Source organism: Peromyscus californicus, unplaced genomic scaffold (assembly GCF_007827085.1).
Source record: "Peromyscus californicus insignis strain IS unplaced genomic scaffold, ASM782708v3 Scaffold_4__1_contigs__length_199733344, whole genome shotgun sequence".
NCBI lineage: Eukaryota > Metazoa > Chordata > Mammalia > Rodentia > Cricetidae > Peromyscus > Peromyscus californicus.
Genome location: NW_026294562.1, coordinates 4,988,879 through 5,111,208, shown reverse-complemented (window position 1 = coordinate 5,111,208; position 122,330 = coordinate 4,988,879). Strand labels below are relative to the sequence as shown.

The 122,330-nt window shown below is 43.2% G+C and overlaps 2 protein-coding genes across 9 annotated transcripts; one reads left to right on the top strand and one right to left on the bottom strand.

The window, feature by feature from the left end:
- Positions 1–21,410: 21,410 nt before the first annotated feature.
- Dclre1a (DNA cross-link repair 1A) lies at positions 21,411–47,043 on the bottom strand. 8 transcript variants are annotated; one of them, XM_052762441.1, is made up of 10 exons: positions 46,786–47,043; positions 44,776–45,762; positions 42,171–43,784; positions 37,286–37,419; positions 36,335–36,453; positions 35,130–35,270; positions 33,382–33,527; positions 32,211–32,365; positions 23,289–23,430; positions 21,411–21,920 (listed from the first exon to the last, which is right to left on the bottom strand). In XM_052762441.1, the coding sequence occupies exons 2-10, from the start codon at positions 45,239–45,241 to the stop codon at positions 21,760–21,762; spliced, it is 3,078 nt and encodes a 1,025-aa protein (XP_052618401.1). In that variant the 5' UTR covers positions 45,242–45,762; positions 46,786–47,043; the 3' UTR covers positions 21,411–21,759. The 8 variants fall into 8 exon arrangements, 6 of the variants coding, with proteins under 6 accessions (XP_052618401.1, XP_052618399.1, XP_052618400.1 ...); XM_052762439.1 differs by lacking the exon at positions 46,786–47,043 and adding an exon at positions 46,212–46,427; XM_052762440.1 differs by lacking the exon at positions 46,786–47,043 and adding an exon at positions 46,171–46,248.
- Nhlrc2 (NHL repeat containing 2) lies at positions 46,538–95,281 on the top strand. Its single transcript, XM_052762446.1, has 11 exons — positions 46,538–46,840; positions 51,644–51,796; positions 66,036–66,491; positions 70,140–70,261; positions 72,426–72,555; positions 84,991–85,090; positions 89,072–89,303; positions 89,825–89,947; positions 91,035–91,226; positions 92,141–92,360; positions 94,888–95,281. Exons 1-11 carry the CDS (start codon positions 46,663–46,665, stop codon positions 95,142–95,144), a joined length of 2,163 nt encoding a protein of 720 aa, XP_052618406.1. The 5' UTR covers positions 46,538–46,662; the 3' UTR covers positions 95,145–95,281.
- Positions 95,282–122,330: the final 27,049 nt, after the last annotated feature.

The following is a 122,330-nucleotide window of genomic DNA, read 5'->3' as shown; positions in this document are numbered from 1 at the left end:
CAGTGTGCAGGAAGCTTCTCACTTCCATTCACTGTCACCCCAAGAAATGAAGACTATTAATCCACTTTACAGAAGGAACCAAGGCTTGGGAGGTTCCATGCCGTGCCACTGGAAGGCAAGTACCCCACAAAGGCTGGTGGATGCCCAGGTTTTGACTCCACCAGGCTGTCATTTCTCCTGGGGAGTCACTGCAATCAGTGGCTCATTTTCACTTTGTGCCTGGCTAGTGCCTCCCCTCCCCCACCTCCTCCTCCCTCCGCTCCCCCACCTCCTCTCCCTCCCCTCCCCATCTCCTCCCTCCCCTCCCCCACCTCCTCCTCCCTCCCCTCCCCATCTCCTCCTCCCTCCCCTCCCCATCTCCTCCCTCCCCTCCCCCATCTTCTCCTCCCTCCGCTCCCCCACCTCCTCTCCCTCCCCTCCCCATCTCCTCCCTCCCCTCCCCCACCTCCTCCTCCCTCCCCTCCCCATCTCCTCCTCCCTCCCCTCCCCATCTCCTCCTCCCTCCCCTCCCCATCTCCTCCCTCCCCTCCCCATCTCCTCCTCCCTCCCCTCCCCATCTCCTCCTCCCTCCCCTCCCCATCTCCTCCTCCCTCCCCTCCCCATCTCCTCCTCCCTCCCCTCCCCATCTCCTCCCTCCCCTCCCCCATCTCCTCCCTCCCCTCCCCCATCTTCTCCTCCCTCCCCTCCCCATCTCCTCCTCCCTCCCCTCCCCATCTCCTCCCTCCCCTCCCCATCTTCTCCTCCCTCCCCTCCCCATATCCTCCCTCCCCTCCCCATCTCCTCCTCCCTCCCCTCCCCATATCCTCCCTCCCCTCCCCATCTCCTCCCTCCCCCTCCCCATCTCCTTCCTCCCTCCCCTCCCCATCTCCTCCTCCCTCCCCTCCCCATCTCCTCCTCCCTCCCCTCCCCATCTCCTCCTCCCTCCCCTCCCCATCTCCTCCTCCCTCCCCTCCCCATCTCCTCCCTCCCCTCCCCATCTTCTCCTCCCTCCCCTCCCCATCTCCTTCCTCCCCTCCCCATCTCCTCCTCCCTCCCCTCCCCATCTCCTCCTCCCTCCCCTCCCCATCTCCTCCTCCCTCCCCTCCCCATCTCCTCCTCCCTCCCCCTCCCCATCTCCTCCTCCCTCCCCTCCCCATCTCCTCCTCCCTCCCCTCCCCATCTCCTCCTCCCTCCCCTCCCCATCTCCTCCTCCCTCCCCTCCCCCATCTCCTCCCTCCCCTCCCCATCTCCTCCCTCCCCTCCCCATCTCCTCCTCCCTCCCCTCCCCATCTCCTCCTCCCTCCCCTCCCCATCTCCTCCTCCCTCCCCTCCCCCATCTCCTCCCTCCCCCCCCCAATCTGTCAGAAGTACAGAAGTTCTGAGGTCATTTCTCTCTTTAGTTACAATGTCTCCCAGAGAGAAAGAATAAGCCACAGGTTTGGATAGAGATTTTGAGTAGGAAGTGGCAATATTTTGACAGCAGAATTGGAAAGAATAGAATTCAAGATAAACCCATTCCTGAACATCTTATAAACTCAAGAGTCTTCATCCCACCAGGAGATATATGGGCTAAAACCACAGATGAGTTCAGGAAAGCCGCCTTCAATGACACATCTGAACAGACAAGGGAAGCAAGGCCACCGGCCACATCTGAGGGACATCGCTGACCTCTTGGAAGTGATACAGCCTTGAAATTACATCCTTGATGCTAACCCCCAGGGTCACTCTCATACTGGGTGATTGCAGGCTAGCCTAACTGGAAAAGCTTTTGTCTTTCTTTAGGTCCCTGGATGTAAAATGCTCAGCTATTTTAGGACTTCATTTACTGCATTTCCATCCACTGCTGTCCTAGTCTTTTCCTGCGTGGCCCCCTGCTAATGTACAACAGGCACCATGGATCCTGTGTGCTCTGCCCCTTCCCAGGCACTGTGTGCACCCCTTAAGCATCCGTGATGATGGGGTCCTGTGCTAGCTAGCTGCTGGCCGCATGTTCAGTCATCCTCAAAGTGAGGTCACTGATACAAGTATTTATATCTCTCAGAATAATGTATCATTTACTCAACTAATTGGCATCATGAAAAGTCAAACTGAATATCAAGATAACAGAGTCATCCATATTTTATTGTTACCTTTTTCTATCTTTATTCATTGCAAAATTGGACGAATACCTTTAGGCCACTGCCAGAGCCCTATGATGTCGGTCCATTCCCTCAGCATACAACCCAGGTTCCTTGCCAAACTCAGCCAAGTCCTTTGACAGCCCCTGTGTCCTAAGTACCCTACACTCTAACTCAAAGGCTCAAGCCTCACCCTCAGCAGGATCTCTGCACACACTGTTTATTCCTTCCGACCACTGTTCCCTTCCTCTCCCTTTGCTGGCTGGACCTTGCTCATCTGCCAGCTCTTAGAAAAAACGAAATGTGAAACAGAGTGTGGGGTCAATACACAAGCAGTATTTATTAAAACCTAGTCTTGAGTAAACCGAGAAACTCCCTAATTTATCAACATAAACTTTATTAGGAACACAGTTTGCTTGTAATTTATTTTCAGTAAATGTTCAAGATGTATTACTGATCACTTAAATATTTTCATTCCAGCCAGGCAGTGGTGGCACATGCCTTTAATCTCTTGGGAGGCAGAGACAGGTGGATCTCTGTGAGTTCCCAGACAGGCTCCAAAGCTACACAGAAAAACCCTGTCTCAAAATAAATAAAGTAAAAAAAATTAGTTCTGGATATGAAATAAGCTGTCATTGACAGTTGCACACACAGTAGCAATGTGCTGTGTTAGCCACCCGGTTGGGCTCTAGAGCTGAAAGTCTGTCCAATATAGATTATGGAAATATTAAAAGTCCATTTTGTTCCTGGCCCCATAGAATTTGCACTGCAGGTGCCCTGGGGAAGGGAAGAAAATGTGCTTTGAGTGCGGAGAGACATTCACTGTCCCGCACAGTCCTGAGGCACCCTAACAAGCCCTTCACTGATTTGATTGGAGGTGTGTCTTCCGTTCTAAAAGTCACTGTACTCCTCTTGACCTGATGCTAAGCTCCTGGAGGCTGCAGTTCCTCTCGTTCTCCAGGGCCCTGCCTGCTGCACGGTCCGCTCCTGCTGCACACTCTCCTTTTTGTCTTGGTATTTGTGCACCCACATTGCTTCACTTCCAGTTGCTTAGAGCTAGGCAACACGCCCACATTTCTTTCCGGATGATTCAAGCGCTACAAAATGGCTACATTTTACCTTTTTCAGGGGAAAAGAAGCTGCGAATCCTATAATTTTTTTTTGCACTAGAATCATCTAAAGCCCTTCCATTTTAAAAACAAAAAGAAAAATGCCTGGAGCCTGCAAATTTCTAATCTTGCTTCTGCAAACACTGACTTGAGTTGCTGCCCCAACACTCCCTCCCTCCCTCCTCCCCTCCTCCTCCTCCTCCTCCTCCTCCTCCTCCTCCTTTCTCATCTACATACAGTCCTTGGTAGCTCTGAGATCAGAACTCTCTCTATTTATCAAACTGGTTTGGGGGAAACTCATGAGGAATTTGAAAGCCCTTTTTGAATGGCCTGATGCTGCAAGGGATTGTGGGATATGTTCCGGAAGTCTTGGAGCCAGGTAAAGGTAGTGCTTGGTTTTAAGGCTGTATTTCATCATGTGACTGCCATTTGCTCTCTTTCCTACCACCTCCCCTCCTTTCCCTCTTCTTTTTCTCCTTCTTTCTAGTTCTTCGCTCCTTCCCTCCCCTCCTCTCACTTTGGTTCATTCATGTATATTCTCTTTCCTCCTGGTGTGCAATCCATCAGGTAGCTATTTTTAAGACGAAGCAGCCACATTGCAAATGCTGACAGAGCTTCAGAAAAGCCAAGGGACCACTGTCTCCAGCCCTAGCACAGGTTGGGAATATATCATCCACCTTCTGCTTAAAGATGAGTGTGGTTGGCACGATGTAAAACAGTGGAAAAATTCAGTGCCACACCATGGCTCAGATCCTGGCAAGGCAACATTCTTCCTCATCCCACGCCACCCCCATGGCAGGAACAGGCACACAGACTGCAGCCCTCCCAGCTTCAAAGTCCCCAGCACAAGGGGGAAGCTGCCACAAGACTGGAGGCGGCCGGAGCGGAAAGCTCCCGGAGTTGATTACCAATATCAGTAAGCCGGACAGCTCATGCCCTAGGAAGGAAACCAGGCCTTTGAAGCTACATTTGGGGAATTCGAGGGCAGGAAGACTGTTCTGGATTTGTGAGCACAGTGAAGCTATTTACGAGCAAAACCTTTCATTCTTTTATCAGAGAAGCAAACCAGCTGCCCTATTAGTCTTGACACCAAGATGTCAAGTGTGTGATGGCAATGGGTTAACAACATCCTCTCTCCCCAAGCCAGGGTATGATGAAGTCCCCACGGACCCTTTAAAAACAAACAGGAAGACGCTTGGGCATCCGTAGGCATTTAGCTGTTGGAATGGAAAAAGAGCAGCTGCAGAAATGAGTGAGCCTTCCACAGTGGGTTTGGACTGTGGCAGCATGTACCCTCAATTCCTTGCTGTGGACAATGCAGTCCTGGAAGAATCCTGGGGGAGGAGAGGAACTTAAAAAAAAACAAAAACTACTCTCTTTTCTAAAAGCAAGCAGCTCTGGGTGCTCCCACTGGGTACTAGACCTGTATTTTGCCTGCTAAGGCGGGAATGCATCATTGCCATCTGGAAAAGCGGCCATCCTAAGACTGTGAGGGACCTGAACACCCGGGAGAGAAAGGACACCAAAGATGGCTCCTGTGAACAGGAGTGAGCAGTTCTTCCTTAGGGCAACACAACATCTACAGCTTTTCACTCCCATTTCTTCCCTCACACCTTTAAATATCCTTCTTAAGGCTGGCCGCTGATTTAGTCTGTTTCCAGGGATGGGACAGGTCCTTCAGAAATCACCAAAGCAGTTCAATAGATCTGCCAAAGTCAGATCATGTATGACAGTGTTAAGCTGAAGTTCTGAACCATAAGCTAGTGTATGCCTAGTGTCATGATATATAGGATTTACCATTTATTTGTGTCAATGAACTGTTTATAAAAATGAATAATCTGAATGTATGCATTTTCTTGGCTTGGCCTTTAATGCGTAGAGATCTGCCTGCCTCTGCTTCCTGAGAGCTGGGATTAAAGGCGTGCGCCACCAAGTCTGGCTCGCACATATGGGTTTGTTCTACTCCTGGGTGCTCATGATATGATGGAAATGCTGAAGAACTCTCACTCAGGCCTTCATACATTTCCCAATGGGCTGTTGCATCATAATGAACTATTGGCCTCATTTTGTGGTTGGTGTGACCATAGTGAGTTAACACCAGCATGAGTAAGAGGGTTCTTCAGTTACTTTACCTCCAAGACTCCAAACCTACACAGGAGAAAGGTCTGTTCTTCATGGCCCTAGAACAGTTAGATAGTAAATACTGAACTATAAATTAAAATGTTCTGGGACTGGAGAGATGCTCAGTGGTAAAAGGACTCGCTGCTCTCCCCAACCATCCAAGTCTGCTACCAGCAATGGGAACCAGCAACTGACTGTGCCTGTAACTTCAGCTCCAGAGGAGCCTGGGTTCAGGTCCCAGCACCCACGTACAAGCCAGGCACAGCGGCACACGTCTGTCACCCCAGCACTGGGGACAGGGACACACAGTGCTGGTACTCACTGGTCAGCCAGGCTAGCTGAGTGCTGAGCTGCAAGTTCAGTGAGACTCGCCTCAAACAGTAAGATGGGGGGTGATAGAAGAGAGCAGTGGACGGTGTCCTCTGGCCTCTGCACAGGAACATGCACATACATGTTCACACATACAGGAACACATCTTATACATGCACATGCACATACATGCTCACACACATGCAAGTGATTTTAATAACTTGATGAATTGAAAGAAAGAGAAGGAAAATAAAATCTGTACTCAGGAAATAACTGTGTGTTGAGAATATCCTTGGCAAAGAAAAATTGGGAAAATACACCATCCAAATATCAATCACTAATAAAGAACATGATGGAAACATAATTTGTAATTTTAATGTTATGAAACCCTTTACAATTTTCTACATTGAAAGAAGGGACTACAAAAAGGGACTCACAGGACCTGTGGGTGTGACCTTAAGGTAGGAAAGCCAAGTTCTGTGGAAGCCATGTTCTGAAGCAGCAAAAACGTCTGTCAGCTTGCCAATAGTGAACAGAATACAAGTGTGACCGATGGGAAAACTTCCCACTGCCAAAATAGCCTTTGAAACTTTGATAAGACCAATTTAGTGGGGGGTACAAGTCAGAGACTTATTAAAGTTAAAAGGGATTTAAAAAAATGGAAAGAAAGGAAATGTGGTATATGGGCCAATGAGTGTCCCTAACTTACTAAAATAGTTACCTCCCATCTCCAGCGCCCTGTGTATCTTTCCCTGTTCCAGCATCAACAACAGCTTCTTGTAAACTGAGTTGCTTTTGGAACTAATCTTAGGGTGGTAATGACAGTGTTCCTTACTGTCCGCTCCCCCCCACACCACACCCCCTCCCATCCTATAGATTGGGGGTGCCTGGAGGTTCTGTGCTGTCTTCTTTCCTCAGCTTTCTAGTCACACATTGTTCCCTCCACCATGACCCTCCCACTGCTCAGGCTCACTGGCCCCCTCCCCCACCACGGCCCTCCCACTGCTCAGGCTCACTGCCCACCTCCTCCACCAGGGCCCTCCCACTGCTCAGGGAAGAAGGTAGAATTTGCACAGGCAGATTATTGGGTCTTGCAAGCCTCAGCCTTCACCCTTGTCCTTCCTTGGGATCAAACAGTTGTGGAATGTTGCTCAGCTGTGCCAGACAGACCCTGGGATGAAGCAGTGAACAGGGGCAAACTGTCCTTGTCCTCATGGAGGTGGGGTCCTGGATGCTTCCTGATTCTGGCTGATCTTGCTAACTCTCTGAGCTGGTTTTTGAGACCCCTCCTTCCTCCCAACCCTATTGGGCTTTCTGCTTCAGGTCTCCATGGTCTGGTGCTTTGTGACCTCAATAGCTTCCTAATTAATTTGTCAGCTTCTCACCATTTCACAAGTCTACTTGAAACCAATTTTATCACACTGTCTCTGCTCAACATACTTCAATGACACCTCACTATTCCCCATTAAATGGTTCAAAGAAAGGGCTGGCCCAAGGGCTGTTGAAACCCTGGGGAGGAAGCTCCAACTGTGTCCTTCAAACTTGGTCTTCAAATATCCATTTATCAGAATTATTCAAGAAACACTCATTCTGTTTTCAAAACTGGAATATCCATTTAGATCACACATGGGAAGCCATCCTGTGTATTCACTATAACATGTCTTTTTATACATGTGCTCCATACTTCATAAAATGGTATTTTTTTCACTATATAACAACATGTCATGTAACCTCTTTTAATTTTCATATTGTGGATATCCTTTCTGTCTCATTAAGTAGTCTTCTAACATATCATTTTACACACAACAGTTACTTTTGAGTGTGATATTTTCCAAATTTATATATGCACAAGTTAAAAATCAAGTGTTACCAAAAGACATAGAACAAAATAAAGTATCATCGTGTGACGCCTGTCCCCACATCACCCCTGGTTCCCAGAAGCAGCCATCTGAGAACATTTTAAATACTGTTTCTTCTAACTTATGTTTCCAAACAATTTGTGTGTGCTGGTCTTAAGATTAATTTATACTTTGTTAACTGCACAGTGTGATAAACTTAATCATCCAACAAATAAAATGCCATTCCCCCGTCATGTGCTGGACATTGTTCCAGGAATCAGGGATCGATAGACAAGGTCATTGCATTCATCAAACTTCAACTCCAAGAGAAGGCATTTGGAAAGTAAGACACTACATAAAGGAAGTTAACGTGCTGTGTAGTACGCAAAAAAAATTCATCAGTGAGAGAAAGTAGGAAAACTGACTTTCAGTAGAGTAGTGAAGAAATCTTCCTCTAAGGCGACATCTGAGTTGAGTCCTGCATGCTGAGAAATGCCTGCACTGTGAACCCCGGGGGTGGAAGGGAATCTGTGCATGGGGGAAGGTCTGGCCCTAGGTAACAGGGACCTTACAAGAACAGCTTAGCAAATGAATGCTGTGTTTTGCTTCTTAGAGTAGGCCCAGGACAGACTCACCAGAGCCCAGGCTCCTTCTACCTTCTTACTCCTTCAGCTCCATGTCTGGAAAGCTCTGGATGCCTTAGCATGAAGTTCCAAACAGTAAGAAGAGTGGCAAGGAGCAGGGCATACTTTTTCTGTATGGGTGCCAACTCTGAAATTCCCATCTCTTCTGCTCACGTCTTTTTGGCCAGACCTTAGTCACATTGACGCACCAAGCTGTAGGAGAAAATTGAAATGTGGTTTCTATTCTGGGCAGCCATGCACTAAGCTAAAGTTCTCTTCCTGAGAAATGAGAATGGGTATCAGAGGCCAATTCATTTTCTATCAAAATAACATCATTTTATGTAGAGAAAAAATTAACAAAAAATCCTTGATGAAGTAAAAAATCTTGTTTAAATAAGAGAAACAATTTGGGCTTGTTGACAATTACAGTATTTGGGAGGTAGCAGCAAGAGGTCACAATTCAAAGTTAGTGAGTTCAAGGCTGGCCTGTGTTACTTGAGACCATGCCAGCACACACACACACACACACACACACACACACACGCACGCACGCACGCACGCACACGCACAGTTACACAGAAAGTGGGGGGAGCCAATGACAGAGCAAGTATGCCAGTATCACCATAGGGAGAGTAAAGGAGAGTGGCAGATATGAGCAAGACACTGTTTTTGTACATGTACACATATTCCTGTGCCCGAGTGAAAGCACATCTGTGCCAGAGTGCATGTAAAGGTCAGAGAGAAACCTTAGGTATCAGTTCTCTCCTTCCACTTGGTTCAAGACAGGTAGGGCCTCATCCCCATTGGAAACACCAAGCTAGCCAGCCCATGAACCTCTGGGGATTCTCCTGTCTCCATCACAGTAGACGTGCTGGGATTGCAGATGTGTGCTGTAGCTTTCAGCTTCACGTGAGCACCGGAGATCTGAACTCCCATCCTCACCTTTACATGGCAAGTGCTTTACCCTGGAGCCATCTCCCCAGCACGAGAAACTTTACTTTTATTTCAACTGGAAGCCATGAAAGAACTTTCAGCAGGGAACTAATTGGACCTTCCTTCCATATCTATCTCTTTCTCTGTTCCTCATTAGCATTAGTAACCAATTCTTCTTATTAAATAATTAAACCCATCACTGTTTATATCATCATGAGTATGTAAATATTGTCCATTATAAGACCAAGTATTGTGGGAAGTGCTTCAAGTGGATATCTGCTGGTTTTCACTTATATAACTATACACATGAACACACAGCTACAATTCATTCCAGATTTCCCACGATGCCATCTATCAAATCAAATACTCTAAAGAGTTTGCTTTTTTTTTCTTTTGTCTTTCAAGATTTGGTTGTAGTTCTTACCTACTGATTATGACTATTAATCATCTGGTCCTTGTGAACCTGTTTACTTATTACAACTTTACTATCATGTTAATGAATCTTAGGATAGAATAGAAAAATTAATATAACCTCTCCAACAATGTAATTAAAATCCCATTAGTACATTGCTGAAGAATCTTTGACAGTAACTCTGACCTTGTAATAATATATTGAAAATATGCCTCTGCCTTTGACCTTTGACAGTAACTCTGACCTTGTAATAATATATTGAAAATGTGCCTCCCATTTGACATTTTTGAGAAGCAACAGGAAAGATGAAAATTACTTTCAATATATCTTTGTCAAGTTTCATTTTGAAGACTGTGACTCCACACCCGAAGGGGACCACACGGGCGGTGGCTTCGATCTCACAAGAGCCCATTCTTCCCCAGTATTTATTCTTGGCTTTGACACCCTCTCCCCAAGCACTCTCCTCTGCAGGGTGTTAGGGTCTTCTGTTTACTTTAAAGGCTGGCATCTGTCTCCAAGCTCCCATCTTAAATATTTCCAGGATGTATGTCTACCTTTTCCTAAGAGGAAGGTTTTGCTCACAGCCACCTCCTGTCTTGTTCAGAGATAATTGCCGCTCTTTGCTTTCTTCCCCCTTATGAGTATCCTAACTGTACTTGTGTTTACAATCCATCTCAGATGTTCCCTTGTCCCCGCAGCTGTCCCATAGGAATCTGTCATTTGTCAGCAGTGTGTCTTCAGCACTATGTAAACGTTTCCTAGATAGACACACTAAGCCACTCGATGAGCATGCCAATTAACTATTCTTATGCTATATACTAATTTTTTCAAGCTTCTGCCATTAAATACCAAACAGTTGAAAAGGCTGGTATCACTGCTCACTGCATTCCCAGCCTAGGAGCAGATACGTAGCTGAAAGACATTTAATGTTTCCCAACTGTTTACGAGGCACAGCAAGGATAATGTAGCCAAATTCATCTGTTTCCTCTCATCTACAGATTTCAAATGCTGACCAAGGAACTGTACTGAACTCCTGGTGACTCCTGACTCTTCTTACCTGTTCTTCATCAAAAACTTGTTAGAAATTTTATTACATATGAATAAATTGCAAAGACGCCATCTGGAACGAGTATAGAGTTCCTATGTAAACAGTTTCAGAGTCTCTTTTAGAACAAGAAGATGTTTCTTGGCTGATTTGTTTAAACAGAGATTTAGTATCTCTGTTTGAGAAACTCTGTCTTAGCCAGGAATGACTTACGGCTAACAGGGAACTAAATCTGCTATCTGTTTAATCGTGCAACTGTTGAATTATGTAGCTTCCAGATACTGTCTTTGATAGCATGCTGAAGTTGTAAAGTATAAAAACTGGATATTTATTTTTTATATATTCACATCAACATCATAGGCCATTTTTAAAGCGACTTTTCTTATTTTGGGTCTGCTGGTCTTACCATTGGAATTTTCCAAACCCTCTGACCTCAAGTCTTCCATTCTAAGTAGTAACGGTGAAGTTCACTGTGCATTGTGTCCACAGCCTGAGGCAGCAGCCATTTTACCTGTACTGCACACTCCATGGCCCCTGGAATACGGCTGTGCACCGAACTATCCTATGGGGCTGGAGAGATGGCTCGGCAGCTAAGAGCACTTGCTGCTCCTGCAGAGGACCCAAGTTTAGTTTCCAGCACCCACACGGCAGCTTACAACTGTCTGTAATTATAGTTCCAGGGGGTCTAATGGCCTCTTCTGACCTCTGCAGAAAGTAAGGTGGTGTCATGTGTATGGGTGTGTGTGTGTGTGTGTGTGTGTGTGTGTGTGTGTGTGTAGATCGATATACATATATATGCAGGCAAACACTCATACATGTAAAAATGTCTTTAAAATAAATAAAATTCATCCTATTATTAATCTAACTTATTGTTATTGGACCAAAATTGTAGACTTTTCATTGTTAAACATCATTTTTCTAATACATCAAGATTAACGTCTAAGACTAACTATTTTAAATAACATATAGCATATCCACTTAATAACATATAGCATATCCACTTAATCACTGCTCTCTTCCAAGATAGAGTTAGTGAAAAAAATGTGCAATTTCAGTCATCAGAAGAGTACAGATAATAATGACACCTGGATACTACTTCACACCTGCCTGGATGCCTATAATCATAGATAGCAAGTACTGCTGAGATGTGAACAAAATGGGGACCCTCACACATTGTTGGTAGAAATGCAAAATGCTACTGCAGTTTGGAAAAGCTTTCGATTGTTCCTCAAAGTTTAAACACAACTACCACATTTCCTGTGATTCTACTTGCGCATGCTCATCCAAGAGTAATGAACATATATCTCCATGCAAAAACTTACACTCAAAAATATTCATAACACCATGTTTCATGATAGCCAAAGAATGGAAACAACACAGGAGTGATTGGATGAACAACATGTTATTTTCAAACAATGGAATTTTATTTGCCCATGTAAAGAATGAAGTTTGGGATGGTCTACAACATCTTGAAAATGTTATGCTCAAGAAAGCAGAAAACAAAGACCCCATAGGAGACAGTTCTGATAAAGGTCCACAGTGAGTACCTAGGGCAAAGGGAAGGCTGGAGAGAGAACTAAGACAGCCCACTGAAGAATGAAAACTCACTGTGGTACTGACTGCTAAGTATTAAGAACCATTGAATTGTATACTTTAAATGGGTGACTCATATGGTATATGAAATATATTTGATAAAGCTGTTAAAAAACAAAACATAGGCCAAGCAGTGGTGGTGCATGCCTTTAATCCCAGCACTTGGGAGGCAGAAGCAGGCAGATCTCTGTGAGATCGAGGCCAGGCTGGTCAACAGACCTAGTTCCAGGACAGCCAAGGCAATGTCAAAAAACAAAAACAAACAAACAAAAAGCCATAAAGATAGGACATGGCACTCCTTCCATGGATGAAAGATATCATCATCACCATCGTCATCTGGCTGACAGCACAGCAGGGACCTTTGACCTTTGATCCCTTACAGACGGACACTGGCTTTTAGCTCATTTACACATTTATCTGCTTGTCCCATGTGATGTGCAATCAGAGCTCCCAGCCTCAACAGGAAGTCTGCAACAGTTCTTTCATAAGAACTTTTAAGCAGTTTAATATTATCCAACAGTGAATTAGAATCCTGCTTTGATGCCACTCCGTGACCATAAGCTTTTGCTTCCCACTTTGAAATATCAGAAGGTCTTAGACTGATAAAACAACTTGACTTTACTAAAAGTTCTTCCTTGAAAAATGTCAGTCACATTTGGGAGAAAGCACATAGCATTCTCAGGTGCCTTAAATCGTTATGTAAACTACTATGGGTCCATCAGAACCTAAAACCACAAAATTCACTCCAAAACGTAAGAGTAGTATTTACATAATAATAATTGGTTTAAATTGAGCAAACCGTCTAAAGGTTGACTTGGTCACCCACGGACTACCTGCATATTATTGTTTCCAAATTATTTTCATACATATTTCCTTCTACCAAGTGGCTCATCATCAACCTCAGTGAGCCCCGTGTCAGTTCCTGCAGGACAGGAAATCCTACCGACTTCTCTTTTCCTCCCACAATGTGCTAGTCACTGAGCAGTAAATACCCTCAAACTTGCGTCCTGGCTTTTAAGAAAGGCTGAATTTGCAATCCTCCTGCCTCAGCCTCTAGAGTAGCTGAGATTTTAAGCCTCTGCCGCCTGACTAAGCTGATTTATCTCTTTTAAAATGTTCATTCTCTAAACTGTTCCTATGCCACATTCAATTTGAAGAACACATACTTGAATGTACTGAAATGATTCACTGTATATTTAGTTTCAGTATATTTTTATTTCCAGTGGTTATTCTGGAACAAATCTATTTCACAAAAGGATACATATAAAAGAATTTTGAAAACCCATTCTTAAAATGTAGATGGATTTTTGTCACTGTTTATTCAAGGTCCATTCAAGCATTTATAATTTATGAGAACTATCTCTGGGCCAGACACTGAAAGGTACTGTATCATAAGATGAATAAAACATAAACCCTGGCCATAAGGTATTTGCAATGCATTATGGGACTGATCTTAAAGGAACCTGGGTTTTGGTGCTTCAGGAAAATGTGCTACCAGTTAACACTCATCATTTTGGAAGTTCAGTGAAATTCTCTCTCTTAACTTCAGATGATAGCACTGATGTTCTCATATATACTAAGAACAGAGCTATTGAAAAGAATCCCTCGCAAATCCATTTTTAGTCCTCAAGGAACAAAACAGCATAATTAGATGCTGTGGATCAGGGACTGGCTGAGGCGAGAGAGGCGTCTTAGTGCACAGCTCCAAGAGGGGACACTCGTGCTCAGAGACCTGGGGTGCACAGTCAGCTCTAAGAAGGGTTGGCTCTTTGAACTCTGGGCCCAGAGCATTTCTCTACCCTACTGGCCCAGCTGTGGAGGTTTAAGAGAGAGAGAGGGAAAAAAATCAATTCTCTGCCATCCTGGCTTGCATATATTTTGAACACTCCATGACAAATGTTTTATGAATTATTTCTGGTTTATAAAAAATTTAGCTGTGAAATCCTGAGGGAAGCTTGTTACTATACAAAGAGACAACTACTTTTAGGAGGAAAGGGTTGATACTAAAGGAAGTGAAGAGATGAAACACAATGACATCACTTAAATGACTGCCAGGTAAACATGTCCAATTCTTCAGACCAGGTAAACACGTTCAATTATTCAGACCAAGTAAACATGTCCAATTCTTCAGACCAAGTAAACATGTCCAACTCTTCATACCAGGTAAATACGTCCAATTCTTCAGACCAGGTAAACATGTCCAGTTATTCATACCATGTAAACATATCCAATTATTCAGATCAGAAATAACTTTTACTGCTAAACCTTCCCATTGTTCAGTAATAACTGGTGATTTTGCTGCCATTCAAATTATTTTTATTAGCATCTTCCTAAAATCAATATCAAATGAACTAAATGAATACCAATCAGCTAAATTGCAAACTGACCAATTCTTTTGAGATAGATCACTTGGGGATCAATACCAGAAGTTATTCTCTTCTTAGTTTTTGTGAGTTATTGGTGGCTACTCCGAGTGAAGTATGGAAGTTCAGGATGTGCTTGGTACCCAGGGATGTAGCTCAACAGCAGAAGGGAGCTCAATTTGAAACAGATGTCCGAAAGGGCAGTTTCCTATATAGGCACATGACTGAGCAAGGGTAACTTAGACTTACAAGGCATTGACCATAAGGGAAAAGGATTCTGTATTGTATCAAAGTCTTCAGAACTAGAAATCATCCTTTCATCAGCCATGGGATGTCCAAGGCCAGCAAACATTGTAAAGGAACTGTCTGAGGAGTCCCAAGTACATAAAGAAAAATATTTCCCTCCAGGTCAGCTCAACGGGCTTCTTTCTCTTAGCCCTTTTCAGAATGGGAAGAGCTGCCAGTCATCTCCCGAGTGGTGATGACTCTTTCCTTTTCACTTCACCAAACTCTTGGAGAGTAGAGAAGACGTTGAGAGATGAAGGCTTATCCTGTAACCTCAGCTACGTACGGAAGAAGCAGCGGTAGACGGCTCTCAGGCTTGAGTCTGCGCTGTCAAGTGAATTCAGGGTCAGCCTGGGCAACTCACAATCCCCTTTCTCAGAATAAAAATAAAAAAAGGTTGGGACTGTAACTCAATAGCAGATCACTTGCTTAGTACACACAAAACCTTAGGTTGAATCCTCATCAACAGAGCCTAGGAGCATTTGGTGGGGGCTGTGATCTATACATAAAATGATATGATAGGGCTCCTGAGTGAATTTATGCTTTGTAGCAATAGCAGCAAAAGATGTCATTGCAGAGGACAACAGGCTGGGACTGCTCAGGAAAGGGCACACACGATTTTATAAGTAAAATATTCAAAATAGCGAAAAAATACCAATAAAAATGATGAGCTAGAGCCAAAAGGCCTTGGGTTCAATCTGTATCTTTGAAAAAAAAGGAAGAGGAAGGGAGAAAAACAATTCTAGGAAAAGACAATAAAATTACTCTAATGACTTAACCATGTCCCATGTTAAAAATGCCTGTAGAAGATGTGACATTTTTCTAATTATAACCCTTAACTAATAACTTTAAGAAGTTTAAAATATCAAAATAATTGGAAATATTTTAAACTCAGTCAACTGAGAATATAGTTAAATCTTTTCTACTCTGTCTAGCCTGGACCTCCACAGCAAAGTAAAACTCCAACTTCTACAAATGAGGTTCCTGATGAGTATCTTCCTCTTGCTTAAATCCATTATTAAATATTTACATAAAAACATACACTGAAAAATGTCATTAATAAATTCCCCAGTTAAGTTTCACATCTGTACATATATGATACTAACATTTTCTTAGACATCATAAAAACATTTTTAATATGCATAAGCATACAATTTCACTTTGAATCAACTACTCAATTGATATTATAGAGATAAACACCTAAAAATGAGTTACATAACCTCATTTTACAAAACATTTACACTGCAATATAAATTTACAGTTATCTTGTCTCTTGACAGTTCAGCTAACGCCGCTCCTGCAAACTGCCCCACATCCCTCACACGTGGTTATGCAGCTCTTTGAATTATCTTCCGAAAGTCAAACGCAGAATTACTTTAGCTACTACTCTTTACAACCATGTAAGTATCACAATTGAAATCCTAAAAGCCCAAAAAACTGAGTAGTTTAGATACAGCCTACCCTGAGTGATACAATCTGTCAAAACACACAGCAGATAGACAATGTGATGGAGCCGTATCTCTTAGAGACATTTAACCAACAATGAAGAACTTCCTAAAACAGAAAGCATCGGACACACTCAGGCTCAGAGCTGAGCAGGAAGTGGCAGCCAGTCTCTCCAGGGGACAGGAAGAAGAAGTTTCTTAACTCTTTAAATGAGGCTAGCATTAGCCTACTACCAAACCATACAATGATTTTTTATAGGAAAATGATAGACTAATATTTCTAATGAATATAGATGTGAAAAACCTCAGCAAAGTTGACAAATTGAATTCAGCATTGTATAAGGAATTACACTGAGTGCAAACATCATTTAACCCAGTTATATGAAGCTGACCTCAAAACCAATCAATGAAACCTAACCTATTAAGCTGAAGTTTAGAAAACCAGAGGTCTATCAATAGATTCAGAATAGCACTTGATAAAAATCCAATGCCCACTCATGATAAAAACCTTTAGTGAACTAGGAAGGTAACTTTCTCAACCTGACTTAAAAAAACAAAAAAATCCTACAAAACCTTCCCACGAACACCGCATTTAATGGTGAGAAAGTGTAACACTTCCCATAGATTTCAGGAGTAAGGCACAGATGTTTTTACTTACCATTCCATTTCACCACATGTTGGGAGTCCCAGTTCTTCAAGGAAATAAAATGCACACAGACTGCAATGAAGAAATAAAACTCTTTGCTCACAGCAGTCACAGCATGTAAATGTCCATTGTGAGGCTGTGGAAGATGGCTGTCTTAGGGTTACTGCTGCTGTAATGGAGCACCATGACCAAAAGCCACCTGGGAAGCAAAGGCTTTATCTGGTTTACCATCCCAGAAGGAAGTGAGGGCGGGAACTCAGACAGGCAGGAACCTGGAGGCAGGAGCTGAGGTAGAGGCCATGGAGGGGTGCTGCTTACCAGCTTGCTCAGCCTGCTGTCTTATAGAACCCAGGACCACCAGCCCAGGGGTGGCCCCACTCACAGTAGGCTGGGCCCTCCCCCATCAATCACTAATTAAGAAAATGCCTTACTGGTTTGTCTACAGCTGGATCTTATGGAGTCATTTTCTCAACTGAGGCTCCCTCCTGTCTGATGACTCCAGCTTGTGTCAAGTTGACATAAAACTAACCAGCACCATGGCATAATTGGTAAAGTGTTTGCCTGGAAAGCATGAAGACCTGAGGTTGTATCCTTACAACCCATGGAAAAGTCCAGGTGTTGTGTACCCTGGAATCCTGGAGATGGTTAGATGGGAGGCAGATATTGGTGGATCTCTGGAAGCTTGTAGACCAGCCATCCTGGCCTACATTGCAAAATCCAAGACATGAGGCTCTGTCTCAAACAAAAGGTGGAAGGTGCCTGAGGGAACAACATGAAGGTTGACCTCTAACCTCCATATGTGCAAATATACATCCACACACCCACACACACACATAAAAAAGTCCAATACTTTTTTTTTTACATCCAGCAAGAAATGGGGAATTTGAAATTTAAAACACAGAATCATTTATCTTGCCTTAGTGTAAATCTAATAAAATGTATCCAAGTTTTATATGAACAAAACCACAGAAGTACGATGAAAGAAAAACAGAGACATAAACATGAACACTCTGTGTTCAAGGGCAGGGAGATGCAACGTTGTCAAGGTATCATTGCTTTACAGCTTGATCTGCATGCTCAAAATAAACCTCACCCAAACCCTAACAAGCAAATTGAGAGTGCTAAGGAATGTAAAATTTGTGTGAAAACACACATGTCCAAGGAAGGCTAACGGTGGTGAAGGAGGACCAAGCTTGGGCACTGACACTGCCCAACTTCAAGACTGATGATAAAGCTATTGTCCCCAAGACACTAAACTGAAAGACAAATCAGTGGAACAGAGTAGAAAGCCCAGAAATGGCCTGTGACTGTGGAGCAGAAACAGGATGGAGAGATCATCTTTGCAACAAGTGGTCCTGAGACACCTCTACATCCACATGCCAAAACAAACAAACAAATAAATAAATAAATTTGGACATAGACTTTATAAATACTAATTCAAAATGGATCACAGATGTAAATATGAGATGCAAGATTATAAAACTCCTGAAAGATATGACCTTGGGCACAATGATGAGGTTTTTTTTTTTTTTTTTGGTTTTTCGAGACAGGGTTTCTCTGTGTAGCTTTGCGCCTTTCCTGGAACTCACTTGGTAGCCCAGGCTGGCCTCGAACTCACAGAGATCCGCCTGGCTCTGCCTCCCGAGTGCTGGGATTAAAGGCGTGCGCCACCACCGCCCGGCACAATGATGAGTTTTTAAGTGTAACACCAAAAGCATGACCCATGAAAGGAATAAATGACAAGCTAGACTTCCATGAAAATTAAAACCCTGTCAGATACAAATGATATTTATGAAAAAGAACATTTATCCAAAAACACACAACTTATACAATTTAACATTAAGGAAATTAGTGACCTAACTTAAAAATCAAGTCACATTGGAAGATAGTTTGACCATTTGTCTTTAATTTTTATTTTAATTAGTATACAAAGACTCAAGTTTCATTTTAGTAATTTTCAAGAGTTTGGCAATTTCTTATAAAATTAAACATATTAGCAAAAAAAAAAAAAAAAAAGGTTGCAAATGCCTTTATTCTCAGCACTTGGGAACAGAGGCAGGCAGATCTGTGTGTTCAAGGTTAGCCTGATCTACAGTGTGAATTCCAGGCCAGTCAGGGATACATAGTGAGATCTTACCTTAATTTTTTTTTAAATTAAAAGTTAAAACATATTCTTACCATATGACCTAAAAATTTCCACCCTTGATATTTACCCAAAGGAGTTTAAAGCATTTCCATATAAAAGCCTACAAATGGATGCATACAACAGCTTTATTCTTAATTGTGGAAATTTGGATGCTATTGTGATGTCCCTCAGTGGGTGAGCACTGGAGCAGAATTCAGCGGTTCTCAGAATGAGTGTCAAGACACCCAGGGGTGATTGTGTGAAGCTGATGTGCAAATACTGTCAACTATGTGATCCCAACTACATAATGTTTCAGAAAAGACAGAAGTTACAGAGACAATACAAATCAGTGACTGCCAGATGCCAGAGTGCCGGTGGCCATGTCAGAGGAGCAGCAGGTGGCAATTAAAGTCCAAAGTGTCATCCCACCAGGAGGAAACTCTCTGATGAGTCAACCTTGGTTAGGCAAGGCCCAAGACCCAAGACCCCAGACCCCAGAATGTCTCTTGCTTTTGCTGTGCCTTTACATGTTTGCTGCTATCTTTCTCTGGTATCTGGCATGGTGTGAATGGGTTTGGGGAGATCCCCACTGCCTGTGATGTAGTGTTTATCTCATGGAAACATCCCATTCTACTGGGCATTTTTACTTCTGGATTGTCATGATTCCTAAGCTGTACTGTCTAATTGCTAATAAAATGTTAGCTTATACAGAGTTTTGATGAATAAAAGTAAATACAAGGAAATGTTACACAGTTAGAGCATGAATTCTACTTAAGGAGCTGCATTAGATCACAGCTCAAGTTAATGATTAAGAGAAACAATTGAGTCCCAGGAACCAGGCTAGCTTTAATTCCCTTTATCTTGATGCTGAAAGATGCAGTCACAGGTTTCAGTGTGCACCATTAGCTGACACAAAGCTTTAAAATAACTTCAGATTAGATCAGATGCTTTGATAATAGCCTTAAGATGTAAACCCCAGAAAACAATCTAAAGTTCACAAGGACACATAGCTGAGTTATAGATTCATTATGTTAGGGTCAAAAATACAAAGCAATCTGATTGTTGCTAGCTGATGTACTTTCCTTGCTAAGTCTGGTTGATGATCAAAGGTGATGATGATTAATTCCTGTGCCCTTTCCTGTCCTCAATTTCCTGATATAAGAAACTGTTGATGAATGGGTATACACCCTAAAGATTCAAAGTTCAGCGGACTGACTGCTTTTATTAATGCATAATTTTTAGGTTTGTGGTTCCTTTAAGATTCCTTATAAGTTTACCTTTCAAGATAGATAATAAAATGATTGATTCTTTCTTTGTAACTGCAATATGCAGCCTGCCAACAAAGAGTTGGCTGAGAAGAAAATGCTCCTTGCTTGCTCATGTTCTGTTAATGTAAATGTATGTGGGTTATTAGGGTGACTCTGTTTTTAATCATGTAAGGGAGATGAAAAACATATTTTTACCTGTTTTCATGATAATCACTCACTTGAAAAACAGAATGTAACCACATTGTGATTCCTGTATGGACTGAAAGATTTTGTTGGGTATATAAGCTGTAGAGGAAAAGAGAATAGGATAAAAAAGAAGAAAACCATCAAGAGAGTGTGTGTCTTTTTTCCTAATCCCCTCAGGTAGAAAAGTCTTAGCATATGCCAGCATTGTGGATTCCTTTGGAGCCCTGGACTGTCTGGAGGCTGGTCCCCCAGGTAGCGATTCCAGAGGTCATGGGGAAGGAAAGAATGAATCCAGGGCACGTAAGGCATATTTAAGGATATGAAATGCTGTGGATATCACTCTGTATAAATAAAATGCTGATTGGCCAGTAGCCAGGCAGGAAGTATAGGTGGGACAAGCAGAGAGGAGAATGCTGGGAAGTGGAAGGCTGAGGCAGAGAGACACTGCCAGCTGCCACCATGAGTACCAACATGTAAGATACTGGTAAGCTACAAGCCATGTGGCAAGGTATAGATTTATAGAAATGGGTTAATTTAAGATAGAAGAATTAGATAACAAGAAGCCTGCCACGGCCATATAGTTTTTAAGCAATACAAGTCTCTGTGTGTTTACTTGGTTGGGTCTGAGGAGCTGTGGGACTGGTGGGTGAGAGAGATTTGTCCTGACCTTAGGCCAGGCAGGACCAGGAAAACTCTAGCTACAATGAAACTTTTATATGGCACACACCCTGATGATTGATGTGTTATATACTTGTCAAAGCCCACAGATGTGACCAACAAGAGTGAATCCTAGTGCACACTTTTGACTATAATTATGATGTCAACAAACATTCATTAATGTTGATACATTTACCATTCTGGGAGAGGATGCTACGAGAGAGTCTATAATCAGTATGGGACTTGACTCACATGAACTCTGTACTTTTTATTCAGTTTTGCCCTGAATATAAGATTGTTTTAAAAAAAATAAAGTCTACTAAAAAGAAAATAAAACAACAAAACTCATCATAAAATGGGTTAGCAAGTTCTATATTAATTTTTATTTAAGAGTGCATATGATATAAAAGTTTTATTTCATATTACATAGATAATACTTCTTGTCTAGTATCCATTACCATGAATCCCTTTGGTTTCCTCCCCTTAGGCTGCTGCAGATGACTATTGCCTCCACAGAGGAGAATTAAAGGCACTGGGAAGGCCCCTGTCCCTCAGGACTTTGAAAGGCATTCAGTACCATGGATATAGTACTGGTGAGTGAGAAACAGTCCTGAGATTGTTTTCATAGAATACATTTCATGTTCGTTTAGACTTAACTATTAACACCTGCTGAACGTAACTACTGCTGACTCTTCTGTGACAGTATCAGTATCCAGCTTCCAATTTCCACTCTTTAAAGTATTTCTCCATTGTGTTCCGAGACTTAAAGGAGCCGACATTTACAGTAGGTATGATTTTCCGTGGTTTCAGCCACTGGACAAAACGTTTCATTTCTAGGAAGCTGCTGTGTTCACTATAGGGAATTCCTGTAAGATCAAAGGGAAGAGATTATTTACTAAAAACCAAAATAATAAAAATAAAAGAAGATAGAAAAGCAATCTAGAATATTGTTGTTAAAAAACTCTGGTGCTTTAGTTATGATAATAAAACTTGATGTCTTTATGATTAATAAAGATTAAAACATTAACATAAAACTCAGGGCACATACACACAAAAAAGCCACAAAAACCAAAAAACACTACTTTTAAATGTACACACCTAAAATATGCATTTTTAGAATTATATTTAATTTGGATTTTCTGCCTCTAAACTAGTAGTTCTCAACCTGTGGGCTGCGACCCATCTGGGGGTTGAACAACCTTTTCACAGGGATCACCTAAGACCATCAGAAAACACAGACATTTATATTACAATGCATCACAGTAGCAAAATTACAGTTATGAAGCAACAACGAAAATAATTTTATGGTTGGGAGTCACCACACCATGAGGAACTGTATCAAAGAGTTGTGTGTGGCATTAGGAGGGTTGAGAACCACTGCTTGAAACACTTCACTCGGCTGTGGACTTCAGGAAAACTGGAGGAAACACGAGGAAATGGGAAGAACGGCAAGCAGGGGACCTTTGGTTTCTAGTGTAAGCCAACGGCAGTGCCAAGTTTTACCCACATAAAAAGCACGAAGGAAAAATAGAGTTCTAAAAATCCCTTTGTCTTTTTACAGCTAAAGTCCCATGGAGGAGGGTCACGAGAGTCCTCTGAGTAAACTAGTCCTCAGTGGTCTGGTGACACAGCACGTCTACCTACCATCAGGGTACTAAGGCAGCTCAGAGGGCAAGGGACTAAAGCACAAAGGCGTCTGCACCAGCTGTCACCCCTGTAGTCACCACATCTAAGCCACCTCTTCCTGCCACAACCTCACTCTTCCTGTCAGCTGACCTGGGTATCAAACCACAGCATTGTCCTTTCAAGTAACTCTATCGTTTCCCTTAAGTACCACTTACTACAGCATGCAGTGATCTGCGTTAGCAGCATCAGAATATCGCCAACTCTTGTCTGCCGACTTACAAGAGACTGGATAGGAATTCAGCGTCGTAAAGAGCCTTGAAACTCTAGAGTTGCTCAATTCTTTGCCGTCTGTTTTTCTTGGTTCTTAATTTTATAGTACTTTTAAGGAATGAATAGTAATGAAAGCATTAAAAGTGAGAAATTCTGGACCAGAGAGATGGTTCAGTGGCTTAGGATACTTGCTGCATGCCTGATGACCCAAGTTTGATCCCCAGGACCCACGTGGCAGGAGAGAACCAACTCCTGCAAGCAGTCATCTGAGCTCCACATCTACATATGGTATATGCGAACAAATAAAGACATGTAATGAGAAATTGGAACCATCTTACCATATATTGATATATTCCCTTTTGTCTGGGGAGTAATATCCGCTATGCTAGTTATGCTGTTAGAATGTGTCCATCCTGTAGGTCGAAAAGCCAAAATCTGATCGTATTTCCCACCACACTTCTTCAAATGACTCTGTAAGCCCTGTTAAATAAAAACAGTGCATTGATTCGCTGGTTAGTGTTAACAGAGACAGATGGTGTGGGAGTAAAGGGCGAGATTAGAGACCAGCATTGACAATCACAGATAGTTAGGACTGTTGTTAAGACTGCTGTGCAGCAACCCAGGGCCATGCTTCCAAGGGGACAGTCACAGGAAATACACACAGCTTCTCTTTTTGACTTTCCTAAACAAGCTAAGGCAATGTCTGGAAAAACGTACGATGGGTCATCTGAAAGCTAAGAAATGGAGTTAAATAAATTATGATTGAGGTAACTACAAAACCCCACCTCTTTCCAAACCCCACATACAGAGACATTAATATCGATAACACTAAACATAAATGCAACATAAGCCTTTGAGTATAAGCTGACAGGGGACACAGAAATCACCGGCTAAGAGTGGCACTGTCCTCAGTACAGACCCACATTTTAAAAATGTACCATAGCATTCCTCTTGGGCCTTTGCTTTTTACCCCTCAACCGTGAACTGGACTCATCTTCAATCTTCAGGCCACTGTAATCAGAAGTAATGTGCTGTTTTAGTCACTGTCCTATTGCTGTGAGGGGACACCACAATGAAGGCAGCTCTTATAGACAAAGTGTTTAACCGGGGTCTGTTTACAGTTCCAGAGGCTTAGGATGGTATTCTACATCCTGAACCAAAAGCAGAGACTGGGCCTAGCATGGGCTTTTGAAACATCAACACCCACCCCCCCAGTGACACACCTCCTCCAACAAAGCCACAGCTGCTCCAAAAAGGCCACACTGTCTAATCTTTTCAAACAGTGCCACTCCATGGTGACTAAGCGTTCAAATATATGAGCCTATGGGGGCCATACCTATTCAAGCCACCACATTCCCCTCTCAGACCCCATTGGTTTGTGGCCACATCATAATGCAAGTGCATTTAGTCCAACTTCAAAAGTCCCCATACTCTATCACAGTCTCAATAATACTTAAAAATCCAAACTTCAAAGTCTCTTCTGAGACTCATGCCATCTCTTAACTGTAATCCCCTATAAAATAAAAATAACAGATCACATACTGCCCGTTAGCATTCTGGCCCACCCAGCACCCTGATAACATCATCTTATGTAAAGTCCTCTTTAAGAGAAGCCCCTCCCCCTTCTCTCTCTCTTCCTTCCCTCTCGCCAGGAGGTGGTGTGCACCTGGCCCTTCCTTTTCTCTTTCTCCTTGTCTCCCCTCCTCAGACCTGTCCATTTTCTCTTCTTCTCCCCTCCCTTCCCCTTTGACAAAACCTCCCACGTGGGTGCCGCCTGTTTGGTGGGAAGGACTCCCGCCGTGCCCCTTGGCTCCGCCCACCAAGGCCACTGCAGCCTTCCAAGTGTTTAAAATACAACACTTCCAACATACAATGGCACAGACTATACATTGCCCTTCCAAAAGGGAGGAAAGGGAGCACAGTGAGGAAATACTGGACTAAATTAAGACTGACAACTCGGCAGGTCAGACTCCAAACTCTGCATCTCCATGTCTGATGTCCAGAAGCTCTTCAGATCTCCAACTCCTTTCTCTTGGGCTGGTTCCACTTCCTGTCAGCGGCTTTCCTTGGCAGGTATCCTATGACTCTGGCATCTCTAACATCTTGGGTTTTCCAAAGCAATTCAGGCTTCACCTTCAGAGCTTCACACAACAGCCTCTCTGGACTCCATGCAAGGACATCCCTGACACACTCCTGGCCATGGAGGGAGACTCCATAACTCCTTTCTTCTATGCTTGACTCTAAAGCCAGAACCATGTGGCTGAAGCTGCCAAGTTCTGCTGCTTACTAGGGCTGGAACATGGCCCCTCATTCAATTACATCTTCAGCAGCTTTCTGTTGGAGATGGTTTCCTTCACTGCTTAAGCTTTTCTTCAATTTCTTTTCAGAAGTTGGAAGCTAATTGGGTGGGGTCTTGCCCTGAGGTCACCACTCCCTTTATTCCATGTACTGCCAGGCTTTTCTTTAAACTTTTTATCTCCTTGAGCACTGGACTTAACTCCTGGTGCTCCCTTTCTCCTTAAACTGTACATTTTGTATCTTTCCTTGCTCAGTTTGCTCCTTTTCATTGTAGACATGCATAAGACTGATCACTAATAATCACATGACACAATCAGTAATAGGCTGTCTTGAAATTTCCTCTGCCAAAATGCCATTAATCTAAAACTCTTTAGGAAGATTTTTTTTTTTTTTTTAGGACAAAGTAAAAAAAGCCACGTTCATTGCCAAAATATCACCAGAATGGTCTCCAGGCCATTTACTGATATGCTTTCCCTCTGAAACTTCTTGATCTGGGCTCCCACAGATCAGATCACCCTCAGCACTGTCTTCCATGCTCCTCCGAGGATGGCCCACTCATCTTAGGTTAAAGCGTTCAACTACTTTTCTAGTCAAACTACCAAAGTCTTCCACATCCCTCCAACAAACATCAATACCCCAGTCTCTGCTACCAACTTCTGTCTTAGTCACTGTTCCATTCTGTGAAGAGACACCATAACCAAGGCAATTTTTTATAAGAGAAAGCACTTAAATTGGGGGCTTGCTTACAGTTTCAGAGGTTTAGTCCATTAACATCAAGGTAGGAAGCAGACAGGCATGGTGCTGGAGAAGTAGTTGAGAGCTACAACCTAATCCACAGAGACAGAGAAACTAGGTCTGCCGTGGGCTTTTGAAACACTTCCTCCAACAAGGCCACACCTTCTAGCCCTTCTCAAGCAGTGCCACTTCCTGATGATTATGCACTCAAATACACAAGCCTATGGGGGCCACTCTTATCCAAACCACCACACATGCTCTTCTTGTAAGTGTTGAGTAAAATAAAGCGTCTCAGCTAAAGTCGGAACTGACTACAGCATTTCAAAATCTCTTTAAGAATCCATTCCAGCCAGGTGGTGGTGGGTGCACACCTTTAATCCCAGCACTTGGGAGGCAGAGACAGGCAGATCTCTGAGAGTTCGAGGACAGGCTCTAAAGCTACACAGAGAATTCCTGTCTTTAAAAAAAAAAGAAAGAAAGAAAGAAAGAAAAAAGAAAAGAAAAGAATCCATTCCAAGTTAAATCTTTGGAAGGCAGGAGGACTTCAGCTGAAGACGACAGTGACATGAGAATGGGAAGGGTCACAAAAGGGATTTTTTTTAAGGTCAATACTTTTGGTTTTCAGATTGAAACCTAGGAATTCAAAAGCTTAGAATGAGCTAAAATTCACTTTGTTGATAAAATAACCTTATTTTCGTGTGTGTATGCGTGTATATGTGTGTGTCTATGTGTATGTATGTGTTTATGTGTATGTGTGTATGTATGTGTGTGTGTCTGTATGTGTGTATGTGTGTGTGTATGTGTATGTGTGTGTATGTGTGTGTGTATGTGTATGTGTGGGTATGTGTATATGTGTGTATGTATGTGTGTGGTATATGTGTATGTGTGCGTGTGTGTCTGTATGTATGTGTGCGTGTGTGTGCTCGCATCAATGCATGTGGGGGACATGGGTATCTTGCTGTCATGCTCTGCCTTGTTCCCTTGAGCCATGGCCAGTCACTGAATCCAGAGGAGGCTGGTAGCCAGCAGCCCCAGCCATCCCCCTGTCTCTGCCCCCACAGCACCGGGGGTGGCAAGCACTCGCACCTAAACTCGGCCTTTTATGTGGGTTCTGGAGATTTGAACCCAGGGCCACATGTCTGCGCAGCAAGTCCCCTTATCTGTTGAGTCCTCTTCCCAGCACTGACCTCCCCAAACTTCCCTTTGTACCAACCAGAACCTTTCATTAATGTGAAGCAAATATAAAGATATCTATCCTGAAAACCCCACATTTCTAATCCACTCCTAAACCTTGATATTAAGAGCTGGAGTTATAGACATTTAAGTTTCCATGACATCCCTGGCATTGTAAATTCTCAAGTTTTTGTTTTGGTTATTGTCTTAATGACTATTTTCCTTCACTCCGCCCTCCAGGAGAAAGGAGGTCACAGTAAACAGAGACTGTGGATAATATACATAATTATGTGCATAGTCCCATAAACTCGAGTCTAGTTTGCAGCATCCACTACCAGCTTATCCACATCCATTTGTTTCTTCAAAACTACCTGAAGAATTAAATGAGACCAATTTCTGGTTCCTAGGAGACAAATCAGTTATTCTAAAAATAGCATGTGATGTAAACCAGTGCTACAAATAGAAACCTATGGTTACATGAACCAAATCTACAGAGAAGCTGCCAGCACCCACTAGCTGTACATTAACTACAACTGCAGGACTGTTCTCACGAGGAAGTTATTATAAACAATTTAGTCAACACAAAACCCCTGATTTATGACTGTCTCTCTCTGTTTATTAGTAACCAGTCTGTGAGGAAACGCCTTGGTAATGTCACCAGTTCCCTTCAGGATGCCAATAATCAACCGTATAACGCCTGGAAGACCTTGGGATGAGCCAGAGTATGAATTAAGTAAGCATTATGTGCAGCATTTCAGGCCTAATTTTTAGATATGAGGGTGCATGTGTGTTCAGGGACATGTGTGTACATGCTTGAGGAGGCCAGAGGGTGATCTTGTGTGTCGTTCAATGGGACCCATCTATTTTAGCCTCGGCTAGCTGGTCAGGGAGGCCTAGAGACCCACCTGTCTCTGCTTCGCAGTACTGTGACTACAGGGGTACACTACGTCCAGCTGTGGGGTTTTTCTTTTTAAACATGGGAATAGAACTCAAGCCCTTGTACTTGAAAGTCAAGACTGTACTTTTCACATTCCAGAACCTTTAAAAATGCCCTGAGCACCATGAAAACAAAGAGCCATTATGTCTGATGCAGTACAAATATTTAGGGTTAGTAAAGCTGGCTATAATCACTAAGACATAGGATTACTATAATCATCAGATTCTACTCCTCTGAGTTTATAAGACAAGAAGGCTTCAAAAATGTCACATTACCTGCTTACGTTAAGGGAGGATGGGAGAGGAAAGGGGTCATGGTTCACTCTCTGGAACCTCACAGCTCCCTCTTTCAGGGGTGCCAGGAGAGACTCCACCTGCCTGTCTTAACTGTTTTAGATACCCATCATTGAAGAACCCTAAAAATAGCCTTTTCATAAAGGATTAACTTTTTAATATAAACTCCCAGAAGTGGTAAAATATATTCAGTGAGGATTAAAAATCTAGACAATGGTACCAGGTTACTCCCTTTCCAAGGACACTACCCTAAATAGTGCGCAGAATAAAGGCTTCCAAATCTTAAAGCCAGTTTGAATTCCTGCATAAAAACTATACTTGAGTTTTCAGTTGCCTCAAGATTTATTTCTGTTTAGGTCTGGAATGATGGAAACACAATCTCTCAAAGAAGGCCATGAGGAACAGGAAAGAGTCTGTGAAGCTGTTGGCTGTGCAGGAGTCATCAGAGTCTTCTTTCTGAGTAAGGCTGCTGAGAACCTCTCCACCAATTACAGCCTACCTCGTGTGTCACCTGTCTCTTTAGTCCCTCCCCACCCACAACAAAAAACACTCACTTCTCTAAGGAACTCAAGCACTCTGGGTGTCCGGCCTCTGCAGTACCATGGCTGTCTCTTCATCACAGGAAACCCAAGCTTCTGCAGTACCATGGCTGTCTCTTCATCATAGGGAACCCAAGACTCTGCAGTACCATGGCTGTCTCTTCATCACAGGAAACCCAAGACTCTGCAGTACCATGGCTGTGTCTTCATCACAGGAAACCCAAGACTCTGCAGTACCATGGCTGTCTCTTCATCACAGGAAACCCAAGACTCTGCAGTACCATGGCTGTCTCTTCATCACAGGAAACCCAAGCCTCTACAGTACCATGGCTGTCTCTTCATCACAGGAAACCCAAGACTCTGCAGTACCATGGCTGTCTCTTCATCATAGGAAACCCAAGACTCTGCAGTACCATGGCTGTCTCTTCATCATAGGGAACCCAAGCCTCTGCAGTACCATGGCTGTCTCTTCATCACAGGAAACCCAAGACTCTGCAGTACCATGCTGTCTCTTCATCACAGGAAACCCAAGACTCTACAGTACCATGGCTGTCTCTTCATCATAGGGAACCCAAGACTCTACAGTACCATGGCTGTCTCTTAACAGACAGTGCTCTGCTTCTGGTATCCATTTCTTTACCTCTCCTTTGCTTACTCATTGTTTTGTTTGTTTATTTGTTTTGTTTTTTGTTTTTTCTCTCTTTACTTCTAAGCAGCAACTGTCAGTGTTAAAAATCACTAAAATAAAATTTTTAGTCTTTTTACAAAACCAAAGCTGTGCAACATTGCCATTAGCAAATTCTAGAACATTTATATCCTCCCCAAACAAACCCTGTACCACACTAGCAGTCACTCTCCATTGTCTCCTTCCAAACCCTGGCAATCACGAACCTGCATTCTGAGCTGACAGACTTACATACTCTGGGTATTTCACATGAACCAAATCATATAATACATAGGAATTATGTTTGCCTTTTTTATCTTGCACATTTTCTCATAGTTTATACTGTAGCATGTATTATTATTCCATTCCTTTTCTAGCTGAAGAACGTTCTGTTCTATGGATATATCCCATTTTATTTGTTCATTCACTATTTAATGGGTATTGGAGTTGTCTCTACTTTTTTGGCTGTTATAGCTCATGCTACTGTGAATATTTAAACAGTTATGTACAATGATGCTTTCGTTACTCTTTTTTTTTTTTTTTTTTTTTTTTTTTTGGTTTTTCGAGACAGGGTTTCTCTGTGTAGCTTTGTGCCTTTCCTGGAACTCACTTGGTAGCCCAGGCTGGCCTCGAACTCACAGAGATCCGCCTGGCTCTGCCTCCCGAGTGCTGGGATTAAAGGCGTGCGCCACCACCGCCCGGCTGCTTTCGTTACTCTTAGGCAGGGCTGGGATATGCCCAGGTCATCACCAAACTGAATATAAGGACACCATTTCACAATCCCACTAGCAAAGAACAGGGTTCAGACTCCCTCTACCTCCACCAACAGCAGTTACTGTCTTACTACAGCTGTCCAAGTGTGTGTCAAGGGGCTGTTCCACTGTGGTCAGGACCTGTAATGTCCTGACAGGTAAAAGCACTGTGCTGCCTTTAGTATGCCTATTGGACAGTCTTCGCATTCCTCCCTTAGTGCTCTGCCATCTGGCCCCTCCCATCATGACATCACCACACAGTCCCTGTGCTGGTCAGCCCGGCTGCTCCAGACTGATTTCCTTCTCTCACTTGGCCTTCTCTGCAGCAGACAGCATCTGGGAACACTCTTGTGAAAAGACTGACTAACCCACCCTGACAATCTGCTCAGAAGAAACAAACTGAGTGGGGAATAAAAAAGTGCTGCTGTTCTCCAGGATAGCGCCACACATCCTCCTGAGTAACCAGCATCTTCTTTCTGAAACTCTCCACCAATTTGGCAGCTCCCAAACTTAAAATGCTCACAGGGCTGACTCAATTAATTAGCAATGTGCAAAACCCTGCCTTGGTTATACCTGAAAATTTATGGATTACGAACCCAGGAAAATAGATCCTAGAATTGTACTTTAACCTCATTTACAAAGGTGTACAGAGAAAATTCCTGCTCAAGGAGTGAGCATTTATTTTCTTGATATATTATTTATTATTTGTAAAGCACAGGCTTGCTAGTTTAAAAAGCATCAGAAGAGCTACTTCACAAGCACAAAGGCAAAAGCAAAGCCACATTATTGTGTCTTATGTTCTAAATCATGATTACTATAAAATATTATACATTATAATTATAAAATTATACAAGATATTATATGTAATATTGTATTATCGTATAATATTGTATTATATATAATATCTATTATATAATTTTATATATAGCTAATTATATAATTAAAAATTATAAAACAATATCAAATTAATAATTTGACATTGGCAGGTGTCAAAAATGTTAGAATATGGAATAAATCTGAGAAATAGGCCCCGAAACCACAGTGACATGTCAGACGTTTTATATGACATGTTCTTGTTTATACCTGGGGACTCACCCTCACTAACTCATTCAATAGACACCAGCATCTAATGAGTAGGGCTGGATATCAGGACAGGCATGAGGAGACAAATTTACAACTGTCTAACTCCCTCCCTCACCCAGAAAGAATTAGAAGTCTGGATGGCCAGAGGGCTGCAGGTGTTTCTATTTGTGTTCCTTCCTTTGGGCTAACTCTCTAGAGTCCTGGTGGGCATGTGAATACTCTACCTGCTGTAGGATGTTCTGTATGTTAAATGTGTTGCTCTGATTGGTTAATAAATAAAACACTGATTGTCCAGTAGCCAGGCAGGAAGTATAGGCGGGACAAGGAGAGGAGAATTCTGGGAAGTGGAAGGCTGAGGCAGAGAGACACTGCCAGCCGCCGCCATGACAAGTAAGATGTAAGGTACCAGAAGGCCACAAGCTACGTGGCAACTTATAGACTAATAGAAATGGGTTATTTTAAGATAGAAGAATTAGATAGCAAGAAGCCTGCCATGGCCATACAGTTTGTAAGCAATATAAGTCTCTGTGTGTTTACTTGGTTGAGTCTGAGTGGCTGCGGGACTGGCGGGTGAGAGAGATTTGTCCTGACTGTGGGCCAGGCAGGACTGGAGAAAACTCCAGCTACATCTACCTTTGTATTTACTCACACAGAAAAGCTAAAAACATGAAATGTTTCCCTTGGGGGAAAAAAAAACCAACTTCATTCTAATAGAATTCTTAGCATTAAATACAGATAAATACCTTTCCTGGTTCATCCTAAAAGACACACATCTCTAAAGCTTACCTTAAAATTAATTTGCATCATTGGGAGGAGGTGAACCAAAGAACTGCACATATCTGTAGTTATGAGGGAACTGACTTCTGGTATATTGAAGCACTGCAAAGTTTTATACTTTTCTTGGGACATGCCCACCTTTGAACCCAAAACATCAGCAATGGCTGCAGGCAAAGCAAAAGATGAAAAACAATAAAATCATAGCTTGTTAAATAAACAAAGTTATAACCTACTCAAATTTTAAAATGAGTTTACCAAATAAAAAACAAATTCACAGAATCACACGCTCACACTTTAACTACAAATAGCCAAATGACTTTGCTCATTAGCTCTATGGAATTAACAACCTGAAGGCCAAAGCATTCTTCTGAAAGTCTAACTCATTATTTAAAAACTACAAAAGAAGTGTGGCAAGCAGAGGCGCTGAAATGTGTGCTCAGTGGTTAAGAGCACATAATGATCTGGCAGAGGCCCCAAGTTTGTTCCCAGCATTCTAGTTGGTGGCTCACAACCACCTGAAATTTCAGCGCCAGGGTAATCTGATGCCCTCTTCCGGTCTCTGTGGGCACCTGTACTCATATGCACAGAAAGACACACACATGTACACATGGTTAAAAATAAAATCATCATGAAGAAGAGAAAGCAGCAGAGAAAGAGCTAGATGGAAAGGACCACGTTTGGACATGTTAACCCTGGCCTTTCACTTCATCTTTGAAGCGGACACAGTGTCAGCTTATTCAACAAGTGGGGAGCACTCTGCAGAGACAAAAGAGCCTACCACCCAGACAAACTACAGGAAGACAGAGCAGTCACTCAGGAGCAAAAGTTAACTTGTTCTCTGACAGTCTGACAGTGCTTACCACAGGGAACGATGCAACACGGCTGTGCAGTAAGCACCTTTCAAAGCTAATTAAGATCACAATGCTACACAGATTTTGCCGATAGACAGTCTATAGACATAAGTGTGAACATAAATGCACTTATCAAATGCTTCCATAAAGTGTAGCCTCCTGGCTTAAATGTATCAAACACTATGCGTTTTCTTTCTAACTTCAAAGGTAACATTAGATCATGTCAGAAAACAAATATCCAATGCAAGAGTAGACACTGAAAGGGGCTTATGCAAGAGAATCTGATCTTTATAATATATTAATGTGAATTAGATACCGCTACCACCCACCGAGGAAGACTTTCTCCTTTCCAATACAGTAAGTGCCACAGACAATGAGAGCACGTGGGTTTAGAGTTACTGCCTCAAAGGCCGCGTTGATGGCAAACTGGATAACCTCCTGCTGAGATGGGAAGGTGTACTCTGGGCTGCAGTATCTGCAACAAGGAGATGCCGTTCTTAGTAACAGGAGTATGAAAGCTGCGGCTCTGCTTGGAGGCTACTTTAGAAGAAAACAAACTAGCAAATTAAACGCACCAGGAGTACAACAGATTCAAAACACACAGTCTCATGCTGCCTAGAGTGAGAAAAACCCATTTCCAGTTACTGCCAATTTATGGTAGAATAATAGTTTTTCAACATACATTTTTAATTATGTTTTTATCATCCTCAAATTTCCTGTTTGAATACTTTTTCTCAATAAGAATATTTTTACCCAGTTAACCACTTTATTTATGAATGATAAAACTCAGTATCTATTTTTAAAACTCAAGTCACTATCAAAGAAAATATAATTGAAAGAGATTATATTTGTAGGAAAGAATTCTACAAAAATAATACCCTCAGGGGTTACAAGGACATGCTGTTCTTCCAAGGGACCTGAGTTCAGTTCCCAGCACCCACATCAGTCAGATGCCAACCTAACCTATGACTCCAGCTCCAGGGGATCCAGTGTCTTAGGCCTCCACCAGCACTGTACTCAACTGCATACTCATACAGACACATAATTAGAAATAATAAAAACAAAGCTTTTAAAAAAATACAACAGATCTTTCTCGACCCAGATACAAAAACACCCGGTGAAAGGCTAGCCCCAAGCTATTATCTGCATATATTTTGAGATGAAAAGTATGATTTTGCCAAACTATAACTCACTATAAACACCAAACAAATGATTTCTCATGACTTTCAGAATTGTTTTTGTTACTCAACCATCGAACGGGAAAGAATCTCGGTCCTTTCTCCTATGAAAACTCACAAGGAAATTCAGAATCAGTGAAGAATACAAAGAGACTTCTTTGACTTATCTATCACTTAAAGTGCAGAGGATGAAACTGTCACTCTGAGGAAACTGGCTGTGGGAAGACTTGTCCTTGGTGATTCTGCTTTCTCAGAGAGACTGCCTTTCACTAAAACATTTCATCCACAATCCTTGAAATATTTAAGAATTAATTCCCCACAAATCAGTAAGTTATTTTATTATATGATATACAGTGTATATCACAAATATATACAATTTCTGTTGGTTATACCTTAAAAAGCCGAGACTACATAATTTAAATATAATCTCTTATGTAATTATATTTGTATCACTGAAGGATTCAAAGGTGCCACTTATAAGTTACCTTTTGAAAAAAGGAACAAAAGTAATTCCAATAATCATAAACAAAACTGAATTGTGGCCTCTGCTTCCTCTTCACAATTATACCCAATAACTATATGGACACTTCAGGAAAATAATAAAAAATAATTTAAAGGGTGTTTTCTTAAAATTTGACCCTCAAGTTTTCTTTTTTTAGTAACAAGATTGTCCTATAAACATTTAAAAAAATAAAATATGAATAAAAATTATGATATATATTTCTAAATTTGTCTTTTAGCAGGTACATTTTTAAAATGGCATCCTTTTGATAAACACTCCTAAAAACAATTGGCTGTAAACCATCATTTAATTATCTAAGGAAAAGCTTCAATTACCCATCAAATGCAGAGTGAAGCTCTCATTGGAAGAGAGAGAACTCAGAGAAAGCATGTCTTACGTGGTGTCTAAGTAGAGCGTGTGGACTTGATGGCCCGCGAGAAGAGAACGCTCCATGCTGGGGTCTGCTCGGAAGTCTCCAGTGTGCAGTATGACAGCGCCGTTAGGAAGACGGAAAAGGACCATGACGGCACCTGGACAGCTGGACACAAACAGCTTAGAGGAACATGCAGAGCACAGACAAAGTGCTCAGAGCAAGGGCACTTCTTCCAGCGTCAACCAGAGAACGGATGTTACGAGCTGAGCACAGATGTGCAGGGGAGGTACTTAAGTCTAGGTGCACATTCCTAAGAAGGTCCTGTTTTCAGGACAGGCCGGCCTCTAAGCCCTCAGGACAGTTTCTGTCTGATAAAAAATACTAGCTTGATCAAGCAGTTTACATGAACTATGTGATCTGTGGTAAATATTTCAATAACATTAACTCCAAAAATATCAGAACTCAAACTGGCAATGAAAAAAAAGGAATATTAGCAAGGCCAGAAGACAACTTTTCTTTTTTTTTTTTTAAGAATCTAACATGGTAAGATTGGCCTGGACTTCAGCAAATCTGGATTTAGCCTTTCTCTTTTCTCCAAATGCCTGTTATCTCTATGGACTAGGCTCACGTCCAAGAAAGAAGCACAATGGGTAGCTGTGTTTGGGCAACATGAATCATGATAGCACCTTACATTGGGAGACAGATCTGGAGAAGGAAAAAGAGGGAGGAAAAGAAGAAAAAGAAGGAGACAGGGAGGGAGAGAGACAGAGAGAAAAAATACCATCTATTTCCATGGAAAAAGAAAGCTTCCAAACCTTTAGAGTCTAAAATTGCATGTTTTTTTTTTTTTTAAGTTTAAAATCATTTAGTTCTGGGTGGGGAGCAAGGCATCAACTCTCAGGTATCCAAATGGAATATAAGATTTTACTTTATGTAAATTACATTAAGGAAAATGGAAAACTTCATTTCTGAAGAACAGTAACAAAATATTTTTTAAAAATATAAAGTGCCGTAAGTTGACATTGGGTTAACAACATGGGTTAGATAACAGATTCTCTTTACATTTAATCTGATACTAAAATTATTTTTTCAAAAGTAGCAATAGGATTTACTCCAGTTTAAGAACCAAGTTCTTTAGCTCTCAGCTCTAGAACAAGCATGCCACCGTTTTCTTTGTGAACACTGTTTCAAACGGGCACCTTGCATGACTGAGGGGCCGTCTTACTTACTGATTGGCATCCAGCAAAACCACCTTGACACCGGCCACTGTACACTCAGTGTCCATCGGCAACTGATGGATGTACTGTTCTTGCACATGAAGCTTCTTCTTCAACAAATTGCCAGTTATCTGCAGAACGGTGAATTTGTTGCTGGTGTTGTATTCACACCCAATTAGAAGCATGCTACTATCTCAGTCACCTCCCGTCCCCACTGTGATGTGAGTGAACTCTCCACACCAGGAAAGAGTCTGTGAGACAGCAGGTCAGCCTTCTGCTTGTTCACCTGAGGAAGCTCCATCCCAGCAAAGGCACAAACTGCTTCCTCACCTGGGCAGTGCCCACTACTGTGGGTTTATTTACCCCCTGTGTTTCTTCCTGGTATGCTGCAGATATTCTGAACTTTCTGAAAGCCTAAAATACATACTTCTGAGGTGCTTGTGCCTCCCCACAGACTACCCAAACCATTCTTTTTTTTTTCACTAAGAAAAGAGGATACCTCATGAATGCTGTGAGGATTAAACCAAAGCCTCGCTAAAGCCCCTGGGAACCAGGATTAAAATGGTCACCATCTAATAGCCAGTTCAAGGCATTCTGCACGGTGAAACTTCCTCTAAACTTGGCTGGGGACAGAGTCTGAGGTACCACTGTCGAAGTACTAACCCCACCCAAGCTTTACCTGTGAATGTTACCTGTAGAAGCTACAAGCTCCCTAGAGCTACATGTTTTGTCTCATATTTACTTAGGCACTCAAAAAAATGTTTACTGAGTGAAACTTGGGTTATAGAGTATACTGTGAGACCATTATTGTTCTCACATAATAAAATACGCTTTAAAAATAGGTTTAAGGATCCATCTTCTCCACTACAATGCTGGCTCTTCTAGTTTTCAATATTCTATTTCTTACCAAGCTCATCAGTCACGACATTCCACAAAGATCGAGTTCAGAACACTAAAACTTACCTCACTACAATAAATTGGCAGCGTGAAGTCCTTGGACAAGCCAGCGTAATGATCAGAATGGAAATGTGTGAGGAAATAGGCCGTGCAGCCTTCAACCTCGCCGTACTGGAAAGCATCCACAGTGAAGCCAGTTCCTGCAACCAGATGCCCCCCGGTGGGATGAGCAGGAGCCAAGATGGTCGCAGCCTGGGTTCCTTCTAAAGACCAGGCCTCCCTACTCTGCAGCTCTCATTTAACCCTGAATTAACTATGACTGACTTAAAAACGTACATTTACTGAAAGGTAAGAAAACTCCTGTGTACTAAATATCCCAGTGTAGAGGCGTGTGAATAGTTCCACCAAAAATATTAGTTGAAAGATATTAAGTTACAAACCAATCATTTCTTTGCCCTAATTAACACTTTTGCAATACTGATACTTGGGGGGGGGGGGGCAATTGAAACCTCTAATTTCTACAAAGCAATGACAGGAGAATGGTTTAGAACTCCCAAACCAAGCTGGGCGGCGGTGGCACACACCTTTAATCCCAGCACTCAGGAGGCAGAGCCAGGAGGATCTATATGAGTTCGAGGCCAGCCTGGTCTACAGAACGAGATCCAGGACAGGCACCAAAACTACACAGAGAAACCCTGTCTCGAAAAAAACCAAAAAACCAAAACAAAACAAACCTCCCAAACCATGAATTTCCAATGAGGGTGACACTGATACATTTCTCTGGGGTCAAAAATGGTTGGGACCAAAGAACTTAGAAGCATGTGTAGTCCTCCAAAGGGTCAAAGTGAAATAAAAGACAGACAGTAGTGTCTACAGTCCTTGAATTTCCTTTCAGGGTAGTGGAGGAGTAAGGAACCAAGAAGCAATTGCCTCAAGAGTCTCCCCAGAGGGACAATAACAAAAATGAAGTTGAGAAATATGGATCTAAAATGTGCTTATGAAGAAACAGTCAAGTGTGCTGACAGGTAAATGCAGGTAAATAAACTCAACCTCACATTTCTGCTGAGCACTAGATACACAATACACAGTGCACTAGAGTATAAAAGCATATCACAATAGTCATTGAAAACAAAACATCACTGAAGCATTTTATGTGATACTGAGAAGCTGAGTACATGACTATTGTTTTACTGTATACTGTTGAAAGGTTAGTGGTGGTTGTTTTAGTGTATACTGTTGAAGGGTCAGTGGTGGTTGTTTTACTGTATACTGTTGAAGGGTCAGTGGTGGTTGTTTTACTGTATACTGTTGAAGGTTTAGTGGTGGTTGTTTTACTGTATACTGTTGAAGGTTTAGTGGTGGTTGTTTTACTGTATACTGTTGAAGGGTTAGTGGTGGTTGTTTTACTGTATACTGTTGAAGGGTTAGTGGTGGTTGTTTTACTGTATACTGTTGAAAGGTTAGTGGTGGTTGTTTTACTGTATACTGTTGAAGGGTTAGTGGTGATTGTTTTACTGTATACTGTTGAAGGGTTAGTGGTGATTGTTTTACTGTATACTGTTGAAGGGTTAGTGGTGGTTGTTTTACTGTATACTGTTGAAGGGTCAGTGGTGGTTGTTTTACTGTATACTGTTGAAGGGTCAGTGGTTGTTTTACGGTATACTGTTGAAGGGTTAGTGGTGGTTGTTTTACTGTATACTGTTGAAGGGTCAGTGGTGGTTGTTTTACTGTATACTGTTGAAAGGTTAGTGGTGGTTGTTTTACTGTATACTGTTGAAAGGTTAGTGGTGGTTGTTTTACTGTATACTGTTGAAGGGTTAGTGGTGATTGTTTTACTGTATACTGTTGAAGGGTTAGTGGTGATTGTTTTACTGTATACTGTTGAAGGGTTAGTGGTGATTGTTTTACTGTATACTGTTGAAGGGTCAGTGGTGGTTGTTTTACTGTATACTGTTGAAGGGTCAGTGGTTGTTTTACGGTATACTGTTGAAGGGTTAGTGGTGGTTGTTTTACTGTATACTGTTGAAGGGTCAGTGGTGGTTGTTTTACTGTATACTGTTGAAGGGTCAGTGGTGGTTGTTTTACTGTATACTGTTGAAGGGTCAGTGGTGGTTGTTTTACTGTATACTGTTGAAGGGTTAGTGGTGGTTGTTTTACTGTATACTGTTGAAGGGTTAGTGGTGGTTGTTTTACTGTATACTGTTGAAGGTTTAGTGGTGGTTGTTTTACTGTATACTGTTGAAGGGTCAGTGGTGGTTGTTTTACTGTATACTGTTGAAGGGTTAGTGGTGGTTGTTTTACTGTATACTGTTGAAGGGTTAGTGGTGGTTGTTTTACTGTATACTGTTGAAGGGTCAGTGATGGTTGTTTTAGTGTATACTGTTGAAGGGTCAGTGGTTGTTTTACTGTATACTGTTGAAGGGTTAGTGGTGGTTGTTTTACTGTATACTGTTGAAGGGTCAGTGGTGGTTGTTTTACTGTATACTGTTGAAGGGTCAGTGGTGGTTGTTTTACTGTATACTGTTGAAGGGTTAGTGGTGGTTGTTTTACTGTATACTGTTGAAGGGTCAGTGGTTGTTTTACTGTATACTGTTGAAGGGTCAGTGGTTGTTGTTTTACTGTATACTGTTGAAGGGTCAGTGGTGGTTGTTTTACTGTATACTGTTGAAGGGTCAGTGGTGGTTGTTTTACTGTATACTGTTGAAGGGTCAGTGGTTGTTTTACTGTATACTGTTGAAGGGTTAGTGGTGGTTGTTTTACTGTATACTGTTGAAGGGTTAGTGGTGGTTGTTTTACTGTATACTGTTGAAGGGTCAGTGGTGGTTGTTTTACTGTATACTGTTGAAGGGTCAGTGGTTGTTTTACTGTATACTGTTGAAGGGTTAGTGGTGGTTGTTTTACTGTATACTGTTGAAGGGTCAGTGGTGGTTGTTTTACTGTATACTGTTGAAGGGTCAGTGGTGGTTGTTTTAGTGTATACTGTTGAAGGGTCAGTGGTTGTTTTACTGTATACTGTTGAAGGGTTAGTGGTGGTTGTTTTACTGTATACTGTTGAAGGGTTAGTGGTGGTTGTTTTACTGTATACTGTTGAAGGGTTAGTGGTGGTTGTTTTACTGTATACTGTTGAAGGGTCAGTGGTGGTTGTTTTACTGTATACTGTTGAAGGGTTAGTGGTGGTTGTTTTACTGTATACTGTTGAAGGGTCAGTGGTGGTTGTTTTACTGTATACTGTTGAAGGGTCAGTGGTGGTTGTTTTAGTGTATACTGTTGAAGGGTCAGTGGTTGTTTTACTGTATACTGTTGAAGGGTTAGTGGTGGTTGTTTTACTGTATACTGTTGAAGGGTCAGTGGTGGTTGTTTTACTGTATACTGTTGAAGGGTCAGTGGTTGTTTTACTGTATACTGTTGAAGGGTTAGTGGTGGTTGTTTTACTGTATACTGTTGAAGGGTCAGTGGTGGTTGTTTTACTGTATACTGTTGAAGGGTCAGTGGTGGTTGTTTTAGTGTATACTGTTGAAGGGTCAGTGGTTGTTTTACTGTATACTGTTGAAGGGTTAGTGGTGGTTGTTTTACTGTATACTGTTGAAGGGTTAGTGGTGGTTGTTTTACTGTATACTGTTGAAGGTTTAGTGGTGGTTGTTTTACTGTATACTGTTGAAGGGTCAGTGGTGGTTGTTTTACTGTATACTGTTGAAGGGTCAGTGGTGGTTGTTTTACTGTATACTGTTGAAGGGTCAGTGGTGGTTGTTTTACTGTATACTGTTGAAGGGTCAGTGGTGGTTGTTTTAGTGTATACTGTTGAAGGGTCAGTGGTTGTTTTACTGTATACTGTTGAAGGGTTAGTGGTGGTTGTTTTACTGTATACTGTTGAAGGGTTAGTGGTGGTTGTTTTACTGTATACTGTTGAAGGTTTAGTGGTGGTTGTTTTACTGTATACTGTTGAAGGTTTAGTGGTGGTTGTTTTACTGTATACTGTTGAAGGGTTAGTGGTGGTTGTTTTACTGTATACTGTTGAAGGGTCAGTGGTGGTTGTTTTACTGTATACTGTTGAAGGGTCAGTGGTGGTTGTTTTAGTGTATACTGTTGAAGGGTCAGTGGTTGTTTTACTGTATACTGTTGAAGGGTTAGTGGTGGTTGTTTTACTGTATACTGTTGAAGGGTCAGTGGTGGTTGTTTTACTGTATACTGTTGAAGGGTTAGTGGTGGTTGTTTTACTGTATACTGTTGAAGGGTCAGTGGTTGTTTTACTGTATACTGTTGAAGGGTCAGTGGTTGTTGTTTTACTGTATACTGTTGAAGGGTCAGTGGTGGTTGTTTTACTGTATACTGTTGAAGGGTCAGTGGTGGTTGTTTTACTGTATACTGTTGAAGGGTCAGTGGTTGTTGTTTTACTGTATACTGTTGAAGGGTCAGTGGTGTCTTTAGGAATAGAATTCACTTCCCTGCACACTCTTCTATGAACTCATCTGTGAAGGCATAGGCAGATATCCATTTGGAATATACAAAACCAGGAAAACTTAAATCCTGATATTGCTCTAAAACTGGCATTCATGGTGGGTCCAGCTTGCTACGCTCCCTTCTTTTAGACCACTGAGCACTGTGTATCCTCAACATGCTTAGAAACTGGCTTTTAGTACGTTTGCACCAATGTCTTACCTTCTTTCAGGTTAAATGGAATCTCCAATGTCCACTGGCCTTTCTATAATCTATAATAGCTACCTAATCATTATAGCACCATATATAAAATAAATGTTTAATAAAAATTTGGTGATAATGAAGAAAAAATTAAAAAACAAAGCCCCAACCTGTTAAAAGACTCCTAAAGTATCATAAAGAGCAAAGAAAACATACACTGTACACAAATTATTTCGAATCCACCCAACGACAAGCAAGGTGGAGTTAAACACTGCTGTGTGTCTGCTGAGAAGCTGAAGCTAGCATTTCTACTTACCAGGGATTCTCTTATAGAATGGACATGTTCTCACTTCCCTTGCACCAGATGACTCTGAAACATTCACGTTCCCTCTCTGTGGCCTGCCATGAGTCCGTCTTATAAAGGCTTTGCTCTTATTTAAACCGACTGCTCCCAATTCTGGAACTTTGATAAGGTGACCAGACCTCCTCTGATCCGTCCCTTCCCGTGGTGAATTTGACTTTTTATGTCTCTTTCTTCGATGTTGGGCCCTCTCTCCAAACAGTTCCATAGAGTGCTGACTCTCATTTAAATTCCCGGAATCCAATTCTAAGTCACTTAGAGAGTTCTCTGCTTTCCTCTTGCACAGCCGGGGCCTCTTTTCCTTAGGACTCACGACTGGATCGACATTCGGCCCTTCTAATGCACCTTTCCTTGGTGACGTCTCTTCTTGTCTTTTGGGGGGTAGTCCAAAAAACACACCTATATCCATTTGCTTCATGACTTTCTTAGAAGGTTGGCTTGCGTTGCACTTGGGACTGGGAGGCAATATGCTCAAAGATTTGGCAAGAGGCGGACGCTTCTCTGCCTTTCTGCAGGCACACGCCGAGTTAGCAACGGCAGCACCCGAGCCCTTACTCTGTAATCCTCTAACTTGGCTTTGGGTGGGATGCAAAGGTAGGCACTCCCCTCCCTCCTTTTCCAGTGGTTTTGACATGGCACTTGTACGTAACGGCAGAGAAATTTGATTGCCAACAGCTGATGTTTCAGCTTTCTGTTTCTGATGACTCGATCCAAGTGAGTGAGATTCTGGCTCAGCAGGTTTGGCTTTGGTGGTTTGATAGTTAGGAGCTAATGCAGGTGAAAACAAGAGAAAGCCAGCATCTGTGGATGGCGGGTCATCTTGGGAAAGCCTGCTCTCAGTGTAGGAGAGAAGCTGGAACGAATCATGCAGAACACGACCTTTATACAATCCACTGGACTTAGCCTGAGTTACCGGGCTTTTTGCCACGGGGCAGATGCCCTCTCCTGCCTTTGGGAAGGGATCATGGAAATTTTCAAATATGGCAGAGCCGCCTTCTTCTAGGCTGCTGTCTTTAGAGCTTTGGGTGAAAAACAGGTCCTGCTGTGAATCGTCCAGCTCTTGGTCTAAGGCATAAGTCTCTTCATCGCTCTGCAATGGAGAGTAGGAGATCTCACAGCCACCACAGTCATTTTCTGGTGATGGCAAACTCGTATTCTGTGAGCCACTTTGGCTGTTTAATTCGTCCTCAGCAAGAGGCAAACCACCTTCCACAGACTTGTGCTTCTCAACAAACTCTGTACGCTGTGGAACTGGTGATGTTTGAGAACTCCTAGAAGAGGGAATCTTTCCATTGGTTTCAGCTGGAAGCTGAGCTGTTTCTAGACACTGTATCATCAACAAAGAATCATCTAAAACTTTTGTTAAGTTCTCAGTTTTCTGATGCACAGGCCATCTTTCCTCAAGGTTACAAGAAGAGTCTGGCTTTGCAGCAGTGAAATGTCCAGCCAGCATGTGTGATGGGCTGCTGAGAGGCTCATTGCTAGACCTACTTTGAGCAAGCAGGAGGTGAGTGTATTTCTTATAATGAGAAGGAATTGTGGAGGTACATAGAAGACCCTCGGGACACTCTGAAAATAGTTTTAAAAAAAAGCATTTTATACAGTGACTTTGATAGTGCTACCAAAGTAACCTCTAAGCACAAAAACCATGGGTCCCATTTTATTTTCTTTTTAAGACAGTTTTTCTGTGTAGCCCTGGCTGTTCTGGATCTCGCTCTGTAGACTAGGCTGGCCTCCAGCTCAGAGATCCGCCTGCCTCTGCCTCTGCCTCCCAAGTGCAGAGATGAAAGGCGTGCACCACCACCACCCTGCCAACCATGGGCCACCTTTAAGAACTATGGCAACAGCTATGGCTAACTGCAGGACAGCTGCTGCCAAGATCAACATTAAAACACCAAAAATTAATCCAACAAAGTTTTAGGAGGCACTATTTATTACATTTAAACCAAATACTTTTAGATTGCTTTTCAAAGCTCTTCACAAGAAAATTTGAGATAAAAAAAAACGAAATAGTCATAACTCATTCTCCATATAGTCCAAGTAGAATTTTCTACGTGTTAAATATGACATTTATCTTAAAATATAATAAAAACATGGCATCACTTTTGTTGCTGGCACATTTTTATGAGAATTTGAGTCATCTCAGACAACCTTCTAGTTCCTCTTCCGGCTACTAACACGCATGATGAATACAACATACCCATATTTAGAAACCAAATGTGTTTATAATTCCTATCTAATTCTAAAATGGGATAACAATTGGCCTGGTTATTTAACTTGTAGAAATCCTCATGCATAAAATGTTGATACCATCTACCTTCTATGGTCTTTGTAAGAGTCAAGTAAGAGAAAGCCTAGTGAAAGTCCTTAGTGAACATTTACGGGAAGTAACTGGGACGCTGGGATGTGGGAGACGCTGGGATGCAGGCTCAGTCAATGAAGCGCCTGCTGTGCACACAGGACCTGGGTTCAGATCACCAGCCCTTCAATAAACAAGCACGTTTTTACCATCCCAGTACTGCGGAGGCAGCAACAGGAAGGTCCCGGGGGGTTTTCTTACCTGTGTCAGAGATTGGTGGAGAATCCAAACACTCAAAAACATGCCATCGGGGCGTCTGGCCTATCAGTGAGGAAAAGGGCATCTGGCAGCTTGGGCAGTGTCCATCATAAACCGGGCGGACCTTTGGGGACACGTGTTTGTTTCTGTGAGATCTACAGTGCTTTCTTGGAGTAGTCTCTTTGCTTTGAGACTGTGGAATCTCATTGCTATGACTTGAATTCTGACTGGAACCTACAGAAAGCTGACAGTCCGTTTCTCCAAGGCACGCCCTGTGGTCCTTCAGCTTGTCTTTGTCTTCTGTGGTTCCTTTTTTGTTCCTTTTTCGTTTTGCCCGGTATTTTCCATCTGTGGCTTTTCCAGCAGATTCTGGATTACTTTGAGAACAATTATTTGGATGTGCTGGTTTTGGTTTTCTTTTAGATTTATATTCCCAGATGTCTTCTTCCCAAAACGTGTCTTCTAACATGGCAAAATGGTTTTATGAGTACATTAGTCTTTAGTAAATTCAGAGTCCTTTTCTTGCTACAATTTTTTAATAGGAAAAAAAATTAACCAAAAGCCAAGTAACTTGGTTGGAATCTAAACCTTTGGTGATGATTATATTGCCAGGCAGCACACTTAGTACCTGTGAACACCCACTGTTCCATTTACACCACACAGATTAAGAGGACCTACCACAGGCTAACGCCTGCATCGTTTTCTTTACGTTGTGACACTGTTTCATCAAGCATCCTTTTTTTCTTTCTTTCTTTCCCAAGACTTCATAAAACTAAGAATCAATAATGCCTTGAAAATTAAGCACGGTGAGAAGTACAGGCCGGACAGCTTCATCTTAAATAGGCTCCGTGTTCACCACTGAAACTAGTCACGCCATAACCAAAGAGGTGCCGGTCACAAAACTGCCCGGTGGACTCGTGACTCATGGATATCCAACCAGCTCCGGTGTCCTGGGTCACTCCATTTCCTCCTCCACCACAGGTTCAAACCCTGCACCGTGGACAAAGTTCAGACACTGAGACTGTACCCAGGCACACTGGACTCCGGCCCACAGGGGCTGTCCGTCCTGAAAGTGGTCAGCCCCATCTCCAGACAGACGTCGGGGGTCAAGCACACAGATCCCCGCGGGCCCCTCCACCCCTCCTTTGGACCCGGGGTCGGGGAAGGGCGAGAAGGGGTCTGAAGTTGTCCTCGGGTTAAGCAGTGCCGGCTCGGAGGCCCGCCCCGAAGTCCCCGTGGGTGCACCTGGCCTGGCAGCCTGGGGACCAGCTGCAGCTGCCTCTCCGCGCCACCGCCCCCGCTCGCGGGACATTCCATTCGCTCCGGCACTTTCAGCACTCCCAGAGTGACAGGATACACTTTTTTTGTTAACACAAAACCACTGGCCTCACTACTTACAGTTAACAACGCCTCCCCTCCGAGGATTCCTAACCCTTTACCTTTCGGGTCTGTCTTGGCGGGAACCGTCTCTGGCTGTCACTGCCGCGCCGAATCGGCTGATCGCAGTGCAAGAGTGGGGCAACTGTTTTCCTAGGTCGGCTCTCTCTAAGTTGCACATAGTTATTTGAATTTTATTTGTGCTGTTAACCCTGTGGGGCTTCAAAGGGAACGGGTTCCCCAGCCCCTCCAGAGTGCGGCCCCAGCGGCCTTCCCCGTGTCGAATCTGGCGCTCTGAACGTCCAGGCTCCGCGGCGGCCCGGGACCTGGAAGGGGCGGGGTGGGCAGAGCCGGAGTTTGATTGCGCGCCGGCGAGGCGCGGCCCTTCGGCCTTGGGCGTCTGAACCGCGGCCGGGAGCGGCCGGGCGCGTGAGGGGCGCAGCTCGGGGCTGGCCCGGCTCGGCTCGCCCGGCCCGCGCCCTCGAGCCCGGAGCCCTCGGGAGCTCGCACAACATGGCGGCCCCCGGCGCGCGCAGCGCCGGCCTCTCGGGCCTGCTGCCCGCGCAGACCTCGCTCGAGTACGCCCTGCTGGACGCCGTCACGCAGCAGGAGAAGGACGAGCTGGTCTACCAGTACCTGCAGAAGGTGGACGGCCGGGAGCAGGACCTAGCGGTGCCCGAGTTCCCGGAAGGTGAGGGGCTGGCGTCGGGGAGGGGGCCGCTCCCGGGCCCTCCGCTTCCCGGCTGCTGTCCGGGGGCCCCGTGCCCTGCGACCCGCCCCCGTCCCCGAGGTGGTGCAGAGTGGCGGACGCACGGGGGGCGGGGGGACGACTCCGGAGGGCGAGGGCCAGCGTTTGCATCTGGTGTGAGTCCTGCCTGGCCTGCCGTCAGTGGCCTCGGTTTCCAGTGACTGCAGTACCCAGACCACCCTGTCCCGGACAGCCCGTTTCTCCAGCGATGTTTATTGATCACTTCCTACGTGCTACACAGACGGTTCTGAGCCCTTAGGGAGAGATCTGAATGCTGGTACAACCTACAGGGCGCTCTTACTTGTGTTGTTTCATAGTGAAGGAAACCGAGGCACAGGAAGGCCAGGGAACATGCTGCTGCCCATCTAGGAACTTGTTCATCCAGAGTTGAACTATATTCCACAGATTGGACGCTTCTCTAGCCCTGCCGCGCGCGTTCCCACGTTCAAAGTGGTGGGCTTACTGAGTTTTAGAAATTGGAATCAATTTTAGTTTCGTAGTCAGGGTTGAATCCTAGCTGTGGGAACTCTTGGGTCACGAGGAAATAGATACTCCCAACAGTGTAGTTTAGACAAAATGCTGCCTTACCTTTGGTTGGGGTGTCATTGTTTAGCTTGCTGGTGTTGGCTTGTGTCCTGGCCTGACACTGAAACCACATGCATAGTTAATTGGCTACTGTGGCAGGGTTCACGTATCTCCCTAAGGATGTATCAGTCAGTACCTCTTCTGGCCCATAAGAGTCTTGAATGTCTTTCTTACCCTTTTAACTTGAGAGGGAGGGGCTTCCTCCCTCCCCCTTTATTATTATAATGGATTTAAAATACTGTCGAATTGCAACAACAAAAAAATGGCTCCATGGAGGTTTATCCCATTAGAGAAACTTCAAAATAACAAATACATATATACAGATGTATACATAGCTCCTGAAAACTTTGTAATAAAGCACGTAGTAAATACACTATTCTAAACCAGGACCTCAGCTAGAGTTTTGGGAGAACGTTTCATTTTTCTACTTTTGTTTGTATTTATAGTAAGTTTACTTTATTACTGTGATATTTGACCACTGTGACTCAAGTCATAAGAAAGTAATCAGGCTTTGTTTTTTATATGGTCTGATATTCTGCTGGACCTGATTATTAAGGACAGAATGCTAAAAATGAACAAAGCAGTTGTAGTTGACTCATCAACAGAGAAAATACCGGTTCTTCGGAAGCTGCCATCTGCAGTATAATGGGTGGATCCAGGCCAGCCTGAAATTAAGTCCTTGTTCCTTCTGTTATCTTTTTGCTTTTGAACACATTACTTGATTTCTCCAGGTCTTGGTTTTTTTCCCTTGTAAAGTGAAACTAATATACTTTTTAGGATTATTATGTGGAGGTAACTCAGGCAAATTCTTAGGAAACAAGGAGACTAAGTTGGCCATTTATTGTATTCACTGTAATCATTGCAGCTTAAAATACAATATTATCATTTAAATCTGTGAACACCTAGTACAGTAACTTAAATATGATAACTGTCTGTGTTCTCAACAAATCACTCTTAACAGTCTTTATTTATTTATTAAATATGATAACTGTCTCTGTGTCCTCAACAAATCACCCTTAACAGTTTTTAATTTTTATTTTTTGGTTTTTCGAGACAGGGTTTCTTTGTGTAGCTTTGGTGCCTGCCCTGGATCTTGCTCTGTAGACCAGCCTGGCCTTGAACTCACAGAGATCCGCCTGGGTCTGCCTCCCTAGTGCAGAGATTAAAGTCGTGCGCCGCCGCCGCCGCCGCCGCCGCCGCCGCCGCCGCCACCACCACCACCACCGCCACCCCCCCCCCACCCCCCACCCCCCACCCCCCGCTCACCCTTAACGATTTATAGAGACAGATTCTTAAATTTCTTGCAAATGGGATGTGAAATACACATTAATTAGTAGGTGTAATTAATAGTTTTGTGTCATCAATTAGGTATATATCTAATACTTAACAAAAGGAATAATTAACTGTTCACTGAGCCCTGAAACCTTTAGAGTATTTGGTAGAAATACTAAGTTGATTTGAGATAATCTTTCCTAGAATTGTGTTATAATGGGGTAACTGTGGTTTTCGATATTGGCAGGCCTCCCTGCTGCCTTAGTCTCCGTGTACGTCTGCTTTCAGGGACATAGTTAATCACCTCAAAACATTAAATGGAAAATTCCAGAAGTAAACTCATCCTAAGTTTTAAATCGTACGTTGTTCTGAGTAGCACGATGAAACTGTGTGCCTCTCTCCTGTGTCCTCTCCAGGGTGTAAGTCATCCTTCTGTTCATGACGCTAACCAACCCTGTCTACATCTCCACCTTGTATGTGCTACTCACTGTTAGTCTTTTAGTAGTTGTCTTGGTTTTCAGATGAATGTAGTGGAACCACTCAAGTAACCCTTATTTCACTTAATGGCTCCAAAATTTGGGAGTAATGATGTTGTTTCTGGGCTATGCCACAAAGAATCCATGAAGTTCCTCCTTTAAGTGTAAAGGGGAATTTCTTGACTCTGTAAAGAACAACCAGCTGCCGTGGTTCTGAGCTCTATAGTAAGAACGAATTTTACTCATCACATTGTGAACAAGGAAGGGAACTGCACAGTTTTGCTGTGGCCCCTCGAGCTGTGAGAGTGGCTTAAGGAATGCAGTATGTGAAGATGCAGAGGTCTACTGAGCAGGGTCAGGTACCTATTGAAAGGGTCTGAGTTCTACTGAGCAGGGTCAGGTACCCATTGAAAGGATCTGAGGTCTACTGACCAAGGTCAGGTACCCATTGAAAGGGTCTGAGGTCTACTGACCAAGGTCAGGTACCCATTGAAAGGATCTGAGGTCTACTGAGCAGGGTCAGGTACCCATTGAAAGGGTCTAAGGTCTACTGAGCAGGGTCAGGTACCCATTGAAAGGGTCTGAGGTCTACTGAGCAGGGTCAGGTACCCATTGAAAGGATCTGAGGTCTACTGAGCAGGGTCAGGTACCCACTGAAAGGATCTGAGGTCTACTGAGCAGGGTCAGGTACCCATTGAAAGGGTCTGAGGTCTACTGAGCAGGGTCAGGTACCCATTGAAAGGGACTAAGGTCTACTGAGCAGGGTCAGGTACCCATAGAAAGGATCTGAGGTCTACTGAGCAGGGTCAGGTACCCATTGAAAGGATCTGAGGTCTACTGAGCAGGGTCAGGTACCCACTGAAAGGATCTGAGGTCTACTGAGCAGGGTCAGGTACCCATTGAAAGGGTCTGAGGTCTACTGAGCAGGGTCAGGTACCCATTGAAAAGATCTGAGGTCTACTGACCAGGTTCAGGTACCCATTGAAAGGATCTGAGGTCTACTGACCAGGTTCAGGTACCCATTGAAAGGATCTGAGGTCAGTCTACCGTCGACAGATGGGACTGCTGTGTCTGTTTCCTCTCTAGCTATAGCTTTTAGTTCCTTTAAACTATTTCTGTCTACTTTGAGGTATAGTTAATATTTTAATAGCTGTATTTATTTACTTATAAGCAGTAAGTGTCCTTTTTTCTTAAATGAGTTAAATGGGGGTACTATACTTTTTAATTTAACAAAATCTTCATAGTATAGAGTTAAAATTTTGAGTCAGGGTCAACTAATTATAAATTCTGTGTTAAAAACTACAAATTTTAAGTACCTATTTTTCTTTGAAGGGAAGGGGACAGGATCTTCATCAATGTTTCTTCTAACTTTGCATTTAAAATATTTTGTTTTATATTTTGGGTTTTATCCAACTCTAGAACATGGTAACTTCTCCTTTGTAAGATTATTTTAAATTTTTTTTTTTTTTTTTTTTTTTTTTTCGAGACAGGGTTTCTCTGTGTAGCTTTGCGCCTTTCCTGGAACTCACTTGGTAGCCCAGGCTGGCCTCGAACTCACAGAGATCCGCCGGCCTCTGCCTCCCGAGTGCTGGGATTAAAGGCGTGCACCACCACCGCCCGGCTATTTTTTTTTTTTTTTGCTCTTCCACATATCATAATCTTTTTGAAATCTGCTTTTTAAACTTCACCTTGGTTTTCAGTATCCCCTTTATACTTAATTATGCATGCAATTAGATTTTAAAAATAATTCTTATTTCCTCTTGTTTTTGCTTGAGTCTGTTGATTTTATTCACTTCCCCCAGACTATTACACGATTTCTGAAAGAATTTAGTACTTTCTTTGCTTGTTTGTTTTTACTACATTTGCAGATTTCCTCATAATAGCAGATTTTCCATTCTCAACCTGCTACCAGCCCTCCTGTCTGTCCATCTCTGAGCTTTTAATCTCCACGTAGTTGCCTAGTTGACCTTTTTCATTAAATCATACATACCTACGTTGTTACAATCATGAAGACGTTCTCTTGTTTATTAATAGAAAAGAGACCCAGGTAGAAACAGAATAATAAATTCAAATGCCACAGACTTTAACTACTGCTATCATCTCTTACAGTGTTCGCCGGGCGGTGGCGGTGGTGGTGGTGGTGCCTTTAATCCCAGCACCTGGGAGGCAGAGCCAGGCGGATCTCTGTGAGTTCAAGGCCAGCCTGGGCTACAGAGCGAGATCCAGGACAGGCACCGAAACTACACAGAGAAACCCTGTCTCAAAAAACCAAAATAAAATAAAAGTGTTTGACTGTTTATACTCATCTTAGGGGGAAAAAAAGATTCACATTTTAATGGACAGTTTAGGTAAATTACTCCTTTTTCTTTCTTGTTTTCTTTAATCGTTGTAATTTATGTTTTGTGAATTCCAGGATTAGAATGGCTGAACACAGAAGAGCCTCTTTCTATTTACAAGGATCTGTGTGGAAAAGTGGTTGTCCTGGATTTCTTCACATACTGCTGCATTAACTGTATTCACCTGTTGCCTGATCTCCACGCCCTAGAGTGCAGATTCTCCGATCAAGGTAGCTGCTTTTGATTGGTTTCTCGCAGACTTGTACTTAAGCACTGGAGCAGTGGCTCCTTTGCTCCGATGGAGATGGGAATGACCATTTGGCAAGACTAGTGCTTCTGGGTGTGATTCTAATCTGTGAGCAGGACTGACGCCCTGTCTCCCTGTGCTTTTCAGTGTTGAGATAAGGTCTCGCTGTGTAGCCCGGCAGCGTCGGGTTGGCCCTCCATCTCTGGAGCCCATGCTTTGCCTCCCAGTTGCCATTAGCCTGTGCCTGAGTTCCGTATGTTTTTCTGTGAGGGGTAAACTTAGTGATAATGGTTTGCTTATTTGAGAAGTAGAATTTAGAATTCAGGTTTTGTCTGAAGGTTTGAGCCTAATTTACTTTCTTCATGATGAGATATTTAGAAAAGTCTTTTTCTATCCCAGGCTTAACTAAATTTGTTCTATGAAAAAAGTGAAACATCTGGCCCCAATCTTATACTCTTCTCAGTGCGATGATACAAAGGTTTAAATTACTTAGCAGGAAATGTCATTAGGCTTCTGACGTGAATCACAGTGGAATGCAAAATACTTTTTCTTTGACCTTGTGTCATTAAAAAATGATTTGTTACAGTTAATGTTCCCAAAGCACACTAGGAAATCCTCTTACAGCATTAAAGCTTTGGGAGGTAGGAAAGATTATACTTGGAGTTTGCTGTCCAAGTTGGGAAATAATCAGGCTTTTTTTTTTGACTCTTTCAAAACAACAGGAGAGTAAACTTAATAAAATGGTTTCATTGTGTTAAGTTTAAACGCATATGCTTGGCATCTACATGAAAGATATAGGGTGGCCGATCTTCTGACTAGATGTTGGGGTAGACCATGTGTGTGCACAGATGCCCGATAGCTTAGATGTGGTTGGACAAGACTGCTGACAGAATCTAAAATACAAACAAAGAGTTAGATGCTTTAACTATATATATTCTGCTTTTAAAATATTAACCAAAAGATGTGCAAATGACTAACTCATCCAAAGTTGATGTGTATAGATTAAAGAACTGTGTTATTATGTCATAGGTGGTATGTGCCTGTGTTTCTTATTCAAGAAGCACATTTATTGAGCATGCTATGAATGTTTTTAGGAAATGTGTAACAAATCTGAATAAGAAGCATTAAGGTGGCAAAATCCATTATTTTATAAAATTAATGTATGTAAATTTTTTAAGCCTTATGGACCTCTCTCACCAAAGAGTAGTAACTCACTTTGCCTGTGACACTTTGAAAAGAGTTCCCAGTGGAACAGAACTGACCTAAAACTTTAAGCAATAGTGCATGTGAAATTGAAAATGGGCAGTAGGATATACCTGACTGAGAAAGTATCAGGTAAGCAAGCATAGATTCCAGAAAAGGTAGGATTCTTGGTCTAAGAACAAGAACAGGTTGAGTGTGGCAAGGCTTGTGATAAAAATAAAAAGAGACAAGGGCTGGAGAGATGGCTCAGTGGTTAAAAGCACTGGGTACTCTTCCAGAGATCTTGAGTTCAATTCCCAGCAACCACATGGTGGTTCAAAACCATCTCTAATAGATTCTGATGCCTTCTTCTGACATGCAGGTGTACATGCAGACAGAGGACCCAGACATTAAATAAATAAATAAATAAATAAATAAATAAATAAATAAATGCAGACAGAGGACCCAAACATTAAACAAACAAACAAACAAACAAACAAATAAATAAATAAATATTGAAAAGATATAAATAAATAAAATGAGACAAAGACCAATAGGTTAAGGCCATGTTGCAGAGTACTTTTTTGGGCATTCCTACTAATTCAGCTATCTTCTTCTGGTGTGGATGTGGCAGTGTTGAAGATTGTTTTTTATTTGTTTGTTAGTTTGTTTTAAGAGAAGGAGACATAGTAAGATTGTATTTTAGAACAGCACTACATGTTAAGAATCTGAGTGTTGACAATTTTCCTATCTAAAATCACCCCTAAATGATATGTAGTTAGCTTAATTGGTTAACACCATACCCAGAGCAGATTCAATGACCTCCTCTCAAGGGTCTGTGTCCTTTGCCAGTTGATGTGGAATTTTTTTTTCATGATATATATATACCTCTGAAAAGTAAAATGCTTTGTAAGTAGAAAGAGTTCCAGGAAGATGGAGGAGTAAGAAGCAACAGAAACATCCTTTTGTAGAAGATTGTACAGACAGAGTCTGTCTAGGGTGGACCTACATTGAAGGCAGAGCTGCTTTTTTCAGCAAATATTTTCAGCAAATGTCACAAGACAGTTAAAAACTAGTCAAAAAAGACAAGAAAGAGTGGCCTAGTCACAGAAAATAAAAACCACAGAGACTGTCCCTTTAAAAGACCAAATGGCAGGTCTATGAGTCTCTAATACAAATGTTAAAGATGCTCAGAGAACAGCAGAAAATATAGAAAAGATAAAACCATATATGAGAAAAAGGAAATAACAGTAAAGAGATTGGAGAACCATTTAAAAAAGCACAAAGAAAACTCTGGAACTGAAGACCACATCGGCTGAAGTGAGCATTGGGAGGCAGAGCTTAAAGCACAGGCAGCAGAAAGAGACTGTGTTCACATTGGGCATAGCTTGAACATGTGAGACCTTAAAGCCTGCCTCAACAGTGACACACTTCCTCCAACAAGGCCACACCCAATAGTGCCACTCCCGTGGGCCAAGCATTCAAACACATGAGTCTATGGAGACCATACCTATTCAAACCAATGAGGGAGGAAAGTGAGCAGTTTGAGGACAGCCTGAATTATAGAGTGAAATGCCATTTCCAAACAAGGAGGGGGTGTGTGTGCTTAACTTCTGTTTTTAAAATTAACTTTTTAGAGACAAATTTGTGCCCCTGTGGGAGAAATTCAGTCTGTTCACTAGCTCTGAATCCTACTGACTAGTGGGACCCATTTGCTATATATATCTATATATATCTATATATATATAGATATATATAGATATATATATATAGAGAGAGAGAGAGAGAGAGACAGTTTATGAGGCAGCTATAAACTTGAAACTGGCCATAGGGGAAGTATTTATACCGTGAAAGTCAACAAACGCTATAAATCAGAGAATTTTTTAAATTGTTTTTGATCATTCCATCAAATCAAAGAGCTAGTTTCCTAGCATACCCAAATGACTTATTGGTAGACTATAGATCAGCAGTTCTCAACCTGTGGGTCTCAACCCCTTTGGGGGTCACATAACAGATATCCTGCATATCGGATATGTGCATTACAATTCATAACAGCAAAATCACAGTTATGAAGTAGCAATGAAATAATTTTATGGTTGAGGGTCACTACAACATGAGGAACTGTATTAAAGGGTCGTAGCATCAGTAAGGTTGAGAACTGCTGCTATAGATTAATTTGTGTTTCTGCATTTGGCTGTTTTGAATATTGTTTGTGGAATAAATTTTTAAGCTTTAGAAACTACTTTGGTAAGTGATCTCATGTAGACTTATATTGCTTACAAACTGTATGGCCGTGGCAGGCTTCTTACTAAGTGTTCTTACAGCTTAAATTAATCCATTTCTATAAGTCTATACCTTGCCACATAGCTCGTGGCTTACCGGCATCTTCACATGCTGTTTGTCATCATGGCGGCTGGCAGTGTCTCTCTGACTCAGCCTTCCACTTCCCAGCTTTATTCTCCTCCTTGTCCCGCCTACACTTCCTGCCTGGCTACTGGCCAATCAGTGTTTTATTTATTGACCAATCAGAGCATTTGACACACAGACCATCCCACAGCACTCTCAGCCTTTTAATTTCAAAGAAACATTGCTGCAATAATATGCTACTGTATGAAAATCCTGGTAACTCAAGTTTTTTTATATTGTCAGAAGATAATTCAGTTCATATTGAAAAAGGCATATCCAGAAATTATCACATGGAAGTTCAGTAAGCTGTCACCAGATTAAACTTGCTTTCTTGCAGCTAAATGTCTTCCACTATCTGATATTTTTCTGCCCATAGTGGAGCAATGCTGCTCCTGTGCTGATGGTCAGTGGCGTATTTTAAATCCAAGCTCACAGCAGAATGAAGAATTGCTGTTTCAGACCACTCTTGCCCAGCATGGTGGTGCAAGAGTGATCCCATCACTCAGTTATCAGAGGCCAGAAGATTATAAATTCTAAGCCAGCCTGGACTTCATGCCAAGACCCTGTCTCAAAATACCAGAATAAATAAATAAATGACAGCTTTTCAATTCAGGTTTGCAATAGAGACCAATATTTTTATAATAGCATATGAAAAACTACTTTAAACAAACAGTAAATAATGCTTAATTGTAGTGAGTCACTCTAATGCTTAGACATTTTAGAGGATGTAACTGTGCCCTGAGGTCATTTGTCCATAATAATTCAATATATATTTATGTTAAATTGGTAAGTGCCCAAGTGATTCCTACTTGCTGCTATGTGAGAGTTTCTAAGATTTTAGCTTCTTTATGCTATTACCTCAGTATATTGTTATAGAACTCATTTAGGACAATAGCTGTTGTCACAGGAAAAGCAGTCTTGATTTATACAAAAGCATTTTCTTAGAAAAAGCTATGCATATTTTAATGTGATTTCTAGGTATATTTAATGTGTAACTGAATCGGATGTTTTGGAGCCTGAATATTTTGTTCCTGTTAGTGAACATTAGTACCTGCCGTGGAGTATGTAGGCCTTATCTGCTGTACACTTGACACACATCTGCAGGAGTGCACCTCTAACTTTACGTGAAACTAAACTCGGAGTGAATTAATTTCAGTTTGAGTCAGTTTCCAGACCACCCTCAATGGTAACTCATGTAAAGGACCAGGTGAGGCCTAGGATTCAGAGTCGCGTCGCTTTTGGGGCTCCAGGTGAGTACAGTGGAAGAGCACAAGCCAGGTCAGGGAGAGGAAGGAGCTGGGAAGGGGCAGCCGTGGAGACCAGTGCAAGGTCTCGGCCACTCCCGGTGGGGACTTGACACACTGCCCACCAGGGAGCGCATTACCAATCGATAGGTTCACCTCACGGTTTGTACTGGAGGTGCTCACTGGGGCAGCTTCTTTTCTGTGGCATATTCCAGAATGCCAGACTCTAGAGAGACACGTTTACTTGGAGTAAATCACGTGGTTTATACACAGTTTAGACATGGTGAGCCACCCTACCTGTGCTGGAAAGGGTGAGAGCCCTCCCAAATCCAGATGCTAGGCAAGAACTCTTCCACATGGGCCTTTCAGGAAATCGGGTCTGCTGTGTTCACTCTTGTCTGTTTATATTTTATATTCTTCTCCCACAACCCATCTATTTATTATTCTATGTTCTTAAATAGTTAAGCTCTTGTGAAAATATTGGTCATTTTATGGCACATTTTCAGAGGTTTAGTCTGACCAAGTGTTGTAGAATACTGTTTTAAGATGTGTTACTTTTGTTTATGCTCTGGAACATTTGTTTAATGATACGAAGATGTGTTAAATTTGTTTGATTAAATAAAATTCACCTGCAGTCAGGAGGCTGAGTCAGCAATTAGCTGACAGGAAGTGGTAGGGAGGAGTCAGGGGGAGAAGAGCTTTTAAGTGGGGGCTGGGAGAAGGAGGAGGGCTTTTGGGGAGACGCACAAGCAAGGAGAGGAGGTGAGCCTCTCTGAGGAGCAGAATTCCACCTCAAGCTTTGAATTTTGAGTTCTTCAGAGGGACAGAGATTTAGATAAGTTCCCTTGGTAGCTTTGAAAGAGTGGGTGCCTGAGGGAACAGAACCCCTCAGGCTGGGGCCTTACAGCTGAGCTGTAGCAGGGGAGTTGCAGTTACTGATTAGGACAACCGTGGCTAAAAGGAAGCAACCAGAAAGACAGCACAAGAACCTAATGACGTTTTTGTCTTTGTGGTTTGCTTCTGATCTCTGCCTCAATTTAATCTTCAGTGGTTTTGATTTCAGTCTTTCCACTGCTTTAAGTCCAAACACCTACTGTCCGTGTCTTCTGCCATGGCTCCCTCCTCCGTGTTTCAGCCTCCCTGGCTTTGCCCATGTGGCGGCTGGAGGTGACCCATGTTCTTGTGAATAGAGGCCAGAGGTTGACCTCAGGTATCTTCCTCAGCCTCTCTCATTTTTGGAGACAAGGTTCTCTTGGTGAAGCTGGAGCTCACAGCTAGACTGGCTGGCCAGAAGCCCTGGGGTCTGCTGGCCTCTCTCTCCAGTGCTGTGATTACGTGGGCCTCTGTGTTCTACCTTTACATGGTGCTAGGGATCCGAAGTCACATCTCCTACCTGTGAGCAGCGCTCTGCCAACTGAGCTGTCCCTCAGCCCTCCTGCTTTTTAACCCATGTCGTCCCTCTGCCTGGGGTGAGTCTCCTTTTTATGTAATAAAGTTATGCTTGCCATTTAGGCTGCAGGTTTTACTTTTGTTGATGTCTTCAAAAAGCCCTCAGATATTTTCAGTCCTTGTATTTGACTAGATTATTGTGTAGACTATTGCTGAACTACACTTTGTTATAGTATATACAATTGAATCTCTATGTGTCTCTATCTTAGTCCCTGTTCTATTGCTATGAAGAGACACCATGCCCAAGGCAACTCTTATACAAGAAAGCATTTAATGGTCTTGCTTATAGTTTTAGAGGCTTAGTCCATGATCATCATGGCAGGAAGCCCACAGGCACAGTACAGGATCAGTAGCTGAGAGCTTTACATCCTGATCTGCAGGCAACCAGCAGAGAGAGACACTGGGCCTGGTGTGACACACCTCCTCCAAGACCCCACCTCCTAATCTTTCCCAAACAGTTCCATTACCTGGTGTTAGGCATGCAAATAGTGGAGTCTGTGGGGCCATTCTCAGGCAGACCACCACACTTTCCTTTCCTGTTTGTGGAATGATGTGTGTACAAGGTATTTTGTTGCTGATACAAGACATTGGAAATGTTCTCTTTTTGTCCCTCTCTTCCAGCCTTCTCTCTCCCCTTTGCTTTCTTCTCTTGTTCTTTCCTTCCATGTTTCCGTTTCTGATCCTTATGTTGGAAAGAGTCATAGAGGGAAGAATCTTCTCATCCTAATTTTTATTGCCTAGGTAATAGAAAAAGCAAAATAGTTTAACCAAAAAAAATCTGTATATTTTAAGATTCTTGATGCTGAAAAATGAGAATAGATACATGACAGTTGTCTGTATATGAATCAGTGTAGACATCTGTTTGGACTACGTTATATATATATATATATATATATATATATATATATATATATATATATTCATCTTCATTCTGCCTTTTACATACTAGTGCCCGTGATCTGTGAGGCGCATGCCCAAGGCTCCGTGGGTGCTGCTCACTACCTATAATACCTGTGAGGCCCCTTTCATCATTACTGAGCACTTATCAGATTGTGGCCTTCAGGAATGTTGGAAGCTTTAGATATAATAGCAAGACTAACACAAGTTTCTTTTTCTGTCTTCATGGATGATGAATAAATTTGCATTCTTACCATAGATTTTATTTTCGTTCCTTAAGTCACAGTCTCTCTCCTTTTCACTGGGACGGTGTGTGGCTTCTCCGTTGACAAACGTGAATTATTGGCATTACTGTTCCGAGCTTTAGACCATAATTATGTGCAGTGCTGCTTACTCAGACATAGAGCCAATACAGCAATGGAGTGACTGGTGTGGCCAGTGGATTCCACGTGGATCCCTGAAAAAGGGATTATAGACACCAGGTGAGAATAAGTGGGCCTGAATCTCCTCCATCACTCTCTTTACCTCATTTCAACTTCTCGTCATTGAGATGCCACCCCAGTCATCACTTCTTTGGGAAAATAATAGGGTATATTGATTGTGGGAAAGTAGGTAGGAAATATCATGATATACTTTGATTAATATTATTGCAGCTATATAATATGCATAAATAAATGGGCTTAACTTGTGGGTTCTTATTTGAATTTGGTAAATTTGGAGTCATTACTGTTATTTATTTCAGTGTTTGCCTTGTCCCGGATCTAACCAGTGTCTTGCCCCACAAGCGGCCTCCTGTGCTCATGCCATTTTTGGACTACTTCCTTTTCACACCAGAGTATTTCTAGTTCCTCCTGCACTTTCATGACCCATCCCAGTTACCATATCTTTAAGGAGCTCATGATTCCTAAGCTGTCTTTGCTTTTAGTTTAGCCCCTCTCAAAGATGTAAACAATTACTGAGGCTAGTCTTTCCAGCTGCCCCCACCCTGAGTTACAGTGTTCATTTGAAGGGAGGGGGACTCATTTGTTACTCCTTTATATTTCATTTTAGCCCCCATGCCATCTTCATTGCCGGTGTGTGTGTGTGTGTGAGAGAGAGAGAGTGTGAGAAACGTGCTTTTCACAGTGAGAACTGTACGGAAAGGCTTGCCGTTCATGCCCCTGTTTCTTCACCTTCTTCCGCCTTGTCCTTTGTCTCATTTCTTGTTCCCTTTCCTCTTGAACAGGAAGTGCTGCACTTCAGACATTTTGTGCATGACATTTCACAGTGTGTGTACTGTGTGTTGGCTCTCAGGTTGTTACGCAGTAGTTATAATGAATAATTTTCTGGAGGGATAAGTTTTCATGTGATGATGGGCTATCTTAAGGGTCTTTTCCTAGAAATGAGACTGTGAAAGTCGTTCTGTTGCATGTTTCTAAATTCCCCGTCCTAGGGCCGTGCTCACTTGCATTCCTGCTAGCAGGAAGAGAGAGAGAGTTTGTGTGTCCCTCCTGCTGCTTCAGCAGAGCGTTTTAACTTGACCTGTCTAAACATCGTCCCGTGTGTCTAATGTGGCCCGTTATCATACATGTCGTTTTCTCTGTCAGTTGATAACTGGTTATTGTTTGATATATAAAGGCTATTTTCATATTAATTTTATGTTCAAAATTGCTAAATCTTTTTAATTGTCACAGATTTTTTGGTTATACTAATCATATCATGTGTATGCAAATGTTTTCCAATTCTTGTGTCTTTGATTCTCTTGTGTAATTACGTTTGCCATCTCCCTGTCAGTACCTCAACTCTTTGTCAAGTACAGTAGAGCTAGCAGGGATCTTTGCCTTGTGCCTTATGCTTGTAGTATTTCTTCATTCAGAGACTCATTTTAAGACTAGATTATATTTATTTAATCAATTACTTTGTGTGAATTATAAATATGATGTTAAACAAAACATATCTCTATTAGTTCCAGAAGGTTAATATTATCAGCTTGACAGGATGTAGGATTATCTGGGAGACAAGTCTCTGGGCCTGCCTGAGGGGTTGTCCATATCAGAATGATTGAAGTGTGAAAACCCACCTCAACTCTGAGGGGCAGCACCCATGTTGCGGTGCTGTGGGATGTTCTGTATGGCAAATGTGTTGCTGATTAGTCAATAAATAAAACACTGATTGGCCATTGGCTAGGCAGGAAGTGTAGGCGGGACAAGGAGGAGAATAAAGCTGGGAAATGGAAGGCTGAGTGAGAGAGACACTGCCAGCCGCCATGATGACAAACAGCATGTGAAGATGCCGGTAAGCCACAAGCCACGTGGCAAGGTATAGATTTATAGAAATGGATTAATTTAAGCTGTAAGAACAGTTAGCAAGAAGCCTGCCATGGCCATACAGTTTGTAACCAATATAAGTCTCTGTATTTACTTGGTCGGGTCTGAGGGGCTGTGGGACTGGCAGGTAAGAGAGATTTGTCCTGACTGTGGGCCAGGCAGGAAAACTCTAGCTACATTGCGGGGTTCCTGGACTGAATAAAAAGGAGAAAGCTTGCAGAGTACTGCTGGTATTCAATGCTCTTTGCTTCCTGACTGTAGATGCCTCAACTCCTGCCACCCGACTTTGCTGCTGTGACAGACTGTACCCTCAAACTGTGAATCAGAATAGACCCTCCTTTCGAGTTTTTCCTTGTTGAGTATTTTGTTAAAGCAATGAGAAAGGTAGCTAATACACCTAATTGTTAAATCTTTCTACTTTACCTCCCCCAACATAAAAATAACAAGGAGAGCAAATACAGCTGTATTTGACCCTGCATTTCATAATACTACTAGACGAGAATATCATGGCCTTCACATTACATGTGCATTAAGAAATAAGCTAAATTCTAATTCAAGGTGTTGCCAATGCAAGCTAAGGACAGGGACAGAGGAGACTTAACAAGCACCAGAAGAAAAAGTAGAAGTACTTGGTGAACACAAAACAAACTGTGGGTTTGTTTGTTTGTTTGTGGGCGTTTTGCTTTGTTTGCTTGCTTGTTTTGCCTTATTGGTTTTCTGGGGTTTTTTATATTCATTTTGTTTTGTTTGTTGTTTTGGGGTGGGGTTTTTTGTCTGTTTTTTGAGAAAGAACATGAAGTTGGATGGGTAGGGAAGCAGGTAGTTGGGGAAAGGGACAAACAATAAAAATACATTGTATGAAAATGTTTTAAATAAAAAAGTTAAAGAAAAAAATGCAACAGTTTTGAAAGAAGAAAGTGGAACAGTTCTGAAGACTCAGACAAAACACAAACAGAGTAGCCCCTCTGTCCCTAGTAAGAAATACCCCCAATACAAAGTGCGAAATAGTTAACCCAGATGTGGATATCCTAGTTTGTGACAGCTCTTAGTGTTCAGGAAGGATGAGAGCGGAGATCCTGGAGAAGTATTGCTTTAGCATGAGCGTCCCTGCAGGGTGCGGCTCCCTTGGATGGTTCCGAAAGGAAAGAAGGGCACAAAAGGGAGAGTTAGGCCCGGGACTTCCGGGACTTCCTCCGCAAGGGATGTCCATAAATGAAACTGCACAGGAAACAGCTGTCAGAAGAGGGCGCTCTCAAGCAGGGAACCTTGTTCACAAAAAAGATAAAGGTAATCCCATCCATGTCAAAGGACAGTAAAGAGGATGTGTGGAAATTCTCAAGTCACACCCCTGACAGCTGCAATGCTGCCTCCTGGAGTAATATCTTCCTTCACACAGCATTCAAGACGACTGGAAACCAGCCTGGATCAGAAACATTAAAAACAGGAAAGAAAAAGAAGAAATGGGTATTGATTGAATTCAGGAAACAAAAAATTCAAGATTATATTAGAAATGAAATCTGAACTCCAAGCTGTCCGAGGGAGGATACGTTCATACGGTCATGGGGTTGGTGACAGTGAAGGGAAGCAGAGGTGGGGCTCTGGGGGGGAGAGTCAGCTAACCGCGGGTAAAACAGTGTGGGCAGCAAGCGAGGGAGCAAGGAGACGAGCTGAGAAGGTGCAGCAGAAGACTGCTGGAGAACCTCAAGAAAATCAAAACAGCCACCCCAACTAATACCTGGAACTAGAACAGAAGGAAATTGAATATGAAAGGAAAAAAAGAATCTTGACTCTTCATCTTAAAAGGGCCTATCGGGTGCCAGGGTATATTAACCCAGAAAAGTGCTAGGAACAGCTTAATGAAACTTAAACTTTACAGACACACACACCACACACACACACACACACACACACACACAAATCTTAAGAGCTCTAGGAACAGCTTAATGAAACTTAAACTTTACAGACACACAACACACACACACACACACACACACACACACACACACACACAAATACAAATCTTAAGAGCTCCAGACAAAACCATGTGCATTAAACTGGTTGGAATTGTCCCCATTGCAAAGCCAGGCCACCGTAGAGCGACATTCCAACACTCTTAAGGAGTACAAACCAAGGATATTGTATCCATTTGCCTTTCCAGCGTCAGGGCTGTAATAAACTGGGGAAGTTCAGGATTCGGAGGATAGGTACACATGTACCATTGCTTTCGTCCAATTCTGGGTGAGGAGGAAAATGGCCGTGGTTGGATGAAGATGTCATACATGAAGATGCAGAGCTGAACAGACCAACAGTGTAGGTAGAGGTTTGTGTGATGGCATGGTTTGTTCTGACAAACCAGAACCACTGGAGGTACCAGAGGAGGAGGATTTTCTGTTGGAGCTGACCTCCATAATTGCAGAGCTGGCTGACCAGGCTCCAGGGGGCTGTTGCTTCTGTCTGGTATCTCAGTGGCAGATGGAGCTGTGGGTCCTGAAAGACAGAGGGAAGGAGGACACACTAGAACCTCATAGGTTCTGATTTATGTAGTGAGTAACCAGCAGGTGCCCTTTATCACACATTGGGTAGAGAAGCCAGGGTGGGGCTGCAGGCCCTGTGTCTCACATACAGGATATAGTCCAACCTTCTCTTGTAACTAGATGACCCCATGCACGCGTGCACATTTGTTCTTGTGAGTATATGGATGGTGTGTGTGTATTAGGTTTCTAATTTCCTTTGGTTCTCAGCATGATGGATTTTCTTTGCAGTTCAGTTTTGCTGATTTCTTTTGAAATTTAAAGAAGTTAATCTTTTTAATTTAAAAAAAAGAGTGGTTAAATTAGGTGAGATTTCACTGTATACTGAGTACTGTGTTGAATTCCCTACACAGATTATCTCTTAATTCACTTAACCTAGGAAAACAATAAAGGGTAAGTAATTTGGCCAAAGTATCAAGTCCTCCCCACTTTGCCCCTCCCCACTCCCACCCCTGTCCAGTTCCCGGGCAACCGTCCCGTCCCCCCCCCACTCCCGGTTTTTTTTTAAAGCTGATACAAGATGTCTTTTGGGTGTTTGGTCACTGGTTCTCAGCGTTGGGTTATGATCTACCTAGACATGTTTTCTTCCGATTGGGTCTGAGGTGGTGTGCTGACCTTGAATTCTGTGTACTTCTGCTTGGAGTTGAAGATTAGGCATTACTCAGATATTTGTTTTGTCCAGTTTCTTCTCTTTTCCCTTTGGATTCTTGCAACTCCTTAGGTTTTCTGAGCAGATCCCAAGTCGCCTGAAGAAGTGGTCTTTACCCCTCTTTCCTTTCCTTTCCTAACTGCCTGTAGTCTCCTGGTCTTAACTTTGCATCTGTTTGCCCCTGAGTTCATTCAGTTTGTTTGTTTCAAGTCGGTATTTTCAACTCTTACTTGTTTTTGTTTTGTTTTTCAAGATAGGGTTTCTTTGAGTACTCTTGGTGGTCCGGGATCTCGCTGTAGATCAGGCTGGTCTTGAACTCACGGAGATCCTCCTGCTTCTGTCTGTCTAGAGCTGGGATTAAAGGTCTGCACCACGGCCTCCGGCTTTCAGCTCTAACATTTTTATTTAGTTTTTCTTCTACAGCCTTATCTCTCTGTTTATGTTTCCTATCTGTTCATTCATTTCATTTGAGTTTTTCTTTTACCTCGTGGAATACAATTTCATAGCTGACTGTAGTCTCTGCTAACTCAAATCATTCTATTTTGGCATCAGTATCTCGTTTGTTTTTTATTTCTTTTGATGATAAATCACTGTCCTTCTTTATGGTGTTTGCTTGAGGCAGGATCTCACTGTAGCTCTGGATGACAAGGAACTAGCTTACCATTCTTTGTGAAGCAGTAGTTTGGGGCTGTACCCGAGACATTGGAATTTTGTGATATGTAGACCTTGGATCCTGTTGAAGTCCTGACAGATATTTTTAGCTTTGTTTAGTAGACATTCAGCCCAGTTACTTTTGATAATAAGTTCTCATCTTTTTAAAAAGATATTTATTTTTATTTTGTGCATTTGAGTATTTTGCCTTTGTATATGTTTGTGCACCACATGCATGCAGTACTTGCAAGGCCAAAGAAGAGTGCTGAACACTTTGAACCCAGACTTACAGATGGTTGGGAACCACTGTCTGAGTGCCAGGCAACAGACTATGTCTCTGTGAAAGAAGCAAGCTCCTAACCACTGAGTGCCCCCCAGCCTCTCTGCTCTTCCTTTGCTGCCTTTCCTGTCCAGGCAGGAGTTCAGTTCCCAGTGCTCAGCATTTGGTGTGCTTTACCGGTCTTCCTGTGTGTGTCGTTTAGTGAGGAAGTGCGAGGTGAACGTTCAGTTCCCCACACCCTGCAGCTTCGCTGGTGCTCTGCCCAGAGTGCAGTGGGTTTCAGTTGGAGTGTTAACTGCCCATGGGCTTCAGCTGACAGCAGAGCTTCTGGCCAGTAACCCTGGACTCCTGATCTGCTGTGCTGTGCTGCCCTGTGGCTGACTTTAGTAGCTTTACGTGAAAAGCAGAGTTCTAATGCTGAATGTGGGTCTGATCTGATGTGTTTGTATGTAGAAATCAAGGTTTCTGAGATTTAGATTTATTAATTTTGTATACACGTGTTTAAATATAATTAAATGCACTTTGTAGTTCTTTTTTAATCTGGATTATTTATATTAATGACCAGACTAATGTGTGGGTGATGTTTTTAAGATTTCATAATGTCTAACATACACGTTCCCTTTTCAGATGGTCTTCTGATTGTCGGTGTTCACTCAGCTAAGTTTCCAAATGAAAAGGTCCTGGACAATATCAAGAGTGCTATCCTTCGATACGACATCACCCACCCTGTGGTTAACGACGCAGATGCCAGCCTCTGGCAGGAGCTTGAAGTCTCCTGCTGGCCAACACTGGTCATACTGGGACCTCGTGGAAACATGCTGTTTTCTTTGATTGGAGAGGGACACAAAGATAAACTATTTTCATATACTTCTATCACTTTAAAGTATTACAAAGACAGGGGACAGATCAGAGATGGAAAAATTGGAATAAAACTCTTCAAAGAGTCTCTGCCACCTTCACCATTGCTGTTCCCTGGCAAAGTAGCAGCAGACCGAACTACCGGCCGACTGGTGGTGTCAGACACTGGGCACCATAGAGTCCTGGTCATTCAGAAAAGTGGACAGATTCAGTACAGCATTGGAGGTAAGGTTTGCTTCTAACATGGTGTGTAGTATATTTTTCAGTTTAAAAATAGTTCAAGTAAATACACAAAAGCAGCTTGAATTGGCTTGTGACTTTATCACTGAGTTATTTTGTTATTTAGTCTGTGGTATCTGAGTTAACCTCCCTTTCCTTTTCAGAACAAACAAAACCCAGAAGCTGCATGTCAAAAGGAGGAAATCATTAAGTTATATAGTTTTTAGGTATATTTGTGTTTTCCATCCTGTTTTTTTTAATAAAAATGTCACATTTATTTGTTCGTGGAAATATGCCAAAATTTTAGGTCAGTGACATTTTAAATGGAAGTTTCATGTTTTCTTTTCTAACAAAATATGTCCATATAGTTTTCAAGACAAGAACTCAGGACAGTGACCAAGAAACTTGGTATTTAGATTATAAAATAACCAGGCTAGGGTTTGTACATAATTTTACTTTTCTCTTGTTTCGTCCTTAAGAACATCTGGATCCCTGCCCTTTCCAGGAGAGCACAGGCCATCTTGTTCCATACCTCCCTGCCTTAGATGAGAACAGGCCTCTGCTTGCCATCCGTGAGATTAGTGAACTCTCCTAAGTACATTCAGACTAACCCGCTTATCTGGGCTGGACTGCCACAACAAATTAGTCAGAGGGAAAGGAGTCGTGTCCCCACAGCCAATCCCATTCCTAGCATAGGAAGCAGATCAGCTGTGTTCCTCAGCCGTGGCTCGTTGTAGTGTGCCGAGATATTCTCATCTCTGTGTCATTGCTTGTTATTTTATTAGAGTATGTGTTGTTTTGTTGGGCTGTTTTTGTTTGTGCTACTTGGTATTTTCACTTGTAACAGGCAGTTACGAGAATTGTTACTTGAAAAATGTCTTGAATTTTACTGGTCTTTGTGGGTCTTGGTGTGTGTGGTATATGTGCATGCTCATGTGAGTCTGTTTGCTGACACATGTGCACAGAGGCCAGAGGTTGATGCTGTGTGTCTTCCTTGATTGCTCCCCACCTTACCTTTTGAAGCAGGGTCTCCCAGTGAACCTGCAGCGCATGTGCTTGGCAGGCTTGCTGACCTGAACTCCAGAGGTGTGCTTACTTTGGCTTCTAGTCCTACCACTCGGTGCTGCTGCTGCTGCTGCTGCTGTTGTTGTTGTTGTTTCAAGACAGGGCCTAACTGTGAAGTCCTAGGTGGCCTGGAACTCTTTTTGTAGACCAGATTGGCCTCAACTCACATGGATCCACCTTCTGGAATTAAGGGCATGTACTGCCATGGGCAGCTTTTTGTGTACGTTGGCAATCCAAGCTCAGATCCTCATGGTTGTACAACAGGCACATTACCAACTGAGCCATCTTCCCACCCAGACTTTAATATAACATTCAAAATGGTATAGGTAAGTGCTCTTCTTTCTTAACACAGGGTCTCACTCTGCAGCTCTGGTTGGCCTGGAACTCTATGTAGCTCAGTCTGCTCTGGAACTCACAGAGATCCACCTGCCTCTGCCTCTTAAGCCAAGAGTAAAGACATGTGCCACCACACCCAGCCCAACAATGTTTTTTGTTAACAGAAAACATCAGCAAATGGTATTCTCAAGTGTGCCTCAAAGACTGCTGCCGTGTCTTGACATACTCTTTAACTAGGTGGTTTTTAGACATGGTCTCTGTCTCTAGACTGTGTCCCAGACTCACCTTGAATTCACAGCAGTCCTCCTGCCTCCAGAGTGCTAAGATTTACAAGCATAAGCTGTCACACCCACCTAATATTATTTCTTACATTTATATATTTATTTTGTGTTTTGGAGTAGAAGGGTGCTTGTGTCCCGCCATAGAGGTCACGGGACAGCTCATAGGTATCGGTTCTCTCTTTCCACAGTTTGGGTCAAAGGGTCAGACTCAGGTTGTCTGGCTTGAGAGAAAGCTCTTTGAGTTGTGAAGCCAACTGGCCAGCCCCAGCTAAGTTTTTGTTTGTTTTTGTTTTTTGAGACAGGGTTTCTCTGTGTAGTTTTGGTGCCTGTCCTGGATCTTGCTCTGTAGACCAGGCTGGCCTCGAACTCACAGAGATCCACCTGCCTCTGCCTTCTAAGTGCTGGGATTAAAGGCTAGTGCTACCGCCACCCGGCTCCTAGCTAAGTTTTTAAAATGAACTCTTTGGTCACATGTTATCAAGAGCTACTGATTTCATGTGACTAACACATTCTGTCAGTGGCGGTATTGTCAGGTTCTCGGGCACTTTGCTCTGGCAGTGTCTCATGGATCTTCAGATGGTTGCAGTGCTCGGTACTTCAGATCGGAGGTGACCAGAGAGCTCTTCCCCCATGCCTTGTTTTTTTTCTGTAAAACTCTTTAAGTCAGCAATAATAGTTGTATTAATAGTAATGGTGGCAAGCCACGTGCCTGGCTTCATTCTGAGCACACTGCCTACATTTCCTTGTTTTCTCTCCTGAGTGCCATGAATCTGGGTGTTATTAGTTCTCTTTCACAGAAGTAAAACTAAGACAGAAAGCTCGTACGCAGACCACCAGCTCAAGAAAGTGAGCACCGGGAGTTAATGGGACTTGTTGCGTTTCCTAGCCACCAAGTATACTAGCTCTCTGCCAGCTGTGTATGGCAGTGGAAGTCTGCAAAGCAGTGTGTGACCCTGACCTAGAGCCTTGGGGAAGTTGTGTGTTCTCCTGTCACACTGCCCCTCCTTGGAGCTGTGGTGTTCCAGAACTTGAGAGTGTTACATGACTTCAGGACCATGAAGCAGGGGTAGGGAGGAGTGTCCCCCTGGGCTTCTGGACTCCTCAGGAAGACAGGGAGGCTCCCACGGTGGACTGCTGTTTCCAGCAGTTTCCAGCATGGGAGTATTTCTAGGAAAGGAGTGTAGATATAGTTTCATTTATTATCACAGGAGTCTATTGTCCAAATTGTTTTTTAAAAAGTCATCCCTTTGGGGGCTAGAGAGATGGCCCAATGGTTAATAGCACTTGTTCTTGCGGAAGGCCTGGGTTCCACTCCCAGCACCCACATGGCAATTCACAACCATCTGTAACTGCAGTTCCAGGAGATCTGAACTCTTCTGACCTCCATGTGGGTACCAGGCACACACATGGTGCTTATACATACATGCAGGCAAACACACAAACACACACACACACACACACATATATAAAATAAATATTTTTTAATCCTCCTCTAGCTGCTGAAAGGTTAAAGTTATTTTTAACTTTCTAGTCTAGGTAGCAGGTATTTAAAATGCTTTTAAAACTATTTTCTTCTGCTGTATGCTACCCAGCATAGACACAGAGAAATAGAGGAAAATAGCAAACATCTTCATTTTCAAATTTTAATTTAGTGTATGATGTTTTGCCTGCACGTATGTCTGTGCACTATCTGTGCCAGAGGAGGGCATCATATACCCAGGACTAGTGTTACAGCTAGTTGTGAGCTGCTGCCATGTGGGTGCTGGGGTTGAATCCAGTCCTCTAGAAGAGCAGCTAGCACTCTTAACTGCTGAGCCATCTCTCCAGCCCCACATTTTCATTTTTAGATAGAAATACTGAAATGCTGTGTTATTTGTTTTTAAAAATTCCAGCAGTAAAGGCAAGTTTTTAAATTATGTATTTGGAGGATATTACTTAGAAGTAATGTGAAAAAAAATGTCTTGTCTTTTAGGACCTAATCCTGGAAGAAAAGATGGAATGTTTTCAGAGTCATCTTTTAATTCTCCACAGGGTGTAGCTATCGTGAATAATGCTATCTATGTGGCCGACACTGAAAACCACCTTATAAGAAAGGTAATTTTCCATTTTAAGTTACAATTTTAATAGTTCTAGTCAAGAAACCCTGATGTTTATCAGGAGTCCAGGGTCATCCTTGGTTATGTTACAAGTTGGAGGCCAGGCTGGGCTACATGAGACCCTGTATTAAGAAAGAAGGAGGATGGGAGGAGGGAAAGGAAAAAGTATATTATGGTTTCCAAAAATTCTCTATCAGTATACTCTTATTCAAATTTGGACTTCAAAGACTATTTCTAGAGAATTTTTGCAGGTTTTATTTATTCTGTATTAGTCACAGAAATAATATGACTGTCAGTTTCCATTATAGATAAACCCAGTTATTTTAAACATTTCCTACCAATAGTGGTTTTGGCTCTCTATAGTCTGCTGTAAATTTGGAAAATAACTAATCAGAGTACCTGTGATCTGTCTTGTTAGGTAAACACAGTGCTTGTGATGAATCACTTTCATTCAACACTGACATTTATCCTCATTCAGTCGGCAGGGCTGTCACCTAATACACATATAATAGCACATACACATCTAGACTGTGATGATGTCTGCTGTGATGTATAGCTCGATATAAGCAATGTATTTTCTTTGCTGCTGAGTAGGACTTGGCCTGTTAAAATGTTCAGTAGATATTTGTTAAGTTTATTAACAAATTATGTATGTGTGTGTATGTATTATATATATATATATATTTAATGAAGCATTTTTATATATTTTATAAATATATATTCTGATTTAAAGAACTATAGTGGATATGTGTTTTTTTTTTTTAGTCTTGAAAACTTCCTAGACATTTGAATACGCTAATATAGTATTGAGGATAGTTAGGAGGAATATTTATTTGATCAAGAAGTACTTGATCATTGTACTTCTTCATTAATTTCATTAATATCATTGTGTATAGGTTACAGAAAATGATGTGGTTTTAATTACCGAGCTCTTAAAAGTGCATTCTTGTGAATAATCTTCTTGGGGAGTTACTTCTATAGTTCTGTCCTGGATGTCTGATTGTTCTCTGGGGTAATAGACAACTAACTAGTCTGCAACATCAGAAATACTTGCCCTTTATCACGTGTGCCCCATTCTCCTACTTCACTCCTGTGATCTTCCAGTATTGGACAAGGTGCTTCATTCCAAATACCTGTTTATTGAAGTAGTGGAATCACAGAAATACTGGATTTCCTAACGTCAGTGTTCATTCTGTGTGACATGACTCAGTGTCTGTGAAGACAAGAAACGGAATTGTCTCTTCCTTTCTTTTTTCACAGAAATAGTTACTGTATTTTACTTGAAGACCTTGTTTACAGATGTCTGAGCTCATTATCCTCTTACATTCACACACACAAACATCATTATGTTACCCTTCTTTTGTCTAGAATAATTCTTATTAACTTATAGGGTTGTTTTGGTTTGGTTTTTGAGACAAAGTTTCTCTATGTAGCCTTGGCTGTCCTGGAAATCAGCCTGTAGACCAGGCTGGCCTGGAACTCACAGAGATCCACCTGCCTCTGCCTCCCGAGTACTGGGATTAAAGCTGTGTGACACCACTGCTGGCCAATATATAGCTTATGTCCCCTTTCTGCCCTTCCCTTGCCATTCCCAGACATGAGCAAACCATAGATAACAGTTTTGATATGCTTATCTGCATGTGACCCTGAAAAACATCAGTGACCTATGCACATGATTATCTTGATGACTATTGTGACGCTATCAGAAAAGTCACCCGTGTGAGTATAGAACTCACAAGTTTTTAATCAGTTTAACAGGTTTTGCAATCATAACTTTAAATTGCTTTTAGAATATTTCAGCTCCCAATTAAGAATTGTCACACAAAGATAATCACCATTCCCAGCTCGAGGCAATCAACTTTCTGTCTGTTGATAGGCCCTTACTGAACCTTTCACACAAATAGAATCCAGCAATAGATGGTTTCTTCTTCAGTCTTGCTTGATGTTTTAAGGTTCATCCATGAGGTGTATGTTGGTAATTCATTCCCTTCTATTACTAGGAAATGAGAGGGACTAACTGTGTACGTTTAAGTGACAAGTCCGCTATAATTACCCCTCTAAAACATTGTGTTTCAGATAGTCTGTATGTTCTATTAGAATTCTTCACATATTGAAAATAAAAGTAACATGCATTGAATAAAAGCTTACTGAATTTCTTATAGATTGACCTAGAAGCCGAGACGGTGAGCACCATAGCTGGCGTTGGCGTTCAAGGGACAGATACAGAGGGGGGACAAAGAGGGGAGAAGCAGCCCATCAGCTCCCCTTGGGACGTCGTGGTTGGAACCTCAGGTACGAGAGCTCAGCAGCCGATGCCAGCAAATTCTGCTATTAAAAATAAGATCTGGTCTTTACAAAATTCTTTTCTGCTAGGCAGTGGTGGCACACACCTTTAACCCCAGCATTCGGGAGGCAGAGGCAGGCGATCTCATGAGTTCAAGGCCAGCCTGGGCTACAGAGCCAGTTCTAGGATAGCCAGGGCTACACAGAGAAACCCTGTCTTGGAAAAAAAAATCTAATTTTTTTAATTAAAAATATTCTTGAAATGTTTAGATTAATTATGTAGCTTGTTTTAGATATTTGTACTTATAGCTTGGAGCTTGCTGATTATGTAAAGCTGAGGCAGCCATAAGATACACAAATAGAATACCTGTTTTATATAACCTTACATTATACTTTACAAAAAAAGATAAGAGTAGATGGTAAGCTGGCTTACTCTGGGGTCAGGCTCAGTGCGCACTAAGTTCTGATTTAAAGAATTGTATTTAATCTGCCATCTTCCAACTGATGTAGTTCTAAATATTCTTAAATTGATAGGATTCTAGTTTCAGAAACTACAAAGATTCTCCAAATAAGGGATTATCACTTAATAATATCTTTGCTTACTCCAGTTAAAAAAGAAACTGAGATATCAAAGAGGAAGCTGACTTATCCTTTTCATTTTAAAAAAAATTCCTGAATACTGAAATAGGATAGCATCTTTTGAGTGATTAAAAATATTGCCCTAATGAGTTAGACAGATGCTGATCATAAATGAGACATGTCAATATACTAGAAGAAGCACCAGTGTTCTTGTCATTGGCCCTCAGCAGTGACGAGATGGCTGTTACCTACATGTCTAATATCAGACATAGAGAAAGTGGAATACATCGCAACTAGAATTTGAAACCAAATGGTTCATGTGATCTTACTCTCTTATTTGAATGGCTTTGTGCAGAGAATTCTTGCTTTGCTATGCTAGTACCGTCTCTCAAGAAAGGTAAAACTCTATTTATATATAAGATTTAGTGATTTAGTTACTGGTGTTTGTATTTGCCACTTTTTATGTCTTCTGTATCAATTAGTAATTATCACAATGATGCTATGTTAGGTAGACTCATCACATCTAATCCCTTATTTGAGTTAACTTAGCCTGAGCCGACTTGAACTTGTCTCAGGCTGTGTCTTGAGTCTATATCTGGTTTGTGTGGTCTATGTAGCATGTTTGGGTTTTTTTTTTTTTTTTGACAGAGGGGAAAAAACCCAAGAGGATAAGCTACATCATACATATTGTAAGACTGTGCTCATATTCTATCTACTTGCCTACTGTTACTAGAACAAAGCGTGGGAATTGAGGCTTGGCATACATTAAGAGTGCTTGCGCTTTTCTGGCGGACCTGTGTTTGGTTTTCAGCACTCAAGTTGAGTAGTTCACAACCACCTATAACTCTAGCTCCAGGGCATCTAAAAGTAAATCAGAAACACAAGGCACACAAGTGAGTTCTAGCTACATCATACATATTGTAAGACTGTGCTCATATTCTATCTACTTGCCTACTGTTACTAGAACAAAGCGTGGGAATTGAGGCTTGGCATACATTAAGAGTGCTTGCGCTTTTCTGGCGGACCTGTGTTTGGTTTTCAGCACTCAAGTTGAGTAGTTCACAACCACCTATAACTCTAGCTCCAGGGCATCTAAAAGTAAATCAGAAACACAAGGCACACAAGTGAGTTCTAAGTCAGAAAACAGGGATGTATACTTTGCCACCACAAGGCTGTCTTTGGAAAGGATGTAGATACAGAAATGTTCAACTTACATCATGTCTATCAGAATTTGCATTGCTTAAAATTACAGTGTACTTAAAATTACAGTGTACTTTACTAAGTTAGATTTACATAATGGCCAAGCAATATTTTAAGTTTTATCCTAAAAGCTTTTCAGTTGTACTTTGTAGTGTCGTGTTGCTGGTTGTTTATCTTGGTATTAAGAATACGCCCATTTTTGCGCTGTAAGAAAAATTGTAACTTGACAGATATTCTGTTAGGTTCTGAGTCAAGTGATAATGCCATTTGAGACATGCATTTTTATCAACCCTTGTTTTCAAGTCCTGCTTTAGTTCAACTCATAGTTCTACATATAACTTAGTTCTGAAAACATCTTGTGGTGGTTTGAATGAGAATGGCTCCATAGGCTTACACTTGAGTGCCTGATCCCTTGTTGGTAGAACTGTTTGGGAAGGGTGAGGAGGTGTGGCCTTGTTGGAGGAGGTGTCACTGGGGGGTAGGCTTTGAGGTTTTAAAAGCCCAGTTAGCGTTTTCTCTGCCTCCTGCTTATGGATCAGATATAAGCTCTTAGCTACTACTGATCCAGCACCATGCCTGCCTGCCTACTGCTGTGTACCTTGCTATGATGGTCATGAACTTTAACCTTCCAAAACTGTACGCAAGCACCCAATAAACTGTCTTTATATTACCTTGGTCATAGTGTCTCTTCACAGCAATAGAAAAGTAACGAAGACGTATCTTCACTCCAGAAAATGGGCAAGAGAAGTAGTCTTGAATGCACTTAAGCATTTGCTAGCTCAGAAAGTGTGGTTTGAAAGCTGTCTGAAGGACCTCCCTGAGTGGCCATGCTAGTTCATGAGTTATCTATGGACCAACTAATCGAGGTGTCTATATCAAGTCACTGCTGGGTAGACTTTATAAAATGTCTATAAATTACTGAGTGACCCTGATTCTCATAAGACTTTCAGAGTGACATGTTACTCCCAAAACATTTAATAATTAAAGTTTTGAATTACTTTAAAGTCCTAACCTATGTTAATGTATAATTCTTTGATAACTGGATCATAGGATTAGATGAATTGTTCTTACTAAATTACATATTTGCTTGATGTCACTTAAAATATATCCACAATAAACATAAGGTATTCATTTATATTTATATGTACATATTTATTTCATATTATTTATTAACTCAAAATACAGCCCCGTGGGGGACTTTTTAATGTTCTAGTTTTTTACTTACAAATGACATCTGATTGTGTACTGGAGAATTTTTGTCTTGATCTTTGTGATATGGATAGCTATACTGTTTTCCAAAGATCAGGTTGTTTATGTTGTTTCCAGATTGAATTTAAGCTCCAGAATGTTTTGACTGCCATTCCTGTTTGTGTTGTCAGAATGATCGCTAGGGAACTTAGAGACAAATTTACCCTCTGCAGAGGTGACGTCGTCGTCTCACGTTGAGACACACCTTTCTTTTGTATCCTGATTGGTCTTTTCCTTACCTGTCTTAAGTTTCATCTCATTAAGATTGTTTCTTTGTAAACTCCAAGGATCATTTGTGAAACACAAGTAGATGAGAGTTAGTAAACTTCCTCTTGGCTGAATTGAGCGTAATTGTTGGGCTGGATCAGTGGTTCCTTTGTAGTACGAGACCCTTCATACAACCCCTCATGTTGTGGGAATCCCAACCATAAGATTAATTTGTTGCTACTTCATAACTGTAATTTGGCTACTGTTAGGAATCTTAATGTAAATATCTGATATGCAGGATATCTGATATGTGACCCCAAAGGGGTCATGACCCAAATTGCTGATCTAGATAGACCTAAATAGACCCAAAAAAAAAAAATTATAATGATGAGTCATAACACAATTATAAGTATTTTTATTTTAAGAAATATAAATGTGCATTTCAAAGTCAGTCCCTCCTTTTTGTTGTTAGTGGTGGTTTTTAAGACACAATTTCACCAGGAACTTAAATGTAGCCCAGGCTACCTCCGCCTGTAGTGCTGTGTTTGTAGCTGTATACCATCACACCCAGCTAGCCAGTCTCCTGATGTAAGAATAGAACTTTTTATTTAAGCAGCTCCTACTGGCCTTTCTTTCATCACCTCAGATAAATTGTTTTTATTTTCTCAAAGCATGGTGAGAATTTTTGAATACATGTAAATAAATAAATATGAGGGCTGAAAAAATTATATTTTCCATGTATCAACCATTGACTTAGCTACTTGCCTTTGTCATGTCTGCTTTTAAATGACTCTACTCAAACTACGAACAACCTTTGCGTCCCGTTTCAGAAGTGTGTGCACCTCTAAACTATAAGACCCTGGAACTGCCCGAGCAGATGTTACAGAAAAACTTGAAAGCATCGGCAGCTCCAGAAAATGGTTCTTTAGCTCTTTCCTAATGTTTCAACAAATTTATAAAACTTTCTTATATTTTATCATAATTCATGAAAGTGGGAAGACAGAATTATCAGAAAGAAAACATGAAAAATGGGTTGCTTTGTAATGTCTTTAAATAGTAGGTTCTGTCTAGTGCACATCAGTGGACCACAGCTACTCAGCGTCATGGACAAGTATCAGGAGTCTGAGAAAGGAACCTCCATTGGGTTTTGTGTAGAAGTTAAGACACATGAAGCAATGGGAGATACACCCTCACAGATTGAAATTTAAAAAGAAGGGAGTGAAAAGAACAATTCTACACTAAAGACTTCTAGGAAGAAGAGGGGGCACGTGATCATAGAGGGGTGCTTGGAGCCTTCAAATGCTCTTTCTCAGGTTTGCACTCAAATGTGCATATCGGATTTAGTTACTTAAACTTTCTATATTACATGTATTTCACTGTATGGTGTATCTAATTCAAAGTTAAACAGTAAAAAAAATAGGTAAAAAAAAAGATTGAAAAGTAACAAAGACAGATAATAGCTGCTTACTATAGACTTGACGAAGAATCTCAGCTAGTAAACAACATACCTCAAGGAGACATTAAGGAAATAGATTTTAAATGCCTGACTTTTCTAAATATATAAGTAATTTGTAAATATGTGTATTTTAAATAGTGCCTGCACATTTGACCTAATTATACAATTGCTACAATAAAGTAAAAATAATTAACAAAGTGAATTTTACAAAAGTAAATTTCATCTTACCACTTTAAATATGACCATAATTCTCTGTGATATTGACATCGGTGATGGACTCACCTGTTAGCAGCTGTTTTTCTGTGTGTCAGTCCTCTCTTGATCCCACTGATGTCAGACGGTAGCCGTGAGGTGTTTTGTCTGGGGCTCAGAACCTGCCAGTGCTGGGTGCTTCGGACAGTCCCTGGTTTAGAATCACTTACAGAGACGACACGGTGCTTGAGTTCCATCCACCGTCCTTGACTCTGTCAGCGTTTTCCCTAGATACAAACTCGGCTGTGTTGACATCATCATCGTTAATGGCTGGAATTCAGCATGAGTCTGCTTAGCTAATGGTCTGTAGACAAGCTGTATTTTGGCGTTTACATGCTTAAATATTTCACATGACATCCATTAATGTTCTGTAAAATACCAGTAAATATTTTTGTTTTAAATGTAATCCAGTGATGCAGGCGTGTTTAAAGGGATAAATTTTATGCATTGTGGCCAGTACACTTTTATTTTGAAAAACAACTGTATCTTTATATCTAAAATTTGACAGAAGATTCTTTTTTATACAATAATCTTACTGAAAAATTTTTTTGTATGTAATATACTCTGATCATGCTTTCTCCTCTCCCAATTCCTCCTAGGTCCTCCCCATTGTCCCAGCTCCACCCCCTTTCTTTTTCTCTCTCTCTTTTAAAAAACAGGTAAACAAACCACAAGAAACCTACACCGCACGCATGTACGCACGCAGGCATGCATACACAAAGTCCCCACAAAACCATAAACTGTAGTAGTATATAAACAAAACACCAGTAAGACCAAAAGGGAAAAAAAATCCTGAACAAAGCAAAATGAGACACAAAAGGTCTCCAAAAGCACTGTTGAGTTTGTTTTGTGTTGGTCATCTGCTGCTAGGCGTGGGGCCCATCCTGAAGTGTGGTTTGTATACCCAGTGAGACTCCATTGAAAAAACTAATTTTTCTTTAGCAAGCACGCGTCAATTACAGATCACTTCCTGGTCGGAGTGGGAGCTCCACGTCCACTTCCCTGTCTCAGTGCTGGGTCCCATCTGTCTAAACTCTCAGGTCCTGTGCTCTCACTGTCTTCATCTGTACATCAGTTCTGTTGGGTCCGGAGGGCCCTGCTTCCTGGGAGTCATCCATCTTCTCTGGCTCTTCATGTGTTTCCGCCGCCTTCTCTCCTGCAGAGATCGCTGAGGCCTGAGGCAGGGTTTCACGAATACATCCCATTAGGATTTTGTGGACTCCAGCTCCTCAGGTCAGACGCCTCAGCATTCGGTCCCAGCGCCTGTGCACACCCCTTCTTTTCCTCTCCCATCCCTTCTCCTTGTTTTGGTAGCTCCTCTTGATCTGTCTGAGGGTCACTAATTCTTCCTTGCCCGTGTCTGTAGCTGATGGCCCTGTTTGAAGGAGTCTTCATTTTCAGTGTCATGACTTTAAAGAGGAGCCGTTTCTGCTATGTTCTTGGTTCTGGGTTTGGTCTCTGCAGAAGCCTCCCATCCTTTATGGATGCTGGCTCCCTCTTCTCAGTCCTTGGCAGATTAAGTCAAAGTCTCAGGACAACACTTGACAATTGAGTTCATTGGTTTTGTGCCTCACAAATGGATGTTGTGGTCATCCACAGCCCCTCTTCCTCTCTTCTGGTATCCTGTTTGTCTTCTCACTAACTACATGTCAGTAATCTTGAAAAGGACTATAACGGCTGTGATAAGCAGTGCTGATGTCATCGTGGGTTGGCTGGGTTTTATCATTGCCAAGGTTACTGCTTGCACAGGAGCCTTCCAATTCCTCTAGTTGGGCTGGGTGGATGGCTCTAGTGTGGGAAGTGGGGTCTGGATGGTGTCTTTTTTACCCCCAGGGTTCTTTCTGTCACCCCAGTACACAGGAGCCACATGGTGCTGCTCTCTGTATTCTTGGCTGTCCTCGGCGCTCCAGTCTTGGGAAGAGGAGTGCTCTGCTGCCCTTTCCCCCTCTACGGCTCTACTGTGCGGAAGTCCTCCACGTACAGAGCTTTCCCTGATGCCCTCCCCAGCTGTCATTGGTCTTTTCCTGTGCCCTGGGGTAACAATTTGCTCCTTTTCCCTGAGACTCAAGGCAGCTTTATAGGAGTCTTCAGAACTGTGGAAACAGCTCTGTTTACACTACAGATTTCATAGAGGCCAGCAGGAGGGTGCTGTACACAGCAGCTTAAAACAAGGCAGAATTTTTCAAAGCTGCCTGGATTTTTTTTACATTTCTTTTTTTGAGTTTATTCCTATTTTTAAACTATTTTAATAATCTCTGTTGATAATTATGTTTTACCTTTTAAAAAACTTTTTAGACATTAGAAGGGGTAATACTAGTTCTGTATCCTGGAGTAGAAAATGGCAGGTGCATCTGAGCATCTCGTGGATGAAAATGGACCTAGATACAGTGGCTAGAGTATCCACGGGTCAGAGGTGAATGGAGGAAGGAGGGGAGCATCCAAGCCGGGCATCTGCGTCAACCTCACTGTTCGAACTTGTAAAGGAAGTGAGTGTGCAGGCCAAGAGCAGACGAGTTCCCACACCGGCAGGCACACTCTTACCTGTGCGTGTGTAGTAAAGGAAGTGAGTGTGCAGGCCAAGAGCAGACGAGTTCCCACACTCCGGCAGGCACACTCTTACCTGGGTGTGTGTAGTAAAGGAAGTGAGTGTGCAGGCCAAGAGCAGACGAGTTCCCGCACTCCGGCAGGCACACTCTTACCTGTGCGTGTGTAGTAAACTACCTGAGCTACACTGACCATTTAGAGAACCAGACAGCAGAGGGGGGCCACGTGGATCTTTCAGTCAGACGGGCACCAGCAGAGCTCTCCTCTGCGAGGACAGGCTCTAAAGACTGCTGAAGTTGACAGTGACATTTGCCTGACTCACCCGTCTAGCGGTTCACCTCTCCTGTGTCACGGTTCTCTTTCCTTTTTGTTTGTTTGGAGTCAGGGTCTTGCATGTGTAGCACAGACTGGCCTGGAACTGGCTGTGTTTCCTAAACTCTGTGATTTTCCTGCCTCAGCTCCCTGAGTGCTGGGATCACAAGTGTGCTCCACATACCCAGCGAAAAAAACGGGCTATCCTTAGGTGTGAACAGGGTGACGAGTCAGTTGAGATGTCATTCTTGAGTCACCCTGATGGTGCCTTAGACTGATCAATTCGTCATTTTAAATGAGGAGCCACCAGAATTTGCTAGTGAATTGTATGTGGCCTGTGAGACAAGGTGTCAAGGAGGGTGATAGCAGGGCTTACAACCCAAGAAACAAAATGGGAGCCAGAGAGCCAGACTGTTCGTAGTGTCCCACAGTGGTGACTCTGGTGAAGAGGGCACATGATCTCTCGGTAGGTGTATATTTGTGAGGTGTTTTCTGGCACCGTTACAAACGTGCTCTGTCAGTCTGCAGAGAGTTCATTCTCTGATCGCATCCCTAACCTTGCTGAACTTACTTAGAATTCTAATCATTCCTTGGCAGTTTCTATATACAGTCATGTCACCTGCTGATACTTGCAGTTTCATTTTTAATATTTGCATTTTTGCTTTGTTACACACGCTAGGCCTTCATATGATGTTCTATGGAGGTAATGATAGGGTTTTTGTTGTTGTTTTTGTTTTTTTATTTCATTTCTGTTGGCAGGAGTGTGTTCATAGTGTTTCATCATTAAACATGATGTTTGCTATCAATTCTTAGGAAAATATTCTTTATCAAATTAAATAGATTATCTGAGGATCTTAGTTTGCTCAGAGTTTTTTTTTTGTTTTGTTTTGTTTTGTTTTTTTTTTTTGTTTTTTTTTTTTTTTTTTTTTCGAGACAGGGTTTCTCTGTGTAGCTTTGCGCCTTTCCTGGAACTCACTTAGTAGCCCAGGCTGGCCTCGAACTCACAGAGATCCGCCTGGCTCTGCCTCCCGAGTGCTGGGATTAAAGGCGTGCGCCACCACCGCCCGGCTGCTCAGAGTTTTTATGACTAGAAACATTAAAAAGTATTGAAAGACTGTATTTCCATATGTAACTTGAGAATTCTCAGCCCTGTGAGACCTAAGCCTAGCTCCATTGTAAATTATCTGAGAAAAATCAAACTGAAATCATAGATATATAATCCAACTACATTTACATGCCTTTAAAATAGAAAAAGAAGTAGAAGTAATTTATAATAAAATAAGAATTCATTCTGTGAATATTCTGGCATGACCTTGGTTACCATACAAGGTAAAATCTGTCTCATGGGCAAATCTCCCTTCATTGTGGTGATCTTGGAGGATATTGGCACAGGTTTGCATTTATAGCAGCTTCTTTGATTAGAGACAAATCATTAGCAGTGTTAGGAAACCTCAGCCATCATTAGGATGACTTCAGGGTTGCTGATGTACTGGAAAATGAGACTATTTTCTGCTGTTGTCCGGGGAAAGGTTACTTACTCAGTAGGTATTTGCTGAGCGTCTAGTATGGGAAGGCACTGTGTTAGTCGTTGGCCAAGAAGCTGAATAAAACAGCGCTGCTGCTGCTGCTGCTGCTGCTGCTGCCGCCGCCGCCGCCGCCGCCGCCACCACCACCACCACCGCCGCCTTCTTAGAAGTCCTGAGTGGAGGAGAGCAGTAAGCAGTCAAACGTAGCATGTAGGATGGTGACAAGTGCCACACAGAACTGTGAGGCAAGGTGACAAGGCACCGAACTCTGTGTGTGTGTATGTGTGTGTGTGTGTGTGTGTGTGTGTGTGTGCGCGCGTGTGTGTGTGTGTGTGTGTGTGTGTGTGTGTGTGTGTTTTCATGCGTAGGGGAGGGAAGCAAGAAAGAAGTCAGAGTGGGGTTCCACTGAGGGGCTGAGGGTGAGAGTCCTCGAAGGAAAGAGGAGCATAGTTGGTGCAGGCTGAAAGCCAGGATGTTGTCTAGTACCCAGCGCCTGCTGGTACTGCGATGGTGCTTCACTTCCTGCTGGTACTGCGATGGTGCTTCACTTCCTGCCGGTACTGCGATGGTGCTTCTTCACTTCCAGGGCCTGTGCTTGTCCTCTTGGTCATCTTTTGAGATGGGCAGTCATACCATCGCTCGACAGGTGAGGAAACTTGGCAGAAATTCCAGCCAGTATTCAAATCCTGAACTATTTGGCTCCTCAGCCATGAAGGGATGCTTGTTTGGAGGCTGTCACAAACTCGAGGTGCATAATTTAGTTCCATTCAGAGAGAATTAGGAGGGCTTAGTAGTGGGCTTCAGACTATAATTATCTACAGCTCTTCGTGTGTTGGTCTAACGTATTATTGGATAAATACAGGCTTTGGAATGTCATGAGTGGGAAACATCCCCCATTATGTAAAAGTATTATTCACTTGTGCCTTTTGTTTATATTACTTACTGAAGCTTTTGTTTTATTTTGTTGTTCATTTCCTTAGTTAATAATACTATTATCTAATCATGAGCATGAACTCATTCTCATTGTTTGATATGACAAGTTTATAGTCTTAGATTTGTGACGGCTTTAACACAGTGAGCATTGTAAACTGAGTGCACTGCTGGGTATCATCTGTTGTGGTACAGTGGTAGTCAGTGCTTACTAGCGCATTAACAAACTTACGTGGGAGACACTGTGTCACACTCTTTACCCTCGGTGCCATCGCCCTAGGGCTTCTGAGTTTGTAGGTGCCTTTGTGCTTGCCTGGTGTAACGTGCCGTAAAGGTGAGATCCGGATTCATGAAATGGTGACCACGGCTGACATTTGAGTAGTGTTGCCTAGGAGCCCTTTTCATCTGAATGTCATTCTGTCTGAAATAGTGGAATATTTTATTAGCTTAGATGACATAGTCATTTTGGTAGTCCCAGAGAGTAGCCCTAGAGTGACTGAAGGAGCAGTGCGGTGTATTAAAAATTCACTGTGCAGCTCTTTTGATCTGGTGTATTAAAATGGTAAAGCCGAGATTGAGTCCCTGTCACCCACGGACAGCAGTGACCCCTCTAGTACAGTTGTGTCTGCAGACATGACTGTGTAGGAAGGAAGTAAACCGAGATACTCTCTACTGTGTAGCCGTCAAGAACAGAGAGGGCATCAGCATGTCATGGCTGGGGCACAGCGTTGTCTCTTGTCCTGGCCTTTGCGAGCTGGTGCCCTGGCATGCTGACTTCTCTGTTCTTTGTGCTCATCTGGCTTTCTAACAGTGCTCACTCAGCTCAGGGGCCTTTCAGAAAACTGGAGTGAGCTTTTGGGAAGCGCTTGACTCCATGGCATCTGTAATTACTTGAGAGACATCATTGTGGGTTGTCTTTGTTGTTACTAAACTGAAAGACACTTAAAAATGATTACTAATTAAGGAAAAAGTACCCTTCTCATCACAAAATACTTGAAGTTAGAGAGATTACAAATAAAATAACTTTTATAATGTCTTACCAGACTACTTTAGTTAAAATGTCTCGGTTACTTCAGAATACCTTCTAGTTAAATTAAATAAGGTAACACAATTAATCTGAGAAATAGAGCTTTGTTCCCTTATAATAAGTGTGACATCATTCAGTGTCTAAAAATAGAACAGTAAAATTAGTGGTGGTAAACAGCTGTATTATAAAATATTGTACTCTTGGTCTGAAAAACCAGGGCTGAGGTGGCTCAGTTGGTAAAGGGCTTGCCATGCAGCGTGAGGATCTGAATTCAATCCTCAGCACCCACATAAAAGCCCGGCCACAGGGCCATGGCACTAGGAGACTGAGACAGGACTTTCTAGTAGCCAGTCAGCCTAGCCAAATCAGTGAGCTCCAGGTCTAGTGAGACCCTGTCTAATAAGTAGAGTAGAGCATGATTGAAGAAGATACTGGACATTACCCTCTAGCCTCCACGTCCACACGTGCACACTCCCAAACATTTTATAACCAGCTAGACAAATGGATGTATAAATGACTGTTCTTTGTGTCTGAATCGCAAATCTCCTATCATGGTAATACAAAGACATATTCCTTTAACTTCTGCTTATTGTTATTTTAACACAGGGTCTCCACTTTGTAAACCAGGCTTGCCTGGAACTTTCTATGTAGTCTGACAGGCTTCCCAATTGAGCCTTTCCTGCCTCTGCCTCCCAGTCTCTGGGGCTGCAGGCTTGTGCCACCTCTGAAAAGCATCATTTCTTTCATAGAAATTGCCCGAATTTTCCTGGAGGATGTCAGCCTGTTTTTTGTGTCACATCATTTTTTTTTAAATCAGTGTTTAAAAACATTGTTTCCAGAGATGCAGATTGACATATTGCTATTAAGAATGTGTGGATTTGGTTTAAGGAAATGGAAATGCTAATGGCTTCAATTTTATCATTACACTTTGTAAACATGTATTGAATTATCAGTCTGTACTGCATTTAATTAAAAAAAATGACGACTTTGAGTTCTCATGAAATTGTTGCAGGTGAAAGGATGATTCTGAAGACCAGATCTCTCACTAAGGATCATTTTCCAGAACAGCTGATTTATAAAAACTAGTATCATCCAGTGAATTTCAGTTTCTGAATTAAATGTCATATTAACCAGATGTGTCTATAATACTTATTTTTATAAAGGTTCAGCGGTCCAAAGGAATGACATCCTGTGGATAGCCATGGCCGGGACTCATCAGATATGGGCACTCCTTCTGGACTCTGGCACACTGCCAAAGAAAAGGTACATGGCTATGCCTCGTCGGGTTCCCTTCCCCAGTCACCGTCCTCCTAACACCTGCTGTACCTGCCAGGATGTGCTGGCCACACACCATAGAAAAGCCTGGAGCAGGGTTTCCTCCTCACTTGTGTCGATTCACTGGGCACTGGTCCCCAGGCTGAGGAAGCAGCTGCTGTCGGGGCTCTGCCAGCCCTTCGCAGAGAAGGAGGAGGAGGAGGAGGAGGAGGAGGAGGAGGAGGAGGAGGAGGAGGAGGAGGAGGAGGAGGAGGTGGTGGAGGTGGTGAGTCACTAGCTGGCTCTCAGAGCTGCTGCTCAGAAATGACATACATCACTTGGACTTGTTTCATCAGCCACGGTGAAGGCTTGTGGCTGCATCTAGTTCCTAAGAGCCTGGGGGAGCCATTCTTCTGAGCCTGTGCAGGAGAGCTAGAAATGTTAGGTGGGGCTCTAATTCTTTGCAACATGGACATATTTCAGGTGTCTGTAGTCACTCCTTCAGGTGGGTGAGTGCTGCATGGCCGTGTGGCTGCACTCAGGTGTGTTCTGGCCTCAAGTGGAATCCCAGCTGCTCCGTACTGTGTAAGCGTAGGAGAGCCCTTCAGCTCTCCGTCATTTCCATCGCTGTGTGTTGCGTCACCTCGTGGGCTTGCCGTGTGAAGAGGCTAGCATAGCATTGGCACGTACAGTCAGCACAGGTCTGTGCTGCCGCTGCTGGGCATGTGAAGATGGGGCAGCACTGTCTGCTGCGTCCCTCCGTCTCCCTCTTCTCCCTCAGCCTCAGGCAGTGCCGGCCACACTCTCCTCTGTGGCTTCACTGTGTGCCTTCTCTCCCGCCTCTCTCTTGGCTTGGGTCATGCCTGTTTTTAACTATTTCTTCTTACTAGACTACCTCTTAAAGAAAGGAGCCTTGTCTCATAATTACTGTGTCCTCTGTGCCTAGTACTGTATCTGGGACATAACAGCTCAGTAAAAGCTTCTAGAATAAGCAAATGGATGAAAGTCTGTCCTGGTGAGGTTTCTATCGCTGTGATCAACACCATGACCCAAGGCAGCGTGGGGAAGAAGAGTTTCTTTTGGCCTATAGGTTGTAGTCCTTTGTGGAGGAGCCTGAGGAAGGGGCTCAGCAGAGACTCTGAGGAGACGCTGCTTACTGGCTGGCCCCGTTTGCTCTCTTACACCCACCCACAGTGGGCGGGGCCCTTTCATATCAGTCATCTGTCAAGAAGATGACCCACAGCTTTGGCCACAGGTCAGTCTGATGGAAGAGTTTTCCCCGTTGAAATTCCTTCCTCTCAAATGACTCCAGCTGTGTCAAGCTGACAAAACTGACCAGACAGAATCATAGACCATAAAGTTGTTATATAACCATGAAAGTAGGGCTAGCCGTCACAGTTCTGTGTCTGCTTGTTTGTGATAGGGCTTCTCTGTCCTGGATCTCGCTCTGTAGACCAGGCTGGTCTCCAACTCACACATCTGTCTGCCTCTCCCTCCCGAGTGCTGGGATTAATTGTGCCACACTGCTGGGCTCATTGCAGCTATCTTTATCAGTAGAAAGGGACGACTGTCTAGCAAATCAAGATCTCAGATGTCCTAGGTGGGTGTGGAACACAGTTGTGTAATGTTTATGACAAGCACACATCTAAAACAATGGTTCTCAACCTGTGGGCCGCAACCCCTTTGGGTCTAATGACCCTTTCCCAGAGGTCACCTAAGACCGTTGGAAAACACAGATATTTACACTGTGATTCACACCAGCAACAAAATTAAGTTATGAAGTAACAACGGAAATAATTTTGTGGTTGGGGTCACCACACCATGAGGAACTGTATCAAAGGGTAGAAGCGTTAGGAAGGTTGAGAACCACTGCTCTAAAACATTTGTTAAATATACTTTTACTAGGCACTGTAGAGATGAAATGATGTTCTCTGTTAAAGATAAAATGAAGTCATTCCCAGCCCCGGAAGAATTAGATCAGCAAACAATGAAAAATGCAGAAATCGTGTGTCATTAGAACCTCTGAAGTAGTCCTTCATGCTGAGCGTTTTCTCGACAGGATTTGAAGTGTCATGGGGGACTTCTGTAGTGGAGGTCTTTCAAGTACATCAGGTCATGTCACACCTTGAGTCCTTCTAAGAGATTGAACATCCCAAAAGCTGATATAGAAAGTTTTAAGCTAGGAAGTGACATAGTTAGATCTGTATTCTTGAAAGAACTCTTCTAGAGTTCAGAGTGGAGCAAGATATGATTCAGGAGGCTATAGCTGTCATCCAGGCAGAGACGATAGTGACGTGAGCAGTAAGGTTACAGTGGTACATGAGGTGTAATCAGAACAGCAGCCAGAATATGCTGTCAGGGCTGCCTCCGTCTCCTCGTAAGAAGGGTTGTCACTGTTACAGGAAAACAGTTGCTCAAGTTACATTGATCAGCATCTCAGTTTTGTGTAGCAGGAATCTTAAAAGTTCTTATTAGTAAAATCAAACCTGAAGCCAGTTGTTGGGGTGAATGCTGGAAGATCAGAGAAGCAGAAAAAGCCACAGTTATCTCACCTTGCCAGTTCCTCAGCTGATCCTGTTTCCTCAGACTGGAAGCCTCTGAGTCCTCATCCAGAATGAATCTCATCTGAACTGCTTCTCGAAAGCCTGAAAGCTTAACCAGCCAAATGCTTCTAGTTCCTGGTCCTCACACCTTATATACCTTTCTGCTTTCTGCCATCATTCCCTGGGATTAAAGGCGTGAGTCACCATGCCTGGCTGTTTCCAGTGAGGCCTTGAACTCACAGAGATCCAGAGGGATTTCTGCCTCTGAAATGCTAGGATTAAAGGTGTGAGTGCCACCATTTTCTAGCCTCTGTATCTAGTGGCTGTCTGTTCTCTGACCCCAGATAAGTTTATTAGGGTGCACAATATTTTGGGGAACACAATACCACCACATACAAAGTCACTACAGAGATGGTGTCTAATACAGACTTGCAGGTAGTAGTGACCCCTGTGCTTCAGGGTCACTGTTTGCCCGCGTTCATCATCACAGGATCCTTTATGTGTACATTCCTCCCTTGCAGTGCAAGGTGTGCACATAATTCTTTGGCCTCCTAGTTTGTGTGGGTTCCTTGAATAATCATTCAGTCTGTGTCGCTGCCCTCCATCCCCTGCTCTGCCTGCTTTAGCATTGAGAAGTACCGTCCAGTGTGCCGGTCACATTGGACTTCTGGGTGATGTGCTATATGTGGAGATGGAGTACACATAGTCTCCCACTCTGCACTTGAAGTCAGCTTTCTCATTCTCACAGTACCATGTCTCTATAATCCTTTCGGCATAAATTTAGAAATCAAGGTGTAAACTCTCTGCATTACAAAAGGAGTCATTGCAGTGTTTCTTTTCAGGGTTTGGAGCCGCGCTCTCTGCAGCCACCGCAGCTGTTACAGCTGTGTGCCACCGCGCCCTGGGCTGCAGTACTTTAAGTAGACGTTGCCCAGTGTCTAGAAGAAATAGCTTTGTACAGTTGATCGTTTAATGCTGTACAGTCATTATGTCATTTTCTGAAAATGGTCATGCTCAATCTGGCTTTCTTAAAACTATTCTCTGCTTTAGAGAAGACACAGACTTTTTAAAGAAAATTAGAACTTCAAACTATCAAAAACTAGACAGTCTCTATTAATAAATTCCCTTCTAGAACCTGATATTGTATGAAACTAAGAAGTTAAATGAGTAAAATGAGAATAAGTCATCTCATTATTATTCGTAATAACCTGATCATTGTTGAACCAGGGATTTCTTAGCCTGGTGTTTGAGCGTGGCTTCAGTAGTTAGTGTACTAAGAGAAGGGAGGCAGCGCCGCGGGGCGGCTCCCCGAGAATGACAGAACAGATGCAGTGGCGCACAGGCCGCCGCCGTCGCTCACTCTGGGGTCTGGTGAACTGTGCTGTCGCCATCACTTTGGTCATTTATGTCCCTTTAGTAACTGGGTCCCACCTGTGCTTGTCTCTAGTGAGCTCAAAAAAGGAACCTGCCTTCGCTTTGCTGGGAGTGGAAATGAAGAGAACCGAAACAATGCATATCCTCACAAGGCGGGTTTTGCCCAACCTTCAGGTCTCTCTCTTGCCTCCGAAGATCCCTGGAGCTGCCTCTTTGTAGCAGACAGCGAGAGCAGCACAGTGAGAACCGTCTCACTCAAAGATGGAGCAGTGAAGCACCTTGTCGGAGGAGAACGCGACCCCATGGTAAAGAAGTCACTGTGTGCAGTCTCCTGGATAGCGAGTCATTCATGACATTCAGGAGGTTCATTCTTGGCCTGTCTGTGATAGAATGCAGTCCAACCAGAGCCAGTGTGACTATAAGGAAACACAAGGAAAGCCCTCTAAGAAGAGGGAGCTGACCCTGCTTGATTACACATAATTGTTGAGGCTTCCTTTGAGAGAAGATAAGTAGCTGCTGATAGAAGAGAGAGAAGAGAGAGATTGCACTGGGTGTGTAGCGGTGGATTGGAAAGAGCTCTAACTAGCAGACTTGGCCTGTTCCTGACCAGATGTTGGCCAGCTGTGAGTGACACAGCAGGTATAGGTAGTGCCTGCCGCTCTTGCTGGGGCTCTCCAGTCTGCACCACATGCCCAGCTCTGCCGTGAAAACCAGAGATCCCCGTTAGCTTTAGTGACACGATGACCTTAGTTTTCACTTTATCTAACAAAACACTGAATGTTTTTAATAACTGCTGTTTCTTTCTCTTTAAAAAATAAAATAAAAGAATTTATTTGCTTTTGGTGATATTGATGGAGTAGGCATCAATGCGAAGCTTCAGCATCCACTTGGGGTGGCGTGGGACGAGAAGAGGAATCTGCTCTATGTGGCAGACTCTTATAATCACAAGGTGAGTCTTGACTAAAGACACAGTCCCTTGCTTTCGACCCACGTGCCTCCTACCTTTGCCCCTCTAAAATACAGAGAGCCACTGGAGCCCTCAGCCTGTGCAGCTTCTCCTGGGTCTTTCTTGCCGGAGCCTTAGGATAGCTGAACTGAGGACAATGCTAAGCTAATTCCTGTGGCTTTGACGTAAATGTATGAATTGTGACCCATCAGAGCTGCTCAGTAACAAGTCAGGAAATAAGGAGACATGTTAGGGGAAAGTGTGAGCCAGCTGGTGTAATTTCATTTTGTTGCCATGGTAAAACTGACCAAAGGCAGCTTAGAAGGGGAGATTTATCCGGCTCACACTCCCGGTTAAGTCCATCATGGAGGGAAGTCAGGGCAGGAATTGAAGGCAGGCCTGCTAGCTGGCTCAGCTGGCTTTCTTCTATCACCCAGGATCACCTGATCAGGGATTGGTGCTCCCCACAGTGGGACGAGCCTCCCCACATCACTTAGCAAGACAGTCCCTCACAGGCATGCCCACTGGCCATCTGATCTGGGCAGTTCCTCAGGGGAGGCTCCCTTTTCTGTTGACTCTGGATTGTGTCAGGTTGACAGCTAGCTGGGACACTGGCAGATGAAGATTTTTGAACTGTTAAACGGTTACAGTGACCACAAGCAAATAAACCCATCTTCAGCACCATTTCCTCTTCCATGCGGGTGTTCCCATTCTCACTGCAGAGTTCTGGGCCATGTGATAAGCAACCATAAACTTGACCATCACTGGCAGGGCCTTCCATTTAACAAAGTAGCAATCCTCAGACAGTGTTCTCAGGAGAGCCAGTTAACTGTGGATTCCAGAAAACAATCCTGGAATTAACAAGAAAATATACTATAACTAAGATGTTAGGAAGGTTTTACTCAGGACGACATATTTCCCTTCGATGACATAATTTGAATGTTATGATTTTTAGGAAAATAGGAAAATACCTACTGTCGTGAGATTTGTTTATTGAGAATGCTGGTGGCAGTTGGGAGTCCTCTGGTCTCCCTGGCACTGCTGTAAACAGGGCTGACTGCAGGGGAAACGTTTGTTCTTTTTCCTTTAGATTAAAGTTGTGGATCCAAAAACAAAAGTCTGCACAACGCTAGCAGGCACCGGAGATGCGAACAGTGCAGAGTCAGCCTTTAACGAGCCTGGAGGCTTGTGTGTCGGCGACAGTGGTCGGCTGCTGTATGTAGCAGACACTAATAATCACCAGATTAAAGTGGTGGATCTAGAAGCAAGGACAGTGTCTGTGGTGAGTTATCTTACGACAGCTTAGAGGATGTGGGGTTGAGGGTGGGACTGAACGCTAAAGCATTGGCCTGGCCATCTCTGCTGCACACTTGGCACATGGAGAGTGGGAGGCGGAAGTGGATGTCCCTGTTGTGTTCTGGGACAGCCCGGCCAGGGACTTGCTCTGAAGGTATCCTGTTAGTCTTAAAATACAAGTTTCCATCTGTTCTGAGCATTTGAGGAAGACACTGGAATTTGGAGAGAATTGGATGAACCTTTAATAAAATAGAGGCCTCAGATCTGTTTTTAAATGCGTAGAAGTCATGGCACACATCGTATTTATGTGCCGTGCAGACTCGTTTTATCCAGTGATCCTTAGGTTATTGCTGTCTTTCTGAATCCTGTGGTGAATCCATTACCAAGTCATCTTCTGGAGGAACCTCTAGAAGTCACAGCTCCCAAACTCTGAAAATGAGATAGACTAGGGAAAACTTAACCAAGTTCAAATCCATTTTCAAAGAGAAATGTTTGTTGTCCATTGCTTTTTAGTGTATCCTATTTACCTGGGGAGTGGGGAGGCAGCCTTTTATTTTTAAGAGTTTTATTTTTAAATAAAAAATACAGATTGGCATCAAAAGTATCATCTAGATTTCTCTTGGCAGCAAAGGTCATGAGCGTGTATCATACTCACTGTCCTTAAATTTGTAAGTGGTGCTTTAATTTCCTGCCATTTGTAAGCCATGGGACAGTTGGTTACATTGTGTGTCCTTGTAGGTGATCTGGCTACTGAGGTGGACAGTTCCTCTGTACTCTGGGAAACATCCTTTAGTGGCAGCTGATGTCACTGATGGAGAACCTGCCCCGTCTAAGGCTAGGCTCTCTCAATTTGGTCTAAAAGTCCTGCTTTAATAACTCGTCCGTCATCTGGTCCTCTAGCTCCCGGTCTACAAGCCTGCCAGTGCCGTGGTAGACGGCCCCTTCCCTGCAGAGAAGCAGAAGACAGTACCCAAGGTGCCCAAGTCTGCCCCACACATTCAGCTCGCCCCTGTGACTGTGTGTCCTGGCCAGACGCTGCAGCTCAAGCTCAAGCTAGACCTTCCGCCAGGAGCGAAGCTGACGGAAGGCGTCTCCAGCTGCTGGTTCCTCACCGCTGAAGGTATGAGCCGAGCCCTGCACACAGAGAAGAAATTCCTAGGCTTTGAGATGATGGCTTGTTACATATTTTACTATGTGTTCGGGCAAGATTTGAGGGAAATTGTGGGGAAAACGTGAGTCTGGCTATAACCCCACTTAGCTGTTTCTCTCTTGACCTTTGCCATTCCCCTTCCTTCATTAAGACGGTGTGGCCCACGAGAGCCCTGCCATCTCTGAGCACCACGGCTCTGGGAAGTAGATTTGTCTGTGTGTTGCCGTGTTCTGCCACCCTCTTCTTGTCCCCAAAAGAACCACTGAAACTCATCTGCAGTCCCAGCACTCAGGAGACTGAGGCAGGAGGACTGCAAGTTTGAGGTTAGCCTGAGTTCCATAGTGATTTCCAGGCCATCTGGGCTACAGAATGTCAAAAAACCAAAAATTGAATAAGAAAGAAATTGAAAGTCTGCTGAGGAGAAGTAAAGTGGCGCTTCCTTATTTCTTATCTTTTCCTGTGGCGGCTCTTCCTTCTCTCCTGAGGAGACGGTGTCCTGCCTGTTGTTGTTAGTGCTGTCCCCCGTTAGAGCTGTTGTGCCACAGTGGACAGCGGGTCTAAACTGCAGTCCTGGGTCCAGAGCTCACTCTCAGAGCAGGACTGTTGTTGTGGATGGCCTTCCTCTGCCCTGGTCTCCCACGCTCTTTCCCACGTTCTCACCAGTCCCCACTTCCTTAGTTCCTTCTCTCCCACACCCTCTCACACACTTCCTGTTGTGTGTGTGTCACCCCTGGCCTCGTGCCTGCTCACCTTCATACACTCAGGCAGAAACTGCTGGTCTGCAGCTCTCAGTGTGGTGTCCAGGCCAAGGGGACTGCAGGTGGACTGCTGGTTACAGTCTGGACTGGCCCTGAGGAGACTCCCTGAGCCTGAGCAAACCACCTCCTCTGATCCCCACAAAGAAGAAACCTGGACTTTGGGCCTAGCAGTGGGGACAGACTGCAAACCTTGGGCACGCCACAGCCCCTCTCTGGGCTCCAGGAGGGCCTAGGGAGGGTTAGCTACTCTGCCTGTGTCTATAACATAACAAAGCAGCCCTGTAATTGGGGATCACAGATCATATATTTAATTTCTCTGCGTAATTAGAGACCAGTAATTTTTTTAAGTAAAATATTGACAATTAACCTTTTTTGTTTTGTTTTGTTGTTTTGTTTTGACTCTTCAAGAGGGGGTTTCTCTGTATAGCTCTGGCCATCCTGGAACTCGCTCTGTAGACCAGGCTGGCCTCAAACTTAGAGATTTGCCTGCTTCTGCCTCCCAAGTGCTGGGATTAAAGGTGTATGCCATCATGGCATGGCGACAATTAACTTTTTTAATGTTGCATCTTAAACATCCAGATCATTGAATTCTGAGTCGTTGTCCTATAAAGGGAAAGAGTCAAATACTTAGATGTTTCATTCTTTGTCTAAAATATTGGCTTCTTTTTACTATATAGGGAAATAAGCTTGTAGGCAAGAATCCTAGTAATTCAAAGATTCTGAAAGTATTATAGAGCCCATGTCTTCATGTAGGGGTAGAAGATATTTTCTCTTTGTGGCTGGTTCTTTAGAAATAGTTAAAATGGCTAGAATATGTAAATGTTTTAAAGAACTACAAACATCTCATTTTGTCTTAAGTCATAGATGTGATATATATGAAAAATATACAAAGAAATAGCTGGCATCTTATTTCTAGACTTGCATATTAAAATAGTTTATTACTGCTTTGTCTGGATTTAGAAGTCACTACAGAGTTGTGTACACGTTTGTATTCTCTGCAGTTTGTTCTGTAGTTTTCAGACTGTGTCGCTGGAGACTTTTCCCTTGGGTGAGAATGATCTGCTGTCCCACCGTCCCCTTTAGACAACAGTAGACGCACTTTGCGCTGGTGTGGCGGATCCAAAGAGCCGTAGATGCAGTTCTCAGCTTCACCTCTGTAGAGATCACTTTGTGGTTTGTTTTGTAGCTTTCACAGAAGGGAAGCGCTGCACTAATGAAATCCAGTGACCATCAGGCTGGGCCATTATGTCTCACCCCTGCGTGTCATTTCCACAGCGCGCATGCCTGGCACTCACGGGCTCACAGTAATTACCTGCGGATTAAGAGTCTTTTCTTAGACTTTTCTAGTTTCCTACTTGAATCTTTTCAAATGTATGTTATATTATGTGTGTGAGTGTGTCCACATGGTGTGAGTACACATATATGTATAGGTGTGTGCATGTGGTTAATTCCATGTGTCCCCTTTGACCTCTCTCTACTTAAAATGTTGAGGAAGGGTCTGTCACTAAGCCCAAGCTCACTGTCTTAATAGTCTGACTGGCCAGCTTGTTTCGGGGATGCCCTGTCCCTACCCCCTGTCCTCTGGGATTGCAGGTGGGTGTCATGTCCACCCAGCATTTAGGTGAGTTCTGGGGTCTGAACTCTGGTTCTCACACTTGTGTGGCCCGTGCTTTGCCCAGAGCTGTGCCCAGCCTCTTCTGTTTCCTGCAGACTTCATAATGTTCTCTCCTGTTTTCTAGGCAGTGAGTGGCTTCTTGAGGAGCAGATCCCATCCGGAGACATAGAGAGCATTTCCAGTCAACCAACGATTGCACTGCGGATCCCCACAGAGTGCGTGTCCCTTGAAGCTGTGGTTTCTGTCAGCGTGTTCCTCTACTACTGCAGAGCAGACAGCAGCGCTTGCATGATGCAGGGCGTCTTGTTCAGGCAGCCTCTGCACATAGCCGATGCCCAGCCAGGCTGTGTAGCTGCTGTAGAGCTCACACATGTATTCTAGAGAGCAGCCAGGAGCCCCACCACAGCCCCCATCCATCCTCTACCTGTCCTTCGGGGAAATGTCCTGAGCATTCTAGAAACCCATTGCTCAGTTGTAACAACTGATACCAAAATAAAGTTGTGCTCCTTATTAACATTTTCATTCTAAACACATTTCTTCATTTTAGCTGTGTACTAGACAGGTCATTGACCATCATTTGAACCACAGTAGTGTAAGCTTTGCTGCTGTTTGGCACAAGGCTGCAGTCCGTGCCCTGTCAGAAACTATTGTAATTTGCAGTCAATACTAATAATACCAGGTGTTTTAAATAACCACTTCTGCCTTTGTCAGTAGCAGTCAGCCCACTTCGTGTGTAAATTTCCTAGTGACTGGACAGGCCTACACTGTGTACCTTTATATAAGGCACCTCCATTTAGTGTCTAAGATCTATTTAAAGGCAGAACAAAAGCTGTATTCAGTAGAAGCTTAGAGAGCACATGAGTGGTTACTTATTATCTCTTCTGTCTTTTTTCTCATCTGAGGTATTTTTAAAAGAGTTTTAATCTATTTTTATTATAAATTATTTGTTTTAACATGCCATTATTAATGCCTTATAACTTTATACAGAAAAAAAGAAACAAAGAATTCCTAAGGGCATGCAGACTTCTTTTTAACTATTTTTTTAATGAATATATTCCTACCAGACAATGCCTGGCTCCCCAGAGACACGCTGGCTTTTGAGGTGGGGTTAGGCTCTGTTGCTGTGTATCATAGTTTGTTGTGAAGGTGGAACTTGATATAAGTGAGTACTGTGTTATTTTGGAAATTCACATTTCAGTTCTAAGAGTTAAACACAGATTTATTGGCTTTGGGATTTTTGTTATTGTTTTAGTTCCCATATTTAGAATTTAAATTATGATCATTAATTCTGACATTTTGAAAAATCACGTGTAAACCTTCAAATTGCCTATTATCAATGTACAATGTTTTAATGTGGTTGACAGGTATAGTTATCCTAATACACTTTCATTTAAAATATTAGGGCTGAAACGCAGTCATTTGCTGATACTGTTTTGGTATTTGTTTTCTTTAGCCTCATAAGAAACATCACTGAAAAGGGATACTGGAGGGGTTTGATTCTCATTGTTACTGTAATTATCCTAGATTATCATCATAACTGTTGAAAAGTCCACTTGTTGTTTTAAAGCTGACTTGACGTATTTTTATTTATTCAGATTACGAGGTATCAGAAGCATCAGTTGAGCCCCACATAGAAACTCAGTAGGTATCTGTAGACAGCCTGTATAGCATGCCTCCCTTCCTGCCACAGAAGTACCAGATAGGAAGTGGGATTATTTAAGCATCATTCCATACATTCATTGATTGATTTTTGAAGTAGTTTTGATAGGTAATATTTGCTTGTTTTATTATTGAGTTAGCTAAAAACTCTCTGAAGTAAGCACATTTAGATCATGACTTTAATTAGTAACCTGAAAAAGCTACTTTTCAAGAGAAATGCCACTGGAAAAGGAAAGGAAAGGGGTCTTGATTAGAGTTACACTAATTACTTCAGAAACCTTTGCTTCCAGAACCAGCCGCAGCAAAGGTTCTGCAGCTACAGTCTTTCGCCGATGTGCTGTGCTGTGGTGAGTGCACCTGAGTGTATTTCAGCCTCGTTTGATTTCTTGTATTTCTCATTTTCAGTTGGACAGTATGAGAATATTTTGGCTCAGCCATTTCCTGTCTGAGGACATAAACAGTGTCACTCTCTAGAACAGAGTCTATACAGTTTAATTAATGTAGAAATAATGGTAATTTATTTTTCACTCTAAAAACACAAGTATGTATTCTGTAGTTTCATGTACCTTAAAAATCCCTAAATCCTCTTGAGAATCCCTTGGTGTTCCCTTTGTCTGGACAGAGTCTAAGTTTAGTCTTCAGTGACTGAATGGTTCCTTGGTCTTCAAAATACACAGCTTAACTTCTCCTTCTCACCCCTGCCTTTCCACACTGCTGTTTACGCTAAAATATTGTTGGTAGTGGGTTCATGTAGATTTAGAAAACACACTGAACAGTGCACATAGGTTCCTAGATTGATGGGTGACACAAATGTCACATAAGAAAACACTGGAAAGTTTAGTTTTAAAACTTCAGGATCTGCAGCGGCCTTCTATTTTCTCTACGAGCTTTTTAATTGTTTGATGGCCTGTCTACTCTGGGGCTCATACCACTGAGATAATGGTTTTTGGCCAGTTTTTTTTTTTTTTTTTGCAAAGTTGGAAATTTGGGGAAAATAATGAAAATGTATAACTATAATTTTGCCACAGATTCAGAACTGACTATTGTAGCTAGAGTTTTCCTGCCTGGCCCACAGTCAGGACAAATCTCTCTTACCTGCCAGTCCCACAGTCGCTCAAACCCGACCAAGTAAACAGAGACTTATATTGGTTACAAACTGTATGGCCGTGGCAGCCTTCTTGCTAACTGTTCTTACAGCTTAAATTAATCTATTTCTATAAATCTATACCTTGCCACATGGCTCGTGGCTTACCGGCATCTTCACATGCTGTTTGTCATCGTGGCGGCTGGCAGTGTCTCTGACTCAGCCTTCCACTTCCCAGCTTTATTCTCCTCCTTGTCCCACCTACACTTCCTGCCTAGCCACTGGCCAATCAGTGATTTATTTATTGACCAATCAGCAACACACTTGACATACAGACCATCCCACAGCAGACTATTACTTTTTGTCTATTAACTGAAGAGACTTCAGTTTAGTTGTTGCCTTTGGCAGAATGTTTAAGACTAGTCACCAAAGACTAGAGTTGTAACTCAGGAGGAGGATGTTTCTTTGGTCTGCAGAGACCCTGATTCAGTGCTCAGGGGGCGGGGAAATGTCACCACAAGCGAAGTTTTGTAGTGCACAGTAACATGAAAGTGTCTGCAGGGGACTGTACCATTAATGCTTCTAAGTGAGTAAACTCCTGGTCTTCCATTTTAATTCTGCTTCTCTGTATGTGTCGACGATCAATACTTTAGGAAGAAATCTAATATTTTTAAGAGAAATCTGAATTATGAGCACTAATGCAGTAGCTTTTCTAAAGCCACTTGTATTACAAAGATGGGGTATATTTTAGAGTCCTTTCATTTACCAGTTTTCTTGAAAGTGAGTTGATGAGGACAGGAATAATTACAGTGTTTCTGTTGTGTAGCGCAGTGTGGTTGCAAGAGTGTGTGCTCTGTAGACAAGTCTAACCCCTAAAGCAGGGCTGCCTGGGCTTGCTGCCAGGATTCAGTGAAATGTTCACACGGCATTTAGCACGAAGTAATTTATGAACTGCTACTTATCAGTTTAGTTACTAATAATGACAATAATTTATGGCCACAGACACGTGCTTAACATTTTCTTCACAACTCCAGTTTCTAAAGCAAAACATTTCTCCACCATTTGTCATGTCGGTAGACCCAGTAGGGCCTGTGCTCAGGAAGAAGAAGAAGAACACTTTCTGGTAGGACGTATCACTGTTTCACAGACACTGTTGTTTGTAAAGAAGCACCTCCATGTTGTAGCAAAGGATTTAAAAAGACCGTCTGGAACTTTAACCAATACGTTTGTTCCATAGAGAATCCAGACATAGCTGGAGCCTCACCACACCCTTAGAACTTGTACAAGCATCCTCAGATTGCAACCCGAGCATGCTGGAGGCAGCAACCTGGGATGCTGTTCTCTGGGGTCTTCAGAGTGCCTTCACGTGTATTTCCTGGGGTGGGCTTCAGAGAAGGGAGCTGCTTTGGCCTGTTGATGGCCTGCCTGCAGGTCAGAAAGCTCCTGGGATAGAGCCCAGTGCCTAGAAGAGGACCTAGTACGCAGGGGTGCTGGGTATTCTTGACTGACTGGTGTGACAGGTGAGCAGCAAGCATGACTGAGGCGCCTACAAGATGCAGAGTGGAGAGCCTGCAGGAGGAGGAGTGCGTCTGTATCCACTTCCTCAGGACACGGGCCGAAGGATAGGGCGTTGACTTCTTTCCATCTGTTGGCACGTACCCAGCATCCTCGCAGCAGCCTTACGATGGAGCCGGGTCCTTCCTCCTTGAAGCCAGGGCGATCAAGACTGTACAGCTAGGAAGGGGCAGACCCTGGACAGTCGTCTGCGGACTCCCCCCCCCCCCCCCCCCCCCCCCCCCCCCAGCTTTGGTGTCTTAGACATGCATAGTTCACATACTTCATTCCTTTATGTAGTAACTCACCAATCCAGAGAATTCCAGGAGCCCTAGGAGTGAGTGGTTTTGAAATTCAAATAATGCCATTTAAATGACATGACTTTTATGGGCTCTTACCACCTAGGCCTTGAAATGGTATATGTGATTGTTATTTCCCAGAGGGTTTTCTATGGCCCTCATTTCAGCCATATCCTCAGTTTTTCTAACAGGTGTGTGTACAGGAAAACCAGTTAGTTCCAGCAGGACTGTCCAAATGGCCTTGTCATGAAGAACAGGGCTGGTGCAGACCCTGTGAAGTTCACTGGAGACAATGTGTTTTGTGAGCCACAGTGAGGTGTAGAAGTATGAAGTCCTCTGCCTTCCCGCATCCTTAATGGTCCTGGTGGACCCCTAGTGATTCGGAAGTTGTTCCCGAGGTCAGCTTGGCATTGTGAGGCAGACTGCTGCATGCCAGTGATGGTTTTTAATGGGCATCCCAGTGCAGAGTGTCGTTAAGTAGTGTGAAGAGCACGGTGGTGAAGCAGTCCTGTGGTGCAGGAAGGAAACGCTGCCTGGGTCACAGATGCCATCCCTGCTGTCCTTGACGGTGATGTAGCCGCATACCTTAAGGTAGACCTCAGTGCTCATCACCAGGATCTCTTTTCCACCTGTGTCACAGCTTAAGTGAAGAGTCAGCAGTCACCTTGAGTCACTGTTTTACCCTGGCTTAATGAAGTTTGCTTTTCTTCCATTTCTTTGCAATAGGTAATAGAAAGAATGGTCCTAAAAGTTACAGGCTTTGGTAATTGAACCACATGGCATTCTATAGCTAATAAACCTTGGCTCCTCAATGTGGGGACTTGTAGACTGGTGCCTCAGCTCCCAGGTGGCCGCTAAGAGCACACAGGCTGGCAGAGGACTAGGAAGAGCTCTCCTCCAGGCGTTTCTAATCAGCCTTTGCCTTAGTGTGCCACTTTGTTTAACCGTTGTCAGAAGTCAGAGTTGAAAAGCTAAAACCCTAGATACTTGCGGAATGTGTGCCTGGGTGCAGTTACTCATTCTTGGTGTGCCCTTTTCTCCCCTGGCACGGCACTCCAGTGTGCCTGTGGACCTTCTGCTGTTGACAGCCTTTTACCCAAAGGAAAACACTGCAAGCATCTTCAAGTCTACCTCCCCTGTGTGCACATCAGCCTTAGGTCAGAAATGAACACTAAGCCAGAAGCCTATACCAAAAGTGTTCTGTGGCTGCCCTGCCCAAGAAGTGGACTTGAGCAAATTTGCTTTTTTTTAATGTGAAATCTGAAGCTATTCAGTGTAGATAAGCCCTTGGTACTCTTAGGGTATTTAGTTACGGCTTTCCATTTGAAATAAAACAAAAAGGGGGGTAAAGATCCTCTGTGATACAGACAGTTCAAAAAGAATTATTCTGTACCTAGTTTCATGAGAAAATATGTTGAGATAAATAAGACCATAAAGGGAAAAATACACAAGTCCCTAGCATAGCCATTGAACTATCTTCTATTTCAAAAATTTATTATCTTTCTAGTTCCACCAGAAACACAAGGTAGTTTTGTTTGCATAGAGTTGGGATGTATTGATGCATGCCTGTGATGTCATCATCGCAATTTATCTGCTCAAAACTAAGCCAGTGCCCTCCTCAGCACTTGACTTCCACCCTCAGAAACTGACAGTTTCTGGAGAGCCTTTGCTGAGGAGCCAGGGTTCCACAGAGAGCTGGGAATGGGGAAAGTGTTGTGATGATTGTTTTTCTAGGATTTCTAGTAATACTCAGTTTTCAAAGGCAGAGAACCGGCCTGTGCGACTTCCCATGCTTTGGAGTAAAGCTTCCTAGTTGTACCTGGGCTGATGGTGTAGTTTCCGACCCCTCTGGAGGAGTGTGTGGGGAGCCGGTGCGGACACTGTGACAGGCATTCCTTCAGGCTTGCTATGTAATCACGATTGCTGTCTGTCTGTCACTCCTTCAAGGTGCGGTTCATAGACGTGTCATGTAAGAGACTCTTGCCATCTTGTATGATTATTGTAATTTCATTTGTGAGACTAGAGGTGGTCTGCTGTGACGACTTCATGCCTAAGCAGTACAAGTGTTCAATGTAGATGGATTAATATATTTTTATGCAAGTGTGTATTTTGCATTCATTTGTAGACCAAACTCCAGTGGATTTTAAAATGTTGTTCAGGTGGAATGAGAGCTTGGTGGCCTTCATTAACTCAAACGAAATGTGATGCCTGGGGTCCTGGGAAGCGGGAGTGGGTTCCTACTGTGCAGTGTGATGCCTGGGGTCCTGGGAAGCGGGAGTGGGTTCCTACTGTGCAGTGTGATGCCTGGGGTCCTGGGAAGCGGGAGTGGGTTCCTACTGTGCAGTGTGATGCCTGGGGTCCTGGGAAGCGGGAGTGGGTTCCTACTGTGCAGTGTGATTCCTGGGGTCCTGGGAAGCGGGAGTGGGTTCCTACTGTGCAGTGTGATTCCTGGGGTCCTGGGAAGCGGGAGTGGGTTCCTACTGTGCAGTGTGATTCCTGGGGTCCTGGGAAGCAAGGGTGTGTTCCTACTGTGCAGTGTGATTCCTGGGGTCCTGGGAAGCAAGGGTGTGTTCCTACTATACAGTGTGATTCCTGGGGTCCTGGGAAGTGGGGGTATTCTATACATGGAAACCTAACCTCTTTTCCAAAGCTTTGTACTCTTTTTCATGAAATAGATTAAATATATTCTCTCTAAAGTTGTGTTTCTGTCCTTAATATGCTGTGTTTTAAGTATATCACTAATTTTACTACTTAGGAACTTGTAAGCTGGGCTGGAGAAATAGCTTAGAGTTTGGATCTCTGCACCCACATAACAACTGAGCTGATGTGGATGACAGAGGAAATCAGAATCCTCTCTTGGAATTCTTATTTTCATTATTCAGAGAATTTATGAATGGACTCAAATGGAAGCAGAAGGACAGTTTTATTAGAGTTTGAAAGAGAACCCCAGGGCAGGTGAGCTGTAAATCTCAGCAGCTTCCTGGAAGAGGATGAAGGAGAGAAGGATAAAGCCATTGAAGCTTGCATGGAAAGTAGATACAGAGTGAAGGGAAGCTTTAGAGGAGTAAGGAAGTGTTGGGGCAAGTGTTAAGGGAGGCACACTTAGGAGAAGAAAGAAAAACGTTTCTGGATAATTCAGAGAAGCAGGCAGACTTTTAACTTGGGTGTGACTCTTGAGCTGCTGCAGGAGGGGACAGAGATTCTGGGAAGGGAAACCTGCAGCATCTCATTAAATAGCTAATTATTCCGCCCATCTCTTTAGCATGGCTTAAGATGAGCCACCTTCCTGAGGGTGGTCCCTTAGTCAAAGTGATTGAACCAGCCCAACCGGAATATATTAGGTCTCTATTGGGGTCCAAGAGTCCATTCTCTCTCTTTTTTAAAAAAATCTATTTTCATTTTATGTGCATTGGCATTTTGCCTGCATATATAGTTGTGTGAGGGTACAAGATCTTGGAGTCAGAGACAGCTGTGAGCTGCCATGTGGGTGCTGGGATTTGAACCTGGGTCCTCTGGGAGAGCAGCCAGTGCTCTTAACTACTGAGCAATCTCTCAGGAATTTTTTTTCTACATGGTAACCTGCTGATAATCCCAGAGGCAGAGATAGAGGGTCAAATGCACAAGCAGCTAGAAGCAACTGAATTGGGGTGCACTAGTTCAGGGGACCCTGCCTCAGTAAGTAGAGAACAATTAAGGAAGACAACTGATGTGTTAGTGTTCTATTGCTGTGAAGAGACACCATGACCACAGTAACTCTTACAAAGGAAAGCATTTCATTGGGGTAGGCTTGTAGTTTCAGAGGTTTAATCCATTGTCGTCATGGTGGAAAGCATGACGGTGTACTGACAGGCATGGTGCTGGAGCAGTAGAGAGTTCTATATTCAGATCCACAGGCAGCAGGAAGAGAGAGACACTGAGCCTGACTTGGGCATTTGAAACCTCAAACCTGCCTCCAGTGACACACTTCCTCCAACAAGGCCACACCTCCTAATCCTTCTCAAATAGTGTCATTCCCTGATGACTAAGATTCAAATATGTGAGTCTGGGGGGGCCATTCTTCAATAAACCACCACATCCAACATCCATCTGTGCCATCTAAACACAGGCACAGATGTGTGTCCACACACATACACATGCAGAAAAAGTAAAAAGCCTGTAAGATATGATTTATTTGAACCTTGGAGAGTATCAAGGAGATACTAAGTTTTAAAAAGCTAAAAGCAAATATTTGAAGAGTTAGTGTGTGTGTGTGTGTGTGTGTTTGTGTGTGTGTTGTACCTACATGATGTATGTATACGATGTGCATCCAGTGGCTACAAAAGGCCAGCAGAGGGTTCCTGATTCCCTGGAACTATGGTTACAGACAGTTGTAAGCTGCCATATAGTTGCTGTGAACCAAACCCACGTCCTGGGGAAGAGCAAGTGCTCTTAACCACTGAGCAATGTTTCCAGCCACTGTAAGCAAATATTTAATAAGTCATTCAGTTATAATGGCACATTTTTATACACTGAACTGAGAAAGGGATCTAGTCACTAAATGATGCTGGGGAACTTGGGGTGTGGGGGGAGTTTGAGCTCTACCTAAACTGTGTCTAAGAATTTGAAAGGAATTAATGACTTTAAAGGAATTACCAAAGGACAGAAGATGAGGAATATAGTTAGAATGGAGAATGACATTACTGAAAATTACCTACACCCAAAAGCAATGATTGGAAAGATTGGTGTGTATGGCCATTGTGAGCATCTGTATAACAGAAGCGAACAGAAATGGAAAGTCCAGTGTAATGTTACTCTTCTGTTGCATTGACAAAACACCATGACTGAGGCAACTATCGGAAGGAAGGGTTTATTTGGGATTATGATTCCATGGTGCTCAGAGTCCGTTGTGGCTCGGAGGCATAGCAGCCAGAGCAGAAAGCTAAGAGCTCACACTCTAATACCTAAACACGAGGCAGGAAAAGCAAACAGTAGGGGAGGCAAGACGAAAAACACTCAAAGCCTCTGGCAGTGACCCACTTCCTCCAGCAAGCTTCCACCTCCCGAATGTTCCACAACCTCCCAAAGAGCGCCACCTGCTGGAGACCATGTGCTCAATTATCTGAGCCTATGGGAACATCCTCATTCAAACCACAATGACAAAGAATGAAAACTCAAAACATGAGAGAGACAGAGACTCTTGTGTATGTGAAACACGATTATAAATTATAAGTATACCAGTTGGAAAATTATCAGGGGACATCAGCATGCAATTGCTAGGAATTTGCAGGAATGAAATGATGTTCCCTCAGGAGTTAAGATCATTAGGCTGCTTAGTGAGCCTGTTCAGAACAAAATGGCTCATTACCTTAACCAGGTACACAGGTCTGCCCAGCTATAGAAGCTGCATTTGAACAGTGATCCATTCCCACGGAAATTGGGGGGAGTGCCGGACCACACATCCAGAGGTCCCACCAGTTACACCAGTATTGGCCAGGTGCATGAGGACCAGTGGGTCCTCCAGCTCTCCAACCCTGTCCTGTCAAAACTGAATCCTTGACCTTCCATCACAAGATGTCATTTCATTGTGGTGCAGCTTTGTGTTGCTGTGACCACCAGCAAAACTGAGTAATTTTTTTTTTGAGATAGGGTCTCCACTATGGAACCCAGTGTGACCTAGAACTCAGTAATCCTGTCCCAGCCAGAACGATACAGTAATTCACTTGTTGAAATTGATTCAGTAGAGTGCTTGAGTACATACACAAAAATGTGTTAGCATGTAAAAAAAAAAAAAATGTAACCAGCCTATATACCCATCAGCAGGGAAATACTAAGCAGCAGCTCATCCATTCACTGGACTACAGCAACCATTAAGAATAATTATGGGTATGTGTTTATGCTCACATTCAAACAACGTGTTTGAGAATACATAAAAAATCCCATTTTTACTTTTTAAAACCAACCATGCATGTGCATGTGCACATTCGTAAACAGGCCTTGCTTTGCCGTTATGAAAGACTATAGAAATGATTGTTCAAGCCAGGAGTCAGTGTACACCAGAATTCCTCAATGGTGGGAGGCCAGTGCTGTGGGATGTTCTGTATGTTAAGTGTAGCCAGGCAGGAAGTATAGGCAGGACAAGGGGAGAGGAGAATTCTGGGAAGTGGAAGGCTGAGGCAGAGAGACGCTGCCAGCCGCTGCCATGAGTACCAACATGTAAGATACTGGTAAGCCACAAGCCATGTGGCAAGGTATAGATTTATAGAAATGGGTTAATTTAAGATAGAAGAACTAGATAACAAGAAGCCTGCCACAGCCATACAGTTGGTAAGTAATATAAGTCTCTGTGTGTTTCCTCGGTTGGGTCTGAGTGGCTGCGGGACTGGCGCGTGAGAGAGATTTGTCCTGACTGTGGGCCAGGCAGGACTGAAGAAAACTCCAGCTACAGGCCAGGGCATAATAACCATAAGACTAAGGCCATGCAGCCAGCCTTGGCGAAATAGTGAAACCCTGCTTAAACAGCACAGTGGCCAGGCAACCTGAAGTACAAAGAACCTCCTCACTCGTGGGGACTGACTGTTCTGTGACCTCTGTTACCGGGGCTTTTCTCTGCAGTGAGTTACGTTGGCCACTGCCCTCTTCTGACTCACCGTTTTTTGTTAGCTGTCATGGGGCATTGTCACTGTGAAATGGGCAACACAGCTACACACATTGCTATCTGTAAGCAAAATGAGTCAAAGATGGAGTGACCAGTCACTAGCAAAGTTTGAAAGAAGTAACGTCACTGGGTTCTGACTGTGGTCCCACATGTTAAAGGGCGGTTTGTAGACAACAGTCAAGTTTGCGACTACAGTTTGGACTGTGTTCTTAGAAATTGGTATAGTTTACACCATAGAAGCTGAATTTGTGCCTATCAGAATTGTTCAAAGAAGGGGTGCCTGCAAAGACAGATAGATGTGAGGAAATACACACACACACACACACACACACACACACACACACACACACACACACACAAGTATTTATGAACAGGAAAACCAGAAAGGTATCAGGGCACAGAGTACTAAATGCAAGCAGCAAGTGCAGAGGAACTAGTCCTTGCTGCCCTGTGTCTTTCTGTGTGGCTTTCAGCGCAAAGTGGAGTAGGAAATGCTGTTTCCCTGCAGTCACATGACTCACCTGTGCTCCTGGGAAAAAATCAGAAATAACGGAGGGATGATGTGAGAAACCTCAGGAGCCAGGACTCGTTGCGGAGAGAACCAGCCTTGTAATGGGTGTGTGCAGAAAATGTGAAATGAGTCTCGACCTGTCCCACAACGTATCGCCACAGCCACATCGCAGAAGGATGGCCTTGGGCCATTCCCTGTCTCCAACAGCTTCCGGTCGGAACAGCTGGATTTATTACAGATTAGTGCTGCCCAGAATTATTTTATGACTAGACAGGAAAAGTGATTAAGAACTGAGAAGGCTCAACACACTGATTTTCTGACAGTGAATGTCTTCAGCCTGTTGTAGTTGGTCCAGGGATTTACCTATCAGGTGGGAAGTGAAACCAGTCAACCTCAGTTTCTGAACCATTAGAACGGAGTGCTCTGGAATACATAAGGACAAGCCTGTTTAATTCCAAAAGAGTAATTTGTTATTTATGCCTTAAGCCTTTGCACGATAGTATTTTTAATTATATTTGTATATATGTGGTATGCATGTGTGAGTGCACTGTGAGGCTGTATGGGTGTGTAGGAGCACATCCACATTGTGTATGGGGGTGGTGCATTGTGCATGTGTGGGAGTATGTGGAGGCCAGAGGTTGACGGAGGTGTCTTCCGTAATCACACTCTTCTTACAAGTAGAATCTCCCTGGGTAGCACTTGGCATTGGCTAGTGTAGCTAACCAGCTTGCTCTGAGCAAGCCTCTGCCTCCCGGGTGCTGGAATTGCAGACCAGCCACTATACCCAGTGACATTCGTGTGAGTCCTGGGCATCAGAACGCCAGGCTTCATGCTTACACAGTAATTATTTTACCCACTCAGCTATCTCCCAAGCCCAACACACCATTTTTCAGAATGAGATACCCATTGCAAACCAACTCAAGTATTACTCTTAGGATTTTAATGGGACTCAGAATTATTTTAAGTATATTTTGTTAACAAAGTGAAGTCTTGTTATTATAGGTAATTTTGTGGAATCCCAACCGAATTTATATCGTATATAATATATGTGTATATATGTGTATATTAGTCAGAAGAATTTTAGGAAATGAGGCATTCACTCTTCTCCCTTTATTTTCTTTATGAATAATCCATAAAAATATAGAAATATCTTTATGTACAGAAAAGCTTTAACCAGGGTAGTTTAAAAGTTTGCTGAAATGAAATGTTGAAAAAAAAAAGTATATCGTTTCCAACATATAATGATGTTATCTAAAAATTGTGACCTCAATCTTAACAATTTCCAAAGAATATATTTTTGTTTTAATCAAGGCACAGGGATGCATCTAGTCCTTTGTCATATTCTTCGCTGGTTGCTTACCTGGTCAGTAGTTAAGAGGAAGGCTTAGCCAGCGGGCTCATATAGTAAGAGGCAACTGTGTTTTCAGGCTCCTCCTCAATCTGTGTCTTTTTGTCAAACAACAGTAGCACCCAGAGGCCAGAGGCTGGCTAATTGTTTTCCAAGAAGGACGATGCCCTTAGAGTAAACAAAGGGATTGCTTCATGTCCATCTTAAACCAGTTTAATAAAACTTAGATGACAGAGAGGTAACATCAAGCAGTGTCACTTTGCTGTTCATCAAAGTTCTTTAAGGGCTTCAGACACAGTTTGGCAGAAATGTGCTCGCCTAGCCTGTGCAGGCCCTAGGTTCAATCCCAGCACCACAGAAGCAAAGCAAAGTACTTTAGAGTCAACTTCTGTTTCTGCAGGGTTTAGTTTGTTAGTTTGAAGATGCCTCCATGACTCTTAAAGCGTGCTTCTATCTCTATTGTGATGGACACACGAATTACGTGCATGCTGTGTGATTACTTTACATGTGTGTAAATGTATGTTTGCAGGTATGTATAATTTGCATGTGTTGCAATTTCTGGTTTCCTGTTTTTGCTTGCAGTCAAATTCAGTCAATCTAAGAGTGTCAGTTTATTAAATAGCTGCTATCTAATCAAACTTTGCAAATGACAATTTTAAAAGTATTGTGAGTTATTTTAACTTCAGTCTTAAGAGGAGCGAGTGGGTAGCATCACTGTGTAGTGTGTTGGGGGTTCCTTCCCTTATTGAAGGAGTCACTGCATTGCCACAGCCCGGGGTCCCTGAGGAAGGCTGAGTTCTGTAATCCTGCCGACACGTGGGAAGCACCCATTTCCCCTAGTGTTTGTGACCTGAGTTTGAAAAGAATCACCCATTGAGGAATTTCTCTCTGTGTAAATTGAAATTGTTCTATATTTAGCATTTCATTTGAAATGTCACCTCAACCAAATCCCTTATTAGAATACATGAGATAAGAAGAATAAATATTTAGAGTGTAGTTTATCTCCCCATCCTGGAAATGGAAAGACAATGGCTTAGTCATGTTCAGGAAGCAGACACGACCTCGGAATCCCAAGTGTTGCCAGGGGCTGGTGCAGCTGGTGGCTTTGCCATCAGCCCCGCAGAAAGTCAAGGAGGGAAAAACAACTGCTTCTGTCTTTTCAACCTCCAGGAAGAGCTGAGTGATGCCCACACGGCCAGCCGCCACCTTTTTGCTTTTCTTGCATCTTGGTGTTAGCAGCTTTCAGGCACTCTTGCTGTAGACAAGGGTTGGATATGAACATACATTTCTGAAGTTACTTAAGGAATTTGCATTAGCAAAGGTCTCTGTCAGATTCTACTAGAATGGGAGCTAAGGTTCTGTTACTGTGAGGTTAGCCCTACAAAGACAAGGGTCTATCCTGCTTTAAAGGCTGCTCTGGAAACTTCTGGGAAGTACAGGTAAGTGTTTAACAAGCCTTCCAGAAGACTTTTTCTTGCCCGTAATCCATATGCTTTACCCTGTATCGGACACATGTCATTGGTTTATTGTTCAAGGAACATGTATGCTGGGTCTGACCCTAGTCAGCCACGTGTTTAAGGTGGGTCATTTTTAGCACCTCTACTAGGAATCCCCATGTGCATGCCCACTGTGCCAACTTTCCGGTCCTCTTTCCAGCCCTTCCCAATCTGTTCACAACACCTGAAGTTGGAAAGCCAAGAGTTAAACAGAACCTTTTGTAGAAAAGATCAACGATGTTGGAAGTAAAGGTGTGCCTCCTGAACGAAGCACAAGGGGCTCCAAGGTCCCCCTTTCTAGTGAATAATCATAGCTATTGAAAATTATTTTTAAGTAACCATTTAAAGTCTCTAGAAATGGTTCCAAGGAAATATAGCAAACAGAACATGAACTGATTCAAGAAAACCTACTAGATTTCAATCCCTGAGTGACTGTAACCTTGCAGCCATGACCCACTTCTCCTTCCGTGGCCCCATTGAGTATTTTGGAAGTTCCACTCCAGGTGTGGCTATGAAGATGGGATTCCCACCCCCAGTTCCAAGTAAAGAGCTAGTTCCTCAAGAGGCCCAGACCACCAGTATTCTCATCCCATACATATCTACAGAGGATAAGCATTCCCACATGCTTCTCACCCCACATCATGCTTCATGTGTTATAATCAGCCCATGTGACCTTCACAATCAGGTTTACAGTTTAGGGTATGTAGCTAGAGTTTTCCTGCCTGGCCCACAGTCAGGGCAAGTCTCTGTCACCCGCCAGTCCCACAGCCGCTCAGACCCAACCAAGTAAACACAGAGACTTATATTGGTTACAAACTGTATGGCTGTGGCAGGCTTCTTGCTAACTGTTCTTATATCTTAAATTAATCCATTTCTATAAATCTATACCTTGCCACGTGGCTCGTGGCTTACTGGCATCTTCACATGCTGCTTGTCATGGCAGCGGCTAGCAGTGTCTCCCTCACTCAGCTTCCTGTTCTCTCAATTCTCCTCTCTGTTAGTCCTGCCTATACTTCCTGCCTGGCCATTGGCCAATCAGTGTTTTATTTATTGACCAATCAGAGCATTTGACATACAGACCATCCCACAGCAAGGGTACACTCTGGGAGCTATACATTCACTGGGTTCAGTAAGTATGCTGTCTTCCATTGTGGTTACACAGAATGTCACTGTCCTAAATTCCTCTGCACTGCACCTAGCCATCCCGGTCCTCACTAGTTCCTGGAACCACTGAGCTTCACACTGTGTCCATGGTTTTGTTTTTCGCTTTCTCCAGAATGCTGAACAGAATTATACAGTCCAGAGCCCTTTTTTAAGTTGGCTTTCTGAGCATGGCTTGCATTCCCGCTTCCCCCATATCTTGTCATGGCTACGGCTCATCCCGTTACCTGGATGTGCCATGGTTTCGCTATTCATTCACTTCTCCAGGCATGAAACTGTTCCCCTGAGAATTGGAACCTGTGGTGGTATTGTGTCCCCCAAAATATTGTGTACCCTAATAAACTTATCTAGGGTCACAGAACAGAAAAGCCACTGGATACTTAGGATAGGCAGTGGTAATCCTAGCATTCCAGAGGCAGAAATCCATCTGTTCCAGGATACAGCCAAGCATGGTGACTCACGCCTTTAATCCCAGAAAGCAGCCTTTAATCCCAGGGAGTGATGGTAGATAGCAGAAAGGTTTATAAGGCGTGAGGACCAGAAACTAGAAGCTTTTGGCCTGGTTAAGCTTTTAGATTTTGAGCAGGACAGTTCAGCTGAGAACCATTCAGATATGAGGACACAGAGGCTTCCAGTCTGAGGAAACAAGACCAGCTGAGAAGTTGGCCAGGTGAAATTAGCTATGGCTTGTTCTGTCTCTCTGATCTTCCAGTTCACCCCAATACTTGGCTCCAGGTTTGATTTTATTAATAAGACCTTCTAAGATTCCCTCTACAGGACCCCATTTTTCAAGTGTGCTCTTTCTGAAGTAGACCTCCATTCCACCAGTGAGGGTGGACAGAAGAGAGTGGCCACTTCTCTGTCACATGTGCCAGTGAGCTAGACTTCACAACGGATGAGAAATGCTGAAGTCTCACCCCTCTGGAGTTGGGAAAGATACCCAGTGTTCCCGGCAGCAGCAGGCTAAAGTGGGGTCTGCCTCACTGGACTGTGGGATGAAGGACAGAGAATACCACCTTTTAGCTGAATTTTAAAGAACTTTTTAAAGCCGGGCGGTGGTGGCGCACGCCTTTAATCCCAGCACTCGGGAGGCAGAGCCAGGCGGATCTCTGTGAGTTCGAGGCCAGCCTGGTCTCCAAAGCGAGTTCCAGGAAAGGCGCAAAGCTACACAGAGAAACCCTGTCTCGAAAAACCAAAAAAAAAAAAAAAAAAAAAAGAACTTTTTAAAATACTTGTGATATGAGGCAGGTGGATCTCTGTGAGTTCAAGGCCAGCCTGGTCTACTTTGTAAATTCCAGGCCAGTCAGGGCTGCAGAGGGAGACTTTGTCTCAAAGCAAAAGAAAAGGGGTGGAAATGCTATGGTTTGAAATGTTTGCCTGAAGTCTAGTGTATCCCTAGTGCTGGGTGTGGCATTGCCCCAGTTGAGGCTAGAAGCTTGCATCAAGTTCAAGGCCAGACTGCAGGGCATAAAGCATGTTAGACCAGCCTGGGGTACATAATGAGACCCTGTCTCAAAACCACAAACAGCACCCCAAAATCATACAGGTGTCTCAATGACAACTACTGTTATTACTAGTGGGTTTTCGATCATATTCTTTATGCAGTCGTTTCTTGTGTTAGACATCGTGACTTTTGAGTAAGACCTGCATTCTATTTCCAGTGCAGAGAGAGCTTGGGGCTTTATTAAGCATGCTGAATTCACTTATTAATTCTAGCATTTTTGGTAGAGTCTTAGTGTTTTCTATATATAAGATCATACCATCTGCAGAGAAATTTTTACTTCTTTCCAATTTGGATTCTTTTTATTTCTTTTTCTTGCCTAATTGCTCCAGCTAGGATTCTCCATACTGTGCTGAATAGAATTGCTTTTAGAGAAAAAGAAACTCATCTTTCATTATTGAACAGAATGTTAGCTGTAGTTACTATATACGTCATTTATCATATTGAGATACATTCTTTCAATACCAAATTTGTTGAGCATTTTAAATCTCCAAAAGATGTTGAAATTTGTTATATAACCTACATCTCCAATGGCAGATATGTGGATTTAAAATGTGATATGTTCATACAAGGGTACAGTATTTGACTTTCAAGAAGCAGAAAATGAAATATGCCAGATGCAGCAAAACAAAGACTATGCGATCTTATTTATATGGCACCTAAAATAGTCAAACCCCAGCTTGCCCAGCATGTGCAAAGCCCTGGTTCGTATTTTTAGTGCCAAGAAGAAGAGGAGAAGTCATAGTCATCCTCAGACTCACAGGTACGTGCAGTGGAATGGTGGATACCAGGCTCTAGAGGGGGAGGAGATGATGAGGTGCTGGCCAGGGGTACAAACTCCAATAGTGGAAGGTGGGTTGGTTCTGGAAACCTAGAGAATGGCATGTTACTACACTATCCTCTTGAAATTCGTGAGAAAATAGATTCTAAGTGTTCTCACCATCAGAACAGAAGAGGTGATCGTGTTAATTAGCGTGGATGTGATGGTTTCTCCACAATGGCTGTGTATGTCAAATAGATTAGAGTGCTGTAATGGTGAGTCATCAATCTGGCACAGCCTAGAATTGGAGGGGGAGGGTGTTTCCTGAGGGATTGTCTAGATCATGCTGGCCTGTGGAAGTCTGTGGGGTTTTATCTTGTTTATGTTAACTGAAGTGGGAAGACAGAGGATCCCACTGTGGGAGGTACCATTCCCCAGCCAGGGGGTCCTAAACTGTATGAGTCGGAACAGCTAGCTGAGTATTAGCATGCATTAACTTATCCGTCTCTGAGCCGGCCGGTGGTGGCACACGCCTTTAATCCCAGCACTCGGGAGGCAGAGCCAGGCAGATCTCTGTGAGTTTGACGCCAGCCTGGTCTACAGAGCAAAGATCCAGGACAGGCACCAAAACTACACAGAGAAACCCTGTCTCGAAAAACAAAAACAAAAACTTATTCGTCTCTGATTCTTGATTATGGATGTGATGTGACAAATTATGTCAAGTTTCTGACACTGTGACTTTCTAAAATGATGGACAGCAACCTGGAATGTGGAGCTAAAGTAAACACTTTCTCCCTAAGCTGCCTTTGTTGGGGTATTTTATCATATAGCAACAGGAAAAGAAATGAAGATGTATACCTTAAACATGCATAATAATAAAGATATTTGAGTTCAAAGTAAAGTAAAATTTTATTCAATGAAGAGACTTAAGGATGGTTTCCAGATGTTTGTGTAGCTAACAAGTTTATTTATTTTTCCTTATTCTCTGGCAAAAATCCAATGTTAGCCAAGCCTGCATAGCAAATAAGGTTAATTTGTTAATCCCTTGGGACCAACATATGGCAACTAGATTAAAGATTAAACCGAGAGAGGTGCAGAGGTGGTGGGGGAGAATCTGGAAGAAGTTCAGAGGAGGCATGGAGGGTTGAACACAGTTCAAAATACATTTGTGAAACTCAGAGAATGTTTTAAAGATTACAATGATCTCAAGTTAGACTTCGTCACAGGATGACTTTCCCTGACCTCAAGCGTTATCAAATATGGATGTGATCTAATCCACACAGCCTGGAGGAGAACAAATCCTTTCTTCTACACCTAATTGTTGAGAATTTTCGTCTTGAAAGCATGTTGAATTTTGTTAAATAACCTGAATGTCCATGGGCAAACATGGATTAACAGAGCAGTATGTTCACATATGGGAACAGTAACAGGAAGAAAGGCCTAGAGGGAACTCAACTCTCAACATCCACCCCGCCTTCCCAAATTGATCTGCCTTTTGAGATTCTCATTCACCCTTGGGATCTTCAAATAAAAATATTTCCCTTAATGCTATTCACTGTCCTGAGGCTGGGGACATCTCTACAACTCTTGTTTTGGTGACCTCAGATGCCATTTGTTTTATGGAAGGAAATCTAACAATGGTGTCCACTTCGGGGAAAGTCCTGATTTTATTTACTGTAGAGCAAGGAATGGACACAGACAATGGTACATATGGGCAGGGCCTGAGTACCCTCTGTTGCCTGGTGCAAACTCGATTTACTGATGTTTACGAGCACTCTTGGAGTTTTCCTATCTCTGTGGAAGCACCAGCCACTTCCTCAGAGGCTCAGAAGCTGACCTAAACCGTGAGGAACAGGGGCAACCTAAACACATGAGGAACAGGGGCCTACTTCAACACATGAGGAACAGGGGCCTACTTCAACACATGAGGAACAGGGGCCTACTTCAACACATGAGGAACAGGGGCCTACTTCAACACATGAGGAACAGGGGCCTACTTCAACACATGAGGAACAGGGGCCTACTTCAACACATGAGGAACAGGGGCCAACTTCAACGTGGGATTTTTGAAATGTGAGTTTGTATGTATTATACTCACGTGCACTGTGATGTCAGTTGAGTTATGTTTTAGTAAGACTCGCTGTATGAACTATAGTTTTGTATGAAAAAAGAGACAGTGATGGACTTGCTCCTGCAGAGGCCCTGGACTCCCAGTTCATTCAGTCACTCCCTTGCATGATTACTGCCCTCTTCCCACCCCATCTAGAGCTCAGGGAGCTGAATCATGGGGTAAGCAATCAATGGCCCTTCAAGGATGTCTGCAGCCTGATGTCCTGGAACCTGTGACATTATCTTATGTAAGGACAGTGTTTTGCAGGTATAGTTAAATACTTTGAGGTGGGGAGCTGATCCTAGATGCCAGCGTTTCTTGAGAGAATGGTAATCACAGAAGCAGAGGTTGGAGCAAAGCCGGTGCTGGAAGGGACCACAAGCCAAGGGACGACGAGCAACTGGAAAGACCAGGAAGCCCGAGGTAGGCCCGTGACTGCGACATCTTGATGTTGGTTCTCAGGACTTGTGACCGCCATGACTAAGAATAGATACATGCTGTTTTAAATCACTATGTTCATGATCGTGTGCCATAGCAGCATGGAAAACTAACACAGACAGGACATTCTGGTATAAAAGGAAGGGAGGGCTGGGTGTGGCAGAGCATGCCTGTAACCTGTCCCAGCACTGGGGAGGTTGAAGCAGGAGGATGACAGGTTTAAGGCATGCCTGGACTACATAATGAAACCATTTGAAACAGTAATTTACTAGTGAGCAAGAGAGTAAGATGGAGAGAGAGAGAGAGAGAGAGAGAGAGAGAGAGACAGAGACAGAGACAGAGACAGAGACAGAGAGACAGAGAGAGAGAGAGAGAGATTGATTAACATGAAAGCAGCCAGTTAGCAGAAAGACTTCCTCCTCCAAGGCTACATGGAAGGGACATACTATGTGCAGAAAAACACCCCCCCCCAAAAAAATGCAAAAACAATTTACAAATTTCAGAAAAGGCAGGTGGACACATGTAAAAGATCCATAAAGGATCCTGACAATAACCCAGAGGATTGGGCCTCTATCTCTTGCCCTGAACACACTGTCGCTATTTCAACCACTGTCCACGTGTCCCTGTATTCTTTGTACTGTGACCCTAGAACCCGGAAATCCCAGGTGCCCTTCAGACTCTGATCCATACCAATAGCAGAGGGCGGGAAAGAGAGGCAGGCCTCCTGCCTCACCTTCCTCAGCCAGCAAAGATGTGCGATACTGCATAGCACCGAACTACTATGACAGGACTGTCCGCCTGGAGGAGGCTGGCAATGTGAGTCCAAAAGCCAGGCAGGTGCTCCTAGCCCAGCACCAGGCCTGGCAGAGGTGGTCCTGAGAGTCACGGGGAGCTTGTCACTGTTGCCTAAACTCTGCTTTCTGTACCAACATTTCCGTCACTCTGCCACTACTAACTGTCGTCCCAGCCTTTGCTTGAAAGAAATGAGGGACAGATAAAGCCTCCTTAAAAAATAGAAACAACAACAACAACAAAAACACCTCAGCCCTTTATGCCTAAGAAAGATGAACAGGAGGATCACTCATTTCTCGGGAGTCAAGGCTTGGTACAGATGCTGCAAGCGCTGTGAGAAGATAGAAGGAAGATGGGTTGTGTGAGGAGTGACTTACACTGTAACTTTGTGTTGATTCTGCTGGTCTGCAACCACGCTCATACTCTACTCACACTTGAAAACATTGTCTGCACCTTAACAGGTAAACAGTTAGAGCAGACGCACTGCTCAGTGGCTGCTCATCTTCTAACTGCAAAGGGCAGCTTCAGCATCTAACAAGGAGCCAAGAGTGGCCGTGGCTCTCAGGTGGAGCAAAGGGAAGCGGCGGTGCTGGAGGAGCTCAGCTCAGGAAGTCACCGTCGCTGCCACTGAGGGCGGCTGGCCGGCTTGCAGGATGGACTCAAGGACCGCTCTTTAAAATTAAATATGCAAAGTTCCAGAACCCCTCCTAAAAGATGGTCCATTGCTCCAGCCAATACTAGTTTTGTTAGGGTTGTTTCTTCATCAAGTGCCCCACCCACCCACTGAATGACACGTGACAAAGCTGTGTGAGATGGTGGCTGGCCTGCCTGTGTCACCCCAGGGCACAATCAGAAGGGGGCTTTCCCAGGGACGTAACTACTTGGGGGGAAATCCTAACTTTCCTTGAGCATCTTTGCAAGATAGACTTTTGTTGTTGTTGTTTGTTTGTTTGGTTTTTGTTTGGTTTTTGTTTTTGTTTTTAAGATGGCCCCAGCACTACCATCTGAAGACTTAATTAACTCCAAAGTGGGAAATGACAGCCCATGAGGATGGCCAATGGCACCAAGAGCTCAAAAAGTCACGGGGTTCAACTCAGAAACATCATACCTTAGGGGAAAGATACCCACAAGTCTTTTATGACTTGTGGTCTTTAGTGATTTTTATGGTTTGAATAAATGAGCACCCAAATTAATTGTTTTTGTTGCTGCTGTTGTTGTTGAGGCATAGACCAAACTATCCCTAAACTTGCAGTGACCCTCAGCTCTGCCTCCTGCAGCAGAGTTACAGGTTTGAGCCACCTGGCTTAACCTCCACATGCTAATTAAGTCCCCGGTGCAATCGTGTTAAGAGCCGGAGGCTTTGGGAAGAGATTAGATCTCAAGGAGTTCATCCTCACAGATGGAATTAGAAGCTGTGTAAAGAGCTCCATCGCTCCCTCTCCTGTGTGATTGCAGGCACCTCTCCGGTCTCCACCTCTCCCCATGTCATGGCAGGTGCCTCACAAGACATCTTGGACTAGCCAGTCTTTAGAATTGTGAGCAATGCATTTCTGTCATTTCTAAATAACCCTGTCTCGGGTGTTTTGCTACAGCACTATGAACAGACTAGGCAGAATCAAGCTCAGCACCCAGGCATCCAGAAAGCCCCTGAGGCTCTTTCCCTGGCAGGACACTGCTGGGCTTATTCATTGCTCCACAGGTGCCTGAAAGACTGTTCAGAAACTCTCAGTGTGGTTTTCTCACTCTGCACAGCTATAGAATTATGGGTCAGAACAGTGTCCTTTCAACTGCCATTTACAGTCTGAAGACTGTCAGAATGTGTTTGTGCCCATTACAAAATGCCCTTGCTTCCCGTGAGAGTAAGTCTGTCATTTACTTAGGGTTTAATGCTGGCAGAGCAGGAGGCATCCTGTCCCCTGGTTTCCTCTTAGGAAGGTTGGTCTGGATCTCAGGGACCTTTTCAGATTCTCACACTGGCCCTGATGAGTCAGTCTGTGCCATTTCTCAGAAATCCTGCGGTAGCAGCTCCTGTTCTTCTGTCTCCAGCCCTGCCCTGTTGTAAGGGGCAACGTGAGTTATGTGGTTTCTGCAGCATCACCAGGAAGCAAAGGCCATCGTCGTCGTTCTGAACCCCAGAGAGAGTAAGGGCGCACCCAGAGTCACAGGACGCTTGTCCTGTGGTGGACATTGCTTCATCGTGGGTGACCAAACCCTTTTAGTGAGGTATTATCAATACAGAGTCTGCCTTTTTAAAGACAGAAATCGACTATAAAAAGATCATAAGAGACAGTGCAAAAATTACATAAGAGGCTAGCTCAGAACATTCGGGGCCATAAAAAGACACATTAATTACAAACGTTATTTTTCTATGTAAGCAAGCTCTAAATACCTCCCTCTCCCAAACAATTCTTCATTGATCGCTAGAGGCTGAAAGTAATGAACGTAGATTTCCCTCAAAGCATCTAAAAAGAGCTTCGTATGTCTGTCTCTTCTCTGTTTCTTACTCACTTTCTGCCTCCTCTCTGCAGGGTTCCCTGAGCCCTGAGGGGAGGGTTTGCGGGAGACATCCTATTTAGGGCTGAGTGTTCCAAGGTCTCTCACTCTCTGCATAATGTCTGTCTGCAAGTCCCTGTGTTTGTTCCCATCTGCTGCAGGAGGAAGCTTCTCTGATGGTGGCTGAGCAAGGCACAGATCTATGAACACAGCAGAATGATGACTCAGCTCTTCAAAGCACAAGCTCTTGCAGAGGATCCCAGTTTGTCTGGGGGCATTCATGTGGGGCAGTTCATAACCACCTGTAACTGCAACTCCAGGGACTCATCGCCCTATTTCGCCCCCTCAGACAGCGGCACTCATGTGCTCATACCCACACAGAGGCAGTATGCATAATTAAAATGAAAACAATCTTCTTTAAAAATAAGCCTTCAGAAATAGACCCCCTAACAGAGTTAGAAGACAAGGCTCTCAATACAGTCACTAACTGTCCCCACCTAAGAAACAAACATCAGCCTCCCAGACAAGCCAGTTGTCTTCAATGTCTGTGGCCAACCTTTATTTCTGTTTGCCATCCAACTGGATCCTTTCTTTCACATGTGCACGTACAATATAACTTAATTTGAGGCCTCATCGGCCTGGTTTTTAGAACCAACTCCAACAACGCCGCCTTAGTCTACATTAGGATTAGGCACTTAGGGTGCTTACATTGTGTTTGAAAATGGGCATCTGCCACAATCCTGTTACAATTACTGGGTGTTGAAAGGGCGGGGCCGTTTCTGGTGTGGAGGAGGCAGGCTGGTTCTCAGGAGGTCGCCTTGCCAGGCGGAGCTCTCGGTGAGGCCGGTGTGAAGAGGGAAGGGGTTCGCTGGAGAATCATAGGAAAGAAACATATCATTTGAGCAGCTCAGGCTGCAGCAAATTTGCCTGCTGACAGACTTTTCATCCCGGGCTTAGGGGTGGGAGAAACGGGTAGGAGGGACAGGAAGGCTCGTTTAAGCTTGAGAACTTATTTAATTCAAGTAGGTGGAGTTCCTGGGAGAACAGAGAAAGGAGAGAGGTTCATGTGTCCTCGGGGCTCTGAGACCTAAGGCCCAGGACCCCCGGCCTGCCAGATGGCCCAAGAGAAGCACACAGCACCAGCCCTACCCCCAAATGCTGGGCCCTGCCGAGCTGAGGCATACACCCTGGAAGCAGCTAATGGCTCAGGACAGGGAGGGAGGCCTCCCGGGTTCAGAGGGCTAGGTTGATGGCCACAGAACAGAGAAGAGGCTAGCCTGGGGTTACTAAAACACCTCCAGGGGTCCAATCGACAGAGTCCAGAGCATTTTCTTCCTCCTCTTTTTTATTGAAATATAAATACAAATGGCTTCAAAACAAAGTGTGTGTGTGTGTGTGTGTGTGTGTGTGTGTGTGTGTGTGTGTGTGTGTGTGTTCATAATGGCATCTCATTAGCCCAGAATTCAAAACTCACCTTGGCTGGCTGGCCAAGGAGCCCCAGAGGCTACCTGTCCTTGCCTCTGCAGCCCCAGGGTTACAAGTTCAGGCCACCACACTTGGCTTTTTTTGCGTGGGATCTGGGGCTTGAACTCAACGCTGATGCTTGCTTGCACAGCAAACACTTTATGGACTAGGCTTTCTCCCCAGCCCCAGGAACTTTTGCTTTTTATGCCATAGACTCCATAAATCCTCTGGAGTCACGATGTAGAATTGCTGCAGGTTACCACCAAAGGAACCTATGTGTTTATAGAGCAGTGGCCTTAGGCATTCACAGTCACAACAATGTCTTCATTGGAATGATAAAGAGGGAACATATTCATCCCCCTCACTGTTTCACTGGGGTAAGAGAATTAAAACCTCCAGGAACAGGAGTGTTGAGACCCTTTCCTATGCCCTCAGCTCACAGCTTCAGTTTTCTCTTTTTCTGGAATCCTTTACAGTATTGTTCGCCAAGACAAGGTTGCAGCGTGGTAGCTATATAGAAGTCACAAAATCACTTGCGTCTCGATTTTACCCCTTTGTTCATTTCAGCTAACCTCCACTCCCCCAGAGACATTTCCCACTTCAAAGAAAACTCTGACAACCCCTCATAAGCTGCACAGTTTGTGACAAATCTATGATTATAGTTAAGCAGTCTTGTCGAGAGATACACACTCCAGCATTTTTCTTTGCTGTGATTCTGAAGAGGGCCATGAACTCCCAGATGTTCTAATAAGAGCTTTCTACACCTCAGGAATGGCTGGCACCTGTAGAGGGGGATGGGTCTCAGGAAAAGAGAAAGAAAAATGAAAACACACACACACACACACACACACACACACACACACACACACACACACACACAGACACACACCCCAAGCTAAGCCACACGAATTTAATTTTCCGGAGAAACTGAAGCAGAGAGAGGGCCACTGGTCCAGTCCAGGGATGACATGGGGTAGAGGTGAAGGTTTAGGGGGACACAGGGACCCAGAAGACACAGACTTTATTATGGAAGCTCTGGAACATAACATCCATGTGTGCAATGAGGAAGTTGATCTCCTCTGCTTATAGAGAAGAGCCTGATAGGAATCAGTCATATGTGTGAGTGGAAGGACAGCAAACTAATCGTATAGCATCTTTTTCCAGACATGGGCAAACCCAGGCCCGGTGATCACCTGGCACCCGGAGCCTAGGAAGTGCTTTTCCCTTGAGTCAGTGGTATGACACTCCATAGGAGATCTGGAGCACCGTCCCACGGCAGACTCCGTTCTCTAGCTCCTTGGGTCAATAACCCACTGAGGACCTCGGCTCCTTCATAGGGAAAACAAGGGCCTTGGCACATAACACATTGTTCCCAGCGTTTCCCAGCCAAAGATAGTACCCATTACCATCTAGTGCTCGCCCGATGCTGGAGGATCTTTAGCAGACTGGAGAATATGATTCACAGAGTGATGAAGGCAAGCACTGGTCAATTACTTTCAGATAGATCTTCTAAACTTACTTTAGATAATACTAATCAAGATGAGCATTCAGACCGATGCCTTGGGGTTTTCTCATGAAGCTATCTAGGGGCACTCACCTTGTGTCTATTGATGATTTGATTTGTAGAATAAACTTCAGGTCCAGGAGGCTTGTTTAGAGGAAACTCCCCCCAGGAGGGAGGAGGCACGTTTCTGCCTTCATTCCCAGAATAGTTCTCATTGCCTCATTCCAAGACTCCTGACCTTTCAGCTCCACAAATGTTTGGTATATAGATGGTGTTCAATATATAGTTGTGTTTGATTGGACAACCTAAGTTTTATTTGAAGGAAAATATCTGTTCATAACAGATTTAATCTAAACTTGTCTATTATACCTGGAGCATGCATATTGCTTTTTAAATGACATTGACAATTCTAATTAAGATCCCAGAAAGGTGAAGTCTTGAGGAGGTGAGAGTGTCTGTGACAGCAATGGGGCTGCCACAGAGGTCAACAGGTAGGGCTAGCAAGTTGGAGGAAGGCTTGGGTGACTTCACACTATCCCTTGCAAGCCCCCAACTCTGCTAAAGTTTGTTCATGGTTCCGTGGGGCTGTGTGTCTCCAAACACAGAAGAAAAAGTGTTTTCACTAAAGAGACGAGTTCACTTATTTTTCTTTCCAAACTGGTGGGGAGAGAAAACAGGGGTTACTTTACCAATAGGACAGAACTGTAGGTGGTTTTAAAGACCCCCACATGGGAGCTTTAGGCCGTCAGGCCCAAGCCC

Excerpts from the sequence above, each read along its gene's own strand:
- Dclre1a (XM_052762441.1), bottom strand. The coding sequence starts at position 45,241 with ATGTTAGAAGACACGTTTTGGGAAGAAGACATCTGGGAATATAAATCT. Across the intron at positions 32,366-33,381 it reads AAAGGAGAAAGTCTTCCTCG|CCATTGCTGATGTTTTGGGT; the intron begins GTGGGTGGTAGC and ends CTTTGCCTGCAG. Across the intron at positions 23,431-32,210 it reads TGATGCAAATTAATTTTAAG|GGCTTACAGAGTCATTTGAA; the intron begins GTAAGCTTTAGA and ends TTTATTTAACAG.
- Nhlrc2 (XM_052762446.1), top strand. The coding sequence starts at position 46,663 with ATGGCGGCCCCCGGCGCGCGCAGCGCCGGCCTCTCGGGCCTGCTGCCC. Across the intron at positions 66,492-70,139 it reads GATTCAGTACAGCATTGGAG|GACCTAATCCTGGAAGAAAA; the intron begins GTAAGGTTTGCT and ends CTTGTCTTTTAG. Across the intron at positions 92,361-94,887 it reads CTGGTTCCTCACCGCTGAAG|GCAGTGAGTGGCTTCTTGAG; the intron begins GTATGAGCCGAG and ends CCTGTTTTCTAG.